The sequence below is a fragment of the Sceloporus occidentalis genome, unplaced genomic scaffold, assembly GCF_023333645.1.
Source record: "Sceloporus occidentalis isolate IW3139 unplaced genomic scaffold, rSceOcc1.0.p SCAF_2, whole genome shotgun sequence".
Lineage (NCBI taxonomy): Eukaryota > Metazoa > Chordata > Lepidosauria > Squamata > Phrynosomatidae > Sceloporus > Sceloporus occidentalis.
The window spans coordinates 20,162,398-20,278,653 of record NW_028316982.1 but is presented as its reverse complement, the minus strand read 5'-3'; the positions used below and the strand labels follow the sequence as shown (position 1 = coordinate 20,278,653).

The window sequence follows — 116,256 nt, the reverse complement described above, 5'->3', positions numbered from 1 at the left end:
ATGGAATAGCAACAGACCTGATAACACACAAGAGACATGCTATGTTTGGTTTGCAAACCCCCAGAATGGGCTCAGTTTCTCATAAGCCACCAGAGTAGCTAATTGAACTACAAATAGAGCAGGTTACATTGTACTTATTTTCAATCCTGCACACAGTTCTCATGCCTAGGATACATGAAAGGTACTTCCAGATGGAGGGTTCTTGCTAGCTGCAACGAAAATGAAATGTGCATTTCACAACATCTCCTTTTCCTAAACGTTAGACTGAGTTACTTCATTAAAAAACATATCATAGTACTAGAACTATGATAATTTTCCCTCCAGGGCTGGAGTTTCCATTAGGCAAACTAGGCAGGTGCCTAGGGTGCAGACCTCAGAGGGCCACAGTTTTATACAAATTAAGGCCCGAGACAGACGGGCAAGAAGCGGTGTTCCAGCACCAATTGTAGGGTTCTGGAGTGTGCAGCAACTGCATGCTCCAGAACCCTCGTTCGTGCCAGCAGCACCATGACTACATGGCCCCACCCACACGGGGCGCATATCCATGATGCAAGTGCGGCACAGCGGCCGCACGTCGTGGCACTGCGCTTGGCATCATGGCGGCCCCCATATAGATGAGAGGCCACAGTGATGCCGGCGTCTGTATGTATTAGGGTTCTGGAGCATGTAGCAAGCTTTGTCAGAGGGGGATTTCTATTGCCATCCTCTAAGGCTGAGAGACCATCACATGTGTGTGGTGCCATCAAATAGTTTCTGACTTATGGCGACCCTAAGATGAAACTATCATGGAGTTTTCTTCCAAGTTTCATCAGAAGGGGGTTTGCTATTGCTAGCTGAGAGTATACCTTGGGTTTTCCCCCTGGAAATCCTGCCCACAGAAGTCCCGCCTCCTGGAAGGCAGAGGTCCTGCCTCCCCCAGAAGTCCTGCCTCCTTGGTACCGCGTGACACCAGGTGCAGGAACACTCAGCGGCTGTACAGGCATCCAGCCACCCCTGTTTTAACTGGCTTGGGGCCGCAGCAACCTCATGCCACAGCCCTGGTCCAGCCTTTCCAGGGTGGAAAAAGTAGCTGCAAAAAGCAGCTGCTTATGTGTGTCCTGGAACAGGTGCCATGGGTTGGCAGCGCTCCTTTGGTGCTGCATCATATGGAAGTGGCACAAGAGGAGTGTCATGATGCCACATGCCGTGTGGAGTGGCACACAGTGTCAGGGCATGCGTCATGTGGGCACAACAACCAACTCCGCCCCCATACTGGCCTTTCAGGCTGGTTTGTACAGGGCATCAGACTCTAAAAGGTTCACTATCACTGCCCTATAGTATTTGAATATTTATGGGCTGTACCTTCCAGTACTGTTTTCTAAAGCTTTCAGAATTTCAATCTAATTTTACTTTTATATTTTTGTATGCTGCGTTTATTTTCACAGCTTGTCTTTTTCATTGTATCTTTTTAGGTTTTAATATTTACATGAGCATCTTTTTTCCTTTTTTTTCTTTAAAAATTGCATATACACCTTTGGCAGGAGTTACGTCTGTTTTATTGTATTGTTTGTACAGTGCCATGTAGATTTGTGGGACTTTTATAAATAAATAAGCAGATTCCCTGAATAAGGCAGTGCAACTGCACAATAAAATGCCAACTTTGGAATAATCCAAAGGCTTCTGTTTATCTAATTAGCATCATTTTGTGTGAATTTACCATGGGAATTAGGACTGACCAATGTTACCAGCAGACACTGGATTTTAAAATTCCTCCCAGAGCCTCTCCAGAGCAGTTCCTGCTACAGAGAGGAGGAGGAGAGAGGTAGCTGGGCAGCCATTGTAAGTGGTGACTGTTTAATTTTTTAAAAAACTCTAGGAAGAGTGTGCTTGTAGTCACATCTTCAGTGAGTCACATCTGTGAGTCACTAGGGGGTGGAGCTAGCAGACTAGCTCTATATTACTCCTCCCAGAGCCGCATGCCTAACAGCGCACAAAATTTTAATTCTATTTTTATTTTATTTCATTTTATTTCGTCCAAGGAAATCTACAGCAGAGGCAGACTTGATTGAACTCACTGCCACAAATTGTTGAAACATCAGGAGTTTTAACGTTGGTGTTTTCTGGAGTATTCTTTTTTTCAGGAGGAAGCCCACAGTCCTGTTCCAGTAATTTCCTAAGACTTTTCAGTATACACACTGACAGAACCACGGCAGTCACCTGCAACACTTGTGGGATGTTTGTCTTCTTGCCTACAGAAGTGGAGAACTTCACATGCCCCAAGTGCAAGTTGGTAGCTCTCTTGGAGGAGAAAGTGCAGCAGTTGGAGTCCAGAGTAGCTACACTTCAGCATATTAGGGAGCAGGAGGATTTCCTGGACACAACAGAACTAACAATCCTGGATGAATACCATGCAGAGGAAGATGCTGGAGCCGAGGAGGTCACTTCACATACACAAGAGGCAATCAGCTGGAGGAATGTCACACAGAGAAGTAGGCCAAGAAGGGATTGTTTGGAGAGCTTGCAGCTAGAGAATCGATTCGAAGCTCTTTCCCTTATCAAGGAGGATGAAGAAGAGCAGCATGGACAGACTTCAGGGACAGAGCAGGCAAGCCTGAGAGTCCCACCCAAGGGAACAGTCGCTGCTAAGCCTCGGAGGAGGCGTGTGGTCGTAGTTGGGGACTCCTTGCTGAGGGGTACAGAAGCAGTGATTTGTAGGCCTGACAAGATGTCTCAAGAGGTGTGTTGTCTTCCAGGGGCAAAGATCCGTGATGTGACAGAGAGGCTGACAAGACTGGTCAAGCCTACTGACCAATACCCCTTCCTTTTGGTCCATGTGGGAACCAATGATACTGCAAGACACAGCCTGCAGAACATCAAAAGGGATTACGAGGCGCTTGATAGGAAGCTGAAAGAATGGATGTGTAGCCAAGGGTCCGTAGGGGAATTTTATTATGTTGTTATTAGTCCAGATATTGCAAAAGGGGGCTGGCTACAAGAGCCCACCAAGATCGCCCTCCCGATATTTATACTGAGTAGACCAGGGCCTCCCAATAACTGAAGCTGAGACAGATTGCAATAACTAAGTAGACAGATTGTCTACTTTATTGAAAACAGGGGGAACACACACAATGCACACACTCACACACACATTCAAGGCTCAGGAAGGTAGGTTGGAATTATGGAAAAGATGTTTAGGCTTTGCTAATGGTATACTCACCAAGATGTAGTCTTCCTCCGGGAAGCGAATGGGATGTGGGACAGTGAGACAAGTCTGCTCCGCAACCTGGGTTTGAGCAGAAATGCCGGCTACCAGAACAGAGGTCTGACTGACGTGGAGTAAGTAGACCTTTGGGATGGCGCGCTGAGCAGCCAAAGTTGGGACCTTTTAAAGGCGAAATCTCGCTTGAGGGCAGAGAGTTTTGGGGATTGGAACAAAGGCGTTTAATTGCTTTCTTTCACCTGGATGTCTGGATCTGATAATATCAATGACTTAAGTTGTTCGGACAACAGACTTGAGGAGGGGGTGATAGCTTCAGGAAAGGCAAACATTTTACTCCTTCTGACTCAAGATAATCCCTTCATGCGACTTCCCAGACCTTCTAAGATGTAAATGGGGCTTTTCCCCTCAGGGGAGGTGCACATGTCCTCTCGCTTTGCCAGTAATGGCGGACAGGCTTGGAGTCTGGCCAGGGGTCATCCAAGGGTTACCATTGATTCCAAAATTTATATGAAGCAGCATGGGTAACAGATGCACAGGTTGTCATCTCGTCTCTTCTGCCAGTTGAAGGGCAAGGTCCAGGAAGGGAGAGGAAAATAGCAGATGTGAACAACTGGATTTGCAGATGGTGCCGCCAAGAACGATTTGGATTCTTTGATCATGGGCTGCGGTTCCATGAGGAGGGACTTCTTGCAATGGATGGGTTGCATCTCACGCCAGTTGGAAGAAATGTTTTTGCCAACAGTCTTAAGAACTTGATCAGGAGGGCTTTAAACTGAGTTCCGTGGGGAAGGGAGACAATATTAAGGAAGGTGAAAAGGCTGGAGAAAATAGTCAAACAGACATAGAGGAAACAAGAAAAAAAGTGCAAGGACCCAACAGTGGGAGGCAAAAAAACTTGAACAGGCAGCAAGTAAATGGGAACCATGGTCTTAAATATCTCTACACTAATGCACAGAGCATGGGAAATAAGCAAGATAAACTCGAACTCCTAGTACAACAAAGCAAATATGATATAATAGGCCTCACTGAAACCTGGTGGGATGAGTCTCATGATTGGAATGTGGAAATAGATGGGTATAACCTTTTTAAGAGAAATAGGCCAAACAGGAAAGGAGGAGGAATAGCACTATATGTCAGAGGTATTTACACCAGTGAAGAGATCCAGGACATCAATCATGGAAGCCAGGTGGAGAGCATCTGGATAAAAATTAAAGGGCAGGGAAACAACAAGGATGTTATGGTGGGAGTCTACTACGGACCCCCAAGTCAGATGGAGGAATTGGATAATGCCTTTCTAGAACAGATGACCACACACTCAGAAAGGAGAGATGTAGTAGTGATGGGAGACTTCAACTATCCTGATATTTGCTGGAAGTCAAACTTAGCAAAATCCTCAAGGTCTAGCAAATTTCTCACTTGCCTGGAAGACAATTTCATGGTCCAAAAGGTGGAAGAGGCAACAAGGAGGTCAGCTATTTTAGATCTGATCCTAATCAACAAGGATGACTTGGTTAATGGGGTACAAGTGGTGGGATCCTTAGGTGGAAGTGACCATGTTCTCCTGGAGTTTGTTATACAATGGAAAGGAGAAGCCAGGCATAGTCAAACATGCATTCTAGACTTTAGGAGAGCGGATTTCAGTAAACTTAGAGAAGTATTGAGGGTAATCCTGTGGTCAGAAATACTAAAAGGGAAGGGAGTTCAGGACAGATGGGAGTTTCTCAAAAGAGAGATACTGAAGGCACAATTTCAAACAGTTCCAGTGAGAAAGAAAAATCAGAGGTGTCTCAAGAAACCAGGATGGATGACTAAGGAACTTTCAACCGAGCTAAGTTTGAAACGGAACATGTATAGGAAAAAGGGGGAAATCACAAAAAAGGAATTCAAAGAAATAGCAGGCATGTGTAGGGGTAAAGTCAGAAAAGCTAAAGCACAGAATGAACTCAGGCTTGCTGGAAAGGTTAAAAAGAATAAAAAGGGATTTTTTGGATATGTCCGCAGCAAAAGGAAGAAGGAAATGGTAGGGCCACTGCATGGAAAATATGGCAAAATGCTAACAGGGGACAGAGAAAAGGCAGAATTACTCAACACCTTCTTTGCCTCAGTCTTCTCAGAAAAGGCAAAGGGTGCTCAACCTGAGGATAATGGAGCAGAGGACAGAATAGGGGAATTTCAGCACAGAATAAGTAAAGCGATAGTAGAGGAATACCTTGTTAATCTAAATGAATTTAAGTCTCCAGGACCAGATGAACTACATCCAAGGGTGCTAAAAGAACTGGCAAGTGTAATATCGGAGCCATTGGCAATCATATTTGAATACTCCTGGAAAACAGGAGAAATCCCAGCAGACTGGAGGAGGGCAAACGTTGTCCCCATCTTCAAAATGGGGAAAAAAGAGGATCCCAACAATAATTGTCCAGTTAGTCTGACATCAATACCAGGAAAGATTCAGGAGCAGATCATTAAACAGAGGGTCTGTGAACATCTAGATGGCAATTCCATAATCACAAAAAGTCAACACAGGTTTCAGAGAAACAAGTCATGCCAGACAAATCTGATCTCTTTCTTTGATAAAATTTCCAGATTGGTAGATGAAGGGAATGCTGTGGATATAGTATATCTTGATTTCAGTAAGGCCTTTGACAAGGTTTCCCATGACATTCTTGCAAACAAGCTTGTAAAATGTGGGCTAGACAAAGTAACTGTTAAATGGATCTGTAATTGGTTGACAGGCCGAACCCAAAGGGTGCTCAACAATGGCTCCTTTTCATCCTGGAGAGAAGTGACCAGTGGGGTCCCACAGGGCTCTGTCCTGGGCCCAGTGTTATTCAACATCTTTATCAATGACCTGGATGACAGAATTGGGAGCATACTTATCAAATTTGCAGATGACACCAAATTAGGAGGAATAGCTAATACTCCAGAGGACAGGATGCACATTCAAAATGATCTGAATAGACTAGAAAGCTGGGCCAAAACTAACAAAATGAAATTAAACACAGAGAAATGTAAGGTACTGCACTTAGGGCAGAAAAATGAAATGCACAGATATAGGATGGGGGACACCTGGCTGAATGAAACTACGTGTGAAAGGGATCTGGGAGTCCAAGTAGACCACAAGTTGAACATGAGTCTACAGTGCGATGCGGCAGCTAAAAAGGCCAATGCAATTTTAGGCTGCATCAATAAAAGTAGTGTCTAGATCAAGAGAAGTAATATTGCCACTGTATTCTGCTCTGATCAGGCCCCACCTGGCATATTGTGTCCAGTTCTGGGCACCACAATTCAAAAAGGACATTGAGAAACTGGAGCGTGTCCAAAGGAGGGCGACTAAAATGGTGAAAGGTCTGGAAACCATGTCCTATGAGGAACGACTTAGGGAGCTGGGGATGTTTAGCCTGGAGAAGAGAAGGTTAAGAGGTGATATGATAGCCCTGTTTAAATATTTGAAAGGATGTCATATTGAGGAGGGAGCAAGCTTGTTTTCTGCTGCTCCAGAGAACAGGACCCGGAACAATGGATGCAAGCTACAGGAAAAGAGATTCCACCTCAACATTAGGAAGAACTTCCTGACAGTAAGGGCTGTTCGACAGTGGAACAAACTCCCCGGAGAGTAGTGGAGTCTCCTTCCTTGGAGGTCTTTAAGCAGAGGCTAGATGGCCATCTATTGGGGATGCTTTGATTTGGATTTCCTGCATGGCAGGGGGTTGGACTGGATGGCCTGTGCGGTCTCTTGCAACTCTATGATTCTATGATTCTATGATTCTATGAATGTCAGCAGTTAACAAGTGATAGGTGCAATGATACTAAAAGTCATGCAAAAGGCCTTAGGGCTGGGAAAGTATCCTGCCTGAAACCATCTAGGTGAAATAAACTAATGGTACCTGCCTGCATGGTGTAGTGGTTTGAGAGAAGGACTCCCATGAAAACCCCATGATAGGTGTATCTTGGGGTGCCGTAAATCGGAAACATACTGAAGGCATACAATAACAAATCTGATTCCTTAGAATTTATTTGAATGCAACTCCCATTTTCCAAATTCTATGTTGGCTGGAGAATAATGGGAATTGTAGCTCAACAGTTTTGAAGGACGGTGTAGAAAAGAGTGAACCAGGTAGCTTGATGCAGCAGCTTCCTTTGATGCTATAGTTTGGTCCATGTGCCAATGACAGGACAGTAATTCATCTAAAGTGCATTCATTGCTTGTTCTAAAGAGCTGAGCTTTTAAAAATTAGTTCTTTTTGGACTACAGCTCCAGACTCTTTCAGCCCATCTGGCCATTGGCCAGTCACTATGCTGGTTGGAAATTTCTTGGAGTGATAGTTTTTTTTAAAAACAACAACAACTCATGTTTCAAAGCTTTGCTACTACATTCCTACAAAAGAAGCACAAAACTGGATGTGTATGGTTCACCAGACATGTTTCAATAAGAGAAGTGTCTGAAAGACAATACGTACTCATGACTATTTTCTTTTCTACAGGACAGTTTTTCTGGCACTGAAACCTATAAATATGATCACTTTCTGTGCTCTCTTGTATGACTTGCAGGGAAACTGACTTCCAACTACATGAGGAGGAAGAAAGTTTCAGAAGCCTCTTGGCATTCATTAAGAACACAGAGCTCTGACAGCAGAAGTGATCAAGGAGCTAATGATTGAATAAGTAACCAATGACTGATGCCTGGAAAGGTGGATTCCAAGTCCAACAGACGTGTTTGAGAATTCCTTGTGCATACACCATTGGCAAACATGTTTGTTGGCAGAAGGAGAAGGGAGTGGGTGGCCAGAAAAGGGACCGACCCTTTCTGGGGACAACCTTGTTAGCTGCGTCCCACGCAGCATCCTCCATTCAGAGATTAGTGTGGATTTTGGTACTTTGCCTCATCATGACTCCTTAATCCGGCATATATTCTAAGGGAATAATGCCATTAGAGGATTAATGCCACAAGTTGATTTGAAAAAAAGGATTTGCAAACACTGAAATCCTATATGGCGTGCACTTAATCATGAAGTATTATTTTGAGGATTTCCTCTACCATTTAGTAGTGATTCTAGTCCAGCCCAGGTGGTACTACCCAAGAGCATATGGACTCAGTTCTGTTTTACATTCTTGTAATGGTGCATCATAACAATCTACTGTGGAAAACAGAAAAAAGTCTTATGTATTATCTAATACAAACATATAGTAGCATTGTTGAGTGAATGTGGTTTCGCATGGTTTTTAGTGTACAAACTTAAGTTCCATTGATTTCATTGAAACTACTGAGACTAAGATCATAATACAGTTGGTCTATTATGCCAGAAGTTGCACTTTTTCCAGGTCATTCAACAATGGCAAGGGATGGAGACAAATTCTGAGATTTTACATTGGAGTTTTATAGTGCAAATCTTACCCCAAGGGCTTATACACTGAGGATGGCATGCTGTTAGTGGTGCATACAGGCATAAATCCACTTTAAGCCAGTGTATGTCTTTTTGGGACATTTTTGGAGGTTGGTATTCTCTTCCACAGTCTGCAATGACCAGAGCCGCCCTCCCAAACTCACTGTGTAGCCACTGCATCTATGTGGCCATTTTGTGGTTGGTGGTGGATTTTGGAAAGCATCTGGCTATGTCCCCATAACCAGAAACAGAATAATTACAACATTCACTGAGATATATGGAGGACCCTGACAGATCTCAGCAGGTGATGTCATTATTCTGATTCTGGCTGCAGGGATATAGCCAGATTTGTTTTCCATTCTGTTTGCTCACCACCAGCCACTGATTAAAAAACCACATGGGTAGCCCTACCCAGAAGACTGGTCTTCACTGCATTTTTAAACTCAGAAAGCATATCCAGCTGCCAGATCTTCTCTGGTAGGACATTACAAAATCTGGGAGCAGCTGAAGAAAATCTGTTCTGGATAAAGTTGTCAGCCTAGTTACAATGGAAGGACCCAAACTTTATCAAGTGGCACATCACTTCTTTGGTGTAAAGCCCCAGGTGCAATCCCTGCCATTTCCAGGCAAGGATAGGAAAGACCCATGCTTGTGGAAACCTGTAGAACAGGGGTGACAGTCATGTGCACCTGCAGAGTTTGTTGGATTGCAGCTCCCAGCATTCCTCACTACTGGCTAGAGCTGCTGGGACTTGAAGTCCAACAACATCCAAAGGGCTGTATGATTTTCACGCTTCCAGTAGAGCAACTGCCAGTCAAGAAAAGACCACATTGAGCTAGATGGCCCACACTCTTTCTTAGACCTTTTCACACTACAGAATTATAGCACTGTGATCTCACTTTCAACTGCCATGGCAACATCCCATGGAATTCTGGGATTTGTAGTTTAGGGAGGACTATTTAAAATTCGTAGCCAGAAAGCTCCAGGGCCTCACCAGAGTATAAGTCCCAGGCTTCTACAGGATGTAGACACAACAGTTAAAGTGGAATAATCGTGCTATACATGTGTAGTGTGAAAGGAACCAAAGTTTAAAGCAACTTCTTGTCCCCAGGACTGACATCTATGGTCCATGACACAACTCAAACTTTCTCTAAGTGGTGTAGGTTTACTATCCACACCTAAATATGACTAATAAGTGTTTTCAGTTAAGATACCACAGTGGCTAGCCATAAAAGTAAAAGGAACATGTTTCTTTTTTTTCCAAGTCCGCCTATAATAATAAGTTGTCATAACTAAGGGGCAGTACAGACGGGAGGCTCTGTGCCACCCCTGTAATCCCCGTGACTGTGCTGCAGCATCCCCATGCTGCAACACAGACGCGCTGCAAAAAAAAAAAAAAAAAAAAAAAGCTGCATAGAGCAGCTTTTTTGCAACGTCAGAAACAGGAAGGGGCGTTGTTATGATGCCACTTCCTGCCAGTGACATCTGGTCACTGTATGGCGGCAGCGGAGGCATCATAGTGGCCCCCTTATGGATGGAAGGCCGCCATGATGCCGCTGCCATCATGTGCTAGGGTTCCAGAGTGTATGGATGCTGCGCACTTCAGAACCCTAGTATTGGCATCGGCACGCTGCTTTTGGCCCGTCTGTCCCGGGCCTAAGTTAACACTCCAGCACTTTTAGGTATATGGCATCCAATACAGATGCTAGTTATATATCCCATGAGTTTCTATTGACATGCTTTTGATGGAGGTGGGCATTGTCATATACCCATCAGTTTGCATAGGAGGAACTCTACTTCTCTCCCCCCCACCCCCACCCCACTTAGGGATGGTGGAGAATTTTGTTGTGGTATGGTTTATTTTAACAAGTTTGTGAAAATTCATTAAATGATTTATATTTGGGCAGGAAAAAATAGGATTTTTTAAAAAATGTGAACAAAAGAGCCAGCATGGCATAGTAGTTTGAGTGTTGGACTATATAATAATAATAATAATAAATTTTTTTATTTATATGCCGCCCTTCCTACGATCAGGGCGGCTTACAACAATTTAAAAAATATACCATAAAATATAATATACAAAAATACACAGTTACATAATTAAAATCAAGCAACAAACAAAAAAAACCCCATAGCCCAACCTCTTGGCCACGAAAGAGGAGGGAGGCCCACAGGATATTTATTCGGGGAATGCCTGTTGGAATAGGAAGGTTTTAAGATCCTTCCTAAATTGGGCCAGGGTAGTAGACGAGCGGAGCTCTGTGGGCAGCGCATTCCAAAGGGCTGGGGCAGCTATGGAGAACGTCCTCAGAGTGGTGGAGGCCAACCTAGCCCCAGACACCTTCAGTAGCTGCTGCCCAGACGTTCTGAGGGTGCGAGGCGGAATGTACGGGGAGAGGCGGTCCTTTAGGTATCCTGGGCCCAAGCCATTTAGGGCTTTATAGGTAATTACCAACACCTTATATTGAGCTCGGAAGCGAATGGGCAGCCAATGGAGATCTTTTAAAACCGGTGTTATATGGCTGGTCCTGGGAGCACTAGTGACCAGCCGGGCTGCCATGTTCTGCACCATTTGCAGCTTCCGAGTTTGGTATAAGGATTGCCCCATGTAGAGTACATTGCAGAAATCCAATCTCGAAGTTACCAGAGCATGTACAACCGTTTCTAGGTCCCTCTGGGCCAGGTATGGGCGCAGCTGGCGAATCAGCCGAAGCTGATGACAGGTGTTCTTGACCGTCGCATTCACCTGAGCTGTCAGGTGAAGCGACGAGTCAAGAAGCACCCCCAGACTGCGCACAGAGTCCTTCACAGGGAGCGTGACCCCGTTCAGGACAGGTGGAACCACCGCCATTCCTGGACCAGGAGAACCTATCACGAGTACCTCCGTTTTCTCTGGATTCAGCTTGAGTCGGTTTTCCCTCATCCAGCCCATTACTGACTCTAGACAGGCCACGAGAGGAGAGACGCCATCCCCAGTCACTGCATCAGTCGGAGACATAGAGAAAATGATTTGGGTGTCATCAGCGTACTGATAACCCCGTGCCCCATGTCTCCGGATGATCTCTCCCAGCGGTTTCATGTAAATGTTAAATAGCATGGGAGACAGAATGGCCCCTTGAGGGACCCCAGTTTTAAGGGGCCTCTCGTCGGAACACACGTCTCCCAGCTGCACCATCTGGGACCTCCCGGAGAGGTAGGAGCGGAACCACTGGAGCGCAGTGCCCCCGATTCCCACCTCTGCCAGGCGCCCCAGAAGGATACCATGGTCTATGGCAGGGGTAGGCAACCTTTTTGAGCCGGGGGCCGGGTTGCTATCCCTCAGACAACTGGGGGGCCGAAGCCAAAAAATAAAATAAATTTTTTAAAAAAATTAAATAAATAAACCGGGACAAATGTAGGACAACATTGTCAAATGGTGGACACTTTTTTTAAAAAAAGTGGAGGACATGCAAAAAAATTTGCTGATTTTTTAAAAAATGTTAATATAAATGCATGTTTCTGAGGCGTCTATAGACAATTGCCCCCCTTGCCCATGCGCGCGAGAGGTCAAAGGCCCCGGTGGCAATCGGCAGCAGGACCGGGCTGGGGCCGGTCCCAAGGCCTCGCCGGGCCGCATCCGGCCCACGGGCCGCAGGTTGCCTACCCCTGGTCTATGGTATCGAAAGCCGCTGAGATGTCCAAGAGCACCAGCAGGGACACGCTTCCCCTGTCGATATGTGACTCTGGAGACCAAGGTTCGATTCCCTGCTTGGCCATGGAAACTCATTGTGTGACCTTTTGGACAAGTCATACTCTCTTAGCCCCAGAAAACCCAATAATGGCTTTGCCTTAGGGTCACCATACGTCAGACATGACTTGAAGGCACACAACAACAAAACAACAAATGTGGGAGAAACTAAAACTTTATGAAAAATCATACAAATTTTTATATTAGGGACAGGGAGAAAATGAGGATTTTTTTAAAATGTGGGAGAAACTAAAACTTTATGAAAATGCATAAAATTCTTTATATTTGGGATAGGGGGAAATGAAGCTATTAAAATGTGAATGTGGGAGAGACTAAGGCCCAAGACACACTGCCCAAAAGCGGTAGACAGGTGCTGAAACTAGGGTTCCAGAGCACACGGCAACTGCACGCTCCAGAACCCTAATATGTACGGGCGGCATCATGGCGGTGTCCTCTCCACAAGGGCACCGTCATGATGATGCCAATGTGTACGTCACAAGTGCTCCAGAACCCTAGTCCATATGGGTGGGGGCATCATGGCGGTGTCCTCTCCACACGGGCGCTGCTATGACACCACCGCCATGCAGCATCTGCACGTCGCTATGCATTGTGTACATCACGAGTGTGCCAATGGCGCACGTGTGACATATGCAACGCACCACAAAAAGAACCCAGAAGAACAGGGTTCTTTTTACTGCAGAGGGATGCCGTGCAATTAGGTGGCTGCAGCATGCTTCCGCAGTTAAAATGGGTGACTGCAGCCCACCGTTTCGGGGCGGTCTGTACTGCCCCTAACACTATGAAAATTTATAAAATGCTTTATAGTTGAGATAGGGAAAATGAAAATGTTAAAAATGTGAATGTAGGAGAAAATAACACTTTATAAAAATTAATACAATTCATTATTATTATTATTATTATTATTAAACTTTATTTATATAGCGCTGTAGATTTTCACAGCGCTGTACATACAATGAATAAAATTGATAAAAATGAAACCTGCCAATTTATATTTAGGACAGGGGAAAAATGAAGATTTAATAAAAGGTGAATGTGGGAAAAACTAAAACTTATCTATCCAGGTCCAGGACCTTGAACGTTGTTGGCTCATCAGCCAACCAACAGGAGGGAGGGGGATTGTTTCTTAATTCCTACATTATATGTACCAATGTAACAAATGTAAGCTCCTTGCCATTTATGTATATGCATGAATAAGTTACTTGGCAAGTTCATTTGGGGTCTTCAAGCTCTATTAATTGCCAGAGATTAATTATAAATCATAACCCTCTAAGGATCAGTGATAACTTCCATCTGGTATGTATGGATGTTTGGTCTGGTTAATAATAATAAGACCATTGCTGTGACTGGTTAGCAGATCATAGTAACACCTCCAAGAAATATTAATGTGGGCTCATTTTATTTCCAGTTCATGATTCATTAATTAAATATAGCAGAATGAAATTTAATTAATGTTTGGATTACGAACAAAGATTTAAAAAAGAATGGCTGTCCCCTTAAAGAAACAGACTACCATACTCTCTGTCATTATCAAAGGTGATTAAGGATGTGATGGGCCAGGGACTAGCAGACTACAGGACCCCCTGTTCTGAATACCTGAACTGAGCTCAGATACATCATTTGTGCATGTGCTTGTACATAGATATTCAAGAAAGGTAGTCTCTGTAAAACAGCAATGCAAATCAAACAAAACAGAACAAACCCCTATATACTGTATTTATTTTACTTCTGCCCAAGTAATGGAAATAATCTGTACTAGTTCATGGTAGAGAACTCAAATTTGTGTTGTTGTTGCTAATTTCCATCAAGATTGTTTGAATTATGGAGACCTTATGAATGAGAGATTTCCAAGAAACCCTGTTATTAAGAATTTGCAAAACCTAGGGTCATGGCTTCCTTTGTTGAGTCAATCCACTAGTCATGCCATCTCTCTTTTCCCCTACTGCCTCACACTTTGTAAGGCATTATTATCATCTGTCATAATGAGTCATGTTGTCTCATGATATGGCCAAACTAAAATAGCCTTGGTTTTGTCATTTTGGCTCCTTTGACCTAGAACCCATTTATTGGTCATTTTGGCAGTCTGTGGTATCCACATAACTCCCTTGCAGCACCATTTTCCAAATGAGTTGATTCTCTTCCTGTCAGCTTTCTTTACTATCCAGTTTTCATACCTAATATAGAAGGGAAAGAAACACTATGGAACCGGTGGTTCTAACTTTGGAATATAATGATGTGTCTTTACGCTTTGTTAGAACACCTTGAATACCCCACATTGTATTTGGGGTCCTTATATTTCAATATTTTCATATCTAGAGCCAACATATTCTTAAGAGGTCACAATGGCCTTTGGAACACAAGGTGGATTTTCCATGAGAAAGGAGTGAATATCCTAGGACATGTGTATGATCCAGGTAATGCTACGATCATAGCTAAATGGGCTCTTTTGCATTTCCTAAGAGACAAAGGAGGTCTCATTGCACCAAAGCAGTAAACCAGCTCTTTCCGCCTATCTACTTTGCAGATTTTAAGCAGACGTACACAGTTCTCCTGGTAAAGTTTGTCAGGTAAGAATCAATGTAAAGCAACCTGCTTTGTGCATTGCAAGCCACAGAGTCTCAATTGGGGGGTTGGGGGGCGGAATGGAATACAAATAAATGAGAAAAGGGGAAGGGGAAGAGGAGAAAGAAGATTCCAGTAGGAACATAAAATCTTCACTTGTTTCATTTTTATATAGAATAATTGGTTAATTTAGAATTTTGCTGCCATCAAGGTTTTTTTTTTAAAGACATGAAATGATAGGATTCTTACATGCATGTTTTGTTACTATTCTTTCTGATCCCCTTTTGGTTACCTGAAAACCATGCATGAAAGAATGAATAATTTCCTCTGCTTTTTCTCTCTGCTGGGTAAGATTAAGAATGGTTTTGTGTTTTTAACAGATCTTTTCACACTTGAAGAATTTTTTTGCCAAAAAAAATCATTTATGCAAAAGAGCATATTCTGTATAAAACTTTATACTAGTTGCACAAAACATCCTGAAGTACAGAAAAATCTTGCAGCATTTAGTGGGTTTTTAAAATTGATATTTTGTTGTGTCAAAACATGTTTTTTGGAGATAAGAAAATTTGCAAGTATTTTTGGATGTCTAATGCCCAGTTTTATGCCTCGTATCCTACCTCCATGTAAGATCTAAACAGTGAACTCCAGAGTGCCTTATCTCTGTGTGCTATTTTCAAAGGCGTATTTTAGAGTTCACAGGTGTGAAAACATTCAGGTCCAGCATTCCAGAGGACTACATTAAATATGTGCCTTTGAGATCCAGTCATTTTTCTCCAAACAAATACACCTGGATGTAAGCACAATGCCATGTTTTTCTTAAGGGGAAGATGGACTTAGCAGTATTGTGGAACAGAATGTCTGAGCCACCTTTCCTTTTCAATGAAGCAGAAGGCTGAAGGTGGATGTGTAAGACTCTTTGACCTGCGACAAAGGTCTTTATGATACCTTAAGTCGGTTTAGTAGTTTGAAGTAGATTCAGCAATTGTGCTGAACAGATGTCAGAGACTGAACCTAAGATACCATCTCCTTCTCCTTCGTCCTCCTCCTCCTCTTCTGCTACTGCCTCTCAATTCTACTTTTACCATCTCAGGAAATACATAAATAGACTTTGGGAATGATCCGGGAGCTAGTTACATGGATTGCCAGAAAAATCTGTTTGATACATTGTATAAAGATAGGGTTGAATGATTTGAGAGTATTAAAACAAATGAACAGGTCTGAAGAGAAGAAGGTGAGGAGGTGAGGGCAAAATCTCAGAGCTTGGATTTCTGAAAGTTAAAAAGTGAACAATGAATTAAAAAATAAATGTTGGTATCTCAACAGACCAGTAAGTGGTTATAATATCAGTTGCTAAACTTAAGGACATCTAAATCTTCAGTGCTGATTAATGTGATTTAGTTATAGCAAAGTGTGGCATATATCTTAAGTTCAGACCTACTAGATACTAATAGCAGCACTAATTGTACTAGTAGCAGTAGTAGTAGTACTATGAGATGCATCTGGTTTGTAGGAACATTTAGGGAGGAAAACGCAAACATGGATCTTGCTATAGGTTCGGCACCAGCTCTTGACATCTTTGCAAATGAAAAATGATGAAGATAGGGCACGTTTATTATTTTCTCATAAATGAAAATTAACAACATTAATAACAACAATAACAACAACAAAAAGTGAGAAATGAAAATAATTTCTTGGAATGTTAAGGGAATTAACTCAAAATATAAACGTAGTATTGTATTTCATTAATAGGAAAAAACAAAGTGTGATATATCATGTATTCAAGAAGTAAAAATAAAGGAGGAAGACAGCAAATATATTAGGAACCCTAAGTTGGGGCAATGCTTCGCTGCATTAGCTGAGAAAAGAAAAGGAGATGTTTCGATATACATAAATAGAAAATATCAAGCGAAAGAAATCTTTAAAGATAAAGATGGTTCACATATTGCGGTGGAAGTTAAAACACAAAATGGGACATTCTTAGTAATAGGAGTATATGCTCCCACAAATAATCAGAATAAATACTATGCAAATCTTCACAGACAAATAAAAAATACAGAATACACAAATATATTATTGTTGGGAGATTTCAACGCGGTCATAGAACCCAAACAAGATAGGAAATCCAATAGAGGGAGGAAAATACGGAAGAATCAAGGCAAACTACCTCATACTTTTTTTGAACTGATGGATGACTACACATTAAAAGATATCTGGAGGCACAAGTATAAGGAGGCGCAGGGCCCCACCTTCTACTCAGAGCGTCATGACTCTTTCTCCCGAATTGACCTTTTTTTGATAAAGAAAAAAACTGCTAATCAAATTCAGGACATGGAAATACTTCCAAAAAGAACATCTGATCATAACCCAATATTACTAAAACTTTATGAAAGAAAATTTCAAAGCAATTGGAAATTACAAAGCATACTTTTAAACAATGAAAAAATCAGAAACCAGATAAAAAAGGCATTGAAACTATATTTTGAAGAAAACAGAAGAATTAAAAAATAAAATAGTGTGGGATGCCAGCAAAGCCGTAATTAGAGGGCTTTTTATTAAGATACAATCTGAGATTAAAAGAAATGAAGCAGAAAAGGAAAGAAGAATTATGGAAAAACTGATAATGAAAGAAAAAGCTTGGAAAAAGACAGGTGATAAAAAACTGAAACATGAAATGGAAGAGCTACAACATCAATTAAGACTTCTAACATTGAAAGAGATAGAAAAGAAACTTAAAAAGGTGAGACAAAGCCACTTTGAGGCTGGAAATAAAGCGGGAAAACTACTAGAGAATAAACTCAGGAAAATAGAAAGTCAGAAAATAATTTTAGAACTGAAAAATAAAGGCAAAAGGGTAACGGACCCAGATGAAATTAACGAAACTTTTAGACAATTCTTTCAAGATCTATACAAGGAAAATCCAGAAAGTGCAGAAGACAGAAAGGGATTAACTGCTTATCTAGAGAAACAGAAGCTATTTACATTGAGTGAAGTAGAAAAGAGTAAGTTAAATAAAGAATTTACTACAACTGAGATATCAGAAGCAATAAAAAAACTACGTCCAAATAAAACCCCCGGACCAGATGGCTTACCAGCGGCATATTATAAACATCTTGAAGAAATAGTTATCAATCCATTGAAAGATACATCGAATGATATACAGCAACATGGTGTCCCTGAATCCTGGAAAAATGCTTATATTACTTTAATCCCGAAGGAAAACAAAGAAAGAACTGAACCAAAAAACTATAGACCGATCTCATTGCTTAACACCGATTACAAGATATTCACTCTAATCTTAGCAGAAAGACTGAAAGGAATCTTAAATCGAACAACACACGAAGATCAAAGTGGCTTTCTGCCGAGAAGACAGATAAGAGATAACATAAGAAGTACAATCGACATTTTAGAACATTTTGAACATCATAGCGAAAAAAAGTTAGCAATGATTCTATTGGATGCCGAAAAAGCATTTGATAGGGTCAGATGGCCCTTTATATTTGACACCATAAAAAAAAAACTGATGCGGGTGAAATCTTCTTGAAATGGATCCAAGCTATATATAGGGAACAGAATGCCCAAATTATAGTTAATAATATAAGGACAAAAGAGATTGAGATTGAGAGAGGAACTAGGCAGGGTTGTCCCCTGTCTCCTCTACTGTTTATCTTGACCCTAGAAATCTTAAGTAATCAAATAAGGGTGGATCAAAGGATTCAAGGAGTTAAGATACAAGATCAACACTTTAAGTTAAAAGCTTTCGCTGATGATATTATCTTGTACTTAGAAAATGCCACCTCCAGTATTTCCCACCTTAAAAGTATAATACACGAATATAGCTCACACTCAGGATTCAAGATTAACAAAGAAAAAACAATTATAATAACTAAAAACATGTCAGAAAATGAAGAAAAACTTCTTGAAGAAAAATAGGGCTATAAAATTGAAAAGAAGGTTAAATATCTAGGGATCACTATAACGAAAAGAAACATCGATCTCTTTAACAATAATTATACCACAACATGGAAAAAAATAAAAGATGATCTGGAAAAGTGGTCCAAACTTAAACTTTCCTTTCTGGGAAAAATTGCGACGATCAAGATGAACGTACTCCCAAGACTAAATTTCTTATTCCAAAACCTACCCATTATCTCTCACATGAAATATATAGACAGTTGGCAAAAAGAATTATCGAAATTTATATGGAATGGTTGGAAGGCAAGAATAAAATGGAAAATATTAACTGAAGAAACATCAAGAGGTGGATGTGCGCTACCAAATCTTAAAGCTTATTATTTTGCATCCTGCCTATGTTGGATTGAAGATTGGGTTAAACTGAGAAATAAAAGAACGCTGTTATTAGAAAGCACACAGTTGCAATATGGTTTCCATGCATTCATGTGGTATAATAAAACCAAAGCTAATAAAGCCTTTTCGCACCATTTTATAAGAAACTCCTTGTTAAAAGTTTGGATAAAAATTAAGGAACTCTTCTTCCCTAAAATACCTTTATGGGTCTCTAGCCAGGAAGCTCTATTCCAAAGAACTAAAGTATCCTTCTCTTCTCAATGGCTAACATACAAGGATCTCTTAGATAAAACAGGAAAATTTAAATCCCTACAACTTATGAAATCAGAAGGACTGTTGGAAGACTGGTATTTATATAGACAATTATGGGAAAGATTCAAGATAGATAAAGCAAATCTGAGTATAAAAGGACAATCTGAAATGGACAAAATATTTTTTGATAACAAAGGGGGTCATATGTCTAAGTTCTATAAAGTCATAAATAGAAGATTTTTGGAGCAGGAAACAGTTAAGGATACTATGTTAAAATGGGCAACAGAGATCGGTAAACCAATAGAAATGGAAGAATGGGAAAAGACTTGGCGAAATAGCAATAAATATACACTATGCCAAAACTACAAAGAAAACTTTCTGAAGATGTTTTACCATTGGTATATGTCACCGAACAAGTTAAACCAAATATATAAGACAGGAAATGCAAGGTGCTGGAAGTGCCAGAAACCTAATGCCAATTTCTTCCATATGTGGTGGGATTTTAAATATGCTTGTCAATACTGGAAGGAAATCCACTGTGTGATGTCGGAGATGCTTCAAACTTCAATCCCTTTTGACCCTCTCCTCTTCTTGTTAAACATGACAACTAAAATAATAGATAAATTATAGAAAAGAAATATAGAAGAATAACTCTTTATATGGTAACATTAGCCAGAATCATATATGCTAATCAATGGAAAAAATCTACAATACCCACGAAAGAAGAATGGCTTCACAAATTGTTTGAAGCAATGGAGATGGACATTTTAACCGCTCGTTTGAAGAACACTCAAACAGAAGCAATAAACGAAAGGGATAAGGAATGGCTATGTGTGGAAAAATATATAAGGAAAAAGTAAGTATGTAATTAGTATGTGACGATGATAGAAAGGTTAGAAAAGTGGCGAGTAAAAATCTCTAAGATAGACAAATTTAATATAGACATAACGTTTTGTATAATAGTTAAATTAGGCAAGAGGAACTTGCAGGTTATAGATTCTTTGACTTTCCTATATTTCTTATTATTTCCTTTGTTGCTCTAAGACAATTATGAATTAGATAAGAGGAAACAAATGGATATGAGTTAAATAAGAATGGTAAAGACCACTTTGGAAGTAAAAAAAATATATGGCGTAAGCTTTGGTATAGAATCTAGGTTATAACTAATAGACAATTGAAAGCGAATATGCTTTTATCGTGTTGTTGATGTTTTTTCTTATTTGTCTTGTTTTATGTGTTGTTTTTGTATGGTGATGTGCTATATGTGATTTACAAATAAACAAACTTTAAAAAAAATGAAAGGGGATCAAAAGGAACAGTAAGAACCCTTACACTTCTTATCCTATCATTCCACACTCCTCTATGAAACTTGGTAGCAATTAACTCCAAATTAGCTTATGAACTGGCAATATAGATATAGAACTGAAGTATGCTTGCTTCTCTGGAGACTGTGTTCTGCATGGCATAAAGAACAAATCCTTGAAAGATAACATGGTCTTTTTGTTTGCTTGTTTCACGCATGCTGCTGTTTGTAGCACCTAATATATCTGGTGAGGTCACAGCACAACCATTTTTAATGGGATTTATAAACAAGAACAAAACTATTCTCCATGATGATTCCTTATGGCACATTATAGACCACCCAAAATGGGTGGTCTTGCGCCGCTGCCGGTTGCTGTGTCCGGGAACCGCAGCAGCCAAACTGCGCGGTTCCCAGGCGCAGCAACAAAGAAGCGCCAAAATGGCACTCACGGCAGCACTTCCAGTGCGTAACATCTGGATGCTGCGCGTCTGCAACATCAAAATGGCGGCGCCCATCTGTATGCGGCGCTGCCACCATTTTGACGCAGTCTTTACGTGTGAGGGGCAAGGAAGCGCCGCCCCTCACACGTAACTACGGCGCCCCATAGGGCCCGTCCAGAACGCACCTAAATTATTCTTTTTTCCAGTCTAGTCACTTCAAAAATTGCACATCTTCCAACATTCTGATTCATGCACATTGGAATAACACTTAGGTCAGACGTTAGAAAACTTATTTTTGGGAGCTACAATTTTCTGAATCCTTCAGTCAGCATGACTGCTGGTCACAAGCATTTTAGGAGCAATAGTCCATGAGCTTTACTAAGAGTTTCACCATGCACACTGCTATGGCTGACTCCTATGGCATTATGGGTTTGTAGTTTAGTGGGACCTAAGAACTCTCAAACTGAGAATTCTAAATGCCCTCTCTGAACTGCAAATACCAGAATGCAACAGGAGGCAGCCATAGTATTATTAAAAGTGAAATAATAGTGCTGTAATGCTGTATTGCAGTTAAATGTTTGTTTTAATTCCTGTGCTTCGATTGGATGACTGTTTTCTACAATGTGAAGTCGAAGGCTTTCATGGCTGGCATCCATATTTTTTGTGGGTTTTTTGGGCTATGTGGCCATGCTCTAGAAGAGTTTATTCCTGATGTTTCACCAGCATCTGTGAATGGCATCTTCAGAGAATGCAAACTTGCTGATATGTTCAGGCAGCATTCTCTGAAGATGCCAGTCACAGATGCTGGCGAAAGGTCAGGATTAAACTCTTCTAGAACTTGGCCGCATAGCCTGAAAAGCCCACAAAAAACTCTGTTTTCTACAAGCTTGTATTTTGGCTACTTTGCTTTTCCAGCTGCTTCTTGCAGCATTACATTTCACTTGTCACAGATCTACTTAAAAGTAAGCTGCAGTAATTTAAATGGAAGTGTTTTTTTAAGATCATATGTTTTACACACTCTCCAACATTTCACAGATCAAAACTGTGACATGTATGGTCAAGCTGCATCAGAGTATAATCAGGATGACAAAAGTTATTAATGAGGAAGAATACATAAACTAGGAGATGCTGCAGCAGTTTGTTTTTGCCTCAGCCTACTAGGGAGCATAATATTCTGCCCTCTCCTCTCATTTCCTCTGCTGAGTTAAAGGCCCTGTGCAGACCGGCATTTTGCTCTGGCCTGGGGTCAGAGTCGGGGCATAGTGTCTCCACGGTGCACACCCCAGCTCTGCCCCTAGGGCACCATGATGCTGCACGCCGCTCCATCATGGGGCTTCTCTAGCACTGCATCCAGACATTGCAGTGCTGAAAGAGTGCTGTATAGTCATGGCATCGTGGCTATCGCACCCTTTCCAGGGTGCAAAAAGTAGCTGCTTTTTGAGACTCCTTTTCACACCCTGGAAAGGCCAGATTGGGGCTGCAGCATGCGGGTTGCCACAACCTGGATCTGGCTGAAAAAGGGGCAGCTGGAAGTCATCTCTTTGGGGTGGTCTGCATACCCCCAAACTACTTTTGCATTTTGAACTCAATTTGCAGCTATTGTTAAGGACAAAGGGGAAAGTGGGAGGAGGGGAAGGAAACAGGGACATTTTTAAAATGTCTGTAACACTGGGATCACAGAAGATTAATTGAGGTAGTAGCTGCCAATTCAGATTGGAGAGTATGGGTAGCTTCTAAGCATATGCTCCCATTTCACTGAATGCTGCCCTGATCCTGTTGCTAAAATTAAATGAATACTATTAAGATTCTTTCTGCTGAAGTTGCTACTGGAATTCAGCCACAATGTCTCCTGCTCCATAAAGTCCTGAAGGCAGGCAGGAAAAACCATAACAAGGGAACACAAGAGAACAGAACACCACCATCAATGCCTGCAAACTTTTTCTTTCTGCCACTGTGATACCTATGGTTAGGGTTGCCATCATGGAGGACCTCCAAACCGGGACAAATGTAGGACCAGGTTTGAAAATGTAGGACTTTTTTTTTTTTAATTTCCTGGCTAGGAAAGTTAAAAAAAAGTCCTACATTTTCAAACCCTGTCCTCCTCCTCCCGGCTTCGGAGGACGCCTAGGCTCTCTCCCAAGCCGGGAGAAGGAACAGGGGCCGCTTGGAATCGCGCCGCGGTTCCAGTGGCCTCTTCCTCCTCCCGGCTTCGGAGGACGCCTAGGCCGCCTCCCAGGCCGGGAAGGGGCGCGGGGAAGCTTGGCACCGTGGCGATCGCCACGGTGCCAGGCTTCCTCCTCCTCCTCCCGGCCTGGGAGGGAACCTAGGCCGGCTCCCAGGCCGGGAAGGGGCGCGGGGAAGCTTGGCACCGTGGCGATCGCCGCGGTGCCAGGCTTCCTCCTCCTCCTCCCGGCCTGGGAGGGAACCTAGGCCGGCTCCCAGGCCGAGAAGGGCGGGGGGAAGCCTGGCATCGCGGCGATCGCCGCGGTGCCAGGCTTCCTCCTCCTCCTCCCGGCCTGGGAGGGAGCCTAGGCCGGCTCCCAGGCTGAGAAGGGCGGGGGGAAGCCTGGCATCGCGGCGATCGCCGCGGTGCCAGGCTTCCTCCTCCTCCTCCCGGCCTGGGAGGGAGCCTAGGCCGGCTCCCAGGCCGAGAAGGGCGGGGGGAAGCCTGGCATCGCGGCGATCGCCGCGGTGCCAGGCTTCCTCCTCCTCCTCCCGGCCTGGGAGGGAGCCTAGGCCGGCTCCCAGGCCGAGAAGGGCGGGGGGAAGCCTGGCATCGCGGCGATCGCCGCGGTGCCAGGCTTCCTCCTCCTCCTCCCGGCCTGGGAGGGAGCCTAGGCCGGCTCCCAGGCCGAGAAGGGCGGGGGGAAGCCAGGCATCGCGGCGATCGCCGCGGTGCCAGGCTTCCTCCTCCTCCTCCCGGCCTGGGAGGGAGCCTAGGCCGGCTCCCAGGCCGAGAAGGGCGGGGGGAAGCCAGGCATCGCGGCGATCGCCGCGGTGCCAGGCTTCCTCCTCCTCCTCCCGGCCTGGGAGGGAGCCTAGGCCGGCTCCCAGGCCGAGAAGGGCGGGGGGAAGCCTGGCATCGCGGCGATCGCCACGGTGCCAGGCTTCCTCCTCCTCCTCCCGGCCTGGGAGGGAGCCTAGGCCGGCTCCCAGGCCGGGAAAGAGGCGGAGGCTGCTCCTCATCGCGGCGATCGCCGCGGTGGGAAGCGGCCTGCTCCTCCTCCCAGCCTGGGAAGAAGCCTCGGCCGGCTCCCAGGCCGGGAAGGAGGCGGGGGCCGCCCCTCATCGCAGCAATCGCCGCGGTGGGAAGCGGCCTCCTCCTCCTCCCTGGCCTCGTGGAGGCCTTGAGGACCCCGCGGCCGGAGCTCTGACCGCGGAGCTGCCTCCAAGGCCTCGCTGGGGCCCGGGAGGGAGCGTCTCCGCGGCTGGAGCTCCAACCGCGGAGAGCCTTCCCAGGCCTCAGCAAGGCCTTGGAGCCGCCGCGGGGCCTGAGGTGGCCGCGGTGGGCGGGGCCGTCCCGGTTTGGGCGCCAAACCGGGCCGGGACCGGGACAGCACCGCCCAAACCGGGATTGTCCCGCCCCCCGGCGGGATATGGCAACCCTACCTATGGTTAATGTGCAACTTTTAAAAATAAAATTGGCATATCAAAAAGTTTGACTAGTCTACATGAAAGTAGTATGAGGCTTTTCCATGCACTGAAGTGCTTGTTTTGGCCAGGAAAAATGCATGGGGAATCACCTGAAATTCCTCTACCTTTGCCCTGCAGTAACAGGGTTACTGTAAACTAGAGCCCTCCAGAGAAGAAAAACTAGTCTGTGAAAGTCCCAGATTTTGTTCCTGTACAAACTGATTTTATTTTGGAGATCCATATGATGTTTTCTTCATCCCAAAGTATTTCCTGAGAACTTTGGCCCAGTACAGACTGGTGCAAACTGCCGGCCTGGGGCCAATTTTAGGGCTTGGGAGAGCAGAGCATCCACATGCTCCAGAGCACTACCGCACCATAATGGCTCACCCCCATCCATACGAGGGCCGGCATGATGATGTACACGTGGCGCAGCCTCCAAACAGCACTGTGCCATAGCATGCAGAAGTCATCAGTGCACGCGAGAGTGCAATGGTGCCATGCCCGTGCTCTAAGAAGAACCCGCCAGGAGCAAATTCTTTTTAGGGGTCCCGGAGGCCGCACTGTTTGGTGGTTGCGGCCTCCATCGGGGGAAGAAGGGGGCAGCGTCTTGGCACTCCTTTCTCCCCATCTCTTCCCCCCCTTTGTTACCAAGCACTTTTCAATCCTACTTCCCAGTTCAGTTTAAACTAACTCACTATTTTCTGAAATGGAATGTAACTTTACTTGGCAGTCAGATAGTATTATTCTAAAATTAGCTAAGATGGCAACTGCCAGTAAAAGATAGCTTTTCTTTCCAGGAGCCCAATTCAATAGAGATTAAATGAGAAAAAGAGGAATGCTAGTACCAAAACAAAATGATCCTTGTGTTTAACTACTCTGCTAACATTGCTAAAACATTTTAGCACTTTAACTCCTGAATAATAATAAAGACGATTAATCAGAAATCAGTGAAAATCAGTTTCTGAAATGTTACATGAGACTGGTATAGCATGTGATTAGTGGGATGGGAAGAAAGAAGAACACAGGGGATGAATGAATGAGGGAAATCTAGGATATTTCAAGGAAGATCTTGGATGCAGAACTGGGAATATGCATGTAAAATTTAAAAAAGGACTGGAAACTTTTTATACAGTACTTGCAGAGACTTTTTTTCCCTTTCTGGATAAGCCCATACTTAGCACAGCGCTATCATCTTAGCAAAGCCCTCCCTACTCTGCAGAGTTGTGCATAGTGTACTTTGTTCAGCGTTGAGATATAAACAACAAGTAAACCATGCAAGCTACTCAAGCATGTATAGATTATAAGTAACTCGGGGGGGGGGGGGGGGACTTAGAACTTTTGGAAGTATAAAGATGAAGAAACAAGAGCAAGTTCCAAAATCAAGCTGTGGTCCACTTAAAATGCTGTAACAAGATTTTCAGGCTATGGCCACCATCTTGCATATCTCAACCTAGTATAATTGCTCCACTTGCAGGGCTATCCTAGGCTGAGCCATATTCCACTTCGCGGGACTTGTTGGAAGAGACCTCAACGGCCATCTAATTCAACACTCTGCCATGCAGGAACATACAGTCAAAGCCCTTGACACATGGCCATCCAATCTCTGTTTAAAAACGTCCATAGAAGGAGAATCCAATGTATTCCATTGTCAGACGGCTCTTACCATCCGGAAATTCTTCCTAATGTTTAGGTGGAATCTCTTTTCCTATAGCTTTAATCCTAGTCTCAAGCAACAGAAAACAATCTTCCTTCTTCCATGTGACATCCTTTCAAATATTTAAACTGTCATGTCACTCCTTAACCTTCTTTTCTCCAAGGGTAAACATACCCAGCTCCCTAAGCCATTCCTCAAAGGGCATGGTTTCCAGACCTTTTATCATTTTGATCACCCTCTTCCAGATATGCTCCAACTTGTCAACATTCTTGAATTGTGGTGATCAGAATTAGACACATATTCCAGTTGAGGTCTGACCAAAGCAGAATAGTGTGGTACAGTCGACCCTCGTTATCCATGGATTTTTTTTTCATCCATGGATTCAAGCATCCAAAGCTTGAAAATATTCAGAAAAAGCATAAATTCCAAGTAGCAAACTTTGGTGTAGTTTCCATTTTATGTAAAAGACCATTTTGTTATGCCATTGGATTGAAAGGGACTTGAGCATCCACGGATTATGTTATCCACAGGGAGATCTTGGAAGCAAACTCCAGTGGATAACAAGGGCCCACTGTACCATTACTTCCCTTGATCTAGACACTATACTTCTACTGATATAGCCTAGAAATGCATTGATTTTCCTAGCTGATGCATCACATTGCTGATCACCTTCAGCCTGTGATCCACTGAGACTCCTAGACCCCTTTCACATGTATTGCTATCAAGTGAGGTGTCACCCATTCTATATCTGTGCATTTCTGTGTATGTTGTGGGGGTGGAGGCCTGGGTGCTGCAGAAGGAGGAAGGAAATACCACCTACTGCAGCATCCAAAAAAGGATATACTCAGGCCTAAGGGAAGCTTAAGCATGTGTAAGCCACTAATAGGATGTCATCCACTGGATAGTGTAATAGGCAGCTGGAGACCCCTATGTTAGTTGGGCAGTGAGCGCTATCCAGGTTTTAGTTAAAGTTTTAAAGGATCAGCTAACTATCCATCTTGTCTGATTATTTATTAGTTTGAATTTTGAGAAGTTTTATCACTGGGAAGAGCTGGCAGGTATGCAAGGAGGACACAGGACAATTGAAGAGAGACAGAAAAAAGATGGCTGTCAGAGTGGCAGTTGACAACTAATCATGTACTCTTTGAGAAAGTTAAGTCCCTGGGCAGACACAAAACAGAGCAAGGATGGCTGAGCAAATTACTCTTTAAACTACCACAGGAAGGATATGAACCTGGATGGAGCCTGGAAATTACGAAAGTGATATTTTAAGCTCCTTTTCTCTTGTTCTGCTGTTATCTCCACCGTGTTATTTCAATTAGAGTAGACAAGTATAAATCTTAACAGCATAAAAAAGAAACAGAAAAGGACATGATTCCTGCTGGGCCTTTAAGAAGTGATTAATCGGAGATCTCCAGGCAAGCTCCTCTGCTTGACATTCCACCCACATATATGTTTTAACTTTAGGAGTATCGTGATGAGTCCTGCCAAGCAGTTTAAAACAGCTTATCTATTGTATCAGCTCCCAAACACCATGTAGGATTAAATCAGGTGGCTGGAACTGCTAATGGGCTGGATGAGGGCCAGTGAAATAAAACTCAGTCATACCAAGATCAGTTCAGCATGTGGTTGAACTGTTCTGTAGGAAGCTGCAGTGCCTGTAGAAATCAGGTTTACAATTCAATAGTTCCTCTGGGTCTCACTTTGCACTGAAGCAAATATACCCTCTGTAGCAAGGAGTGACATTGGTCAGTTTACCTTGATGCACCAGTTCCTGCCTCTACTTGACAGATTTAGTTTGTCTGAAATTATCTATGGTCTATTACAACTGACTCAGAGCTTTGAAAATTTACCTTGTACTATGACTCCAAGGATTTCCCAGCCAGCATTGCCAAAAATAGACTTTATTGCTGCTGCTGTTTTAAATGTTTGATGCTGCTGTTTTGATTCATTGCCTTTCATCAATTAGGAGATGATATAAAACATTTATAACAGAACAAAAGTAATGTATATAGTCTCTGCATGGAATATGTTGGTAGTTAATTCTGTTGTCTCAGTTACTTTAGCTTCCACTGATCTACCACTGAAAGTGATTTGCAACAGGGAATCATCCTGTTGCATCATTGCTTGTAGCTGTTCTTCCTACAGAACATTCACCCTTGGAACATGTGTTCTTTTACCACTGTACATAATGTTATGTACGATGTACATAATCTTAAATCCAGTTATTAAACCCAATTGAAGTAGACCCATTGAAGCAACTGAATTTACATAAATTTTGACATAAAATTCAGCAGTTGTATCAGTGAGTCTATTTGCATTGGGCTAGTAATTGGATTTAAATCATAGTGTGCATAATGTGCAGTTTCTCCATGGGGTTTGGACAAACCTTCATCTTATTGCTAAAAACAATGACTCAGTGTGGAAATGTGTGCATTGTAATAGCATGCAACAATCATCATATATGTATGTATATATGTATGTATGTAGAAACATATTATGGCTCACATAAAACAACTGTTATGTGATAATAAATTCTACATATAGACGCAGCAAAATTCAAGAAATGCAAGAGAATTAGAGTGCAAATTTTGACTGCCAGATTGGCAGAATATTGTACAAAATGTGTGCTGAAGGTAGGGTTGCCATATCCCGCCAGGGGGCGGGACTTTCCCGGTTTGGGGCGGGTCCGCACGGTCCCGCCCCAGTTTGGCCCCGCCCCCGGGCTGAGGGGAGGATTCCCTGCCTGCTTGGGCTCCGTAGCCGCAGCCGCCGCAGTGACTCCGGAGCCCAGGCCGCGAGGGAAAGCCTCCCTGAAGGGAGGATTCCCTACCCGCTTGGGCTCCGCAGCCGCCGCTTTTGCAGCGACTCTGGAGCCCAGGCCGGGAGGGAAAGCCTCCCTGAAGGGAGGATTCCTTGCCCGCTTGGGCTCCACAGCCGCTGCTGCCACAGCAAGGCCAGAGCCCAGGCCGGGAGGGAAAGCCTCCCCTCAGCGAGGCTCCTATTCAAATGTAGGACACAAAAAAAAGTGTCCTACATTTGAAAATTTTGTCCTACATTTGTCCCAGTTTGGAGCTCCTGACTTATGGCAACCCTAGCTGAAGGGAGGCTTGCTGAATTCCGTGTTGGGTTCCGTTTGGCATCAGCAGAGCTCTCCTTATTGCACCATGCCATGTTACATCTGGCCAGAAACCTCTAGGCCTTGGACCATGCTAATTACATCACCAGAATGAACAGGGACCTCAGATAATATCCAACACTGAATTCCCACTGATGAAGTACTAGATTCTAGCATAATGGAAGGGTATGATCAATCCCTGTCCTACACTGCAGATCCCTACAAACATTCAAAATTGATTGTGGAAGACATGGGAACCTTCTAGAGTCAGTTTTATAGTAGTATGTTGCTGTAGCAGAGAGGAGAGGAAATGGTAGGAGAAAATTGCAAGGCAGCCACCAAAGGTACATTGGATTTACATGAAGAAGTGGCTGGTGGATCAGTTCCCATTGGGTTAGCAAATCCACTCTCAGTTTTATGGCTTCTCTGTCTGCAGATGGTCCAGAGAACTTTAGAGTTCTCCTAGTACTGAACTTCTGTTGGGAAGAGGATCTAGATAGAATCTGGATGCCTCCATTACAACCCAGAGCAGCTATGAGAAAGGCAGTCATAGATCTGAAAGTGGATTCCCTGTCCCACAGCAACAGATTCACCAGCCATCCCATATATGTCTAGGAGGCCTCTGTGCTTTCAAGTAGTCCTGCAAGAATCTTCTCTCTCCTTTCACACTGGATCCTCAAAAGATGCAAGAGGTGGAGATATTTTGATCCAAGCTGCATCAGGTCTTGGGTCCCATAGTTCCCCAGAGAAGAGTGTTTTCATGGGAAATACATATTTGGAACTCATGCACAGGCTATAATCTGAACAATGAATAGGGGTGTGCCCAACTGCTGCCCTAGCCTGAATACTTTTGGCCTTGAAGTGCATGGCAGACCTGTAGGGCAGGCCTGGGGTCATCTGGTATACTGGGAAACCAAACTGATTCCCATAAGAGCCTGGTTGGCCACATTGGCAACAAAATGCTGGACTAGGTGGGCTTTGGGTCTGATCCAGCACAATTCTTCTTCTGTTCTTAATTACCACCATGAAAATTAGATTTTTTCAGTGAATTGTTTTCTGAAATTCCACTGAGTAGTTTGACCTGTTTGGCCTCTTACTGATGAAATCTATCACTCAGGAAGAACCGCTTCCATTTTTCTGAGAGGTGTTTAACTAACTGACAGTGGGAATTAAAGAGTAAACTGTCAGCTTGAGAATTATAACCATCTGATCCCTCTGTTAGCCTCACAGTGTGCTTAACCGGATTTTCATCTTTCCAAACCAACAGGATAAGTAATTCTGGGGCACCAGACTAGTCATGTGACAGAACACACAGTTTCTAAAAAATAATTACATTTAGGGTAGCAGTAAGCATAGAATGCATAACACCCCAAGCCATTCTGATCATCCTGTTGCATAAAGTCAGGAGTAATTCACTTCTAACCCCCCCCCCCCCCCCACGAATGCATCCAATGCCTTAAAGTCTAACAACAGCTTAACAGGTTAAATGCTGAAATAGGTTTATCAGATCAGTGGGATGTGCTACTGTAATTACGTTTTCTGCAGCTTGCCTAAGAGATGGTGCAGGAGAAGGACCTGTGATGTCAGAGTGGGGAGGGCTTAAAGACAAGGGATGAAGGCTAATCAAGATAAGTTGAGTTAGTATTTAAAGCAAAGTCATCGTTAGTTAAGAGTTTTTTTGAGGGGCTAATCGTGATGTGTCTTAAACTCTGGCAAGCAAATGACAGCAGCAGCCTGAAGCAAAGATCTGCAGCGAAGACACGAAACCTGGGATATTCACTGCAATCTTCTCCTGTGTCAAAACTAAAGCCTTGGCAACTCCTGTAAGTATAGGCAAAGACCCATAGCTTATATAAAAGTGACTTGAAAGTACACTGAAGTCTACGAAAGCTCATACTGCCAATTTCTTTCTCTCAGTTAGTCTCAAAGGTGCTACAAGATCTCTCTCTGACTTAGAATATATAAGCCTATACTTTTAACATAGCTTTTCTATTGAAGGATATTTTACTTTGGGGTATTTACAATAGAGGGACAGTTCAGCATTGCTTTATATTTACAGAGAGCCTATATTTAATATGTACTGTTAATGTTGATAAAGAGTCTCTGCTAGAACATGGCCACATAGCCTGAAAAACCCACAAAAAACTATGTTGATAAAGAGCTTTGTCTTACTTGGTTTTTTTTGTGGGGTTTTCAGGCTATGTGGCCATGTTCTAGAAAATTTTCTTCCTGACGTTTCGCCAGCATCTGTGGCTGGCATCTTCAGAGACTTTTTCCAGGCAAAGCATTCTCTGAAGATGCCAGCCATAGATGCTGGCGAAACGTCAGGAAGAAAATTTTCTACAACATGGCCACATAGCTCAAAAACCCCACAAAAAAAACATGGATGCTGGCCATGAAAGCTTTCGACTTCACTTTGTCTTACTTGTTTGTATTGAACTTTGAATTACATAAACCAGTCTGACCAAGTATGGAAAGGTGGGACGCAAACATTGAAAACAAACAAACAAGAAAATCCTAGGTTGTTGAATTTACATTTCTAATGCTAGCTACATGGTTCTCAACTCTATGTGATGATGCTTTCATTGTAGTGTAAGAGAAATAATACAATTTTCCTATCAGCCTGATGGTTTGGAGTTATTGAACATAGCATGAATTTCTCTACTAATTTTAATGGGACAGAACTGGTTTAAATGGAAGACTGTTGCTTGATGATCAAGTTTTGTGTTGAGATCTCATGAAAATGATGAAGTACACAAGATCCATACTGACCAGTAAAAAGACCTATACTACTGGAATTTTAAATGATAAATATCCAGTGATTTTCAGCAAATCATTATTTGTTGTACTGGATTTTTGTATAAACCATCCTGAGAATTTTATTTGAAAAGGTGCTATATAAATAAGTATTATTTACACATTTTGATCAGGAACTACAGATGTTGCTAGGTTTGCGGAGAGACGCATGTCCTTTTCCAAGTTCTGGTGGCCTCTTCCATTCACAACTCAAGAGATCTCCAGCTCTTTTCCTGCTCATTAGCTGCTATAAAGAAAACATCCAACACTCATTGGACTAAACTCTATTGCTTGTTCTGACTAGAATAAACCCACTAAATTGGTGAGAATTATCTATGTGTTGACTGACCATTGAACATTTGCTTGAATCAGAGTGACTAGATATCCTCCTTTTCCAAGACATGTCCTACATTTCAACCTTCTGTCCTCTATTTTGAGCATAACTAAGAAGCATGAATTTACATTTATATTTATCTTTTATTTTGTGATGTCTTACATTTTTCTCAAATGTCATACATTTTGTGACACTTTGTCTTCCTTTGTGGTATGACATCTGGTCATTATGGCTTGAATGTATCTACTCTAGTTGGGATTAACCAACAGAATGCCAGCCATTGCAGACCATCATCAAGAAATATGACTGAGAATGTATAGACAGCTAGCAGCCACAGCAATATACTTCTTTCCCTTTGGTTTCATCTGTGGCTGAAGTTTTCCCAGGGCCAGCCCTCTCAGCCAGAATGGACATTATCAGACAAGGGAAATTGGAAGTATAATCCAATGGCAATCCGAACGCAATCATAGGGTTTAACGTTATTGCATGATAGACTACCACATGCAATTTTGGGCAATGGGAAGGCAGTCTGAACGCAATCATGGGGTTTCACGTTATTGCATGAGAGGTGATCACACACAATTTTGTGGAATGGCAAGCTATTTTCGGGCAATGGGAAGTCAGTTTGAATGCAATTTGAATTCACGTAAATTCACTGAACTAGCGAATTCACGTGAATGGGTTTTGGCCCCACTTTCTTTTCATTCGAAATTAAGAGAAATTCCTCCCGTGTGATAAACTCCTAGGGGGCAGCTGTCTCACACAGTAAAGTAATCTCCAGGAGTCATAAAGAGACAGAGAATGGCTAGTTATTTAATGTCAGTTATATTTTTATTGCTAGGTAGTTATTGGGTTTTAGTCCCTATGTGCTAAATTAACTTGGCTGACTTTAGATACTGTGCAACTTCACTGATGGAGCCAATGGGAGGCACCATTTGGTATTCTTTTCAGGCAAGAAAATGTTTTGGGATGCTTCTAGTTGCATTGATTGCACTGAATCTTCTATTTTGGTGACAGACTGATAACTGTTAAACTAAAACATGCACAACAAGTGAAATGAGTTTGGTCTGGCAGTCCTGTAGCACAATTATAGCACTATAATTCCACTTTAACTACCCTGACTGCATCCTATTTAGAGTCCTAGGCTTTGTAGTTTGATGATGCACTAGAACTCTCTGGCTGAGGATTCTAAATACTCTTTCCTAAATTATGAACCACAGGATTCCATAGGATGGAACAATGTCAGTTAAAGTGGAATCATAGTGCTATAATTGTGTAATGTACAAGGGCCCTAATTGAAAACCTGCCTGTTGTTTTCTGAGTGCTCCAGCTTAGAAAAGGATGAAGAGGAAGAAATAGAAGGGGGGAAAAAGGGGGGGAGGCCCTACCAGAGAGGGGGAAGGTAAAAGCTGGTGAATGCCTCAGATGTCACTTCAGCCCTATTGGCAAAAGCAAGTCTTTGGAAATGTTGGAAGCTCTGCTGTTGAAATATTTCCTTTTGTGGACCCCTTATCCTTTAGGACTGTGTTCTTAACAAATAAAAGTATTTGTGGCACCTTTGAGACTAGCTGAAAGATAGATGTTGAAGCCTGAACTTTTGAGGACTTGAGCCTATTTTCTCAGATGTGTTGGGTGATGAAGTAGGCTCAGGTCTATGGAGTTTATCACACGGAAGGCAAATTGGTAAAATCCTGTGCAGAATCAGGATTTTATAATCCAGGTATTGTTTGTCAGATGAGTTGGCATGAAAAAGAAATAACATGAAAATAATTTGAATGGAAAGCCTCCTTGTACTTTCAGAATTTAGCAAAAATAAAAAGAAGCTGGTTTTCATGACTTTGCATTTGGGTTATTTTTGGGTTATTTCTCTTTCATGCAAATGTCTTCCGAAAAACATCCCACAAATGCAGTTTTTTTCAACTTTCTGTTTGGGTTAACCCTGAATGTCATCTGTTTAAATTTAGTTTCTGCACGGAATTTGTCCCATGTGATAAAGTCCTATGAAAACTCATGCTACTAACTTCTTTCAGTTGTTAGTTGCAAAGGTGCTGCAATATCTCTTTGCATACTGATTTTCCAGACTAACACAGCTATGTCTTTAGATAAAGTACAGTCTGCCCTACTTCTGGTTTCTTTAGACCCCATTAAAAATATACCTCTCTGGGGAAGAAGTGACAGCTGCCTCTGGAAAGAATAAATCCAGGATTTTAGCTTAGCTATGAGTGGGGAGCAGCATCTCCCCCTTCCACACATACAAACACATCCAGACATAAGGTGGAAGTAAACATAAGAGGTTCCTCTCTTTCACTTTCAGTGTGAACTTGGTATTTATGGCTCCAGACAACGGGATGAGTTACTTTAGTTACTATACTTTACTTTTCTCTAGAGGTTCAGTGGCCGTCAACATGCTATTAAGCTATAAATCTTATGAGGTTCTTTATTTTTTTTTATATCTGTTTTTTATTTACAAATTTATATTCACCTTTACTATCATGAGAACTAAGTGCTATACGGCCGTCCCTCCCTTTTTGTGGGGAATCCATTCCGGACTACCACCACCACCCCCCAAAATGGAAATTTGCATTTATTCAAAGTCCATTAATTATAATGGGTGTGCGCTCCTGCATGTGCGCCATTTTAATCCCCCTTCCCTGCTTTGCCGTTGCAAAAAACAAGACTGCAGACTCCAGGTCTGCAAATCAGAAGGGACGACTGTAGTGTGAAGTGCTTCTAGTCAGAGTTCCAGCCAGTCATGCTTTCTTCCAGAATATTCTACTCTTCTCTTATTTCTGTTCCTCTCAGCATTCACCACTCTTGTGACTCCAGATTACGTTCAGCCCATATTGGTCTGGTTTGGAACCTCTTACAATTCCTTTTTTTCTTAAAATTTTGTGTATATCTACCAACCACAAACCTCTAGACAGTTACTTGTAAGAAGAATGAATACAATGAGATGCTGTATGTAGCCATTCATGGTTGCATGATGGTCAGGCTCCCAGAGTTTCACTTCATCCTAATTTATGGCATAATTTAAGTTCTTTCTTTTTTTGAACATCACAGTGGGGGGGAAAGATAGACATGAAAGGGGAATTTAAGAAGAGTAGAGAGGTAGGTAGCCTACCTGAAATATAACAGAGTCAGTTCTACATGTGTTTGGCAGAACATCACGTTTGGGCCACCCCTTCCTCTCCTATGCCACTAATCTGACTACTGCTGGAGCAGTAGTCCCCCATGGACTATTAAAGGCTGCAGGAGAGTGGGGTGGGGTGGCCATAAAGCATCCAGCTACTTTTTTTTTTCAGCTGGAAGCACAGAGAGTGCTTATCATCTGTATCTCTGAAACAAAGATCTTAATCTCCTGGATCTCTGGATCATTCCAAGCAGTGTTCCCCTGCATTTCTGATTTCTGAAAATCCTTGGGGAGGATGTATTCAATATGCTTCTGGCTGCAAAAATCCAACTGGACACTGCTTGGACACACACATGTGCACATGCACATACACACCACTAACTGGATGTGGGATACATCCCAGCAGCATGTATACACTGGGTTTTGTGCAAGGAGGAATTGAATACTTCTTGCACAACAACTATGTAAACACATACACAGGCACGGTAGTAATTTATACCTGGGTATGTTGCTAAAAGAAGTCCAGCCCAAGAGTGAAGAGGGAGGGAGGTGGATTGATGTCTGAACCAACATTTAGTTCCTGATATATGCTAGAGCTTAAATATATGTTACTTGCGACATGCTGAAGTGATGTTCATGTTCTTAAAAATGAAAACCAAGCATGAGAAGCCCCTGACCTGAAATGGGACCATAGCCTGCAAGGAGGGAAAGTTTGACTTTTCTATCCTGCACCATAGTCCTGAGGGCAAAATATCACATACCTCATTGCAAATAATACAGTAGTTCCACCCCCTCAACAACAACAAAAACCCAACCAACTCTGCATTGCTACCAATGTTTACTCTTTAAAAAAAAATCAGTATTCACTGCATGAGGGGCAATAGTTTACAAGATCAGGGCAGGGGAAGGAAATGGTTAAACCCCCCCCCCCCCACTCCTGTATTGTAGTCCTGATCTAGACCATATGATTCTGAAAAACATGAACCCAAAATTTCTTCAGGCTACAAATTTAAAGTTGGTTCCCTTTAATCTGCTTTAGCAGATATATAGTATTAACATGTTTTGCAATGGACATTGTTCTACAGACAAAACTAATGAAGTGCTAATCAACATATTTAAAGTAATATGCAGTTAAAATCTCATTTCAATTGTAAAACAGGGTTCAAGAATGAATTGCTTTTTATTTTTATTTTTTTTAATCTGTCTCCACCATAGTCTCTTCGAAAAATTGCTCTTGAAAAATGATTCATGGCAGTTATAAGGCCTTCCCTAGTTACTTATTTCTCGAGTTGCAATTTTGACTCAACTTTGTACTCTCCCATTTTTATAAAGTGACTTTATGTTTAGTTACCTCAAAAATGAAACAATGAACAACCATTACCACCTTTCCTTTAGATGTTACATAAAGCATCGAAGCTCAGAATGAACAAGCACTCAACCAAGTGATATTGCCCCTCTACCTTGAGCTAAGACCACATCCCCATAACTATAAAAGTAACTAGAATAACTAAGAAGATACCACTACACTGAAAAAGGCTAATATTGTCCACTCCAAATGGAAGATGTCAGAAGATGAAATTAAATGGTGAAACCCAAATAGGTTCATTCAATCAGTGGGAACCTGGTAAAGTATATCAAGAGAACCTAGGTGGTGTAGTGATTTGGGTGTTCAACTAGTATACATTCTTGGCCATGGAAACCCACTGGTGAGCTTGGGCAAGTCACACTCTCTCAGCCACAGAGGAAGGCAAAGGCAACCCCCAACAAGAAAAACCCATGATAGGTTCATCTTAAATTCTCCTTAACCTGGAAATGATTTGAAGGCACACATGACAACAAAGGCAAATCAGCACTTAAATCCCATACACTCATAGAATTATAAAGTTGGAAGAGATCATAAAGGCCCCAAGTGATTAGCACCTGATCAGTTATGTCTGTGGCATGATGTCCAAATAAATTCCATTAATTCCAGGAATGAGAGCCAGCATGTTGTAGTGCTATGAGCATTGGACTAGCATTGGAATCTGGGAAGTCAGGGTTCAAATTCCTGCTCAGCCATGAAACCCACTCAGAAAACTTTCTCAGCCTTAAAGGAAAGCAATGGCTAACTTCTGAATGCATCTTGTCAAGAAAACCCTATTATAGGGTCTTTGTAAATCAGAGTCAGCAACAACAACAATTCCAGCTGGACTAACAATTAGATTTAGCCCAGATTGGTCATTTTAAAATCTGATGCTACCAAGGACTGAATCAACCATTTAATCCCATATACCACTGAATGTAATGCTAATAGTTGTGACATAAACAAATAGCAAAATTAAAATTATACCTTCAAATTACAATATTATATGCACAACCTAAATGTATATACATATGCATAGTGAAGATTTGGTTAAAATGGGATGCTTTTAAAGAAAACTCAAAAAGAATTTTAAAAATTCAAAATTCTAATTTTAAAAAATTCTGGGGCCTCTCCTTTCTCCTTTCCACTCCCACCCCCTCAAATCATTTTAAAGAGAAGCAGATTAATGCCTGTTTCTGCCCAAAGATAGGTGTTTGAGGAGCAGTGGTGTCACCCGCCCTTCGGGTGTCACCCAGTCCAATTTGCACCCCCCTCCCCACATCCCCCTAGTGATGCCACTACGTCTGACACTGGATTTCTGCTGATAGAACAGTGGATGCTAGAAAAACTGGGAAGGAACAATCCTTTTTCTCACTGTAAGCCTCTTGTTCATTCCCCCAAAATAGTGTTTGTGTGTGTTTGTGAGAATCCTGGGAAACCATCCAGAACTGGCTTTCAGGAGACATGGAAGGGCTGCTGTGAAAAGGGGAAGGAGAGAAAGTTCTGAAATTTCCACCAGCAGAACATTGGATTTCGGTCTTTAAATGCACTTGTGGCCCCTTTCTCTAGAGAAATGGGATGTTGAGTATAGGTCTGTGTTGTACTTAAAAATAATTTTAAAAACGTATGTGAACTGAAGGGAAACCAATAAGTCTCTTTCAACTGTGGAACATGTTGTATTACTAGAGAACAGGGAATGAAAAAACAATTATCCTTCGGCTCTCTAACTGCATGCGTTGCAAAGGGGGACATGGACATGAACACCTGCACATACACATACACATGCTTGGGCTCTCATAACATGATTAAGTGCATGCAAGTGCTTTTAGTCCACAAAGATTCTGGCCTTCTCCCCATGCCTAATGAAGAGAGACAGAATTAGCACTGGGTGAATGCTTCTGCCTGCTGCCAAGAAGGGTTTGTTGAGGGTAAAACTCTAAAAGTAGAGATTAACTTGCCTTCATCCCTATAATGTGCTGTACAGCCAGCATTTGCTGAATAGGATCAGAAGAAGAGTCATACATGAATGCAGCCCTGGCCAGCTGGTGCATATGCTTTTATACACACCCGGCTTCAAGGGTCTTAACTATTTTATAATCCTTATGAGGTGGGGCTGTCATTCAGTGGAGAGCCTCTCGTTTGCATGCAGGTGGTCCCACATTCAATATGTTACATCTCCAGGGAAAAGGACCCTGCTTTAAAGCTTCTATCTATAAGTTGGAGGAAACAAGGTTGGACTACATTCCCCTCTCCTTCCCCTTCGTGCCAGTACAGTCTGTCTCACTCTCAGGATCCTCCATCGTTTCTTCTCATTTCTTTGCAAAACTTGGGTAGAAATGCTGTACATTAATGTTAGCCATTTGAAAGAACAGTGAAACTTACTAAAGAGTGAATCTGATTAAATAGCTTCTCCAAGGCTCTTATCGCATGTGAGACTGGAACTTAAATCCAGAGTCAGTTCGAATTGAAGGGGAACTAGAGTCAATTCGAATCCATGGCAATTCAAGTGATGAATTATCACACTTGAAGAACGAAATTGTGGTGATTCCTGAGTCAAAGCAGAGTGAGTGCACATTAAATTACCACACCAGTACATACCATGCAGATTCAACTATTCGAATTGAGACCCTTGCACATGCTCAGTGGGGCTCTGAACGCATCATGAACCTTTGCAGTACGGAGTGAAGAAGGGGGCCACTTCCTAGTTCCACTTTCACATGAATGCTAGCCTCACGTGAATAATGGCTTCACGTTTCTTCCTCCCTTCTATTTTCCCATCCCTGGCAGCCAAATCCAACCGGGTCGTCCGTGTCAGAGCCCCCATCCATTTCAACCACATCTACATTCTCCTCATCCATTTCAGCTACAGCTACATCTACCCTCCTGTCATTCTCCTCATCCACTTCAGCCACATCTATCTACATCTATCTTCCTGTAATTCTCCTCATCCATTTCAGCCACATCTGCATCTATCCTCTCTGTCAGAGCCCCCATCCATTTATTATTATTATTAAGGATTATTATTAATAATAATGATAATAAAATTCTTTCACTGCAAAATAATCAGTGTAGAAGCTGCAGGTTTACTTGGAAGTAAAGCCTTTGGAGCGGAAGGAGACCCATTTTGGAGTAGTGCAGAAATGATCCGGCTTCCCTTATTTTCCATGCTCCCTAAAATACCACTTCCCTGAATCCAATCCACTCTCCTTCCCTTTGTAACAGTTGCCTTCTCTTAGGTTGCATCTGCACTGGGGAAATAATCCGGTTTGACTCCACTTTAACTGTCCTGGCTCAGTGCTATGGAATTCTGGGAACTGTAGTGTCGTGAGACATTGAGCTTTCTCTGCCAGAGAGCTCTGGTGCCTCACCAAACTAATAACTCATTATTATTATTATTATTATTATTATTATAAATAATAATTATTATTATTTTAAAAACAATTGTTTTTTATTATTATAATTATTATAACTATTCTCCATGCTCCCTAAAGTACGACCTCCCTGAATCCAATCCACTCTCCTTCCCTTTGTAACAGTTGTCTTCTCTTAGGTTGCATCCGCACTGGGAAAATAATCCGGTTTGAATCCACTTTCACTGTCGGCTCAGTGCTATGGAATTCTGGGAGCTGGAGTTTGTTGTGGGGTCTTTGGCTCGAGGGTATGGAATTCTGGGAGTTGGAGTTTGTTGCTCCCCTCAGCCTCCAATGGTCCCCTTCTTTGCTCCCATCTCTCCCTCCAGCCTCCTGTTTCATCCCCTCCATCCCTGTCATCTACATCTAAATCTACCCTTCTGAGCACCGTAAGCAAATGGGCAAAATTTCAGCACAGCATCATGGGAAATGCGGGACCTTGGAGGTTGGGGGGGGTGTACCAGGATGGAAGCAAAGTTGCATTTTACACCAGAACAATTTGGAGTGAAATTGAAGTGAGCTTAGAAGCAATTTTTGTGAATTCGCTTGTTACCGAATTCACCAAAATGAGGAGTCACTTTGGATTCACTGCGGAAGTGCCTCAGAATGACCCACCATAGAAAGCAATCACGTGAGATAATACATCAGGTTTTAGCGTGAATCCCCGTGGTTGGACCCGCAGTCGCGTCGGAACAGAGCTGCAAAACCCTCCGTGTGAAATGAATAGGAACCCTATTGCTTCATACCAAATGCTTATCTAGTCCAGATTTCTGTTCATACTACTACTATAGGTTTTAGTATGAACTTTACTACAGATTTTAGTGTGAACTTTAAAGTACAACTCCACCTTCTGTTTCTGAAGCAACTGATATGCAAAGCACATTGTTCTGGAATTGGTATTGGCACTGGCATACAGTCATCTTGACTAGTTGCCATTGCTGGTTCCAACCTCCATGAATTTATCCAGTCTCCCTTTAAAGTCAACCAGATTGGCAGTCATCACTATATCCTATTCCACAGCTGACCTACTGTATATGCTATGTGAAAAAGTGTTTCCCTTATTCTGTCCTGAATCTCTAGCCCTTCAGATCCACTGGATGACCACTGTACTAGGATTATTTTATAAGAAAGGGAGAAAACTTTACTTTCCATTTAGCCTATTGTATCTACTTTCTTTACTCCATGCACAAATGTATATTTCTCTATCCAGTACTACTGAGAGCATGTTCAGATTCAAGTGAAAATTCTACCTGCGCCACAAGTTTTCCTCAAGGTTTCATGAAACCTGGGTGGAACACACAGTCCCTGCCATGCACAACAGCATGCTTCCTGTCCTCCACCACTGTCTCATTTCACTTCAATTTACAGCAACTGTATGAATGAAAACTTCCAAGTCACATTGTATTTAACAGCCCTGTTCAGATGTCACACTCACAGCTCAGAGCAAAGCAATGAATTGGAAATGGAATCTTCCATGCCCAAACTGGTATGGAGTCAAAACAATATATATACTGGGATCACAGTCACCCCAAAATCAGCTGCACTGAATCCCATATGGATATGATCAACTGCTCAGAAAAGCATCTGAAGGCATGTGAAGGTCCAAATAGCAGCCAGCAACCATCTGAGGAGAAGAATGTCCGTAGAATGAAAAATCCATCTGGGGAGAATGTATAAGCCATATTCAAGGGAAAGGAATGTAAAAGTCTAATAGCCACAACTGAAAATGACTCTTGGTGTACACACAGTGCCTCCAAGCATGAATTCCACATTGATCTCAGGAGCTATGCTGGGACAAGGAGGTAGACTTTTAGATATCTGTTTATTTATTACACTTATATATCACCTTTCCTGTGGAAGCTCAGGGTGCTACAAATAGTCTACCTCCTATTTTTATCCTCACAAAACCCCTGTGAGGTTGGTTGAGGGAGAATGAATGGATTAAAGTTTGCCAATGAATGACATGTTGAAGTGGGAATTTAAACCTGGAATTTAAACCAGTCCCAATCCAACATGAAAGGTGCCACACCTTTGCTCTTTCATGTTAATCCCAGGTTTATTGCTATTTCCAGTGCATTTGTTCCATTATATATTCTTTAAAGCCCACTTGCTATTTTTTTTCCTCCCAGGTGATACCAATTAGACTGATAAGTGGTGGAAAAGTCAGCTGTTTCCCTCCATAGCATGACTCCTCGAGATCACATGAGAAAGATGTCAATCCTTGGAGAACAGGGAACCTTGGAAGATAAGCATTTATATCGGCTAGCCAGTGGAATGGCAGCAGGTGGTAAGTTGGAAGGATAGCTCATAATGGAGGAAATTTGGGCTGAGAGGTAATGGGTACAATGTCTATCATCCCATTTCACTTCACTGAACATCCTGCACATTTATTGGTACAGAAAACCAAAGTGATATTACCCCATGTATCTAACAGTTCTTCATAACCCCAAAGAGTAAAAATGCTTTCATATTACTCAAAAGGCAGCTGAATACATTTATAATTCCATTTTCCTCTGTGTGATGAGACAGACATAAAGTAATATTTGAGAAATAGTTTATCAGTTAAATCCTTGGAATCCTGAAATAAGGGAGCAGAGATTTTGTTTTAGTTCATTTACTGTTTAGATTTTATTTCTGTAATTATTAAAATATTTATAGGCTACCATTTGGAAGGTCCTTGTAGCACTGAACAGAACAGATAATGAAACAACTTTTAAAACAAGAAAGATAAAGATTAAGAACAGTGCAGTAAATACCTCCAAGAGAACAAACCCTTAAAAACTAACACTGAGCAAAATCAGCAATGTCTTTATTGTCTGCCAGAAGCTCAGCTATGTACAGTTTAATGCCCTACCTTCAGTAGCACAGAGGTTCTATAACCTGAGTACTGTCATAGAAAAGTATCTGCCTAATCCTTTTCAGTGTTGGGAGATTGTAAACTATGGATGCATTCATACTTTGTAGTTCGTGGCTTCTTTTATTCTGAACTGAAAAGCATCTGTTTAAGGCACTGAACTGTATGGACAGTGGCGAGAGAGGATCAAGAATCTGTGTGTTTCACTAGGACTCAAGGAGACCAGGATTCAAATCATTACTTGGCCATAGAAAGGACCAGTGTACTACAGTATATAACACACATATCAGAAAATGTATTGGCTCTACACCAGTTGCAGCTTCTAAAAAGTCTTCAAATACCATTCTACATGGATTGCATTACTGAAATCTGTAACAGGAATCCATTTTCCTCCCACGATAATCTGTTTTTTTAGTTGCAACTGCTGCATCTAAAATCTGTATTTAAACCAAAATACAATATGATTTGTGTTAGAGTTGCGACAGCGGCAAGAGATGATCATGAGAAACCAGATGATGGCGGTAAACCCACAACTTATGGCAGGAGGCCAGCAGAGAATCCAGACAATTCCCTCACAGTTTGAACCTCGGTTCATGGAAAGGTATTGCTTTTTTAACTTTTTTAAAAAGAAGTTTTGTCTAGCTATTGTTGAACAAACCAAGAGGAAAACATATCCTGCCATAGATATCATACTGCTGAAAGAGCTTTCAAGTACCTAAACAATGATATAATGTTGACATTTTAAACCAGAGGAGAGGAGAAAGTGTGGGTGTTAGTCTCTCTATGGCCCATGGCCAGAGATTCTTGATGGTTGTGTAAAAAGATGAACATGGTCTTGTCTGTTTTTTCTTCATCTATATACTGGGTGGGGGAGTGGTTGTGATTGTTAGCTACGCTGGTTATCTTGACAATCAGACAAAAGAGTAGGACAGTACAGTACTGAACTGACTGGGGCCTCAACAGCATGAGTGCCTCTCCCTATCTATACCTGCCAGGGGGTTGATGTCTACCTTTGGGTCTTATCAGTGAGGCCACAGAGTATGAGAGGTGATGAGAGAGGGCCTTTTTGGCTCTGGCACCCTAAATGTGGAATGCCCACTTTTTTAAAGTCCAGTTGACACTAATACTGGGTTTTCTTAATGGTGTTAAGCCAAAGCATGGCTTCTTAATATAGCCTTTGGGGCCTTACTTACATTTAAATGTACACATACCTTGTTTTGAATTGTTGTTCAGCTCTTTAAGCAGTTTTAACCTGTTGACTGTTTAAAATATTTCATTATTTTAATCTGAAATTGTTTGCAGTGTTTTATTTGTATGCCACCTAGAGACTCCAGAATAATGGGTGGGATATAAATATTTTAATAAATAGAATTTTGTAACCAGAAGCACTGCTCCTTTTTGTCAAGCTACCCAATGGCCCTCGAATCAATGGCAGGCAGTCCAGAGCTTGCAGAAGTTATTTTTTAGATGGCAACTTTGGAGAGATAATGTCAAAGCTGGCTAAGTGCAGAAACTCCTGGGTGCTGTAAGTTGTTATGTTAAGAAAGTTTATTGTGAATTTTTTATTATTGCACTGATGGAGGCACCATTGGTGGCAGATTTAATCATTCCTACTCAGAAGTAAGCGCTGTTGGTATTTACTTGTATTCCATGTTTTGCTGGTCTTACATGGCCAAAGGGGGGGGGGATGCTAAAATGATCTGGTCTGGGTGAGATACACCACATATTATGTTCAGGAAATTTTCAGACAAATAACCTTTCTGTACAAAACCTACATTTTTACAGATGCGACTGACCCATGTTTGGAATGCATTAACTAGATGTCTGTTTTCCTTCTTAGAGATTTGTTACCTTCAGCTGAGATGTTGGCTCCAAATGACCCCAGGCAGATTCATGTAGCTTCCCACCTTGGACCTGCAGTCCCACAACATGCCAACATGCCAAACCTATTATCCAATCGTGTTTACCAAGGGCCAGGTAAGAAACCATTAAAAAAAATACACCACAAACTGGACAGTAAAAAGTAAATAGCTCTTATTGTTTTCTTCTAATGAAGGTTATGAGCATATCTAAATGCATTTCTGAGCGGTAAACAGTCTGCTGATTGTACAAGAGCTTACATCATGTAGCAATTGGTACAATGAGGTAAGGCAAAACAGTAAGCTTTGGCCCTATGCTATCTTTCCTGAAAAATAACCTTTCCACCCAGTATGAACCATATGCCCATGTGAATAAGCCATCCTCATGCAATTCACCTGCTGTTTTTTTTTAAAGCAAATTGGTCTTGGATATCTAAAGTTATAGCTTTGAATTGATTAATCAATTGAACATTTTTGATTAATTGATAAGGTCACCAGTGAATCAGAAACAGACCTGCTTTTAATTATTCTCCTTAATACAATAGCTGATGGAAGCCAAGATCCAACAGAGGATCTGGACAGAGTAATTACACCAATGTGGCTATACCATGGGAGTGCTATATCACCTGTATACTGGATTGCACCAATTGCATCTGTGTAGTTCTCATCACACCAATGTGTGTTCCTCAGCTGCAATAGTAGATAGGCCCCCAACCAAAATGAAACAAGGAGTGTTGCTTCCCTCCCACTGCTGCTGCCCTGTGCTTCCTTTTGGGGTAAGAAGCATAGAGCAGGGCAGTGGGTAAGAATGGAAGACATGGCAGCACACTGTAGCCACTGGTAGAGATGCGGTACTGCTGCCATCCAGCAGCCCCTTGCAGGTTTGGCTGGGCTACTGGCCAGGCAGAAAAGTCATACTCACTCAGCCTCACAGGAAGCCAATGGCCAACCTCCTCTGAACAAATATTGCCAAGAAAACCCCATGATAGGTTCACCTTAGGGTTGCCATAAGTCAGAAATGACTTGAAGGCATGCAACACACAACATGAAAGTACATAACAACAACAATAAAAGATCTTACACTGCTCAGAGCAATGCAGCTCCCTGGTGCCCTTTCATTCCGTCTAATTAGTACTCAGAATGACATGACCCCCACAAAGTGTGGCTAGCTTCCAGCCACACTTTATGGAGAGTGCCTGAACCATTATATTGCTTCTTCATTACTCTTGGAAGAGTCACACATTCCAGGAAAGAAAATGCCTCCTCATTACTGACCCCTTTTAAACTGTGGAATTCTCTGTTCTAGGGAGCTGGGTTGCTACTCTGCTTGATACTATTTCTCTGTATGGCAAAGATCTTCCTGTTTAGACAGGAGTTTGTTTTATGAGTTTTATTCAATGTTTTCCCTTCTGAATCTGCTTGCTCTTTTCTCATGGTTCCCATTTTGCTGAACTACATTTACTACATATTATTATTGTTTGTTGTTGTTGTTAGCTACCTTGACTGGTATGCAAGCACCAGAAGGGTAGGGTACTAGTTTTTAAATACTGCAAATAATAAAATGGGCTGAAGTATTAGGAACACTTTCACAGTACACCAGCACTCAAAAGCTACTATGAAGAAAGAGGTACTGAACCATAGGAAACAGTTGTGAAGAAAAGTCAATACTGCCATCTGTGGATGGTGATATTACATACACCTTTACTTCTCACCAGTGAAAAACACATGAATAGTAATCTTAATCCAGGTCACTGAGACACATCTTCCATATATTATAAATTCTTCACCAGCTGCAATCAGATTCTGAATGAATATACATGCAATCATTGGAAGCATAGGAAACTGCCTTAGATTGAATGCACAGTATTGTCTATTGAAATTGGCTACAGTCAGGTTTCCGATGAGAATTCTTTCCTAACTTGAGATCCTTGATATTCCCTTATGGTCTCCCATCCAAGTACTAACCAGGCATGGCCCTGCTTGGCTAGACAAGAAATCAGGAAATCAAATGAGACTGTGATATGGTGATTTATCACTTTCTTATTTCATGTATAACATAAATCCTCATTGAAAATATTTACATGGCTTCTGACATTTTTGAAACATTGGGGCAGTACAGACTGCTGCGAAATGGCGGTCTGCATTTGCCCATTTTAACTCCGGAGGGACAGCGCAGCCCCTAAACCACGCGCCATCCCTCTGGAGTAAAAAGAACCTGTGTGTGCTGTGCGTCGCTTACGTCAAAATTGTGGCACCTATATGGACGGGATGCCACCATTACTCCACCACCACACTGTCCCTAACCCTAGTATCGGCGCCAGCACAGCGCATTCGGCCCGTCTGTTCTGGGCCATTATTAGCACTCTATAAAGTAGAGTCAGTGCAGTGTATTGGTTTGAGTGTTGGACTTCAAATCTTGAAGACCAGGGTTCAAATCCTCACTTGTGAAAAACCCACTGGGTAACATTGGCAAATCACTCTCTCTCAGCCTCAAAGGAAAGGAAAGACAAACCCCATATGAACAAATTTTGCCAAGAAAACCCAGTGGCAGGTCCACCTTAGGGTTGCCATAAGTCAGAAATTACTTGAGTAAAATCAGAAAGTTAAAAGAATTCAAACTGACACATTTAGTTATCTCTTCCCTCAAAGAATGTTCTAGGAAAACTGGTATGTGGCCTAGAACAGAGCAAAGAAGCACCATGAGGTCTCCTAAATATATTTTAAATATAATGAAGACAGTTGTGTTTGGCGCAATCTAAATATATCATCATGTGTCCAAATAGGACAGCATCTAAAGTTTAATAAAATGGGATCTATTGAAAAGAGAATGCACTGTAATTATTTTCACATAGGGATGTAAGTCCTGATTCAATTAATTCTTGTACAGTAAATAAGAAAAATTCAAAACTCCCTTTTCTCCAGTCAGTTTTTTGTGGTAATGGTGGAGGTGGAGGTCTTGGTAAAATATTTCACTTTTTTTATGCGTTTCTGTAAAATGTGCTGCAATGGAAAATTTAGTAACTGTTGCCTTGTTGCATGAAATAATAAAAGCAATAACACTGGAAGGGTTGTATGTGTCTTCAGGACCAATCAGACTGTCTTTTGTCCTTATTGCTGTATGTTATTGTTTGGCATCATAAAGAGAAAACACTTTGCCCAAGAGCAGATGTTTTATGTAAATAATAGTGTGTGCAAACTGTGAAAAACACAATGGAAAAACAAAAAATTAAGAGGGTCTCCAGGAACTCTGAATGAAGTCTTCTCATACTGAGATGATCAAATTTGCATAAAATGTCAGGCTGTGATTTTTCCCCCTACATCTACTTTATGACTATCAGTTGTAGTTATGCTTCTGTATAGGACACAGCAACAGTAATAATAAAATGATAACAAATTTCTCATAGTTTAAATGTATTATTATTTTATTATTACTGTTACAGAGTCCTGTATAGAAGCATAACAACAGCTGATACTTGCAGTGTAGGTATATAGTTTAAATGTCTAAATACTCTAAAGGCATCACCTTGGAAGCTAACCAGGGTCAGCCCTGGCTAGTACTTGGATGGGAGACTTCCAACAAAGACCAGGTGCTGTCGGCTATATTTCAGAAGAAGAAACTGGCAAAACCATCTTTTGAGTATTCTTTGCCTAAAGAAACCATATGAAAATTATGGGGTTGCCACAAGTCTACATACAACATGAAGGCACCTATACACACAATAGTATAAGTCTAAATTCAGTTATTCGTGGATTTAGTGTAAACCTACGGAATGAATAAAACATACACATAAGTGCTGATCCCAAGGTTCCCATTACTTCAGTGAGTCTACTTTAGTTGGAACTAACTACTGAATTTAGCCTTTGGGCGGCAATCCTGTACATACTTACTGGAAAGTAAGTCACACTGAATCAATTAGAACTTATTTCAGAACAGACATGCATGCGGTTTCTGCATTTCCTCTTGTTTTGTGTACATTTACACATTTAATTGAGAGAACTATTCCATTAAAAAAAATTAAGCTTTTGCCAACCTCTTTTAGGTTATAGTTTTCTCCAGCCAGAATCTATGGAAGCTGTAACCAGAAGGCAAGAACTGGTTCAGAAACAAAACATTGCCAGGTAAAGTGTGAATACAATACATCCTAGAATTCAAAGTTGGCATAATGAGGGAAACTTCTCTGCTCATTTTCTTCATTGTCCTCTGATTAGAGAGGATTAAAACAGTGGGTGCATATAGTTTGGATATAACTCATGTGACTAGTACTAAAATATTGGTACTAAATTTTGAGTATCTTAGGCTGAATACGCACTGTGGAAATAATGCTGTTTTACACTGCTTTAACTGCTGCACCTCAATGCTATAGAATCATAGAGTTGGAAGAGACCACAATGGCCATCCAGTCCAACCCCCTGCCATTTTGTGAGATGTGTAGCCTTCTTTCTGAGAGAGCTGTGGTGCCACAATAAATTAGAAACCCCTGGATTCCATAAGATGTAGCCAAGGCAGTTAAATCAGTATCAAACTGGATTATTCCTTCAGTGCAGATTCCACCCTAGATCTACTGTTATAATCAGATATTAGAAGGTTAAGAGGTGATATGATAGCCCTGTTTAAATATTTGAAAGGATGTCATATTGAGGAGGGAGCAAGCTTGTTTTCTGCTGCTCCAGAGAACAGGACCCGGAACAATGGATGCAAGCTACAGGAAAAGAGATTCCACCTGAACATTAGGAGGAACTTCCTGACAGTAAGGGCTGTTCGACAGTGGAATGCACTCCCTCGGAGGGTGATGGAGTCTCCTTCCTTAGAGGTCTTTAAACAGAGGCTGGATGGCCATCTGTCAGGGATGCTTTGATTTGGATTTCCTGCATGGCAGGGGGTTAGACTGGATGGCCCTAGTGGTCTCTTCCAACTCTACGATTCTATGATTCTATGATTCTATGATTAAACCAAGCAGAGATCTTATACATATGGGCTTCAGTCACTGCTGGGCTTGGGCACATACTGAAGCAGTCACAAGATTGCTAAGGTAGCCATCCACTTTCTCTCCAACATTTCACAGATTAAAAGAGGGACATGTGTGACCAAGCAATCTCAGAGTGTGGTGAAACTGGAAAAAATTATTAATGAGGAAGAACACACAAGCTAAGAAAGGCTGTAGCAGTTTGCTTTTGTATGAGACTACTGAGAAGGGCAACCCCCCCCCCCCCCGCTGTTCTTCTCCCCCTGTTGAGTTGAGTGTAAATGGGCCCGTACAGACAGGCCAAAATAAAGCTTCTTCGGGTCACTTTGGAGATATGCTGTTTAAATGATGCACGCGTCCTAAGAGCCCAGAAGCTGCACCAAAGCCATGCTGATGCTCCAGTCCTAAGAACCAGGGCACAGTTTTGGCGCTGCTTCTGGCCTCTTAAGATGCATGCATCATTTAAACAGCATACTACCAAAGTGACCTGAAAGAGCTTTATTTTGGCCTGTCTGTACAGACCCATGATTTTGGCACTTTGAACTCATTTTGCAGCAGTTGAAGTAAGCTGAGGACAAAAGAGGAAGGTTAGAGGAGAAGAGAGAAACTGGGAAATTTTACAAGCACCTGAAAAAATGGGATGAAAAAGCAGCTGAAAAAGTGTTGACAATAACATCAACAACAAGATTTCATTTCCCTGTATGCAATTCATTCCATTTTGTTTCCATCATGTTCTCTTATGTAGGATGGAGATGGAAATGGGTGCCATTTTTCAACAAAAAGAAATAGAAAAGGCTCACCGCAAAGGGCTGTTAGGACTGGAAGGCCCCTTCCTTTACCACAGTATCCCAGCTAGCCCAGTTGCTTTCCGAGGGAGACACAGGATACCAGAAGGCCACCTTCCTAATGACTTATATGTTCATCGAACCACCCTTGATGAACTTCATGGCAATGCCATGTTAATGGCCACCAACCCCTACCCGCCTGTCAGCACTCTACAAAGGGAGCGAGGCCGCCGTCCTGGCAGAAGAGCCGGGAATCACAAAGCGGCTGATTGTACTGTCAATGGCATCAAGAGCCAAGTAGAAGATAAGGCCATGGACCTGGCTGCTGTGGCTGCTGATGAAGAGAAAGAGGACAAAAAGGAAGCAGAGGTGGAAATGCTGAGCAAACATGAACAAAGTAAAGTCCACACAGAGCCATCTGCTGTGGTGGCCAAAAATGACAAGGAGTATGAGCATGCCTTAAGGAAAGATTCGGGCAGCCACGAAATACCCAGTGAAGCTAATGGCTGCAGCAATGGAAATGAGAAAGATCCCAGCAACTCTTGCTCGGCCTTTGAAGAAAAGTATGTGTATCCACCTGCATTTGCATTCTCGACACTCCCGTATGGTTTCTCTGTACCCAGCAACCCACTGCTACCTTCAGGTAAGGGATGCTTATGGCAGGGTGGGGAAGCTGGAGTCTTCTGGGTGTTGTGGACCCAGCTCCTGCCAGCCCCAGCTAGCATGGCCAGTGGTCATGGATGACAGAAGCTGTTCCAGCAGTATCCAGGCCCAGAAGTTCTTCACCCTGGTATTACACTTAAATCTGATTATATTTTATTATTGGTGGGAAGGACAAAAACTTGTTTGTGTTTAACAGTGGCTATATGTGGAGCTGTTCAACCAGAATTCTGAGAGACCCAGTTTTGAATCCCTGCTCAGCCTTAGAAGACCTAGGGCTGCATCTACACTGCCAAATTAATGCAGTTTGACACTGCTATAACTCCCATGGCTAAATTTTGAGTATCTTAGGCTGAATATGCACTGCAGAATTGATGCAGCTTGAGACCATTTTAACTGCTATGGCTCAATGCTATGAAATTTTGGGATTTGTAGTTTTGTGAGATATTTAGCCTTCTCTGTCAGAGAGCTGTGATGCCACAAAAAACTACAAATGCCAGGATTCCATAGGACAGAGTGTGGCAGTTAAAACAGTTTAAAAACTGCATTCATTTTGCAATGTGGCAGCACCCTGGGTGACCTTGGGCAAGCCATATTCTGTATATCATAGAATCATAGAGTTTAAAGAGGCCTCATGGGCCATTAAGTCATACTCTACTATGTAAGTCTTTGAGAGAGGCCTTCATCTTGATCCTGCCACCCTCAGAAGCACCTTTGGTGAGGATGTATGAGAGGGCCACCATTCTGGAATCCTCATATTTAGGAAGCTAAACCTTTATGCTCCATATTGTCCATATTGTTCTTAATTCCAGCAACAACAACAACAATATTTATTTGTATCCTGCCTCTTCCTATATTGGATCGAGGTGGGTAACAGCAAAGAAGAACAATAAAATCAAACATGAATATCAATAGATAAAAACATAGCAAGACCTATGGTGGCTAAGCTCAGTTGCTGTAAAACAGACCTTATATTCACGCAAGTGCTATTTTTGACAAACTGATTTGTTTTAATTGCTTTTCAAATTAATTGCTTTTCAAATTTATTTGCTATAAATTTTATTAATTTTAATGTTAGTTACCTTGACTCATTCATTTTTGGAAGTCAAATAAACACATAAAAAGTATGCAGCTTTAGTACACTATGGGATATGTTGTGGTCATGTGCCTTCAAGTTTTTCCCAACTTATGGGGATTCTAAGGGTTTTCTTGGCAAGATTTGTTCAGATGGTATTTGATCTTGCCTTCCTCTAAGGCTGAGAGAAGGGGACTTTTCCAAGGTCACACAGTGAGTTTCCATGAGAAAGTAAGGGTTCAAACCCTGATCTCCACTGTTGTAGTCCAGTGCTCAAACCACTACACCATGCTAGCTGTCTACGCATTGGATTTATTTTATTTTTTCATTTCTCTACAAGAAACCGAGTGTTAAACCTGTTCTTTCATTCCCATAGCCACCTCCAGCCTGATTCTGAATGCAGAAGACATTTCTTCTATTGAAGATATCCGCAAATGGACTGTTGAAGATGTATATAGTTTTATCATCAGCCTTCCAGGGTGTTCAGACTATGCACAGGTAGCCCTTAGCGTTCAATGTTTCTTAATTTACCATAAGAGTGTATAACTTTGTTTTTGAAAGAAGAAAAATTCAGGAATGGTTTAGCCACAGTTAAAGATGTCTGGGGCCCCATTCCCACTGGGCAAAAAAAGTGGCTTATATTGCTGCAATTCTGACTCAGATTTTTTTTCCAAGTCGTATTCGAATCTGCTCCCTCGTTCCAATTACAACAGGGGGCAAACAGACTCTGGGTTTTTTGACCAATGTTCTCATTCTCATTGAAATTTTCTCGGTTGTAATTTGAAGTGGACTTTTTTGCTCCCCATTCCCATTGTCCTTCTGGAACCTCTTTTTTTCAAAAAGCAGCTGTCAATCAAGTGCCTAAGTGCTTTACGTCACAGCCAATCAGTCGCTTAGGCGCTTTTCCCATCTGGGAAAGAGAGGAGCCACCTCTATTCCACCCAGTTTCCTTTGCCTCCTGGGCTCTCCTATGTCTTCCCAGAGTGCCTCTGGGGGAGGGGAAAGGGAGCCTCCATCCCCACAAGTTCCTTTGCCTCCTGGGCTCTCCTATGTCTTCCCAGAGTGCCTCTGGGAGAGGGGAAAGGGAGCCTCCATCCCCACAAGTTCCTTTGCCTCCCAGGCTCTCCTGTGTCTTCCCAGAGTGCCTCTGGGAAAGGGGAAAAGGCCTCCATCCCCCCAAGTACCTTTGCCTCCCAGCCTCTCCTGTGTCATCCCAGAGTGCCTCTGGGAAAGGGAGCCTCTATCCTCCAAGTTCCTTTGCCTCCCAGGCTCTCCTGTGTCTTCCCAGACTCCCTCTGGGAAAGGGGAAAGGAGGCTCCATCTCCCCAAGCCCCTTTACCTCCCAAGCTGTCCTGTGTCTTCCCAGAGCCCCTCTGGGAAAGGGGGAGGGAGCCTCCATCTCCCCAAGTCCCTTTGCCTCCCCCATTGCTCCCTGGGCTGTCTGGGGGGCGATCAAGGAGGCATGTAAAAAAAGAAAAAATAATAGTTAAAAATGGTGTTCAATGGCTCTCCTCACACGCTGTTCTATGAATGTGGAGCAGGGGGAGGTTGAAGGGGGGCGTAATGTGTTTACCGTGTTTGGAGGTCAATGTAGCAATTTGCTATGTTTGGACACCCGACAGAGCGCCTAGGCGATCGAAAGCTTAATTTAAAAATAAATAAATTTGTCTCAGCATGTGATTGCCTTACCCTGCTTCCCACTCCACCGGGGGAAAAGCTACATGAACGGGGGGAAATGGTGCTGGTAATGCAGGAAAGAGAACAAAGCCGGTGACACCATCAGGCCAGCTGCTTGAGCACTGCTCTTCCCATCCTCATGTTCCCAAATCAGACACCCTTGTAGTTCCCATTCATTTGCCCCGAATTGGACTCAGGAGGCGCAGGAAAAACCGCTAAAAATGTGCACCCTTTTTAAACCGGTGTATCCACCACTGATTCGGTTTTTCCAAGGAAAAATTGAATACATGGGGATCAGATCCGAATTCCAATGGGAACGAAATCGGCGCAATGAGGATCGAATGCGCGCTCAAATGGGAACGATGCACCCATAATTCGATTCTTGATGCACGTTATAAACCAGTGGAAATGGGGCCTGGGAGAGCAACCCAATGTGCCAAAGTGAGGGATATCTGTGATGGAGCCACAACTTCATCTAGAAACTGCCACTATTCAGTAGGCTTTGCAGGAGTCAGAGGGGGAAACATCTTAATGAAGTGAAATTTATCATCCCAGTTCCAAGATTAATGCTGAGTCTGGCTCTGTTTGGGAGAGTACTGTGAATATAAGAAGCTTTAACACTTTTGGAATACTTGGCTGTCCTCAGAATGTCCCCAGACTGCCCATTTGGGCATATAGAGACAGCTTTTTCTGCTGCTGCCAGGGAGGGAGGGGATCTCCATGGATAGACCTTTTTCTTAGCCAACATGGTAGGAAATACTGGTTCACTCCCTCCCTGATTCCCATTGATATTAGTAGGAGAGGTCTGAGTAAAAAAATATCGATTAAAAATCTTACTTAGCAATATATGACATAAAATAAATGTTTTGACAGTGTCCACAAAACCTAAATTCTTATTTATATCACATCTTCCAAGTGTCCTGAATTGGCAGGGGCAGTCCTGATGAGACGGTTTAGGGAGCTGAGTATGTTTAGACTGGAGAAGAGAAGGTTAAGGGGTGGCATGATAGCCATATTTAAATATTTGGAAGGATGTCATATTGAGGATGTAGCAAGCTTATTTTCTGCTGCTCCAGAACCTAGGACACAGAGCAATGGGTTAAAACTACAAAAAGAGATCCCACCTAAACGTTAGGAAGAACTTCATAAATGTAAGAACTGTTTAACAGTGAAGTATGCTGCCTCAGAGAATGGTGGAGTCTCCTTCTTTGAGGTTTCCTGCATGGTAGGAGGATTGGACTGGATGGCCTTTATGGTCTTTTCCAACTCTATGATTCTACTTCCATAGTCTCAGTTTTTTAACTACATTTACAATATTCCAGTTTCTCTCTTCTCTTCCCATTTCCCTGCTTTCTATTCTGCTTATTTAAATCTTTGCACTTGGAGTTCAAAGTGCAAAAGCAGTTTGATGTTGCATGGCCACATGTCTTTGTTTTCAACCATGAAATGTTGGAGGGTATATTATATGAGCCTTATGAAGAGTCAAAGAGCACTTGATGCTACATCAGTACTCATTTTAAGAAAGTATAGGTCAAATTAATGAAACAAAATTAGTTTCATATTCTATAAGAAATATACTGATCAATAAATCTACTTCTATTCCAAAAGCATGGTAGTGCTATCAGTTTTCATCTCAAGGGTTGTAAGATTCATTATATTTGGTGCCTCCAGAGTCCCACTGGAAGTGTTGAAGGGCTTCAAAATTTCTTGTTCTAAAACCCACAGATGAAACAAACATTTCCAAGACAAAGAAAGGAGATATTTGAAAGTTACATGTGTATCAACTGCATCCTTTTCAGACCAACCAAATAATTAGTATAGTTTTGGCAAACCTTTGAGCATTACATATTATTGGGAATCACAAACACAATCCTTTTAACTAGCACACCACATTTTATATATGGCTTCTGTGAATTATTGATTTTAAAGATTTTTTAAATGAAAGAAACATGGGCTTGGTATACACGAGTGGTGAAATGCCACCCCTCTTTGCTACGCAGCTGTGCAGCAGCATTCACATGTGGCTGCACAGATGCGCACTAAAAAAGGATCTTCTCTAGGCTGCTCTTTTTTTGCACCGTCATAAGGGCTGCAATGCAGCCCTATGACGCCGCTTTTGCTGACAGGCATATATATGTGGCACCACAGCTTTGCTGTGTGGACAGGGGCACACACCTGTGACATCACTAGAGCTGAGCGCATCTGGACACCCAGCCTTATTGAGCCCTAATATCGCTTCAACGTGCCCATCTGTACCGGACCATTGTAAGAGTTTTTCCACTACAGTTTCTAGACTGCCCCTCTCTATCAGGTAGTAGTGGCAAGTACCAAACTATGAGTCAAATCATGAGCTTGGGAAAGTTATTTTTTGGGCCTATGGCTCCCAGAAACTTCCAGCCCATATGTTCCGTAGTAAAAAAAACAAAAAAACAAAAACCTGTATTTCCAGGCTCAGGGTGGGGGGCTTCCAAGCTCAAGGTCTGGAAGGTGGTAGAGAATACTAACCTACACAATGACCAAAAAAAGACTTATAATGTTGACCAATGCTTGTGTATGCAACTAACAGAATGCTCTTTTTAGTAACATTGCCAAGTTCTGGCAGAAGTGAAATAATATGTTATGGGTTACAGATGTGCAGCTTCCAAAATATATTGAAGTAAAAAGAAGAAGAAAGTATAATCACTCTATTTTATTCGGTTTTACTCACTACAACCTATTTTAGCTCTCTTAACTTTTGGTTTATTGATACCGTATTTTAATATTGAAGAGTTTTTGGTTTTAAACAACATGTTTTGCTTTGCTTTGTTTGGTAAGATATTTAAAGATCATGCGATTGATGGAGAAACCTTACCGTTACTCACAGAAGAACATCTTTTGGACACAATGGGATTAAAACTTGGACCTGCATTAAAGATACGGTTGCAGGTAAGAAACACGGTTTAAGTTAAAATTCAGAAACTATTTTAATGTATACAACAGCAAAAAATTTAAAATACGGAAATTAAAAATACTGCAAGAATAAAAGTTGTTTAATGGACATGTCTATATTAAAATCTCATTAACTTTCTAATTATGGTGTTTACTACAAATCTAACTTTTGGTAGTACCTGGCCCCTAGTATAGTACATTGTTGTTGCGTGCCTTCAAGACATTTCTGACTTGTGGCAACCCTAAGGCAATGCTATCATGAGTTTTCTTTGTAGAATTTATTCAGAGTATTGTTTTTGCTTTCCTCTGAGGCTGAGAGAGTGTGACTTGCCCATAGTCACCCAGTGAATTCCCATAGCCATGCAGGCATTTGAGCCTTGGTCTCTCAGTGTCCTAGTCCAACACCAGCACATCACATTGGCTCAATATAGAACCTTATTGTTACATATTAAACAGAGGACAACAATATCAAATTCTGAAGAAACATGCCAAGAAAACCTTGTAATAATGTTGCCAGAACTTGGAGAGACACAACAGCAACAACAGCAAGTAACTGCCCTATGGACATACACAACATAAGTAATCTGCTGTAGCAAAATAAGGATGGACTGAGCTCTTTTCAAGAGAAAATCATAAATCTGAAAAAGATAGTGTTCTAAACAGTACTAATATCTGACCATGGCAAAGCATGGCATAGCTCCCTTTATCTATAATAGCTATATAACATGTAACATACAACAACCTGTAACATGCTGGTTATGTCACACTCACAGGGGCTTTCTACATAGGTGAAAAATACCATACTCATCCTGAAATCAGTGCTGGCAGTCCTGTCAACATATGGCTACTTCAAGGGAGGATCTGTGGTTTTCTTGCCCTTAACCTGACTTTGCTCCAAACTAAGCAAAGTAGCAGGAAATCCCAGTGTTTCCTTGTGTGCAGGAGCTGTGTGTAAAGCATGAGCTTCCACTTCTGATGAAGAGAGAAATGGGCACCCAGACTTATCCTCAGCAGAACTGACAGTACACCAAGCAGGTGTAAACATGGAGCTCCTGCCTGCAAGGAATCAGCAGCTCCAAAAACAGGCTATCCCCTTTCCCTGTGCTGCTCAGTATGGGAAAATGGGATGGCATGGCTCTTGGCTCTCTGGACTCCTTGTTGATCACATGTATGGGTGCCCACTTCTGTCTTCAGCAGAAGCCCTGGTGGTGCACTGGTTAAATGCCTGTACTGCAGCCACTCACTCACAAACCATAAGTTTGCAAGTTCAATCCCAGCCAAGAGGGCTCAAGCCGACTCAGGCTTGCATCCTTCCAAGGTTGCTAAAATGAGTACCCAGCTTGTTGGGGGCAATTAGCTTACACTTTGTTAACTGCTTAGGGGGTGCTTAAGTGCACTGATAAGCAGTATAGAAATGTACTTGCTACTTGCTATAAGCAGTAGTGCACTAGGCAGGCTTTACAGAGAGCCCTTGCCCATGAGGAAGTGGTGGCAGCAGCTTCGAAAACAGGGGACAGACCAGCTGGGCCAATGTGGTATTGGCCCATGTGCACAGCTGTGCGGTGTTGCACTGGATTCGGCCCAGTGTGTGTGGTCAGGGTCAGTCCAGGGCATAATGCTCCAGATTGGCCCCAGATTAACTGGCTGGTGTACAGACCTAATTCCACTCCAGACAATTGTACTTTTAAAGATCAAAAATAACTGTGAAAGAAACCATTACAGTTTCATCACTTGAATTAAACTCTGGTACCAAGTTGGGTGGTGCACTTTTAAACATATTGGGTTTATTTTCAGGAGTTTAAACCAGTAGTTAAGGAGAGAGGTATCATTTGACAACTATGGTCGTCATTCGGGTCTCCATAATGCTCAAAGGTTCCCAAGAGGGCCTAAACAGCTTGTTATGGAAACTATCCAAATGAATGCCTTCTCAGATTTTAATACTATAAAGAACTAGAGAGCAGTGCAGTCTTCTCTCTCACAATCTCGCCCTCATATAATCCAGTATTAGCAGAATCTGTTTGCCTCCATAATCTTATTAGAGCATGCTCTAAATTCAATGTACAATAGCTTGAATAAAACTAAACCAGTTTTCAAAACCAGATAAGGAACCTCATGCTAAGTATCATATGACAAACAATTAAGATTTAGTGCCATCAGTACATTCTCTCCGCCTGTCTTCTTCCAATTTGCATCAATCTCCTTTGCCTTGCTTTTGAACATTTTTCATCCTTAATCTTTGTTCATTCCTCATTGTCTCCACCATTTATCTGTTATTTCCGCTCGTTAGCCTTATCTGATCACATCCATCATCAGTAGTACTACTGAAATCTGTGAACATGATCAGTAGAACCACTTAGAATGAAGACACTGGACAGACAACACATGCATTCTTCCTGAGAATTGGACAGCAATTGCAATTAGAATAAACAGAAGACATCCCTACTTATTGCTTACTCAAGCACAGATTTGCTCCCATGAGTTGACTATCCAGTATAGGAGGACAGAGCTTTGAAAAATTACTTTGTTGGACTACAACTCCCAGAATCTCCCCAGCCATCACAGCCAATGGCCATGTTCTTTCAGGGATTCTAGGAGCTGTAAAAAAGGAACTTTTCCAAGCTCTTCCGAAGGCTCAGGTATTATATGTACCCATCAGACCTATGGATAATTTACTACATATGAATGCTTATCACATTTAACTGACAAGATTTTCAAAAGTAATTGCTACCATTCCTTGTCTCTCCAAAGGTGTCCCGGCGCTTAGGCAGTGCCTTCTACATGATGAACCTTCCTCTGTCCATGCCCACTCCATCTGCTCCAAGCAAGCCTTCTGATCCTCCCCCAGATGTGGCATCCCCTCTTCATTGCAATAATACTGGTGATGCTCTAGCCAGTCCTACCTCCCAGGATGCAGAACTTTCCAAAATGGTTGAACAAGGTGCTACAGAAAACAGGGAAAATACATCAGATATAGCCGGAACTCCGGCAGATTTCCATATGGTCAGCTATCAGAAAAACTGAAGCTGGTCACAGTCTAGAAATGACAGTGTGTTTTTAAAAAGTGACCATGCAAATCTAAAACACTTGTGAAGCCTGGAAACATGAAATTAGCTGTGCTCAATAAAATTTACTGTTTTTTTAAAAAATATAACTGAAATATATGCATCTGTGCAATGAAGAAGTAGCTTTTATTTAGTAAATATGAATGCACTTAAAGATTAGTGGCAAATCGTTAGGACACGTTCTAATGGTAGATCTCTGCCTGATTTGTAATGGGTCTCCTAGAATTCCTGACTCCTAATGCTTTAACAACAACAAAAAATTAAAATGGTAAGAAAAAGATATTTGCCAAGGCCAGCATTGTGCCAACTGCATATGTCCCAGACTCACAGTGTTCTTTATCTGTAACATAGGTGTGTTAATTGGTTTCTTTTGACCAAGTCTTTTGTTAACTTTTGTTAATGATCTTTGGAATAGCGGTATATAAATAAAACAAATTATTATTATTATTATTATTATTATTATTATTATTAACCTCTTTTTAGAGCATTGTGTTAGAATCCTTGATCTCTGGTAACTCACATATACTTTTGTAATTATCCCAGTATATGGTTCATGGGATGCAAAAGATAGTTGATTCTACCTCCTCATCCCTGGTTTGCTCTGATTTGTGGACTTCAGCGTTCTAGAATAAGAAGAAATTTCTGTTGGATTGCAATGCTTTCTGAAGACAGAAGGGGTCCACCTACAAGCAGGAAGATTCCTTCCATTTGCAGTAGAGTGGAATACAATTTAGCAATTAATAGCTATTTAGTTTGCCATCTCTATTAAAATTATTATTTAGTTTACACTCTGCCTTACTCATAAAAAGCAATAAAATCCAATGAACATCCAGTACAGGCATTCTGGTAAATGGTCTGACATGTAACACTCAACAGTTTGAAACACACATCAATGATAATTAAATTCATTTTTACCTCCAGAATTCTCTTATAAATGCTATTTAATTTTATTAAATCATATCCGAACATTCATATCAATGTATCCAGAGAGGTTTCTTTGTTCCAAGTAAAATGCTAAAATTTCAAAAGTGCATTTTAATGAAGCTGTGCCAGTTAATATGTTATCAAGCTAGCTTGGAAGATTAATTCATTAAATACTTAGAACACTTCATATATAGTTTTAAAAATCCACAAATTTTATTGGAAAATTGCAAAGCGGTAGAACATAGAATGTGCATTTGGGAGGGAGGCACAGCACACTAACTGCTTTGTTTATGAACCACATTAGAGACCTGTTCATGGGACTGCCAGCTAGCACAATATAACTGAAAGAGTATCCACTCCATACTATAAATCATTGGGGCCATCTTAGCTGTTACACTTCTTCCAAGCCTTCCAGTGTGAGTCAACAGTATAAACGACAACAGTGCTTCCCCTGTTTAAATATTTGAAGGGATGTCATATTGAAGAGGGACCCAGCTTGTTTTCTGCTGCTACAGAGACTAGGACCCGGAGCAATGGATACAAGCTCCAGGAAAAGAGATTCCACCTCAACATTAGGAGGAGCTTCCTGACAGTAAGGGCTGTTCGACAGTGGAACAAACTCCCTCGGAGTGTAGTGGAGTCTCCTTCCTTAGAGGTCTTTAAATGGAGGCTGAATGGCCATCTGTCGGGGTTGCTTTGATTGAAATTTCCTGCATGGCAGGGGGTTGGACTGGATAGCCCTTGTGGTCTCTTCCAACTCTATGATTATATGATTCCCAAGTTATCTGATGTTGGGAACCAGCAATATTTTTTTCTAGTGTGCCAGAGACCTCGCCATCCATGGGCTTACCTTTCTCAGATTTGAGCATCCATGGATGGCAAGCCCCATTGTCCCCAATAGTGGCGCATGGGATGCCATTAAAGACAATGGGACTTGAGGTCCTGTGTTTTTTCATCTCCGCAGGGGGGTCCGGAACAGATTCCCCATGGATACAAATGTCCGACTGTAGCATATTTGTGTCTGTTGGGTACATCAGTGGATGACTGCTGGACCAGTGTCAGTCTACAGACCTCTACTTTCAGTAGCACTGTGCTAAAAGACTGACCTGCTTCACAAATAAGTGTGCTACAATGTTCATTTCTATCAAGCACTCATACTAAGTATTTCATGCAAAGTTTGTACCAGGAGGGGAAAAGAAGGCCATGATAGTCTTTTACACTAGCAGGGAGTAAAGCTTCACCAGCCGAGTTAAGCTGGTGGTGCAGCAGCAATGTTTGCAATGACAGACTTATATTTGAAAGAGCATGATGGTGTCAGTGGGTTCTTTCATTACTTTCTACTCCCAATCAGTGGCTGTTTTGATCTGGATGTGGAATAGCACCATGCTAGGATTGCATGGAACAGGAGAAAAGCATTATGCAAACAGATATTAGATAATTCCTTCTGCAATATCCAAAAAAGGACCTAGGAGATACTGGTTGTGCAATAATGAAGCAGCTTCATGGAAAATATATTTTGGTTTTCTAAATATTTTTGAGCTGCAAAGCTTATATGCTACCATCACTGGCTAGGCTGGCAAGGCTCTTGGGAGTTAAGCAAACAGCAGCAACAGCAACAACTGGAAGACCACAGTTCCCCACATGTGATGCAGACAATGTAGATATGGAAATAGGGTTGCCATAATGGAGGACCTCGAAACCGGGACAAATATAGGACAAGGTTTGAAAATGTAGGACATTTTTTTTTTTAATTTCCTGGCTAGGAAATTAAAAAAAAAAGTCCTAGATTTTTAAACCTTGTCCTCCTCCTCCTCCTCTCGGCCTGGGAGGGAGCCTAGGCTGGCTCCCAGGCCGAGAAGGGCGAGGGGAAGCCTGGCATTGCAGCGATCCCCACGGTGCCAGGCTTCCTCCTCCTCCTCCCGGCCTGGGAGGGAGCCTAGGCTGGCTCCCAGGCCGAGAAGGGCGGGGGGAAGCCTGGCATCGCGGCGATCTCCACGGTGCCAGGCTTCCTCCTCCTCCTCCCGGCCTGGGAGGGAGCCTAGGCTGGCTCCCAGGCCGAGAAGGGCGAGGGGAAGCCTGGCATCGCGGCGATCCCCACGGTGCCAGGCTTCCTCCTCCTCCTCCCGGCCTGGGAGGGAGCCTAGGCTGGCTCCCAGGCCGAGAAGGGCGGGGGGAAGCCTGGCATCGCGGCGATCCCCACGGTGCCAGGCTTCCTCCTCCTCCTCCCGGCCTGGGAGGGAGCCTAGGCTGGCTCCCAGGCCGAGAAGGGCGGGGGGAAGCCTGGCATCGCGGCGATCTCCACGGTGCCAGGCTTCCTCCTCCTCCTCCCGGCCTGGGAGGGAGCCTAGGCTGGCTCCCAGGCCGAGAAGGGCGAGGGGAAGCCTGGCATCGCGGCGATCGCCACGGTGCCAGGCTTCCTCCTCCTCCTCCCGGCCTGGGAGGGAGCCTAGGCCGGCTCCCAGGCCGAGAAGGGCGGGGGGAAGCCTGGCATCGCGGCGATCCCCACGGTGCCAGGCTTCCTCCTCCTCCTCCCGGCCTGGGAGGGAGCCTAGGCCGGCTCCCAGGCCGAGAAGGGCGAGGGGAAGCCTGGCATCGTGGCGATCGCCACAGTGCCAGGCTTCCTCCTCCTCCTCCCGGGCTGGGAGGGAGCCTAGGCTGGTTCCCAGGCCGAGAAGGGCGAGGGGAAGCCTGGCATCGTGGCGATCGCCACAGTGCCAGGCTTCCTCCTCCTCCTCCCGGGCTGGGAGGGAGCCTAGGCTGGTTCCCAGGCCGAGAAGGGCGAGGGGAAGCCTGGCATCGCGGCGATCGCCACGGTGCCAGGCTTCCTCCTCCTCCTCCCGGCCTGGGAGGGAGCCTAGGCCGGCTCCCAGGCCGGGAAAGAGGCGGAGGCTGCTCCTCATCGCGGCGATCGCCGCGGTGGGAAGCGGCCTGCTCCTCCTCCCGGCCTGGGAAGAAGCCTCGGCCGGCTCCCAGGCCAGGAAGGAGGCGGGGGCCGCCCCTCATCGCGGCGATCGCTGCGGTGGGAAGCGGCCTCCTCCTCCTCCCTGGCCTCGTGGAGGCCTTGAGGACCCCGCGGCCGGAGCTCCGACCGCGGAGCTGCCTCCAAGGCCTCGCTGGGGCCCGGGAGGGAGCGTCTCCGCGGCTGGAGCTCCAACCGCGGAGAGCCTTCCCAGGCCTCAGCAAGGCCTTGGAGCCGCCGCGGGGCCTGAGGTGGCCGCGGTGGGCGGGGCCGTCCCGGTTTGGGCGCCAAACCGGGCCGGGACCGGGACAGCACTGCCCAAACCGGGATTGTCCCGCCCCCCGGCGGGATATGGCAACCCTATATGGAAAGAAACAGCATTACTACAAGTATATTGAGAGTTATCACAGCATAAAACCCATCACATTGTTTTTTTTCCAAATATTTACTGCAGGGATCAGGAAGCTGTGGTCTCCATATGTTGTACTGCAACTTCTATCAGCCATCGCCAGCATAACAATGAGGGATGATGGCAGCAGTCCTACTACCCCTGGACTACAACTCTGGTTTATAGCAGGAACATTGAATTATACCCCCCATCCCATTTTGCTAAGTCTCTAGCAGCAGAACTGGGTGGGGATGGTGTAATTGCAACACATCTGAAGGGTGTCAAGTTGAAAAAAGTTACCTCATGCAAGGTGAGATGGAGAATAGGCCTGGGGATGTTTTTTTCTTGCTTGCCTCTTATCCCTCCTCCCAGTTTTGTCCTTGATATTTTGCTGAATATTGATGCTCTTGCATGTCAACAGTTAGTCCCATCTCCTCTCGTCATTGTTTGTTCCAAACCTACTGTAAATCTCTGCAACGAAATAGAATAGAAATGAACAAATATGGTCAAATGATTATGTACACAGCCCAAATGCATCTGAAGAAGTAGGCTCAAGCCTACAAAAGTTCATGTTGCCATTATCAACTTTCTGTTACTCTCAAAGGTGCTGCATGATCCCTATGCCAATAAGCATTTTCTCCAAGCTTTTTGGGAATGCAGACTCTGCAAAAATGACAAGGAGCCATATAAATGAATTCATGTATTAAATCAGATAAAAATATAGCTCACTTAGAGCCAGCATGGTATAGTGGTTTGAGCACTGGACTATGAATGTAGAGATCAGGGCTTGATTACCTACTCGTTCATGGAAATTCACTCGGTGACCTTGCGTGAGTCATACACTTTCAGGCCCACAAAACCCAGTGAGATGAAGACACACAACACCAATAGCTCACTTGCTTTTTTAAAAAAAGTTTGCTTACATTGTCTTGTTTGTTGTATTTGTTGTGTGTCCTTAAATCATTTCTGGCTTAGGGTGACCCTAAGGATTTCTTGGCAAGTTTCTTCAGAGGGCGTTTGCCATTGCTTTCCTCTGAGGCTGAGAGAGCATGACTTGCCCAAGGTCACCCAGTAGGTTTACATGGCTGAGCTGGGATTTGAACCCTGGTCTCCAGAGTCATAGTCCAATGCTCACACCACTACACTACTATGGTTCTCCTATTGTCCTGTATCCAATGTTGTTATTGTTTTAGTAGATGACAAAATAAAGTTTTAAGCTATACTTTTTAGAATAAGAAAATAAGAAAAATTATTTAAGCATTTAAAAAAAATTAAAAAGGAATTAAAACCAAAGTAGAAGGAAGAACAGTGTAAGAGTTAAAAGAATTAAGATAATTTTTGTTTTCTAAAACTGTGTGTGTGTGTGTGTGTGTGTGTGTGTCAAGTCACCTGTCAACTAGTGACTCTGTGTATTTCATAAGGTTTTTCTTAAGGCAAGGAATACTCAGAGGTGGTTTTACCAGTTCCTTCCACTGAAACATAGCCTACAGCAGCTGGTATTCATTGGCAGTCTCCCATCCCAGCGCTAAGTAATGACTAAGGAACTAAAACATGCTGGTGGAATTTTTAAAAAGTCTTCATAGGCTGCTGAACACATAACTTCAATTGGAACCAGATGGACTTCTTTGGGGACATCATCTGACTACTGTACAACTGATGCCACTATTGAAAAGATTCCTCTTTTGTAGCCACCACTTTGTCTCATTTGACAAGAATACCCAGAGGAGGAGGGCCTCTTTCACTTTCATTTAGAGATATTTAAATACTTAAAGATGACTCCCAGAAGTGAGTTGTCAAAGAAGTTTCCAACATGTCAAGATAACATGCTTTTGAAGAACATAGTTACTACCTTCACATTAGACATTTGGACAGCCACGTTTATCTGCAATAACACCATTGTTCTTTCAAAGAGGCAGCATTTGCTTGTTCAAAGGACTGAGTTGTAAATATGTTTTTAAATTATTTTGACAACTCTGTTACATTAAGCAGTGCATTATTCTTGTGCATTTTTGTCCTTGTAAAACAAGCTCAGTCTTTTGTTTCATCCACATATGTCTTTCTTACTTTTCTTTTTTTCAGGAAAGGAAATTATTCATTCAGCATGGAGAGCAGCCTTTGGTAATCAACCACATGTCTCCATAGTTTGATTTATTCTTTGCTTTTGAATGAGTTACTTACAGAGAAAAGAGGTTTTGAGGCTCAGCTGGGAAGTAATACATTATGTAGTTACCAGTAGCACCTTATGGGAGGTGTGGTAGAGATTAGAGCCCAACAAAGTTACATCAAAATGTATAACATAACGAATGGTAAAAAAGGTACTTGATTGCTGTAACAGGTAAGTGTTTCTGGCTATATTTTTTAAAAGTTCCTTTTAGCAGCATTTAAACAAATGAAAAAATTTCTCCTTTATCAGTGCTAAGGGATTTTAGGCTGCATCTGCACCGAAGAAATAATCTAGTTTGACACCACTTTAAATGCCATGGCTCAATACAATAGAATCCTGGGAAGTGTAGTTTGTTGAGGCACCAGAGTTCTCTGACAGAGAATGCTAAATGTCTCACAACACCATAGTCCCCAGAATTCCATAGCATTGAGCCATGGCAGTTAAAGTGGTGTCAAATTGGATTATTTCTGTAGTGCGGATGCAGCCTTAGTAAGAAAAAAGCAACAACAAACAGTGCATTGAGTTACACAATGAATTACCTCTTTAACGCTGCAACAAGTAATGACTTTTAAAAACTACAAGAGTAACAGAAATAAATCACTTCTACAAAGTAATTTTTCAAGCTCTTATTTGGGGCTCAGGGATTTTAAACTTAGTGGGCTTAGAGGGCCTCTGAGGGTATTAAAACCAGAACATTTGTGGTTTGCTATGGTCTTATTTCAGCTAGTAGAATTATTAAAAGACGTATTGTGATTGTTTCAAGTTTTAGTAAATGTCCAGTGGGCTTACTCTTTTATCAGAAATTGAAACTGCCGGCAGGAACCCTGATAGCTGTAGTGACAAACAGGTGTCTGGATTCTTTACTTTTGGAATGATAACTATTAGGTTCGTGGAAGCTTTTGGGTTTTATATGGTATTTATTGAGTCATAAGAAGGAGCGAGGGAAGCAAAATTCTGTATTTGTGAACTTAGAACTCTTTTTTCCTCTTCTGAAGAATATTTCAAGATTTAGGTTTTTGGTAGTCTTTGGTAGATCCACTCCTCCCCCCCCCCCCTTCAGTGCTGCCTTTCTGCTTGTGGTGTGACCTATGGGCACATGATTTAAAACAATTGATAAAAGATTTGAGTCATTGATTTTGCAACTACCTGTAATCAGTGAGGCAAGGAGTTGCAAAACCAATGAATCAAATCTTCTACCAATTATATAGATAGATAGATAGATAGATAGATAGATAGATAGATAGAGTTCCCAAGTTGGGCTGCCTCAGCTGCCACTTACATCACTGATGACACACAGATGATTGACATGCATTTAGAAGCAGCGCAAACTAATCGGGACAACAATTGTGCCAACAAAGAAGTCATTACAAGGGGATAATGAAAAGATCCGCTTTCATAGTGGAAATGACGGACCTTTTGGAATTGATTTACCAACACAGAGCGAAGGCAAATCACAAACCGATATAAATGTAAGTGGGAATGAGCTCTAAGACGTCAGGGCCCATGAGAACCAGCAGGCAGGCAGGAGTTTTGGTGGAGGTTGTATGATCCAGCTTATGTACCCAATCAGGTTTATCTATCACAAAATTGAGCAGCAAAGCAGGTAGCGCACCATAGGTAAGATCAACACAGATAGCAGTGTTATGTAAACATATTCCAACATGGTCTTCATGTTGCATGTACTATATGTCAGATCTTGTGAAAGGGAATTGAAACATTCATTCAAAGGTTTAAAAAAGGACTAAAAGAAATTAATTAATTGAAATTAATCTATATTAATGAGGAGGCAAATATTTTAGCAGAGATTTGAATCAGACAAGAAAAAGGTGAATCTGATGACACAACTCAGAACAAGTCAGTCTGACTTGGAAAAGAACGCTTTTCCAAATCCAAACCTGACAACTGTGAACAAACCGCACAACTGTCTTTTCAAAACAAAGTCACCACTACAAAGTGACTTTTCAGCTCAGTGAGCCAGCTGCACAAATATTCTCCCATCGATCAATATTGTGGTTCATTATGTCTCAGACTATTCTTCTTTCAGCTTATAGTAAACTGTGGTCTGATCACATGCCAGAGGATTTGCAAGACGTATCTACTGCTTTTGAGTGTTGGGTTATTGTTGGTTTTTTTAAATCACTACACTGTAGTCACCAGAATGTCATTTTGTAGAAGAGCATGCAGTAACCTCCTGCCATGAAAAATCCACCAAACAGTGATACCTTTACTGGCCAACCAAAATGCACAATATACTTGTTGCAAGCTTTTGAAGCTCCACTGGCTACTTCATCAGGCAAGATGTTACAAACAAAACAGGAGAAAAATTGGAGTTGTTAGTAAGATGCCTGCATTTTGTTGTTTCTGCCCTTAGTTAAGATGGTATGAGAAAGGTAAATTTTGCAGACTGGCTCCTCCTCCTTCTGTGGGAACTGGGAGTTTTTCTCTTGCCATGAAATTTATAATTGGTTTTTGGTCATCAAAATGAAGTATATCAGCCATAAGTGGCTCACTTGGTACAGTCCTCTCCTTGTCCAGCTTCATTTGAAGTTTGGGTATTTTAGGGTCAGAGCTTAGAAGTGTTACTTTTTTGGCAATTCCCAAAATACCACAGGCAGCATGACGAATGACCTTCCCAGCTAAAGATATCTCAGAAAAGTAACTTTTACACATTCCAGACAATTTTCCCTTTGCTTGAAGGCAAGCTGCATCTGTTGTTATTCTCCCTGGCTAGTCTCACTGTGCTAAGAAAATAAACATTTGGCAAAGTACTCTACTGATCCACATAGCCAAACTAGCTCAGAAAATCCTTGAATAGGACAATATAGATTTTCTGTCCACTGCCCACGCTGGGCACAAATCACACAAACCGATCAAGTGAGAGATTACAAACGGTCTTTTACATTAATTCTACCTGCTAGGAATGGCATTGTTGTTCATTTTGATTTTATCTGTTGTGGTCTCTTTGTAATGGCTACTCCAAAGTACGTATTGTTCTTTCCTGGAGCATGAGCAAGAACAAAAACTTTTGAACTCAACCTAGCTTAATTGGATCTTTCTCCAAGTGTGTTGGGGTTATTGTTAATTGCTTGAGTAACATCTTGAAACCATTTCCCACAAAAAGGTTGCACCAGTTACAGACCTGTAATTGTTATTGCTTCATAAGCCTTCCTGTCTAGTAGCAACTACGAAATGTGAATATGTCTTTAAAAAAAACTGCACAAAGTTTTAAATGGGATATTCTATTGCTGTTGTATTACTTGTCTTGAGTTGTGTACAGAAACATGATAGTTAGGTTGGCGCAAGAAGAACATTCTATCATGCCTGCCATATAATTATACTGAGGCTGATTATATTGATTATGCTTTACTTTTTCAAACAGAGTTTTTAATTAAAAAGAGTAGCTGGAATCCTGTAGCATGATCTACACTGCATAACTTTACTCATCCTATGGGCTGTACAGACCAGTACTTTGTGCTGGCCTTTATGTGTGGTAAGGGCTGAGCATCAGCACGCTAGGAGCCCAGTTACCACACATACAGTCCGGCACAGGGTCGGTCTGTAGAGCCCCATAGTATAAGGAAAGTTATAAAAAATAAAAAGATTGTGGGGGTTTTTTAATGCTGCCTTTCTCCTAAGAAAGGAACCCAAGGTGGCTCACAAAATAAAAATAAAAACCGCAAATTAAAAAAAACCCACTTAGGAATCTGTAAGACGGTCCTCTAAAAATAATTAAAAACGAATTCAGTGGTCCCCAAATTGTGCCCTTTAAGAGATTTTGGACTTCAGCTCCCAGAAAGTCTCGGCCATGTTGGCCAATAGTCTGAGATTCTGGGAGCTGAAGTCTAAAATCCCTTAAAAGAGCACAGTTTGGGGATCACTGAAAAAGACAGGAGTAGCAGCATCATTTTTGTCATCCATCAGTTTCATACCGTCTAAGCCAGTGGTTCTCCACCTTCCTAACGCTATGACCCTTTAATACAGTTCCTCATGTTGTGGTGACACCCGGCCCAACCATAAAATTATTTTGTCTCGATTCCTAAGACCATTGGAAATATGTGTTTTCCAATGGTCTTAGGCGACCTCTGCGAGAACCGCTGAGTCCTAAACAATCTCTAAGCAGTTTACAACTGTAAACTAATTGTCCCCAATAATCTGGGTACAACCATATTTTATGTTTGTTTATTTATTTTTGTGCCACCTTTCCTCCAAGAAGGGGAACCAAGGTGGCTCACAAAATTAAAAAAAAAATTATACAGGAAAATAAAATAAAATTAAAAAACCAGTGGGCCGTTGTTGTTGTTGTGTGCCTTCATCTAACACTGTATAACAAACAGGACAATCTATGAAAAAAATGTTCACATGGTAAAACATAAAAACAGTTTTAATGTCTAAAATATTCCACCGGTGCAATGACAAAGAACTCCCTTACATCAAAATAAGCAGTGTAGTCGTACAAACAGCGCAACACACTGTACAAAAATGCATTTTAAAGACAAGGAGTATCTATAAACTTCCAAAATGCATTTTAAAAGTAAAACATGTAGCAAAAACGTCCAAACGCCTTTTGACAAAAAAATCTCCCTCGGTGGTCAAGCAAAGCTGCAGCAGCAGCAAAGCAATCGCATGACTGCGACCTAATGCTATTTTGTCGCCTGCCTTATTTTATTGAATGTCAACTTGTACTAATATTTATTATATGTAATTCCTTTGTAGAATGTATGCCATTGGCAGGTTTATTTTATCTATTTTAATTTGTTGCATGCACAGCGCCGTGTAAATTTACAGCACTATATAAACAAAGCTTAATAATAATAATAATAATATGAAGTCGAAGGCTTTTGTGGCCAGCATCAATCATAATAATAATAATAATAATAATTTTTGTGGGTTTTTTGGGCTATGTGGCCATGTTCCAGAAGAGTTTATTCCTGATGTTTCACCAGCATCTGTGACTGGCATCAGTAACAGTAACAATAATTATTAGATTTATAAGGAATATTTTATTTTATGTTCCTTATTATTATTATTATTATTATTATTTTCTCTGAAGATGTCAACCGCAGATGCTGGCGAAACATCAGGAACAAACCCTTGTGGAAAGTGGACACGTAGCCTGAAACCCCCCCAAAAAACCCTAATAATATTTATCATTATTATTATCCTCCCCCTCCTATTGCCAGAGGAATCATCCAGTAAGCAATGGACAGTAGTAGGTCAGGCTTTGTAACATAATTCTGTATCCTGGAGGCACAAACAAATTGCAAGGCTGTTTATTAGTTTATTATTAGGGTATCATCCTTCCCTCCCTTGACTACTGTTGTCTGCGTGAGGGGGAAAAAGGCGGGAAAAAAGGAACATGAGGAGGAGGAGAGAGAGAGCGAGAGAGAGAGAGAGCTGTGTCTCTCAACGTTCCCTCCTCCTCTTGCCTCCCCCTCCCTCCTTTCCCTGTGTTCTTCTTCTAACTGACACACAGACATTAAACATTCCTTCCTCGCGAGCGAGCGAGAGAACGAGGCGCGCGCGCTCTCTCCCTCTGGCGGCGACGGTCGGTTACATAACGCCCGCCGCGCCAGGCTCGCGCCACTCCTCCCCTCTCCTTCCCGAAGCGCACGCGCAGAAGCGAACGAGAGCGCGAGCGCGCACGCGCTAGAAAGAGCCGAGCGAGCGAGCGAGCGAGCTCCCTCCGTGGCCACGCCCCCTTCCCTCTGACGTCACAGAGAGAGAGAGAGAGAGAGACCAGACGGGGACAACATGGCGGAGCGGAGGAGACACAGGAAGCGGGTTCAGGTACCAAGCCTCCCTCTCTCCTCTCTCCTCTCTCTCTCCTTCCTTGTCCTCCATCTTCCTCTGGCCCACAGCTTCCCTGTTTCCTCAGCGCCCTTATTCCTGTTCTCTCCTTCTTCTTTTTCTCCTCCTCCTCCTCCTCCTCCATTTCCCTTCTCGACCCCCCTCTTTCCCCCCTTTCAACCGCCTCTTCCTCTTCCTCCTCTTCTTCCTCTTCCTCTTCCTCTTCAGGCTGCAGAAATAATAATAGCAATAGTAATCATCATCATCATCATCATATTGATTGATTGCTACCCCGCCTCTCCGAGGAGATCCACTTCCACGTACGTCGCTTTAGCTGCCCAGGCTGAGTGCTAGGGAATCCTGGGAAGACTGGTTTCCTGGCACATTGGTCCAAAAGGCACTGGACCCAACGAGGCCTGGGGCTGGTTTGGCTGCCCTGGGTCAGGGCTAGAGGAGCCTGGGAGGCCTTGGTCCCCAGATACGCGGCAGAAATGACCCACTTGGAGATCCTGGTCCAAAGCACACTGCAGGAATGGAACCCAGTTGGAGACTAGGGAATCCTGGGAATTGTGGTTTCATGACACGTGGTTTGAGATGGCTTGAACTGCCCCCGGCTCAATGCTATGCAATTCTGGGAACTGTTAATTTTGTGGGACAGAGCTCTGCTGCCACAACAAACTCCAGTTCCCAGGATTCCCTAGCACTGAGCAGGACATTTAGCCTTCTCTGTCAGAGAGCTCTGCTGCCACAACAAACTCCAGTTCCCAGGATTCCCTAGCACTGAGCAGGACATTTAGCCTTCTCTGTCAGAGAGCTCTGCTGCCACAACAAACTACGATTCCAAGAATTCCACAGGATTGACCCATGGCTATTAAAGCGGTGTCAAACTGGATTACTTTCTGCAGTGTGGATAGAGCATCTCAGAGTCCAGCCGCCGTCAACCCTCCTCACAACTCCGCCCCAAGGACGACCTTTTCCTGGACTGTTGGGGTTGTATCCACACTGAAAACCTTGCCTTCTTGACTACAGCTCCCAGAATCCTCCGGGTTCATGGTCAGTGGATGTGCTGGCAGGGGATTCTGGGAGTTGGAGTCAAGAAGTTAATAAATTAGCCAAGCTCTGGTTATGGAATCTGGGCTGCATCCTCACTGCAGAAAAAAAAGATCCAGTTTGATGCTGCTTTAATGGCCATGGCTCAGTACTGTGGAATTCTGGGAAATGTAGTTTGTTGTGGCACTTCTCTGACAGACAAGGTTAAATGCCTCATGAAACTACAGTTCCCAAAATTCCCTAGCATTCAGCCATGGCAATTAAAGTAGTGTCAAACTGGATTATTTCTGCAGTGTGGATGTATTACAGATCAAAATTATTCTGTGTTGCAGAATAATTTTGTGTTACAATTAAAACTATTCTAACTATAATAATATCAAATACTAAACTACAATTTTGAAAACACACACAATGCAGAATAAAACAAAGTAGTAGTCAGTAGAGATAATCAAGGATACTGAAGATAAGGGTCTGAAATACACTACAGAAATAATCCAGTTTGACGCAGCTTTACCTGCCCTGGCTCAATGCTTGCAAATTCTGTAGTTTTGTGAGACATTTAGCCTTCTCTCTCAGAGAGCTTTGGTACCACAACAAACTACAATTCCCAGGATTCCCTAGCACTGAGCCAGAGCAGTTAAAGCAGTCTCAAACTGGATTATTTCTACAGTGTGTTTTGGACCATAGAGCATAAATCCATGTCAAGACATCATCTTGCATGGCTCGCTTTGTACATGGGTTGGGATGCATTTTGTGCATCGCTCTATGCACCCTCCCACCATCACAAAGAGTGTTCTCCCATCTTACAATTTGCACCTTGAAGGTGCTTTTGCCCATGCCACACAGAAGCCTCCGTTCCCATCCTCTTGGTGGAAAATCTGAATCCCAGTTACTTTCGAATGGGAGATATTTCATGGGCTCAGCCGAAAGGTGTTGCCTTCCAGCACAACATCTGTCTCCTGCTGTGACATATGTTTTCACCTTCCCCCACTTCTCTACCCTTTCATTCATATCCCCCTTGTTGTGTCATGCTGTGACATGAATTTCTCCCGCACAACACTTAATTTTGCTAGGTGTTTCCACAAAACCCAAAGGGAAACACACCCTGCCCCCCCCCAAACTGTCCTGCCTCCTTCTTGTACACTTGAAATGCAGATGTCATATGCATTCCTGTAGCACTTACATTCAGTAACTCTGGGAATTTCCTAATTGGTGGTGAATATGATAGCCTGCTGTTCCTTTACCTCATTGTTTTGTGGACCTTGCCTGTTGCGCATTAGTAAATGCCAGCCTGTTGCTTTACAATAACAGTTTATCACCCATTCCCAGGTCTGCTAATCTTAGCACACTTGTCCACATCTACTATCATATGCGTTCACAGCTCCTGTGTCATCTTTGCATTCATATGCAGCTTCACAACCTCTTGGAGAGGGTTGCTTCGTGGATATTCCAGATGTAGTGACAATACACGAATGAGTCACTTTTTCTGCAGTCAACTGCAGTAATTATTTTTGCTTTTTTCTCATGAGAGGGAAGAAAAGGACATTTTCTAGTTTTAAAGCTAATACTATACAGCCTACTGTTCTCTATTCTGTATTTTATGTCTCTCTGTGTGGTCACAATGCTAGATTTCTAACACTGGTAATTAGAATTTCTGGCCTGTTATGTCCATGTCAGGGTACAATAACAGTTATTACTATTGCTATTACATTTATTTTTATCCTGTTTTTCTTCCAAAATTGGGACTCAAGATGGCTTACAATTTAAAAAATTAATAAATCTATATCAAAAAGTGAACATTAAAATGCAGTTAAACCATTGATAATATTGTTATTGAACAGTGGGTATTCACTTACAGAATAGTGGAATCAGATGGAGCGTGGATGGATATCATTCCCCTCTCCCTGGTGTAGCCTTCTCTCTGTTCACCAAACCATCTCTGGAGGGAGGAGAAATTGTTCAGAAGCCAGTTCTTCAGCAATGCAGAGGGCTTGGGGGCAGTCCCTTGAGTCGACTGTTGGATTTAGCTATATGTATGTAGTGTGAACATTGTTGTGTGCCTTCAAGTCATTTCCAACATATGGCGATCTTAAGGCGAACCTTTCATGGGGCTTTCTTTGTAAGATTTCTTCAGAGTGGAATTGCTTTTCTCTTCCTCTGAGGCTGAGAGAGTGTGAGTTGCCCAGTGGGTTTCCAGGACTGAGCAGGGATTCAAACCCAGTTCTCCAGAGTCATAGTCCAATGCTCAAACCGCTACACCATGTTGGCTCCCTGTAGTATTAATACATGATGCCAGTGAGAAAGTGGGAAATGTATTCTGAAACATTTTCAGCCAACTTGCCTGCTCTTATTATATCTGACTGAACCAGTGATGGTGAATGTTTTAGAGTCCGAGTGCCCAAATTGCAACCCAAAACCCACTTATTTATCGCAAAGTGCCACGTCCCTCTGGCTTTCTAGTTACAAACTCTGGCAAACTCTGTGCTGGGTGATGGCATGTGTGCCCACAAACCATGATTCAGAGAATTGTGAATGAGCTGCCAGCACCACATGTTATGTTCCTCCTTTCTTTGTGACACTTATCTTCCACCTATCAGATTAGCACTAGATATAGTTTGCTGAGGAGCAATAATTGGCAAATGCTAATTGCCCATTCTTTGAAGATCCCAGCCACAAATGCTGGCGAAATGTCAGGAATAAGCTCTTCCAGAACCACAGCCACATAGCCGGAAAAAACCACAAAAAAGCTAATTGCCCTTGTTTGAAACTATTTTTAAAAATGGTATGGAGCTCAATAATGTTTTCTGATTTGTGCATTATAGCAATCTATAAGCTAGCAGCAATAGGAAAGAAAGCATTAAAAACAAGACAGGTGAGGAAGCACACTATCCATAATGCTCCAAGTCATTGTTTGAAAGATCATATGAACTGATCCTGGTACAGATATCCCTAAATGATGAACACAGTGGTGGCTGCTTCTGAAAAGGTTTGTGAGGGGAGCCTGGGACTTGACATTCATTTTTGATTTCAGCGTGAGCAGTAATTGTGCGCCGTAGTTTGAGGGGGAAATCTGGCCACAGGAGAGATGGTCATATCATCACTCCCTTTTTGTTCTTCCTGTTTCAGGCTACTGTACTTCCATAAAGTTTGGATTTGTACAGTGGAGATCTGAGGATCCTCATGCTACTTAAATTTTGCATGGAGTGCATCCCCAGAATACAGCTTTTTATTCAAGATTCTGATTCTGTGTGTTCACAAAACTGGCTTTGGAAGAATGAAAAATCCCTCAGGAGTAAATTTTCCTGAAAATCCAGGAGCCAGTTTTCTGATAACACAGAGGGCACAGGGGTAGTAGTTCTATCAGTGGAAGGTTATATTTGCACTATGTAGGGAACATAAATGTATGACTGCAATAATTATGCCAATGAATAAATAGGTGAGATGGTAATGTCATCATTGTTGTTGTTTTTTCCTAGTTTCTGCTTCAGGTTGCTGTACTTGCATAAATATTGGCTCTGTACAGGTAGTAATATCAGTGCAGATCTGAGGATCCTCATGTTACTTTTATCTTTTAGGTAATGAACTCTCTGAGTACAGCCTGTTCTTCAAGATCAGGCATATTCACATAATTATAAACTAGATTAAGTAATCTGCAAACTTTCTGCGTGTGAAAGTGGGTCTAAATTAGTGGCAAGCCATTATTCTGAATGATCTGGAGATCTGCAGGACTCAAGGTTCCTACAAAATACAGAGTAGTCAGAAACCACTACTAAGTCTTCTGCTTTTTACAACTTGTTTCTGGCTTTAATATATGTAGAAACTGATATTTAATATGCTGAAAGATGGCTCAGTATATCTAATCACACACAAAAAAGACATTAAACAGATTGACATACTTCCCTTCACAGTCAAAAACATGTTGAAATGAAGCAGTTTCTAGAAATATCAGCTTCTAGTTCCCAACTTAGTTCTCTATGTTGGGATAAAGTAATCATATTTATTTGTTTTGAGATTACAGTAATAATATTTTCTATTGCTTCCTCCCTTCCCATCAGCCCCTCAGGCATATGTAATACTCAGTCACTTATTTAGAAACTCCCATCTAACAGGTTCAGTGTATGAAGAATCACCGGAAAAATCAGCAGTGTTTTTTCTCTTATATGTTTCCTTTGGTGGAATAGTGCAGGGCTACCAATGTGTCAAAAGTGTAGACAGATATATTTATACATCAGAGATACCATTCAAAGTCCATCAGCATGAAAGAAACCATAGAAACCCATTTACTGTTTTTAAAATTGCTTCCTGAATGTGCAAGGCTTTGCCCCTAATCAATAACCATTCTATGACAGCAATCAGAGCTACTGCAATGATACACGAATAGCACAAAATCCTCCACATCACAAAATTCTCTGCAAACCTATACAGTGGTGTTTTTTAAAAGTTATTTACCTTTTTATGTCAGATAGATTTGGGATTTACTGTGTTTGTCCTGGCATGAGTGCTTGAGGGGTTATCAGGTTTTAAAAGTCAGAACAGTTTTTAAGATTAATTAAGTTCTGACACACTGTCAGTCAGGAACTAAAATTACGAGTTATATTCCAATTTAAACCTTCAGCAGACTCATAAGAGAAAATTACCCAGAATTTGTGAGGAACTTCAGATTTTTGAAAGTATGCAGGTGGGTCTTAATTTCTGTATTAAAAGGACAACTTGGCTTGTATTTCCTGCATGACAGGGGGTTGGATTGGATGGCTCTTGTGGTCTTCAACTCTATGATTCTGTGATATCAACTCACTTTGGTACAGAAACTCCTGGTATTAGAGAGAGCACCAATGAGAAGGAACACAGATACAAAGGAGCTGTGGATCGTGTCCAGAGGAGGGCAACCAAAATGATGAACGGTCTAGAAAGCATGCCTTATGAGGAGAGACTTAGGAAGCTGGATATGTTTAGCCTGTAGAAGAGACAATTAAGGGGTGATATGATAGCCCTGTTGAGGAATTTGTTGGTGTTTCACATTGAGGACGGAGTAAACCTCTTTTCTGCTGCTTCAGAGTCCAGGACATGGAACAGTGGGTGCAAGCTACAGGAAAAGAGATTCCACCTGAACATTAGGAGGAACTTGGTGACAATAAGAGCTGTTCGACAGTGGAACACACTCCCTCAGAGAGTAGTGGAGTCTTCTCCTTTGAAGGTGTTTAAACAAAGGCTGCCTGGCCATCTGTCGGGAGTGCTTTGATTTGAGTTCTTGCACGGCGGGGGTTGGACTGGATGCCCTTGTGGTCTCTTCCAATTCTGTGATTCTTATGCAGACAAGGACTTTGGAGAAGCAGTATGGATCCTTGCATTCATTCCTATTGCATGTTCAGAACTACCCCCATAATCATGTAATTTGAAGTGAGAAGTCTTGTATGCTGCATATTGTCTCTGTTGCTTTATTTTGGGTTCAGCCATCCTTCATTAATTTGGTGCTTTTCTGTTCGACTATAGATCCCTTAACAGTGTGGATAATGGCTATTTTCTGTGCAGGAGACAGTTGTATTCCAACAGCTCTGGAGAGCACTAGATAGGGAAAGGATGGTTTAAGCACTTAACTAGGATGTAATATTGTTGTAAAGATTGTCAAATGATTTTTTCAGAAATATAGTATAGTATTTGTCTTCACTGTGCCCAGATGGGTAGAGTTCATAATTTGCTGAATGTTTTGATCTCTGAATGATTGGCCTTAGTATGCTTTAGTGTGTTGCTTAATAATTCTGAGATTACAGCATCAGTCAACAGTTTTGGATTTCTTCTCAAAACTCTTTTGCTTTCTCTCTGTCCATCTCTGACTGTTTATTCTTAATTTTTGCTATTTATGAATGTCTGAAAAGAATAGAAATTTTTCTGGTGAGTTGCTAACAATAAGGAATATTTGATATTTTAGTGAAAATGCTTTAATTTACACGCACCTAGAATATGCTGATGATTCTACATTTTTAATTTGACAGTCTGTATACAAGTTGCTATCGTCTTCTCTTATAAACACCGTCTTTCAAAGACTGCAAAACCGTAGAATCATAGAGCTGGAAGAGACCACAAGGCCCATCCAGTCCAACTCCCTGTCATGCAGGAACTTACAATCAAAGCATCCCTGACAGATGGCCATCCAGCCTCTGTTTAAAGACCTCCAAAGAAAAAGACTTCACCACATTCCAAGGGAGTGTGTTCCAGAGTCGAACAGCTCTTACTATCAGGAAGTTCCTCCTGCAAAGGTATTTTAATTCTTAAAGGCTTCTATGGTTAAGCATGATAGAAATAATGGTGGTCTTCCTTTTCTACTCATGTTGCACCATTCCTCAACAGCCTGTAGCAAAAAAAAGTATGTTAAAATACCAAGGTGAATATGTAAGAAATTTAAGATGTGACAACACTGCTTCCTGATTTGCATAACATTACTTCCTTACTAGCACTGCCTCACACTGAAAAAAAAGGAAAGTATTCCACTCATTTGTATGAGCTTCTGACATTGTCTGTTCTACAGTATTAAGAGCACACTTACCCTCTCTGCTAGGTGTAATAGTTAAATACTGGGAGGTGTTCATTTTCTTCTGCTGGTTTATTTCTGCACAAAGGCTTCATGTGGGAATCTGAAGATGGGAGTCCAGAAGATATGCCCCTATTCTGTCCGCAGCTTCCTCCTGATCTGTGTGGAAATGAACTGGTTAGTAATTTGGCATGAGTGGGGAATGGAAAGGTTTGCCTTCTTAAATGGACCTTTATGTGAATTTTATTTTGGATAATTTTGAAATTGGATAATTTTGAAATAATGTTTGTACTCAACTGGAGCATTGCTTAGCTTGCCTTTAAATCATATGGAACTTGTTTGGACAATATCGGCAGGTGTCATTTCAAATGGCATTGCTGCTGTCACATCAAAGCAGAGATGGTACTTTAGTTCCAAATATTATTTATGTACGTATGTATTTATTATAAGTGCCTATAGTAGGAAGTGCATCCTATAATTCCTGATTCAACACTGTTGTGGGAGTGTCATCAAGATGCAACATTGGAGCTTAATTTTATCCTTACTGTCATGATAGATCTTCAGTCCTTACAGTTAGGTATTTTCATTGCAGATTACATTTGAGATGAGTGTTCATGACTTTATTCTTGTGACTTCTATTTCTCTTAATTGTTAAAGTACAAAATGTTGTTGTTAACTGCCCTTGATTTGGTCCCCGACCCATGATGATCCTATGAATGAGACAGCTCTAAGGCCCCCTTATCTTCCACTGCACTGCTTAGGTCCTGCAAATTCTTGAAAGACACACAAGCCTATTTCTTTATTTTACAAGCTGTCATTTTTATTGTAGTAGTGTGGTAGGAGTCTGGTTCATACATGTTCCTATTTCATGATACTTTGCTTTTCACATTGAATATACTATTGGACATTACTTTTGTATTTTAGTTTTACTGTAACTAAATCTAATATAATTTGACTGCTCTTTACGGAAACTAAGGGCTGATTCTTGCTGAGGTGGTAAATCTATTTACGTCTATTAGTGAAGGTTCACATGGTGGCATGCTGGTCCATACAAAAGGAGGGATAAAAGTATAACTGTATCCCTTTTTTGTATCTTTGTTTAGCCTAAACTGATTCTAGTTTTCTAAGCTGATGGGATGTTTTAGATTGTTTTGTATGGAGTAGTATTCAGACAAGGGAGTTCCCAGTGAAGTTTTATACTTGAGGCTTAGGTTTATTACTCCAGTGAGCACTAGGTGTAAGTCTGATTGACTAAATATCTGCCCATTCTTTCCCTGGAATGAATGCTTCGCTTTTCTTTCCTCCATCCATCTTTCTGTTGAAATTTAGATAATAAACTTTTGTCCCAGAATCTGCCCCTATTAAAAATTTATTGTTAAGATGCCATGTAGATTTGCTAGTGCTGTTTCCATAATAATAAGTGCATTGTGTTTATTTGGAAGTACATCCTGTGCATTTCTGTAGAACCTCTGGTCACTTTGTTTAGGATTAGGAGTGATGGCTTCCTGATACCTTTAATTTCTCTCATTGTAATCTTCTATTTGTATGAGATTTACATTTTTCTTGGAAGATTTCAAGGCTGAGGGGGCTCATTAGTTCCTTGTTTGGCACTCTTTGGCTATTTACCCTCACTGCCCAATCATTTTTTTAACCCCAACCTCTCTGTAGCCTAACGTTTTCTTTATTAACCTAGATATTTTTTGCTATCATGTGCCATGAGTGGCATTCCATTCAAATACTAAACATAGGTCCAAAACATACTGCAGACATAATCAAGTTTGAGACTGCTTTAACTACCCTGGCTCAGGGCTAGGGAATCCTGGGAATTGTAGTTTATTGTGGCACCAGAGCTCTCTGGCAGAGAAGGCTAAATGTCTCACAAAACTACAGTTTCCAGAATTCCCTAGCATTCATCCAGGACAGTTAAAGCAGTCTCAAACTGGATTATTTCTGTAGTGTGTTTTGGACCATATTGGTTGAGCCCGCTTAACCATATACTAACAATAGAATCATGGTGTTAAAAATAATTCATGAATTAAGGTTGTTCCACTGCTTTTCAGATTCTGTGCATATTTTTCAAAATCCCCATGGCCCTTCCTGAATTCTCTTGTGCTGTGCTCTTTGCTAGCTAACTACTTTTAAAACAAACCTTATTTCCAAAGCTGAATAGAAAGCAATAGTGTCCTGAACTGTGGCTATTTGACTAGTCAGTATTATTTGCAGATCTGCTTCTGCACTTTGCTACCAGTTTGCAAAGAGACATAAAAAGCCACTGTGCCATAAATAAACTTGCTTCACCAGCTTAACATTTTCTTTCATAAAACATGAAAAAGATTCCCTGCCATGTTAATAGCTTGTTGAAGCAGCGGTTACCTAGTACTATAATTTTACATGTTCCTTAGCTTGTCACTGTTTAAAAACATCTTCCTAAGCCATTTTTATAAATTATTTTTTTAAAGATTACTTCTGTGTCAAATACCATAAGGAAGAAACTAGCCCAAACCATTATTTTAAGATAGTCTCAGCCTTTCTTTTCCTCCCAGTCATTTCACATTTTTTATAAACTACAATTCTGGCAAAATCTATCATCCCAAAATTTAGTAACCTAGTATAAAGGTATAAAATTAGTCTAAAATCATAGTCATCAATAGAAAAGCTGATCGTTGATAGTAACACATTCAGTAAAAAATCAGACAGCATGCCAAGTAAAGAATTCATAAACAGATTAAAACCAATAGTAACTCAAACCTCATTAGTTGACAGCAAAACATTTTGAAATAGCTGGTGTTTTGCTTCTCACTAAACAACATTCTTAGGATCCAAATAAGCCCCAATAGACATAGTACGTTGGCCATATAATGAGACGACAGAACTCATTACAAAAGATAATAATGCTTGGTAAGGTGGAGGGCAATAGGCTAAGAGGAAGACTGCACTCTAGACAGATAGACTCAGTCAGGGAAGACATGAGCATGAGTTTGCAGGACTTGAATAGAGCTGCTGAGGATTGGGTAACAACAACGAGAAGACATAGTACTATGTAGTGTAAATTCTGCCACAGAGAAGCTCAGCGCTGTAGTTTCCCCATTTTGGCCTAAAAGGAGGGGATATAGAACAAACATTCCATCATGGATCTGGGAACAGGGCAAAGCAAAGAACTTGTGCATTTGAGCTGTAGTAGGGGAAATAGACATTTTGTAACTGATGTGGCAACTTAATGTATTGCCAGAAAAATAGGAAATGCAGCAGTAAAAAGCAAGACAAACAGAAGACAAAATTTATGTATGCTAATTTGTATATGCAGAGGCAAATTTAAAAATAATTGCTATAAACTGAAGCACAGTATGATTGGAAGACCTGTGTGCCTGCTTTGTCTGCTGTTGATTTGCTAACTCCTAAACGGCAAATTCAAGGGCTCTGTTTTCTCCTGTCAAGGTTCTTTGTCTTTTGATGGGACTTGCACTGGACAGGTCTTCAAGTAGAGGACTGCCCTGTGTAAGAGTGTACATGGACACCCTGTTTCTAACTTGACCATGACAGGAGACAAGCTGCTGCGCTTTAAACTATATGCAATATCTAGACTTTTCAGTCAGGCCTGATAGAGCCCTGGTGGTGGAGTGGTTAAATGCCTGTACTGCAGCCACTCACTTACAAACCATGAAGTTGTGATGAACCAAGGGCTCAGGCTCGACTCAGCCTGGCATCCTTCTGAGGTCGCTAAAATGAGTACCCAGCTTGTTGGAGGCAATTAGCTTACCCATTGTAAACCATTTAGGGTGTGCTTAAGTGCACTGGTAAATGTTACAGAAATGTACTTGTTATTGCTATTGAATAGAACACATTGCAGTAAGCCAAAGAGTTGATTGAGGTCAAATCCTTCTCTTTCAAGAACAATCCCTAGGCTCACCTACTAGAAGGTTCCCCGATAGTTACTGCTATTTCCAGAGAATCCAACAGCAGCAGAATGTAAGGATCGTGACCAGGCCTTGCATCTTTTTCTTCAAGGAAGTACAGTTTCATCTATACTAGCAAAGTCATATTTCCACCCCTTGCTTTCACCAGATCAAAAAATAAATTGTGTGTCTGAAATTTAAAGATTTTACATTCAGTGAACCAGCTTCATTAGGATATTCTCCCATACAGGTACTAACAAAAAGTGGAGGTATATTCTATCTGTTTGTTTTCAACTAAACAGCTGCTGTCTTAGTGTATCATTGCCAAGAATCCATGTGAGCCCCCACTCTTCCAGTGTAAAAATATTTCAGCTTGCATTGAAATATGCACATCAGAAGAAACCTCTTATGAAGATATATTTACAATCCAGCACAATAATATTGTTTCAGAAATTTCAATTCTTAATTTTTTTTTGTTTCCGTTTTAGTATTGTTTTAGTATTGCCCATGCTTTTGAAGAGAGCCAGTGTGATATAGTGGTTTGAACATTGGACTACAATTCTGGAGACTCGGCCATGGAGGCCTACTGGGTGATCTTGGTCAAGTCACTTAGAAGAAGGCAAGGGCAAACCCCCTCTGAACAAATTTTGCCAAGAAAACCCTGTCATAAGGTCACCTTAGGGTTGCCATAAGTTGGAAATGACTTGAAGACACATAACGACAATGAATCATAGAATCATAGAGTTGGAACTTTTGAAAGGCTTTATTAAGTTTGTGATTTGAGTGTTAATTCCATAACACAAAGATTGATTGAATTTACTGTATTGAGCTGGTTCACACATGTATATAGATCTTTTCCTTTGTTTGTATTTGATTTCTCAATGGCTTATTACTGATCTGTAGGAAGGTAATACATCTGAGGTGATGGGAGATGCTCTGTGGTGTTTGATCTCTGATGGCCTACTCAGACATACAGTTCACCACCTGTTGAAGCCATCTAATAATGAAAGTACATGTGTTAATTGATCCTGTGACAGTGGGTTATCTCCAGAGAAGTCTATTTCCATGCATAATGGACATTGTTAGAATGGATTTCCCAGCCTCCCTGCTTAAAATACAATTTTCATTTGCTCTGTATTTCTCTTACAGGAGGTGGGTGAGCCATTCAAAGAAGAAAAGGCTGTTGCTAAATACCTGCGGTTCAATTGTCCAACCAAGTCTACCAACATGATGGGTCACAGAGTTGATTATTTCATTGGTAAATTTATGTTTTCTTCCAATAATAAGGCAACATAACTGCTGGAAGTTCTAACATTTAAGGAGTAAATAATAGTGAATCACAAATTTATCTTTGTCTTTCGATGGAAGATAATTGGAAAGTGAGTGTGTGGTTTAAAAACCTGCAGCCCTGCTAAATCTTTATAATATCTATTTCCCACTTTGTACTATATATGATGTTTATTTTAATACAAATTCGGAAAGTTTTATGGATGACAACAATAAAACATACACACACACAAGAAATATTCTTGTAATAAGACAAACAGCTCCCTTAATTGGTTCTCTATGACAGTAATATCTTTGTGTGAAATTTGCATTTTGTAGTTTAGTTAAATGTGAATTTTGAAGTTCTTTAGGCAACATCAGGGATGGTCCTAAGTTTGAAAAAGCCTTGGCCCAGGTGCCTTCTGTGTGTCTGCTTTCTAGATTTATGAGGCACTGGTGAGTGGGAATTATAAAAGAGGAATCTCATCATCTGTGCCATTTTGGGCATCACTGCAACACCTTGAACTAGTGTCTTGCTTGATGACCTTTTCTGAGAGCATTACAGCTTAGGAGGGGTTCCCCCCCCCCTTTCTGTATTGCTGGCCTCCAGCTTCTGTCAGTTTCCATTCACCCAAAGGAGCATTGCCTCTGCTACTTGAGGTGAGCAGGGGGAACAGGAATGACATTGTATGGCCACTAGCAACAAAGGGAAAGCATGGTAAGTTGTGCTACTTTGTGCAGAGTAGATTTCTTCTGTTCTCACTACCTTCTCATAGTAGAACAGACAAAGACATTTCCCCTCCATACCATCATCATCTTCTATGTCAGTGTCTGTTAGCCTCATACTTAACATACATGGCAGAGTGGAGCCCACAGGAATTGGAGAGGATGGCTGCAGTAGCACCTTTTTTTTAAGTGGCTGGCATCTGCCTCAGTGAGCAAAACTAGACTGGATATTGATGTTGCATCTAAGCAATTCCACGATATCAACACAGAAGCACTGTGTTCATTTGTTTAATTCAGCACTACCATAATATCAGTTATCAAAGTGGTAGCCTGTTGCAGCAAAAAAGAAGTGGATCCTGTAAATATGCTGAAAACTAAGAGATTTAATATAGTATGAGCTCTTGTGACTTGTATCCCACTACATCATTTGCATGAAGTGTTAATCTGAGCATTTGATGGATAAGTTCGTGGAAGCCCATGCTATCATTTGCTAGTCTTTAAGAAGCCCCAGGGCTCTTCAATAATGCTGCCTACTAAAAATGACATATGGGAGTGATTTCATCAGTGTGGGCACAGTTTACAAACAGACATGGTCAAAGAGCTGCTCTTGTTGAAGTTGTATATTTGCTATTGGAGGATGTATAGTAACGTGAGCCATTAATTGTCTCAGCATCAGGTTTTATCACTTTTTCTTTATTTCTGAGCTTGCAGTGAATAAAAAGTCCTGCATTGTTCTCATGGATAATTGTGATTTTGAAAACACTAGTTAACAGAGTGCTCTTGGTGGTAGATAAGCCGCTTTCTCCTACTTAATAATTTTGTTCTCGGAGCACAGTTATGAAGGAGTAATCTGTAGAACATAATGGGACTTACATTTGAGCTAATATATACAGGGTTGTGCTGCCATGTTCTCAAATATCAGATTTGTCTGGGAGGAAAATTTCCTTTTTTCATTTCTACTTCTGGAAACCTTTCTGGAACAATTATGATGTAAAACCTCCATTCATGGGATGGCATCTTATGTTAATGTTTTGAATATGCATATATTCAAAGCTGGAAAATCCCTACCTATTTGAATGTCTAAATTTTTATTTTGGTTCTTAGGCAGTCTTGATTATTTTTCTAACCATGCACAGGGTTAATTCCAAGTACTTGATGCTGACTCTTAAGAGTTATACTGGTGTTCAGAAACATGGGAGATTTTTCATCTTGAATGTATGTAAATTCTGTGTTTTAAATGTATCATTGCACATCTTACCTGGACATTATCCTATAAATATGGTCTATCCAGGAATCCAAATTAGGCTTACCATCCTCTTTTGTAAGCAATCTCAAAATGTTCGTTTCCACAAGCCTCACATTTGTATTAGATTAACACCTGATATCCAGCCAGTCTGTCTGTCCAACTCACTCACTCATCCCTGCACATCTAGTTTTTGGGTCATAGCTTAGAAGGAAAAAAAGAAAACAACATTCATAGCAATAGAAAATGGCTGGCATTTAGTGTCTTTCCTGCATTTCCTCCACCAGGCATTGTCTTTTGATAATCAGCTACAGCAGGTTGCCACTTTACAGTAGTAGACATTTGTCATGCCATCAATTCTTTCAATGCAAAGCAATACTGGACAGAAGCCTGGACAAGCAAAAACGTTTAAATAATGATGAATAATTAGATTTTTGTGCAATCAAAGGCCCAATACAGACAGGCCCAAATAAAGCTGCTTCAGGTCTCTTTGGAGGTATGCTGTTGAAATGATGTATGGGTCCTAAGAGTCTGGAAGTCGCGCCAAAGCCACACTCCAGTCCTAAGCACTGGAGCACAGCTTTGGTGCAGCTTCCGGACTCTTAGGACACATGCATCATTTAAACAGCATACCTCCAAAGAGACCCGAAGCAGCTTTATTTTGGTCTGTCTGTATCAGGCCAAAGTTAAGTGCGCCATGACTTAAGCTGTTCATGTTTTTTTTTTAAAATGCAAATTTTTATTTTGAACTGGTACCCCAAATGTTTAAAGGATGTGTTTCAACACTGTGGGAGTTCTCAAATAATGGTTTCAATGCTATTTCAGGTTGTTTCCCTGAGATGTCAATAAATAAGAAATATAGTCGCACCTTGGAACTCGCGGGGGATCTCCCCCGCCCCCAGTGAGTTCCAAATCTCACACATATTCAAGCACCATAGGCTTGAATGGGGCGTGTGCACGTGGGGTGCATGCCCCATTAAGGTTAATAGCGATTGCCCCTCCATGGATTTTCGAGTCTGTGGATTTCAAGTCCGTGAACTTGAAGTTGCAATTGTAGTGGATTACTGGACCAAAATTTCCATTAGCTTCAGGTATCATGCAAAAGCAATCACATTTCTCCTGTCTAGCAGCCTTCTGAGAACTGTTAATTTCCCCCTTCCTTTCCCTTAGCATCGAAAGCTGTGGATTGCCTTTTGGATTCTAAGTGGGCAAAAGCCAAGAAAGGAGAAGAAGCTCTGTTTACAACTCGAGAATCTGTAGTTGATTATTGCAACAGGTAGGAGCTTAGTCTTTAAAAGTTATTGCTAAATTTGTTGGCGCTTTCCAAACTTCTCTTAAGTAGACTTCTTTTCACATTATTGTCACTGGAGGAAGTAGAATGGTTTTCAGCGATTTCATTGATTCTTCAGTCCCCCACATCACTTTCCATTTTGCTCTGGAGGATCCCTCTTGGTCCTCTTGGATTAACTTTGCAGGGGACTGCAAGGTGAAACAGGGAATCACCAAGAAGTACCTATTTTCCCCTTCTCTTTTCCTCTGGTAGAAGTCTCTGCTGAATCTGAGGCTCTTTCAGGAATGGAAGAAGCTCTTCCATTTGCAGAAGGACTTGTGTGGATTGGTCATTATGCCTAAACAGGGTAGAGAAACAAGAGGTATGAGGCCTCACATGCTGGCTGTGCTCCCACAATCCTTGCACATGGAAGTTTGATTCTCTTAAACCCCAACTTTCCTGTGCTGAGCAGAAATATCTGAAGGGTATTCCTTCTTGTGTTCATTTGAATATAAGGAGGCATATCCCCACAGCCAAAGACCTTTCTTTATCATGGCTCTTGATAGCGTAACTATTACTGCTTGTGTTCAGGTGAATGGGGACTTTGAGGGTGGATGTGATCTGCATGATGCTATCCATCATTGCTACATATGATTTGGTTCTTTCTTTAGGTGTGCATCTTGAATATGGACTTCATTTAAACAGGATATGTTAAATGTATTTTAAATGTATTGTGCCTGATAAGTCATAAGGTATTGTGCTAAGGTTATGTTCGAAGTAATCATTGGGCCAATTTTGTTTTTGCCCCTAAAGTATATTTCTAAGGACCCAGGCCTGAAATTGTATGGTTTTGCCTATGTCCAGACAGTTTACAAAATTTGCAATTTGACGCCAACGCTCCAGCCACAGCATATTGTTGCTGTTGCAGATTAGATATTTGTACAGTGGTACCCCGGGATACGAATGCGCCGCCTTACGAAATTTCCGGGTTACGAAAGAAATTCACTTAATTAATTGTTTCCGGGTTACGAAGGTTATTCCGGGTTGCGAAAGAAATTTTGGTGCTTTTCGGCGCGATTTCACACGGAATCGCGGCTTTCGCTATTAAAGCCTATGGGCTTTTTCAGCTAGCGAAAGTTTCCGGGTTACGAAAGCGGCGGCGGAACGAATTACTTTCGTAACCCGGGGTACCACTGTACTTGATAAGACTAGGAGAAATAGCTCTTATGCTGAACAGCCTAATTGTTACTGACAGCACTTCAGGAAGAAGTCACTTGGGGTTAACTAAGTTTAAATGTATTATTTGTTGATTTATTTCCCCCATGATCTTTCTAGAGACTCTGCCACAGCTAAAATAGAATGAAAATCGGTACTGTGCTTGCTCATAGGCATAGTTATGGATCTGTTTTACCATATAATTCCATTTTAGCAGTGAACTACCCAATTAAGTATGATTTTATTTTTTAAGGCTTCTGAAGAAACAGTTTTTTCATCGAGCACTAAAAGTGATGAAAATGAAACCAGACAAGGACATAAAGAAAGAAAAAGAGAAAGAGAAAGGAAAGACTGAGAGTGGAAAGGAAGATGAGAAAAAGAGCAAAAAGGATGGTGGGAAAGATGAGAAGGCTAAGAAAGAGAAAGAAAAGGAGAAGAAAAAGGATGGTGAGAAAGAAGAGGGAAAGAAGGTGAGTGTAAATGTAAAGTGAGTGAATTTTAAATGATGAATTTTAAGTGTGTATTGTTTTAATATTCATATATCTTGTCATTTTAAATTGTATGTATGTCCTTTTAAATTGATGTGTATTTTGATAGCAATAGCAGCTTTCTTTATATACTCCTTCATACTGCACTGAGCAGTCTATAAGCAGTTTACAAATGTAAGCTAATTGCTCCTAACAAGCTGGGTATGCATTTTAGCAACCATGGAAAGATGCAAAGCTGAGTTGACCCTGAGCCCCTGGCTGGGATTGAACTCACAACCTTGTGGTTTGTGAGTGAGTGGCTGCAGTACTGGCATTTAACCACTGCACCACCAGGGCTCCTTTTTGATTGATGTGTATCTGTTAATTTTTGTTACTCCTCACTTCAATCCATGGAGAGAGGTGGGTAAGAAATAATAATAATAACAATAAAATATACTAGTATTAAACTGCTAAGAATGGTGGAGTAAATAACATTTCATTCAAAATAAGATGAAAATTCAACAAAAACAAGCCAACAAAGCTTACTGCAGTAAAACCACAGTGAAACATTCCCCTAAGATTTTTTGTTTGGTTTTTTTCCTTTCTACCACATCTTTTTTCATATTTTGTCATACTTAAGATATGGTTCCATATGAGATAGTTTTGAAAAGAGAACATGAAGTGTTTGGTATAGAAGATTTTGGAAGCAAACATGTCTGTCTTCCAGATTAGTAGATCAAAACAAGAGGTAAAATGGTAGCGGTAATACATCAGCCCAAACCTCTAGGCCTCTAACAGAGTTGTGGGGCAAAAGAGTAATTTTCCAGTACTGCCTTTTTGGTCCTGCCCCTCCAAAGGCTCTAGCCTCACTCCCAAAAGCAGTCCAGAGTGAGATTAAGATATGGTATCAAATGCCACTAAAAAATCCAGAAGAACAAAGAGGTCTGCCCTGGCATTTTCTCACAAAGATTCTCAATCAAGACAATCAACACATTTTCACTTTTGTATCTAGGTGGGCTGAAAACATAGCTATAATTAAGTCCCATGTTTATTTGTATTTTGCCCTCTTCAGTTACCAGTGGTTAATTATTTTACATTTATCAGCAAAATAAAAAACATAGTACATAGCAATCATAGACCATTTAAAGATTTTGTTATAGGCTACTTTTGCAATTATATAAATCTTTGAAATGAGTGGAAATTGGAAGTACTTAACATTGGCTGGATCATGCTTGTATTTTAAACAATAGTGGATGATTCCTAGAGAGCCTTGGTAACATTCCAGTACTCTTTCTATCCACTGTGGTGGAATGAATACATCTCTAGGCAGTAGAAGAGGGAAGGGGACGTTGACAGAGAGAAGAGCAAAGTAGATGGAAGATATATTTTTTCTGGTTTATTGGAAAGTCTGAACTTTACTTAATCCAAATTTTATAAGGATCTATGATTTAAGATTTGTTTGGAAAGATGTTCAAGGAATTTGTGTTCAAATTGAAATACATTATCTTAGAACTGGATGTTCTAAGAACAAGAAGAGAATCAGTGGGCAAGAACAATCTGTAGTTGTATCTTACTCACTGAGTGATCTGTAATCTTAGACTGAATAGTTAACCAAATAGTAGTTTAACTTACTTCCTTGATAGCAAGAGAATATTTTCTGTGGTTTTAATGAAAGGATCACTTGTAAGGGTATATTGAAGCTTGAAATCTATAATCTGGACTGGAACCTTCACTTTAGTATTTACTTTTTCAAATCAAAAAGTGTCAAGAGGGAGGGAAGTGAGTGGGGACTCTTTTGTGTCTCCAAAAATTGTTTTGAATGCTTCCATCTCACAGCTTTAATGAGAAGACTCATGAGCTTGGTTCCCTTAAGTCTGTTTTCAATATATGTCTTTAGGATGAGACCCCAGGCACACCTAAAAAGAAGGAGACAAAAAGAAAGTTTAAACTTGAACCTCATGAAGATCAAGTTTTTCTGGATGGAAACGAGGTATGTGGCATCTCAGTTGCTCTAATATTGACATTTTGCTGTCTGTAACATTTACATTACGTAAAAATGTGGAGAAATCCATTAGCTTGACTGGATTCTTCTTTGAAGTGCTAATATTAGAATGTGAAGCAGTTGATCAGAATTAAAGGTGTATGGCTCTCTGTGTTAAAAAGGCATATTTAAAGAAATTAAATAAAAAATCTAACAGAACAAAAACTTACCAGAAAATTGTAAGACATAGAAATTCCAGGTCTGGCCTATAATTGATCTTAGTCTGATTCAACAAGACAGTTTTTATATCTTAATACCACAGCTTGTGGCTTCCCAATATGTTTATAATTTGGAAAAGAATGGGCTTGCTGTTGCTGAAAATCCTGAAAAATGTATGCCTTAGTCAGATGGACCATACCATTACAGTCGTCCCTCGATATTCGCTAGGGTTAGGGGCAGAAGACCCCTGTGAATATGGAAAAACTGCAAATAACAAAACACCATGTTTTTACTGAAAGGACACCTCTCTAGGTATCTCTGGGTCCTCCAGTGCAACTCTGTGGTTGATGTCTGACAGACACTGACCATAGAACTGCCCTGGAGGAGCTACAAAGGCCTAGTAGAGCATTCTGTCCTTAACTTTTAGTTAAAGTTAACCATAGGGTTGCGCTGGAGGACCTAGATATTCCTAGAGAGAACATATTAATCAAATCCGTGAATAATCAAAGCCGCAAATATGGAGGGATGACTGTAGTTGCATTCAGAATAAGGACAAATGGCTTCTATTTTTCTCCCTATAGCCAATACAAAACTTTCTGTTCTGGCTGAACCTTTAGACTTGGCTAAGATTCTGGGTTGTGCAGATGGCAGGAAATATTCCACAGGTGGATGACTGCTTGACCTTTCATTGTTTTGTCATGCCTCCATATCCTGTTCATCCCCCCCCCCCCCTTTAGATATGTGTTCGTCACGTTACATTTTAGGGGAAAATTGATAGGTAAGGGTTGTGTAAAATATAATGGGCAATAAAAATGAAACACTTTTGTACCCACCTGGTTCTCCCAATAAATCCATATGAACCTTTTAAAATTATTACTGACCAAGGCCCACAGATCTGGGTTTGACAGTAGAACTAGACACCATGAAATTGGAAGAGACCACAAGAGCCATCCAATCCAACTGCCTGCCATGCTGGAATATAAAATCAAACCACTTCCAACAGGTGGCCATCTAGCCTCTGTTTTAATCCTTCCAAAGAAGGAGACTCCACCACACTCTGAGGCAGCATGTTCCACTATATTAAACAGTTCTAACTGTCAAGAAGTTCTTCCTAAAGTTTAGGTAGAATTTCCTTTCCTGTAGCTTGAATCAATTCCTCTGGGTCCTATTTTCTGGAGCAGGAGAAAATAAGCTTGCTCCATCCTCAATGTGGCATCCCTTCAGATCACCCCTTAATCTTCTCTTCTCCAGGCTAAACATACCCAGCCTCCCTAAGTAGATCCTCATAGGGCATGGTCTCTAGACTTTCACTGTTTTGATAGCTCTCCTCTGGACATGTGCAACTTGTCCACATCCTTGAATTGTGGTGCTCCAGGTGAGGTCTGACCAAAGCAGAATAGGGTAGTACTGTTACTTCCCTCAACCTATACACTATACTCCTGTTACTGCAGCCTAGAATTGCTCTGGGTTTCTTAGCTGCTGCATCACATTGCTGACTCATGTTCACCCTGTAGTCCACCAAGACTGTTGTTTAGCTAGATCCCTTTCGCATGTACTGATGTCAAACCAGGTGTCACCCATCCTGTATCTGTGCATTTAATTTCTACTGCCCATGAGTATTGTCCTACATTTCTCTCTGTTAAAATTCATTTTGCTAGTTTTTGCCCAGCAGGCAGTGTCCAAGTCATATTCAAAATATTCTGATGTAATATAATTCCCCAAATATATTTATTTATATTTTCAACATCTTTATGCCACCTGTTAGAACTAACTTTCCCAAGCCGGCTCTGATTATGTAAAACAAGTCCAATACAATTTCATTGTAATGTAACATACACAGACTAGAAAGGTGTTAAAATAGAACTTTGAGTTTTGTGATTTGAAATACAGAATTTTGAATGATGAAATTATCAAGAATGTTCACGGTAAAGAATTGGTACTAATATACTTCTGCAACACCTCCTTGTTACCACCATCTTTTTTCCTTTTAAGGTCTTCCTCATGACAAGGGGATTGTTCCCCCAGTTTCTATTCCTTATTGTAATGAAGTCAGGTACATCACTGACATATACAAACATCGTATATAAATCTTCTGTATCCGCCTCCATTCTTCTTTTGTTTTCCTTTTTCTCTTTTAAATTCTACCCCAAAGGGACTGGTGAAGTCTATTCTTTGTAAAGTGCTGCCTACATAAATGACTACACAAATAAATTATAGATTACCTTTCTAAATCTAAAAATAATAGGCAGGAAACAAGTGAATACAATTACGCATAACCAGTGTTTTCATTGCACAATCTCATCATCCTTTCTTCTAAGAATGCTTGAGATCAAATGTGTTGAAGATATGTACACTCATAGTGTAAGTCATTGTGGGCTATGGTGTAATGAGGAGAACCATAAATTATTAGTTATTTTCATTTGTTAGACGGCGATATTGTTTTCTCTTCAATAGTTTGCATGTCTCCCAAATTAGCTGTGCAGCTAGGAAGTTGACTGTAGACATTTATTTCTGGTCTGAATGAAGAAACACATCTGGCTTGAATGCCATTCATTATGTGAACAGTAATACTACATTACAGAATCTGGAGTTTTCTTCATGGCCAGACAGGGCTATGTGATTAGCTGCTTTGGTTAAAGTTCCTAGAACTGTGTTGTGCAACTGCATCCTTTGACTACTCATTGATGACTGTTTGACTACTGCATCCTTTGACTACTGTTTGACTATCCATTGGCAAGATTTTCTTCTTAAGGTTCCCCAGAATCCTATATTACCTGTGATGTTACATAATTCTGCTAACTATGTAGTAGAGGCACCATGAAACCCCTTTACTGAATTGTGAAGATATGTAAAGAGACATTAGCAAGAGGTCCTGATGGAAGTTGGTACACAGTATGCACTGGTCACAATGTGCATCTGGCACTCTGCTGACTCTGTTACATAGTATTGTACTGGGTATGGATGATAAACAACTACAGTTTTAATTTCTGCATATGCAAGTCTATGTATGGAGACATAATTCTGGACAAATTCTTTTTGCTGACCTATCTCCCTACCAGTGTGTATTTTTACTTTTGTCCTGCTTGGGCATTATTATTGATTTATCTCTGGCTTTTTCTTATTTTCCTCTTATTTTCTTATTTTCCTTTGTGTATGTTTATGTTTCAAAGTTGATGCTGATGTTCGAACAGTTGACTGCCTTAGTCTTATTAATTAGAAGTTGTGGTCCCCTGTTGATCACTTAGAAGTATGGGCTTACTTTTTCATTAACTCCAAGAAGCAATTTGATACAGAGGAGGAAACTGGTCAAGAGAGCTGCTGAGAAATGTCCATTTAGATATGCTTACCAATTTTGAAGTGAGGTTCTTTTTAGCAGTTTATGTTATGACAAGAGGTTTGTTTTCAATTCCCACTCATTTGTTTTCTGTTCATGACTGTTCCCCGCCCCCATACACATTTTAACCACGGAAACTGATATTTCGAAGCATACTGTGCTTGTGTTTGCAAGCTACATAGCTGTTAATTTATTTCTCATGAATTTGTTTACTCCTTATAAAACAGTGGCCATCATCACATTGTGTTGCAACAAGTGCTATCAGTTCATTATGTATTGTGTGACAAATATGTCTTTGTTCAAGGACTGTCCTAAAATATGTCCTATGTGTATAGCTAATCCTGAACTTGCAGTTAACTGAGGATGTTTGACTTTCTCTACAACAAGGCAGCTTTTTATCAGAGAGCAAATTTTCCAGTAAAATAGAGGCATAAGATTTATTTATGTATGTATTATACAGGCATAGGATTATTTGTTTTATCAGCAGGCCTTCTTGGTTTGGAACTCCCTCCCAAAGAAGTAAATACAGCTTTCTATTTGCTATCCTTCCTTGAAGAGTTGATTTTTTTTTTGTTTTCCATTAGATTTTTAGGAACAGTTGGTTTGCTGACTTCTCATGGATTTGTTTTAAATGGTTTCAATTTTAAGGCTTATCTAATTCCCTTTTAATAAGAACGTTTTGTATGTTTTAACTTCTGACTTTATATGTGCTTTTTTCTGTATTCCACTTTTTATAAACTCCTTGAGTCTCATTTCTGGAGAAAAGGCAAGATATATAGGATAAATTACTGAATAATAATATGCAAGAAACATTCTGAGGCTAGTCTTCTCTTCTTTTACTATTAAATCATTATGCAAAACAGAATAAAATCAGTGGCTAATGCAAAACATTTGAAGTAAACAAATCAAATATATTGTGCTCACTTTCATTAGAAATAAGCAAAATTCAAAGACTTATTTATCTTAAAACACAATATATGAATGGTCATAATTCCTAAATAGTTCAGGTGTTTACAGTCTAGGAACCATTTATCAGACTACATTCCACATTTTATGACACTGACTTTTTGACTCTTTGGTTTTGTGACTTGGAATGTTCTAGAAAAAATAGCAAGCTATTTTATACTAAGAGTATTGCTCCACCTGGCCCAGCGTTGTTGACACTGACTAGCAGCAGCTTTGCAGAGGTCCATGCAGGAGTTCTTCCAACCCCACTATAGAATCATAGAATAATGCAGTTTGACACCACTTTAACTGCCATGGCTCCATCCTGTGCAATCTTGGGATTTGCAATTTGTTGTGGCATCAGAGCTTTGTGATAGAGAATGCTAACTCACTCATAAAATTCCATAGCATTGAGCCATGGCAGTTAATGTGATGTCAAACTGCATTATTTCTACAGTGCAGATGCAGCCCTAGAGATGCGGAGCATCAAACCTGTAACTTTATACATGCAAAGCAAGTGTTGTGTTCTGAGCTTTGCTTCCCCTTCTGTTTTATAATCATCTTCCTGGTATCTTCTGGTGCCAACTATTTTGTTATTGTTCATTCTTGTTGTTGCATTCAACCTGGTGCTGCTATTTATAATTTAGAAGGTCAGAGAAAATAGCCCCTCTTTTCTGCGCATCATTCCTCACTAAGTAGTCTTATTGCTTGGAATCAAATACTTTCATTTGATCAAGAATTTTCTTGGGAGCAGTCAAAGAATTAACAGATTCCCTGTGTAACTAGATCCCTGTGTATAAAGCCTATGACGAAAGAGACAGTTGCGTGAAAAATTACTTTATTTTGGTCTGTCTGTTCTCAACCTATTTTCAATAAATTGACTGTCTCTTACTTTTAGTGAAGGAATTGATTTCTCTGTCCTAATTTTATAAGTCTTTAATCACGCCCTTTTTGTTTTGCTTTGCTTTTGTTTATGTGCTAAAAAGCCCCAAACATTTAAGACTTTCTGTGTAGTGTGGGTAGGGTTGCCATAAGTCAGGACCTCCAAACCAGGACAAATGTAGGACAACATTTTCAAATGTAGGACACTTTTAAAAATGGAGGACATGTAAAAAAATTGATGATTTTTTAAAAAAATGTTAATATAAATGCATGTTTCTTAGGCATTATCAAAATGGAGGTCATTTGGGCATTATTCCTAGACAGATGACAGAAATGTACTCCCCTTTCTGGCCAAATCAGCCCCCCTCCATTCCAAAACACACACAACAGCACATTTGGGCATTTCACATGGCTTTACTTAACATGGCCTCCTGCATATTTCAGAGGCTTATTGCATCATCATCATCACCACACTATCATTGACAAAACAAGGGAGACTTGTTAGCATTAAAAGCACCAAAAACACACAGAAAAGGCATTTGGGAAAATGCACTTTAAAATATGCTCTTTAAAATATACAATTTACAAATGCACTTTAAAAAAAGTCTTTAAAAAATAAAAAACATTAATACTGGAACTGGCCACTTACCTCCTCCTCATCCGCACCAAAAAAGGGCAAAGGAAATGGCCCTTTCTGGCTGCAGCCCGGCCCAACAGAGGAGGAGCTCCTCCTCCTGAGTCTGGCTGGCCAATGGGGGCAGACTGGGGCTGGAACAGCCCCGCCCCCTGCCAGCCCTCACAGGCTCAGGCCTGGAGAAGGGGCGGGCTGTTCAGCCCCAGCCTCAGGAGGAGGAAGTCCTCCTCATTAGCCCTATGCGCGGCTCCTCCTCCTCCTCCTCCCCTTCTGAGGCTCTGCCTCCTTAAGGGGACCAGCTCCCTTTTGAGGCCGGTGTGTGGCCAGGGCCGAGGCATGCAAGTGGGCCTCCTCAGCGCAGTCACGGAGGAGGCAGAGGAGGAGGAGGTGGGTGGCCAGCCAGCCAGCCGCGCACAGCCCTGCAGGCCAGGGGGATGTGCGGGGGGAGGAGAAGGTTGGAGAAGGAGGCGGAGGCAGGTGGCTGGTGGCCAGAGGGAGCGCGCAGGGGGTGGAGGAGGAGGAGGATGCGGAAGTGGCCGGCCGGCTGGCCGCATGAGCAGCTGCGGCCATAACAAAGGCGTGCGTGGGGGCAGAGGTGGTTGCAGGCGGGGCAGTCACGGTTTTGGCACGAAACCGGACCATGACCGTGCCAGCAACCTGCAGCCGGGTTATGGCATCTCTAAGTGTGGGAACTCCAAGATCATTTCAGCTACCCTTACCACACCTATAATGGCAACCTTCCTGAGATTGAGCTACTAGAGCTACAGATGGTATTTAACCTGCACTCCCATTCTGGTTTTCACTTCCTTTTTTTGTAAACTGTCATCTAGAGTTTGCATTTTTACTGCCTCTTGAACTATACTGTGTTTCCATTGGGCTGCCCATGATGATGCCAAGTTCTTTTTTTCTGGAAAATCACAGCCAGTTGAGATCTAATAAAATATTTACTTAAACTTGGGACTTTCTTTTTGTCCCACTATGCAACATTTCTTCCTTATATGTTTTGAACTTTGTTGTTTGATTGCCTGTTCACCCATTTCGAAGAAAACCCTTTTTAGCTCATACATTTTAACCATCCTGAATAATTACTGAATGTTATATGGCAGAGGAATATCTTCCCTTGAGAAGCAAGATGACTGCCTAGCCAGGAATTTGGGTATTCCTCTTATACTTCTTTGCCTTTTCTGCCTTGCTAGAGTAACGAAGAACTAATGTAAATCATCTCCAAACAGCCTTCTAGTAAATACTTGTCTTTCTTATTCTGGTTTAATTTTTACTTGGCTGTTCTCCTTTCAGGTATATGTGTGGATCTATGACCCAGTTCATTTTAAAACATTTGCCATGGGACTCATACTTGGTAAGTTAGAATGATCATTAATGAGTGAAACAGGTAATAATCTCATTATATCTGTGACTTTTCCAAGGGCATGATGTTTTATGATGTTTTTAGTTTTTACTAGTTGCCTGTAATGTACTATATATACTTGACTATAAGTTGACTTCACATATAAGTCGAGGGTAGGTTTTGGATCCAAAATTATGGATTTTTAGATGACCTGTGGATAATTTGAGGGTAAAACCTAAGTGCATGTAACAAAGGATGTCTTGCTTTGCTACCCATCCACCCACCCTCAGTTGTCTGTATCTCCTCACAGAAGGTGGAGAGGAGGAAGAGACAAGTGGGTGACTGCAAGCAATCACAGATGGGCGGCATGCACTCTTCCTCTTCCTCCTCAGCCCAGACTAGGGAGGAGGCTTGAGGGGACCAATGCCCACCCTTCCTCCTGTGCCTGGCTGTCCCCTCAAGAGTGAGCCAGACTGGGAAGTGCCTGTTACTGTATTGACCCGTATATAAGTTGAACCCAGTTTTTGGGGTCATTTCTGGTATAAATTTTTGGACGTATACACGAGTATATATGATAATGTTCTGTCACCTGCCTCAAGGTGCCAGATCTATTGAGGAAGGCAAAAAAAACCCAAATTGATGACCAGATTTTTACTGTGTCAAATCAGTACTAGAATTGGATACATGTGCATGTATCTTTTAAATGATTGACAGATTTCAAGGTTTGGTGCTAATTGATTGTGTGCCTTCATTTCATAAGTGTTTCAGGGTCCTCCTTAAAGGTTTATACAGACAGGAGAAAAGTATGGGATGCTACAACTGCCATGGGATAGAAAGTGTTCTCTTATGTGTAGAGTTCTTGCTATTTCTATGAAGTACTTTAATCTATCTTAAATTAGCTTTATTAAGTATTAACATGCAGAATATTTGGGAATACATATATGGTACAAATGAGAGTACATTACATATTCTTAGGAAGGTTTAACAGATTTATATAATCTGCAGAAATCTCTGGTGAACATATTTCCAGGGTGCTTGACGAAAGAAGAGAAGATTAGAATTGTTCAATCAAGAGTCTTACTCCTACATACTGGAGCCACAAGACTGCTATGGTGCTTCTGCATCAAAATGAGAGTGAGACAATGAAGTGCCAGTTCACAGTTTTATTTCCTGACTAACCAAAGAAGGCCTTGGGACAGCATTAGGATCATCTGTGTCACATGACAGAAGTGGAATGGGGAAATGGTTTTTAGCACTTCCAAAGAATTCCAAAGTTTAATTAAAAATGTGTTGTGCATTAGAAGAAATAATGACTGATAAAACTATCCTGTTTTAGTTACTCTGTTCTCTGTAGAAGTTAAAGGGCTATGATAGGATGAAAGTGATGTTCTCATATGTTGTAGCAGTAATGATAGTAGCAGTCAGTATTGGGCAGCCAGGAAAAACCTCAAGGAGTTCTGAATGAGTTCCTCATTGTTCATGACTGGGAAGATCTTGTCCAGTTTGATAGGGCATACTCCCCTAGGAAGTTTTTTTTATGCCATAGAACCCAATGTGCACTTGGCAAGCTCTGATAGATTTTGATGATGCTTTTTTTAACAAATTAATTTTTATTACACAGTACATAATTAAAATTATACAATTCACATTTCATAATATGCTTTTCTCCCCTCTCCCAAGTACAGCATTGAGGGAGAAAAGCATATTATGAAATGTGAATTGTATAATTTGAATTACGTACTGTGTAATAAAAATTAATTTGTTAAAAAAGTTAATGATATTTTACACATCTCCGAAAATGATTGTTAATTATATTTTTACTTCTTCATAAACCCATTTTACCTCCCACTTTCTTAATCACAATTGCCCATTTATCTTTGCATGATTCTTTATTACTTTCCCCAATATATTTAAGTCTTCTTTCCCTAAGGAAATCAAATAATATGTATTCTTTTGTATATTTAAACAAATAAGACTTATTCCAATTTGGTTTGTTTTTCCATCCATAAGCAATCACTGCATGAGCAGCTTTTGATGATGCTTTTGTGAGAGAACTTTGCCTTGGCTTGTTCCCATTCTTCTTTTTTCCTAAACAAAAGTGGAATGTGTGGTGGATGCACTAGATCCCAGTCAGCTGCCACAAGCTATTACTGCATTGTTAAAATGCCAGTGTTACTGAACATGTGTTTTTCAGGTGTTGTCAGTTTATGCAACTCAAGCTATTAATTTGGTTTTAAATTTCTTGGTGTTTCTCATACTTAATCTCTCTCTTTTTAAAACAGTGACTGCTGTTATAGCTGCAACCCTTTTCCCGCTCTGGCCTGCAGAGATGCGAGTAGGAGTTTATTATCTGAGTGTAGGGGCCGGGTGTTTTGTGGCTAGCATTCTCCTCTTGGCTGTTGGTAAGTGTGTCTTGTTTGTCTTTTCCTTCCTGACCCCATCTCTACAACTTGGCCCTAAGTTCCCCATAGGCTTACACAATGTGGCTGTTTCCCAGATGGCCACTATATGTCACCACTGTGCCATTTGAAAAATAGCTGACTGTGAATGAGCAGCATTTATGATTGATTTCAAACTTTGGAGACAGGAACAGTGCTCTGTTGCCACTTCTGTCTCATGGGGCAACCTAATTACAGTGCTCCTTCAAGAGAACTCATGCCTATTCTTTCTCTCATTGCCTTTGCAGCAGTGGCATCTTTGTCCTTAGTTTTTGGTGGACTAGGCAATCCATCTCTCTGTGCTACAGCACCTGACAGTAAACAAATAAGCAAAAACCACACAGATAGTTGTTTTTAGAAGACCAAAGTTGTAAGCAGTTCTAAAGACTGCAGTCCTTTGCCCACGTAGAAATAGAATAGGATTGCTAGGGTGTGTTTTTTTCTCCCACTGCCATTAATCAATCTATAAGATTCTTATAAAATACAAGTGATGAATGTGATGTTTTAGAGGCTGATGTTCCATTCCTGTGCCAAATCTACACAGCAATCCTACATTTCTAAATGCATCTTTTAAATAGGGGGATTTTGGGTAAAGCAAGTAGATGGAGGATTCCTATTATGAGATAACTTCCTTAATTGGTAGCACAATATCATGAGATGCTTAAAGAAAGTAGACTACAAATTACAAATGAACTACAAATTAGAAGTGAAATAAAAAAACCTACAAATACTAGTGATTTTGACCTATGAAGCTGTATAAATAAGGAACTTCACCTGTCAATATTTCCAACTGTGAAATGCTGCCCTCTTGATTTTGCTGTCTGTGAACTAATACAGCAATTTGTGTGTCCACTGTGGTATTTTTTCACTTTTGAGTAGGTCTCAGTGTTTCAGCTTGCCCAGCACTACTTTGCTTGACTCCCTTGGCCAGTGGCTGCTGCACTGCAGCCTATTAGTGGCACAGTACTGATGTTAGCAGCAACAGGTCCCTGCGTGCAAAATATATAAGCACACGTAGGAGTGGAAGAAATTTAGATAGAAAGGTAGTAGCATGCAAAGTGGAAGGGAAGGAAATGGTTTAGAGCAGCCAGCCTAAAAACCACAATTATAAAGGACACACGGGAAAAAGTCACAAGATAATGAAAACAACATAGCTCAATCACAATTCAGACAAAGTTTGAGTGAAGTATTATATCTTAAACCTAAATGTCAAAACTGTTGATATTTGCCTAACATCAGTGGGGAGAACATACAGAGCAGGAGCTGCAACAATAAATGTTCTGTTCTTGATAGTGTAAAGCAGACCTCCAGACCATTGTAGTACCACCAAGAAGACCTGGCTTGAGAAGTGCAGTTGAGTCTTATAGCTTAGGCAAAGAGTCTATATTATTCTGCCATCCAAAGTAGGCTTTTATTTGTCTTCAGGGAATGAAAAAAGTGTGAGTTTGTTCTCAGCTAAATAAGGACTGAGCTTATGTTTTAATACTTTAGACTTTAATGTAGTAAATATTTGTTTATTCGATTTATAGCCCCCTTTTTCTTCCATCATAAGACCCAAGGTAGATAAGGAAAGAAGAAATGGTGCAGAGATCCTCTGTTGTCAGATACCTGAGCTGCCTCTTTGAGAAGAAAAGCAGTTAAGGAAAGATAGTGGTGGGAAAATACTGAGCCTTTAAATACCTTCAAGTTTTCACTGGGCTGATTATATATATCTCACCCAGATGTTTGCCTCTGTTGACCATTTAGGGTATTTATCACTTGCAGTAAGAAATACGCTATGTCTTCTATAAATATCATTAAAAATACTTGAACATTTTTCCTTGCAGCTCGTTGCATCCTTTTCCTTATCATCTGGCTGATAACGGGTGGAAGGCATCACTTCTGGTTCTTGCCCAATCTCACCGCTGATGTTGGCTTCATTGATTCCTTCCGACCCCTGTACACACATGAGTACAAAGGACCAAAAGCTGACTCAAAGAAAGAGGAGAAGTCAGAATCCAAAAAGCAACCCAAATCTGACAGTGAAGAGAAATCTGACAGTGAGAAAAAGGAAGATGAGGATGGCAAAGCTGATCAGCTGGGAAACTTGGGATCTGAAGGTTCTGGAGGCGAACGGAATTCAGACACAGACAGTGACAGGCGAGAGGATGACCGGTCTCAGCACAGTAGTGGCAATGGAAATGATTTTGAAATGATAACTAAAGAGGAACTTGATCAGCAAACAGATGAAGAGGATTGTGAAGAAGATGAAGAGGATGAGGAAGATACTAGGCCTTTACATGAACAATCCTAATTAAGCTATTGTTTGGGACTGAATATTGTGCAGGCAGTTGGATTTTCTGCGTTGGCTGGAACACCATCTTTTTTCCTAATTTGCTGAAGTATACAGTTTAGCCAAATAACTTTATAATATCATTCCTGATTTGTTTTTACAAAGAGGAAAAATAAAACAAAATACTTAATAAGATAAGTTCTAAGTAGTCTAATATACATTTACAAAAGCTATCTGTTACACCTTTTGTCGATCAGTAGATGTTTTGATTTGTCTAGATGAGTCATCAAGCATATTGAAGAACATAGTTTGCTTAATAATATTTTGGGAGATTGCATGTTTGCAGTAAGTGAACACTTCCAGAATAGTAATTTAAAATGGTAATTGTTGAATGACCATGTCTCACATTTATTCCTGGCAGGTTAATTTGATTGCTGCTTATAACAAAGTACTCTTCAGTTTATCATATTGATACTGTTAATCTTTATAAAACTATAAAACTATTCTTAGGACATTTTGTTTAAGAAGAAAACATTTTTCTTCAGATATGCAAGATAGTGCTAACTTGGCTGTAGGGTTATAAGCTTCTTTTTAGCTGTGTTCATCCAGCTTAGGAAATCCAGTCTGTTCTGTCCTTCTGGTTCAGAGCATAAAATATCATCTCCAGCAGGTTTAAAAGGAAAAAAAAACAGCATAATATGGAAGTTATAGCTGTTGTTTTGACCTGCCCCATCATAATACAAAAAGTGTATTCTGTACATAACATACAAATAAAGTAAACCCCTTATTTTACCTGTTACTTATTATTTGAAAGTTTTATCCAATTTTCAGTTTGTGTAATTAAAAGCCATTTCAGGATGTGTGTGTTTTAGGGAAATGCAAGTTACAAAGACCTCACAGAATCAGTGAGATTGGCAGCTGTTTCCATGGCGGCTTCAGTTCTGTGCCAACATTCCAAATATTCAAGTTCAAGAGAACTGATTCTAATTTAACAGAAGCAGACAGCATAGTTCTGTGTATGCCTTAATGTTAATGCTTTCTTTCTGTCTTCAGAAAGTGGAGTACTGTATTTGATGAGTAGACACTGCCATGAGAGAGTATTCACCTCTTTAGAAGGATAGGCATAAAGATTTTAAAGAGTTCATACAAAAATAACCAAGACCAAATAATTTCTTGAAACCTTGGGGGAGTTTGAGTATTCACCTTCTCTCTTGCACATCCTTTATTTCACTGACTTGGGAGACCATTGTGTGTTTAGTTCTATAAACATTTTTAAAGTTAAGACTTTACGTCATTCCTGTGAATCACTGAATTTCAGTCTGAAACTGAAATTATGAATACAGATTCAGTTCTTTCTAGTAAGGAGGTAATGCTAGTTATTTGCTTGCATTTTCAATAGTTGACATAACAGATTTCTCCTTTTTCCATCACCAGTGTTTTGACTGAAGATGTTAATTTTTCTGATTGTGCAAATATATACATTTTATGTGTGCATTGATAAAAACCATTCACAAATGTGGTCTGATTTTCTTATTACTATTCCTGCTGTTTAGCTGCTGCTAAAGTAAATAGCATGAGGTTTACATTTTTCTGTTCATCTGCAAAGCAGTCTGTCATGACTGCTACTATCTGAGTCAGCAACGTGCAGTAATTTCTCTCTGTAAATTGTCATCACAGTCCCATTTCTTTATTGAGAGGTCCATGTTTTATATCTCAGTATATTTGCTCAAAACTCTTCCCTCATTCACCTGTGCAGTTCATTCTCAACACTTTACAGTGTTCATGTAGAAGGTGATCTCTACTCCCTTTTGTTGGAGGCACATAAAAACAAACTAGTTCTTTGTGTATCCTACTTTGTGTCTGAGAGATGTTTAAATAATTACATGCATAAAAGTAGGTGAAGCAGAGCTTGTAAAACCCGTTTGCATTCTGTGTTTAAGATGGCTTTAAACCAGTGGTATTCAAACCTTTTACCCTTTGGACCCACTTTACATCTACATGCAGATGTCACACCCCACCCCAATCGACTTAGTATGTGAATAAAAATATTTTATTTAGTGTGCATATTTTCATTCACACATTTATGTATATTCATATTTTAACATTTTAAAGAAAATAACATTGTTCAAATTAGAAAGTTCAATATTTAACCCAACACATGTGTATGTTTTACACACAAATAGTTTAGGAAGGTGGGAGGAGGGATCAGGGCCTCCAAGTCTTGCACCCCTTTTGGGGGTTCCACCCCACCATTTGAGAACCACTGCTTTAAATTGTTCACTCTAAGCAAGTTTACATGAGATTCACACCACTTCTTTTTCAGCTATGATCCCTCCCATATAAAAATACAGAAGGATTTCCTTAAAGTGTGTCCATCTTGTAAACATTATACACAAATTATAGTTCCTCTCAAGACTACTTTCAGAACTCTGTGGTGTACAATAGATTTTAGATGAGCTTTCTAAAAATAATGGCATCTAGCTTTCCATCATCCATACAGTTAGTTACCTGATGACAAAGCTTCTTATGGATATATGACATAAGTACTAAGTAATAATTACTAGCAGAAAACATAATGGACTTGGAACAATTACTACAGAAGGTCAAGAAAGTAGGTGCAAAAGCAGGCTTGCCGCAGAACATAATGAAAACAAAAATAATGTCCATGGAGAATCTACACAAATTCAAGCTAGATAATGAGAAAATCAAAATAGAGATTTCCTGTACCTTGGTTGAAACTGATCAGAACAGAGAGTGCAGTCAAGAAATAAAAAGACTTGGAATGAGAAAGGCAGTGATGAAAGCACTAGACAAGATCTAAACAGTAAACCTATACAACTGAACACTAAAGTTAGAACCATGCAATCCATTTCATTCCCCATCAACATCTATGGATGTGAGATGTAGACAGTGAAGAAAGCTGATAGAAAATTAACTCATTTGTTACGTGATACTGGAGAAGAGTGCTAAGGATATTGTGGACAGCCAAAAAGACAAACAAATGGGTCTTTGAACAGCTAGATCAAACCTGAATTCTCCCTGGAGGCCAGGATGATCAAATTGAGACTGTCATACTTTGGCCACATCATGAGAAGGCATGACTAATTAGAAAATAATGCTAGGAAAGGTAGGAGACAGCAGTAAGAGAATAAGACAGCACACCAGATGTCTAGATGTTATTAGGGAGATCATGGGTCTGAATCTACAGGACCGAAGCAGAGCAGTGAAAGACAGAGGGTCTTGGAGATCACTGCCCCTTAAGAGGTCACCTGGTGCAGGCTGTACACCAGTGCATATAGCATAGCCTGGGAGAAACAATGGGTGCTGGAAATTCATGGATATCTAGGCTGGGATGGGCAAGCTGTGGCCCTCCACCAACTAGGTATGATGAAAGTTGCAATCCCACAATAACTGGAGGGCCAATGTCCACTTTTGAGCTAATAATTGCTGAATGGAACATAGGTAACATTGATCATAATCTGAATCTGCAAAAAATGAACTTTTTGAAACAGCTAATGGTTTGTAGTGCATGTTAACAGTGACAGTGAAGACTGAAGTGCCAGTTCTCTGCTGCAGGAACTAGTTTAGTTGCATTGAGCTGCCAGTTGCTAAACAATCCTGTAGGATGTGGAGAACCGACCATTACTTTTTCCACTGTGCTAGGGACTGGCACCATATTTGTGCCCAGTGGGTACAATTGTTTCTTCCATTGAAATTTGCCAGGGACTGGCCCAGGGATGATTACTTTGAGGAGCACTTTAGAATATCAGAAAAGCTTCATCTTAATTTGTGTCCTCATTTTAAATATAAATGCATCTTGAGGAACAATAACTGCAAAAGTTCTATTCCTCTCAGTTTTTATGTGCATGTAAATCTAGTGTCAAGAGTCACCGTAATGTATTATCCAAAATCAGAAGCGAACCAAGAATTAATTTTTAAAAGTACAATTTTCTCTCCAAAAATGGGCAGTAATTAACTGTTTATCATTTTGTGTCACTGAAAGTGAATAGTCTTTAAAAAAAACTGTGCATCAAGGAGAAAAAATGCATGCAAGAATGAAATTCACATCCCTATTCCCAACAGGCTGTTTTTCTGCATATCAAAGTGGCACGTGTAGATTCACTCTGTTGCAAAGCCATTGTCACAGATTGATTAAAATCCTACCTGGCTCCAAATATGGAAACTGACACTTGTATATAGTTTAGAAAATGTTGCTGTTCTGATGTCTGCACATTTAAACAACAGGTGTAATCTTTTTGGTGTCTTTCACATGCATCAGTTCCTCTGGAAGTGGCTGGACATTTTCATCCACTGTAACTGAAGGGGGAGGGTAGCAAGCCCTCCCAACCTATGCCGGAAGGGTCCTTGGAGCACCCAGCAACAAAGAAAGTCCAGAGTCCAACTGTAGCTCAAAATAAGCACACCTTTATTCTCCGTACGGGGTGACAGCTGCCTAAATGGCAATTCCAAGACTGTCACACCCCATTGTCTTTCTTCAAACCTTTTATACATTTTAAAATGCAAGCATAGCTTAACCAGCATCTTCTTTTGGGTTAACTTTCAACATCTCCCAAAACCAGTTTATTGACTCATTCCTGTCTTCCTGGCAAGTTTCCACAGTTCTGGTTAATCCTTCACAATCCCATTGTTCCTCTTTATCCCTAGTTTGCTTTAGCCATGTTGTGCTATAATCATTAAACTGCCCAACTGTCTTTTAGACTTTAGGTGTTTGTTCCTCTCATAACTAGATCAAGATTGCAGAAGCAGAGTTGTGCATCTGGAACCTTTGTGGAGGTTACATGTGTACATAATACATGGATACACATCCACTGATGTGCATTATGCATGCAGAGGCATGCACACTGAATTGTACAGTGTTGCAATTCACTAATGAGGCCGCATTGCACAACTGCTGTGTAACTCCATAAGGTTAGATTCTGTCTCTGATGTAGATCCCAGGTAAAGATTTCCTTCTCTTACTACAGCTGATAAACTTCTTAGCAATAGATAACATATTTAAATTCTATGAGGAAGTTGTCTTTATTAGAACTTTAAAGCACATATATTTTATTCCTTTAAAAAATACCCTGCATCATTAACAGAATGCATAGTGTGGTTATGGAATGAACCCACCCCTTAAATTAGCCCTTGTTCTATATGACTAATTTTTGTTTGAATGGGAAGTTGTGATTTTCCCAGAACCTTCCTTTTCTTTGCATATTTTCTTTCTCCAGTAGAGGAGTGAGGAAAATGCATACCTCAAGATGTTCTTGAGATTGCAACTCCCCTCAGTTCTAACTATCATAACCAATAGTGTGGAATGCTGGAAGTTATATTCCAGCAATTTATGAAACTACACTTTGCTTACCTGTTTTCTATTTCTTCATGCTTGTTCTGTCTCCTGCAGGGCTGTGGGAAACTGCTTGTCATTCCTCAAAGCAGATGTAAACCATCAGAGTCTTAATCTGGGAATGGGATTGGAATCTGTAAACTGTTTACAGATACTTTTTAAAGTATTTTTTTTAAAAAAATCTTGGGACCAACATGGACATCAATATTTCTTTCCATTTATGATAGCCTTCTGGGGATATTCAGTGCATTTGCTATCTCCCAAAAACAGTTCCACTAAGGTGGCCAGGCTGTTAATATAGTCTGTAAATGTCACTATGCTGAACACACCTGGGGGCCAGTCACACTTTCGTTTTTTGCACTGAGGGATTCACATCTGTGAATAGATCTATTCACCATTCCCACTACATTTTAAGGGAGAAAATCTCTCAGTGGCATTTAAATCCAATCTGAAGTCCTCATTCACCACTGTTCTGGATCAAAATGGAGGTGCCTCCATTTCCTGAATGGGTAGCTGTGTGATAACTGACTTACTACTATCGGAGGTGTAGATCGTTGCAGTTCTAAAAAAAAGAACCGCTAAGGGAGCTGGTGCTAAATGCACTGGTTTAAACTGACTTTTGGGTTGCCCCCCCCCTTACAAACTGCACCAAGTAGAATCAGTGCAAGTCTGAACTACAGGGAAATAACCCAGTTTCCAAACTGGGTTATTTCTTAGTGTGAATGGGGCCCTGATCTCATCTGATTGGAAATATAAGCAGGAGTGGGCCTAGTTAGTGCTTGGATGGTAGACTATTGGGGATCTGCAGGTTTCTTTGCTGAAACACATTTTCCTTGTTTTAACCAGTGAAATATTGGGTTGTATGTAGTTTGAATGTTGGAGTAGGACACTGGAAGATTAGGATTTGAATCCTTACTTTGTCATGGAAATCCACTGGGTGAACTTGGGCAAGTCCAACTCTCTCAACAAAGGCAAACTCCTGAACAAAACCATGATAGGGTTGCCATAAACTGGAAACAACTTGAAGGCACCCAACAACAAATGCAGTTGAAAATGGACATCTCTTTCCCGTCACATCTTTTTCTCATACATAAGCGTTCTCTTGCTTTTCTCAGAACAAGTGTGGATTTAATCTGTACAAGGTCCCAATTTTGGAAAAACATGTTTGAGTCACTAATAATAAACACTCTTAGTCAAACAAAGGAAGGAAGCACGTGGCTTTTGGGCCATTGACATACACCTCCCACTCTTGGGCCTCTTCCTCCACTGAAAATTTGGAGACAAAATGAATTACTGGTCCTGGAAGCCACTAAAAATAGTGGTCCTCCTTTGGAAAAAGACACGTTGCAATTATCACTGCAATTTCATTTCTCAAATCAGCCTTTCAGTATCTTCTGATCTGAATGTGCATCCTTGATTCACTGATGAAATACTGTAGTATGTGTTCATTATCCAAAATCTGGGACTCAATGTCGACTTAGGCACACAACTTGAGGCCATTTATTATCTGTCAGTCCCAAGGAGAGTCCAAAAATGCAGCCAGTTGTGTTGATCCATATCAACAAACCAGTCCTAGGAGTTTTTATCTACCCTGAGGAGCAGGTCTTTAGAAGTGACTTTAGGCCAAGTCCTCAAATTACCAACTCCTTAATACCAAGGGAGTGTCACTAAATTATGAACCAATGAGTTTTAACTGCCCATTCAAGATGAAGCTACTCCAGATATTGCAATATAAAAGAGAGATCTCACAACAACAATACACTACTAGGGAAAATCCTTTTCTCTTCCAACTTGTATGAGAAGAGCAAAGGGAACAGGGCCCACACAACCCAAATACTCCTAGTGATGCCCCTGCATTACTGCTGCCTGTTCCAACTGGATTGGCAGCTGAATCCTTCTTCAGTACAGTGGGCCCTTTGTATCCACTGGAGTTTAGTTAAAGGATCCCCATGGATACCAAAATGTGTGGATTCTTGTCCCATTAAACACAATAGCATAGTACGATGGTATCCCTTATATACAAAGTGGCCCACAGCAAAGTCTGATTTTTGACACACACATACAGTTGGCCCTTCTTATACATAGATTTTTTATACACGGATTCAAGCATCCATGGTTTGAAAATGTTAAAAAAAAGTGTAAATTTAAAATATCAAACCTTGATTTTCCATTTTTAATAAGGGACACCATTTTGCTATGTTGTTATATTTAATGGGACTTGAGCATCCACAGATTTTGTTATACATGGGGGATCTTGGAACCAAACCCCAGTGTATAACAAGGGTCCACTGTATATTCAAACTGTGGATGATGAAATCTGTGGATAAAGAATCTGAATACAGAAACCTAACTGTAGTACTGAGGAGGAAACCATCCTCCACTGAACCTGAAAGCACATCAAACAAGTTACTTAGCCCATATCTCTCTTTGCTAACTTACTGCTGCCTCCCTGCACCTCCCATCTTAGGCAACTGCCTCACTCTGCCTAATGGCAGAAATGGCCTGGCAAGCATGTAGGTAAGGACCTACGCACAACAAATACGTAGTGAAATGAGACAATTGTCTCTTCCCTCAGTGAAAGATCAAATTGAGTGGAAAGGAACTACAAATATTTTTGAAACTTCTTAAGTGGCTGATCCTGGTACCTAGTATGCTGTCAGACTGGTTAAGCAGGTAATGTATAGTTCAGACTGTCCATTCCTTATTTCATGCAAGACAGAAATTTCCGGTCTTTCTCAGACCAAGGTTTGTGCACTGCAGATGGTTTAGTAGGCTCAGGATTGCCAACTGAACAGATAAACATTGTCTGACCTGCTCCTATTACTTTAACAGCAGATGTGCAGAAATCAGCCTGCACAGCCTTTTGTAATGTGGAACAAATTGCTCTTATGTGCAGATACACTGATCTGCTGTTTAAGGCACACATGTAGCAGTAGGCTCAAATGTTGGCAACTTTATTTGAGTAGCATACCAATACCCTTCAATTGTCCCAGTTTAGCAGGAACAATCCCAACTAATACTTTGTCATTTCACTTTTCCAACTGTTTTTAAAATGTCCCATTTTCTCTTCCACCTTCCCGCTATGTCCTCAGCTTATTTTAATTGCTGCAAACTGAGTTCAAAGGGCAAAGTAGTTTGCACTCAATTAACTCAGCAGGGTTCAAGAAAAGGAAGGGAGAGAATCTAGCCCTTCCCCTGGAGGCCCAAACACATACTACTTTAATCCCCCCTGGCTTGTGTGTAATAGCTTTTGCCATTTTGAACAACAATCTGAAGTTGCTTGGCCACACATGCCCTGGTTTTCATAGGTGAAATGTTGGAGGGTATGGCATACTGAACTTGGACTTAGATTTGTTTTGCTGGGCCATGAACTCATTATAGAGCTTTCTATGTTGCAGAAAATGCAGTAGTCTCCCTTATTGGGTCTTTATGTAAATGTCAGAAATTATAGCCAGAAAAAGACACCTGGCTTGCATCGTCACTGGGAGAACATACTAAGCAGCAGGAAAGGAACTGTTGGGTAGAGATAGAGTCACTATTATTTGTTGTTGTGTGCCTTCAAGTAATTTCTGATTTATGACAACCCCAAGGCAGACATATCACAATGTTTTCTTGGCAAGATTTGTTCAGAGGAGGTTTGCCATTACCTTCCTCTGGGGCTGACAGAGTGTGACTTGCCCAAGGTCACCCAATGGGTTTCATGGCCGAGCTGGGAACATACCATTGTGCATTTCAAACCACACTATGACTCTAAACAAGCATGTACAGATGTTGGTTTTGCTTGCAGTATTGAGCATTTCTGCTTTCATGCCAAAAGAGAACATGTTTCCACTGCTCAGGTCTGGCACAGTAAACATGTGCCACAGGAGTGGCCTTCTGGATGTTGGTGAACTGCAGCTCCCATTAGGCTCAGCCAACATAGCCTATGTTGAGGGATATTAGGAGCTGCAGCATACCAGTACTGGGGAAACCTCACAATTCCTAGCCCTGATACAGAGGCAATGCCTGGAGAAATCTCAGAGGAGGGCTGATGGGGACTGAGCAAAATATCCAAATGACAGTGGCAAGAAGGCCTGATGCTGAGCAGAGGTTGCTTAGAGCAAGTGAGATATGAAGTCGTCTAAGTCTGTGGCAGGGCCAGCCCTCTGATAAAACAAAGCAAACCCTTCAGGTGGTAGGCTGGAAGTGGCAATGAACCCATGCAGATGGCAGAGCCTCTTGCTGCCCTTTGTTGCCAACTGCTATTACAGGGCAACAAGAGAACCGTGGCCACAGTGCCTCAGTCCAAGAAAGAACCAGACCTGGGCAAAATGCATGGTGATGGCAAAGGGAAAAAGTGATATATGGCAGTGGTACATGTCCTTCTTGCCACACATGGCAAGATGTATTACTGTACATCTGAGGGTATCTAAGTTGTCAGTTGGCCTCAGCATAGAGGAAAATGAGGCAACAGGGCAGCTGTGGTTTTTAACTGTAGCAATAACAGAACTTTTAACACATCTTGTGGTTTTTAACTGTAGGAATTTTAACTCTGAAATGCCAAATGCTAGAAAATGACTGTCAGGGATATGAAGGGTTAAAACACAGCACACAGGGAAATGCTTGATGTGTGTGTGTTTGGCCATGAGCATTCAGCAGAGTGGCAAGGCTGATCAGCACAGCTGAAGCCCATTGGCTCAAGGACACTTCAGTGCCCAAGTGCACATAGCCATGGATGATGAAACCACGTGTCTGGATTGCACAGGAGACACATGACATGGTTACACACCTGAACTCACTGGGTTTGGGAGACCACATGGTCTGGAGACTATATAAACCCAGGGGTTGCAAGGGATAGCTTGTGGGTTTGAAGTAGGAGTTGGATTGGTATGTTTTGGAGTTTTAGAGATCTGGTTTTGTATTATAGCACTGTGAATAAAGAGCACTTTGAGGACTTAGTTCCTCTGGTGGTTTATCAGAAGAAGCTACAGCATCGGTTTGCTGTGTGTCCCCGAAGGTTCCTGCACTGCTGCAGTTCCTGGAAGACATCCAGTTGCTGTCATTCCAATTGGACTTTGGAGCCACGCTTCGGCCTCTGGAAATTTGCCAGCTCTGCTCCAAGGGTCTGATTTAACCCCAGGACTCGTTGGAGTCGCTGACAGTGGTTGTTGGACCCCAGCAGTTGCGCTGACAATGACCACCATCTGAATTTTATTAAAATGCTTCATTTAAAAAAACTTGTGGAGGTGCTTAGCAGAATCTTTATCTTTTCTAAACTGTGGAAGAGGAGGAATGGTTGTTCTTTGGGGGAATCCAGAATAACCCCAGGTTAATGTTTTAACTGAATATAAGATAATTAATGTGCCTTGGAAAGTGGCATTAACTGCTGTGTTAATAGATTCATATATAGGTACCATACCTCTCATTCACCAGCTGAAAACTGGGATTCTCTCTCTCTCTCTCTCTCTCTCTTTTTGTCTCATCTGGTGAAAAAATACTTTTCAATTTGTTCAGCCCGAGGATGTGGACATGCTAGAAGGGAACTGGCTGAGTGGGCAGAGGGAGTGAGCTATACCTTGAGAAAACAAGGCAGAGTCCCATTATGTCTAAATCCAAGGTGATCCCGCAACAACATTTCACAGATGAAAACCAGGATATATGAGGCCAAGCAACATCAGAATGTGGTCATGGTGGCAAAAGATTTAATGAGGAAGAACTGACGAGCTAGGAGAACCCATAGCAGGTTGCATTTGCCTGAGCCTACAGGGAAAGGTAAGATTCTGCCCTCTCCGCTCCTCTTCTCCCACTGAGCAAATTGACTGCAAACTAATTCTGCACTTTGAACTGAGTTTGGCGAGGACAAAGAGGGAAAATGGGAGCAGGGGAGAGAAAACATGACATTTTAAAAGCAGCTGAAAAAATAGGGCAACAAGAGGGATAATCAGGACTGTTCCTACCAAATCTGGACAGTTGGATGGTATGTGCTTCTGGAGTGGCAGTCCAAAACAGACTAGGTTTAATAATAATAATATAATAAATTTTTATTTATATACCGCCCTGTGGCGAACCAATCCGGGTGGTTTACAGCATTAAAATAACATACAGCATAAAAACAATTTATTTCCCTCCCCCCTTAAAAAGTTATTAAACAACATATCTAATTTAAAACCACAATAACTAGTTAAAATAACAATAAATTAAACAAAATAATACCAACCAATAAACCACTGCAACTTCAGTTCTAAAGAAAAGGGGGCTTTGGAGACATTACTGAGGAGGGGGAAATCCTAAGATCCTGAGGCCGGGATATTTCAGTCTGGGAAGGCCTGCCTGAAGAGATCCGTCTTGACAGCCTTTTTGAAGCTGTCCAAAGATGTTAATTGACGGATCTCATCCGGCAGGCCGTTCCAGAGCCTAGGGGGCCTAGTTTACTTTATATCAGCATCCCAGCCTGGAGAGGCCTTGCCTATGTTTCCTGACTTACATTCCAGCATCAAGAGAGCCCTGAGATGCAGGGGCTAGAATAGGCAG

At 41.3% G+C, this 116,256-nt stretch overlaps 2 protein-coding genes across 2 annotated transcripts; both read left to right on the top strand.

Annotated features, from left to right (window-relative positions):
- Nucleotides 1-31,258: 31,258 nt before the first annotated feature.
- SAMD7 (sterile alpha motif domain containing 7) lies at nucleotides 31,259-60,881 on the top strand. The gene is made up of 9 exons (XM_089508878.1): nucleotides 31,259-31,415; nucleotides 42,734-42,891; nucleotides 43,933-44,059; nucleotides 45,299-45,435; nucleotides 49,358-49,436; nucleotides 51,027-51,709; nucleotides 53,178-53,299; nucleotides 57,293-57,403; nucleotides 60,155-60,881. Exons 2-9 carry the CDS (start codon nucleotides 42,789-42,791, stop codon nucleotides 60,425-60,427), a joined length of 1,635 nt encoding a protein of 544 aa, XP_089365004.1. The 5' UTR covers nucleotides 31,259-31,415; nucleotides 42,734-42,788; the 3' UTR covers nucleotides 60,428-60,881.
- Nucleotides 60,882-72,624: 11,743 nt separating this feature from the next.
- On the top strand, nucleotides 72,625-105,911 carry SEC62 (SEC62 preprotein translocation factor). Its single transcript, XM_089508882.1, has 8 exons — nucleotides 72,625-72,690; nucleotides 85,309-85,417; nucleotides 88,565-88,670; nucleotides 90,133-90,349; nucleotides 92,244-92,336; nucleotides 99,638-99,698; nucleotides 101,969-102,088; nucleotides 103,951-105,911. Exons 1-8 carry the CDS (start codon nucleotides 72,655-72,657, stop codon nucleotides 104,415-104,417), a joined length of 1,209 nt encoding a protein of 402 aa, XP_089365008.1. The 5' UTR covers nucleotides 72,625-72,654; the 3' UTR covers nucleotides 104,418-105,911.
- The last annotated feature ends 10,345 nt before the right edge of the window (nucleotides 105,912-116,256 follow it).

Coding starts and splice junctions, on each gene's coding strand:
- SAMD7 (XM_089508878.1), top strand. CDS start 42,789: ATGACTCCTCGAGATCACATGAGAAAGATGTCAATCCTTGGAGAACAG. Junction 42,892..43,932: donor CAGTGGAATGGCAGCAGGTG/GTAAGTTGGAAG, acceptor GATTTGTGTTAG/AGTTGCGACAGCGGCAAGAG. Junction 57,404..60,154: donor CATTAAAGATACGGTTGCAG/GTAAGAAACACG, acceptor GTCTCTCCAAAG/GTGTCCCGGCGCTTAGGCAG.
- SEC62 (XM_089508882.1), top strand. CDS start 72,655: ATGGCGGAGCGGAGGAGACACAGGAAGCGGGTTCAG. Junction 85,418..88,564: donor CAGAGTTGATTATTTCATTG/GTAAATTTATGT, acceptor CCTTTCCCTTAG/CATCGAAAGCTGTGGATTGC. Junction 88,671..90,132: donor GTAGTTGATTATTGCAACAG/GTAGGAGCTTAG, acceptor TTATTTTTTAAG/GCTTCTGAAGAAACAGTTTT.